General features: G+C 34.3%; 17 protein-coding genes and 1 non-coding gene across 26 annotated transcripts; 8 read left to right on the forward strand and 10 right to left on the reverse strand.

The window, feature by feature from the left end:
* The first annotated feature begins 17030 nt into the window (after positions 1 to 17030).
* Positions 17031 to 18299, forward strand: LOC7485726 (aquaporin TIP1-2). Its single transcript, XM_002299857.4, has 3 exons — positions 17031 to 17235; positions 17320 to 17570; positions 17694 to 18299. The coding sequence occupies exons 1-3, from the start codon at positions 17103 to 17105 to the stop codon at positions 18066 to 18068; spliced, it is 759 nt and encodes a 252-aa protein (XP_002299893.1). The 5' UTR covers positions 17031 to 17102; the 3' UTR covers positions 18069 to 18299.
* An 879-nt stretch (positions 18300 to 19178) lies between these two features.
* Positions 19179 to 23098, reverse strand: LOC7485725 (uncharacterized). The gene is made up of 9 exons (XM_024596867.2): positions 22930 to 23098; positions 22748 to 22833; positions 22445 to 22492; positions 22269 to 22357; positions 21677 to 21730; positions 20714 to 20781; positions 20431 to 20480; positions 20218 to 20315; positions 19179 to 19484 (listed from the first exon to the last, which is right to left on the reverse strand). Exons 1-9 carry the CDS (start codon positions 22986 to 22988, stop codon positions 19377 to 19379), a joined length of 660 nt encoding a protein of 219 aa, XP_024452635.1. The 5' UTR covers positions 22989 to 23098; the 3' UTR covers positions 19179 to 19376.
* Positions 23099 to 29849: 6751 nt separating this feature from the next.
* On the reverse strand, positions 29850 to 31308 carry LOC7485724 (transcription factor MYB48). 2 transcript variants are annotated; one of them, XM_002298339.4, is made up of 3 exons: positions 31082 to 31308; positions 30857 to 30986; positions 29850 to 30583 (listed from the first exon to the last, which is right to left on the reverse strand). In XM_002298339.4, exons 1-3 carry the CDS (start codon positions 31194 to 31196, stop codon positions 30103 to 30105), a joined length of 726 nt encoding a protein of 241 aa, XP_002298375.2. In that variant the 5' UTR covers positions 31197 to 31308; the 3' UTR covers positions 29850 to 30102. The 2 variants fall into 2 exon arrangements, with proteins under 2 accessions (XP_002298375.2, XP_024453164.1); XM_024597396.2 differs by having other exon boundaries at positions 31053 to 31306.
* Positions 31309 to 45046: 13738 nt separating this feature from the next.
* Positions 45047 to 48503, forward strand: LOC7465131 (protein SOSEKI 5). The gene is made up of 5 exons (XM_002299856.4): positions 45047 to 45349; positions 45475 to 45709; positions 45828 to 45897; positions 45994 to 46827; positions 47847 to 48503. The coding sequence occupies exons 2-5, from the start codon at positions 45487 to 45489 to the stop codon at positions 48055 to 48057; spliced, it is 1338 nt and encodes a 445-aa protein (XP_002299892.2). The 5' UTR covers positions 45047 to 45349; positions 45475 to 45486; the 3' UTR covers positions 48058 to 48503.
* Positions 48504 to 58905: 10402 nt separating this feature from the next.
* Positions 58906 to 59805, forward strand: LOC7465130 (zinc finger protein ZAT12). The gene has a single exon (XM_002299855.4). It carries the CDS (start codon positions 59031 to 59033, stop codon positions 59625 to 59627), a length of 597 nt encoding a protein of 198 aa, XP_002299891.4. The 5' UTR covers positions 58906 to 59030; the 3' UTR covers positions 59628 to 59805.
* Positions 59806 to 71790: 11985 nt separating this feature from the next.
* On the forward strand, positions 71791 to 74909 carry LOC7485723 (uncharacterized). 2 transcript variants are annotated; one of them, XM_024586735.2, is made up of 6 exons: positions 71791 to 72024; positions 72152 to 72209; positions 72821 to 73804; positions 73914 to 73976; positions 74058 to 74256; positions 74672 to 74909. In XM_024586735.2, exons 2-6 carry the CDS (start codon positions 72207 to 72209, stop codon positions 74734 to 74736), a joined length of 1314 nt encoding a protein of 437 aa, XP_024442503.2. In that variant the 5' UTR covers positions 71791 to 72024; positions 72152 to 72206; the 3' UTR covers positions 74737 to 74909. The 2 variants fall into 2 exon arrangements, with proteins under 2 accessions (XP_024442503.2, XP_024442494.2); XM_024586726.2 differs by having other exon boundaries at positions 71798 to 72024; positions 73911 to 73976.
* Positions 74910 to 75437: 528 nt separating this feature from the next.
* On the reverse strand, positions 75438 to 78427 carry LOC7465129 (ras-related protein RABE1c). The gene is made up of 9 exons (XM_002298337.4): positions 78134 to 78427; positions 77910 to 78020; positions 77259 to 77331; positions 77060 to 77160; positions 76903 to 76968; positions 76529 to 76626; positions 76156 to 76218; positions 75990 to 76082; positions 75438 to 75881 (listed from the first exon to the last, which is right to left on the reverse strand). The coding sequence occupies exons 2-9, from the start codon at positions 77980 to 77982 to the stop codon at positions 75798 to 75800; spliced, it is 651 nt and encodes a 216-aa protein (XP_002298373.1). The 5' UTR covers positions 77983 to 78020; positions 78134 to 78427; the 3' UTR covers positions 75438 to 75797.
* An 8348-nt stretch (positions 78428 to 86775) lies between these two features.
* Positions 86776 to 88954, forward strand: LOC7485722 (small RNA-binding protein 11, chloroplastic). The gene is made up of 3 exons (XM_002299853.4): positions 86776 to 86960; positions 87054 to 87160; positions 88622 to 88954. Exons 1-3 carry the CDS (start codon positions 86855 to 86857, stop codon positions 88673 to 88675), a joined length of 267 nt encoding a protein of 88 aa, XP_002299889.1. The 5' UTR covers positions 86776 to 86854; the 3' UTR covers positions 88676 to 88954.
* A 660-nt stretch (positions 88955 to 89614) lies between these two features.
* On the reverse strand, positions 89615 to 91157 carry LOC18095032 (glycine-rich RNA-binding protein 4, mitochondrial). 2 transcript variants are annotated; one of them, XM_052445410.1, is made up of 4 exons: positions 90792 to 91157; positions 90633 to 90701; positions 90450 to 90559; positions 89615 to 90316 (listed from the first exon to the last, which is right to left on the reverse strand). In XM_052445410.1, exons 1-4 carry the CDS (start codon positions 90874 to 90876, stop codon positions 90266 to 90268), a joined length of 315 nt encoding a protein of 104 aa, XP_052301370.1. In that variant the 5' UTR covers positions 90877 to 91157; the 3' UTR covers positions 89615 to 90265. The 2 variants fall into 2 exon arrangements, with proteins under 2 accessions (XP_052301370.1, XP_006369512.1); XM_006369450.3 differs by having other exon boundaries at positions 90450 to 90556; positions 90792 to 91155.
* A 3610-nt stretch (positions 91158 to 94767) lies between these two features.
* Positions 94768 to 96997, forward strand: LOC7465127 (actin-depolymerizing factor 2). Its single transcript, XM_002299852.4, has 3 exons — positions 94768 to 94917; positions 96265 to 96530; positions 96611 to 96997. The coding sequence occupies exons 1-3, from the start codon at positions 94915 to 94917 to the stop codon at positions 96759 to 96761; spliced, it is 420 nt and encodes a 139-aa protein (XP_002299888.1). The 5' UTR covers positions 94768 to 94914; the 3' UTR covers positions 96762 to 96997.
* On the forward strand, positions 94768 to 102817 carry LOC7485721 (actin-depolymerizing factor 2). Of its 2 annotated transcripts, none has more exons than XM_052445406.1 (3): positions 94768 to 94917; positions 101958 to 102223; positions 102357 to 102817. In XM_052445406.1, exons 1-3 carry the CDS (start codon positions 94915 to 94917, stop codon positions 102505 to 102507), a joined length of 420 nt encoding a protein of 139 aa, XP_052301366.1. In that variant the 5' UTR covers positions 94768 to 94914; the 3' UTR covers positions 102508 to 102817. The 2 variants fall into 2 exon arrangements, with proteins under 2 accessions (XP_052301366.1, XP_002299887.1); XM_002299851.4 differs by lacking the exon at positions 94768 to 94917 and adding an exon at positions 100937 to 101176.
* Positions 102818 to 103837: 1020 nt separating this feature from the next.
* Positions 103838 to 107006, reverse strand: LOC7465126 (putative pentatricopeptide repeat-containing protein At5g59900). 2 transcript variants are annotated; one of them, XM_024601592.2, is made up of 2 exons: positions 106635 to 107006; positions 103838 to 106346 (listed from the first exon to the last, which is right to left on the reverse strand). In XM_024601592.2, the coding sequence occupies exons 1-2, from the start codon at positions 106889 to 106891 to the stop codon at positions 104144 to 104146; spliced, it is 2460 nt and encodes an 819-aa protein (XP_024457360.2). In that variant the 5' UTR covers positions 106892 to 107006; the 3' UTR covers positions 103838 to 104143. The 2 variants fall into 2 exon arrangements, with proteins under 2 accessions (XP_024457360.2, XP_052301360.1); XM_052445400.1 differs by having other exon boundaries at positions 103838 to 107006.
* Positions 107007 to 108921: 1915 nt separating this feature from the next.
* Positions 108922 to 108995, reverse strand: TRNAV-AAC (transfer RNA valine (anticodon AAC)). Its single transcript has one exon. It is a non-coding gene; the product is annotated as a tRNA-Val (tRNA).
* An 86-nt stretch (positions 108996 to 109081) lies between these two features.
* Positions 109082 to 116857, forward strand: LOC7485720 (THO complex subunit 4A). The gene is made up of 5 exons (XM_002299850.4): positions 109082 to 109437; positions 109524 to 109646; positions 109801 to 109869; positions 109955 to 110136; positions 116161 to 116857. Exons 1-5 carry the CDS (start codon positions 109270 to 109272, stop codon positions 116336 to 116338), a joined length of 720 nt encoding a protein of 239 aa, XP_002299886.3. The 5' UTR covers positions 109082 to 109269; the 3' UTR covers positions 116339 to 116857.
* Positions 116858 to 117816: 959 nt separating this feature from the next.
* On the reverse strand, positions 117817 to 122832 carry LOC7485719 (uncharacterized). 3 transcript variants are annotated; one of them, XM_024592314.2, is made up of 11 exons: positions 122425 to 122802; positions 122040 to 122124; positions 121707 to 121903; positions 120595 to 120677; positions 119536 to 119581; positions 119362 to 119418; positions 119128 to 119182; positions 118953 to 119053; positions 118771 to 118837; positions 118538 to 118671; positions 117817 to 118234 (listed from the first exon to the last, which is right to left on the reverse strand). In XM_024592314.2, exons 1-11 carry the CDS (start codon positions 122518 to 122520, stop codon positions 118061 to 118063), a joined length of 1095 nt encoding a protein of 364 aa, XP_024448082.2. In that variant the 5' UTR covers positions 122521 to 122802; the 3' UTR covers positions 117817 to 118060. The 3 variants fall into 3 exon arrangements, with proteins under 3 accessions (XP_024448082.2, XP_024448087.2, XP_024448094.2); XM_024592319.2 differs by having other exon boundaries at positions 118774 to 118837; positions 122425 to 122800; XM_024592326.2 differs by lacking the exons at positions 118538 to 118671; positions 118771 to 118837 and having other exon boundaries at positions 122425 to 122832.
* Positions 122833 to 123812: 980 nt separating this feature from the next.
* On the reverse strand, positions 123813 to 127935 carry LOC7485718 (ACT domain-containing protein ACR9). Its single transcript, XM_002298333.4, has 6 exons — positions 127547 to 127935; positions 127256 to 127465; positions 127024 to 127129; positions 126123 to 126474; positions 124502 to 124786; positions 123813 to 124158 (listed from the first exon to the last, which is right to left on the reverse strand). Exons 1-6 carry the CDS (start codon positions 127698 to 127700, stop codon positions 124012 to 124014), a joined length of 1254 nt encoding a protein of 417 aa, XP_002298369.1. The 5' UTR covers positions 127701 to 127935; the 3' UTR covers positions 123813 to 124011.
* A 1451-nt stretch (positions 127936 to 129386) lies between these two features.
* Positions 129387 to 134414, reverse strand: LOC7485717 (UDP-glucuronic acid decarboxylase 5). 2 transcript variants are annotated; one of them, XM_024591167.2, is made up of 14 exons: positions 134399 to 134414; positions 134201 to 134285; positions 133987 to 134099; positions 133054 to 133140; positions 132865 to 132952; positions 132091 to 132182; positions 131348 to 131412; positions 131181 to 131269; positions 130832 to 130909; positions 130656 to 130749; positions 130364 to 130430; positions 130189 to 130252; positions 130044 to 130084; positions 129387 to 129906 (listed from the first exon to the last, which is right to left on the reverse strand). In XM_024591167.2, exons 3-14 carry the CDS (start codon positions 134074 to 134076, stop codon positions 129721 to 129723), a joined length of 1041 nt encoding a protein of 346 aa, XP_024446935.1. In that variant the 5' UTR covers positions 134077 to 134099; positions 134201 to 134285; positions 134399 to 134414; the 3' UTR covers positions 129387 to 129720. The 2 variants fall into 2 exon arrangements, with proteins under 2 accessions (XP_024446935.1, XP_024446924.1); XM_024591156.1 differs by lacking the exon at positions 134399 to 134414 and having other exon boundaries at positions 133987 to 134111; positions 134201 to 134304.
* A 250-nt stretch (positions 134415 to 134664) lies between these two features.
* LOC7485716 (uncharacterized) lies at positions 134665 to 137593 on the reverse strand. Its single transcript, XM_002298331.4, has 3 exons — positions 136937 to 137593; positions 136661 to 136828; positions 134665 to 136508 (listed from the first exon to the last, which is right to left on the reverse strand). Exons 1-3 carry the CDS (start codon positions 137471 to 137473, stop codon positions 134787 to 134789), a joined length of 2427 nt encoding a protein of 808 aa, XP_002298367.3. The 5' UTR covers positions 137474 to 137593; the 3' UTR covers positions 134665 to 134786.
* Between the last annotated feature and the right edge of the window lie 2646 nt (positions 137594 to 140239).

Genomic DNA, 140239 nt, shown 5'->3' on the forward strand with positions numbered 1-140239 from the left:
AGTTTAGTTATTTAATGTTAAATTTCTTTCTATTTAATTATCAGACTTTCATGACACGTATCCCGGGCTTGACGGGTTAACCCGTCAATTTGTTTTTATATTTAGTTATCAAATTTTTATGACGCGAATCCTAGATTTGACGGGTTAACCTGGTTTGAAGGGCTAACCCAGTTAATTCAGATTCTTTTCTTTTTCTTCATTAGTTTTTTTCTTCCTGTTGTTTTTTTTTCTTTGTTTTTTTAATTAATCTATTTAATTATCACACTTTTATGACACAACCTTGCAGCCAGACTCACTTAAACTTGAGTCATGTAAGTTTAATATTATTATTAATATTATAAATATTATTCTTGGGTCAAGTGTTGCAACTAAACTAAAGGCTTTTGGGCATATCTTTCAGAAAAACCTAACACTTTTAGATCTTAGCATTTTTTGATATTTTTTATCCAAGAAAAAAAATTTAACCCATGGCGTGTGCCTTTGTTTTTTTTCTCTTTTTCTTTTTAAGTTTTTTACTGTGGATTGCACAGTACAGTTCACAGTGAAAAAACTAATGCCTTTAGTTTTTTTTTGTCTTTTTTTTAATTATTTTTTAAATTTAGTTTCTTAATATTAAATTTTTTCTATTTAATTATCAGACTTTCATGACATGGATCCCAGGTTTGACGGGTTAACCCAGTTTATTCAGATTGTTTTTCTTTTTCTTGATTAGTTTTTTTTTCTTCCTGTAGATTTATTTTTCTCTTTGCTTTTTCCTTTTTAATTAATCTTTTTTTTTTAATTTATTTCATTAATAATAAATCTTTTTTCTATTTAGTTATCACACTTTCATGACACGAATTTCAGGTTTGACATGTTAACCTGATTTGACGGATTAACCCGGTTGATTCAGATTTTTTTTCCTTTTCCTCATTAGTTTTGCTCTTCCAATTTCATCTTTTAATATTATATGCAGTCCACAGTGAAAAGGCTAAAGCCTTTAGTTTTTGTTTTTTTTCTTTTTTTTATGCCTTTCACTGTGGACTGCACAGTGCAGTCCATAGTGAAAAGGCTGATGTCTTTTTTTTTTTCTTTTTAATTAATTTTTTTATTTAGTTTGTTGATATTAAATTTTTTTTCTATTTAGTTATCAGACTTTCATGACACGGATCTCAGGTTTGACGGGTTAACCCAGTTAATTTAGATTTTTTTTTTCTTTTTCTTCATTAATTTTTTTCTTCTTATAAGTTTTTTTTTCTTTTATTGTTTTTTTTATTTAATATTTTTTTATTTAATTTAGTTCATCAATATTAAATTTTTTTTCTATTTAGTTATCGATTGATGCTTTTAGTTTTTTTTTCTTTTTGCTTTTTTGCTGTTTTTATGTCTTTAACTGTAGACTGCATACTGAGTCCACAGTGAAAAGGCTGATGCCTTTTTGTTTGTTTTTTTTCCTTTTTAATTAATTTTTTTCGTTTAATTTAGTTATCAAACTTTCATGACACGGATCCCGGGTTTGACGGATTAACCTGGTTTGACGGGTTAGCCCAGTTAATTTTGTGTTAACCTGTCAATTTTTTTTTCTATTTAGTTATCAAACTTTCACGACACGAATTCAAGGTTTAACGGGTTAACCTGGTTTGAAGGGTTAACCTAGTTAATTCAGATTTTTTTTCTTTTTCTTCATTAATTTTTTTCTTCCTTTTGGTTTTTTTTCTTTTTAATTAATCTATTTAATTAACACACTTTTATGACACGACCTTACAACCACACCCAAGATTCTTGGGTCATGCAAGTTTAATGTTATTATTAATATTATAAATATTACTCTTGGGTCAGGCGTTGCAGCCACACCTAAGATTCTTGGGTATAGCTTTGCAAAAAGACCTAATACTTTTAGTTCTTAACTTTTTTTTATATTTTTTATGCAAAAATCATTTACCCGCGGCATCGCGCGGGTCATGTAACTAGTAACAGCTAAAGTGCGTTGGAAATGATAGGGACATAAGCACTTTTTAATGGCGCTTCCATTCCTGCAATGTGGTACTAGGGCTCCTCCACTGCAGCCAGCATACCCGGTGATTCCTGTTATATATGCTGCTATGATATCATCCCTAGTAAAGTAGGATTGCTTGGCCCCAGGATACCAGGACATGTTTCTGTGATCAATCAATGATCATTTAACCATTATTATAGGCCAGAACTACTTATAAATTACATAGTTATTAAACCCGGTCCGGGGTGACCCGACTAAGGAGTCAGGTTCCTGGTTTCATGGGTCAACCTGAAAAAATTAAAAAAAAAATTAAAGTTTTAATATTTCATATGAAAAAATCCATGTAAATATAGATTATACATATTATGAAGTTTAAAAGAATATTTTAAAATTTTTTTGATCTCATTTTAAAAAGATATTATGTTAAGCTTTTAAGTTAAAGTATTTAAACTAAAAACGTTTTTTATCCCACATTGAAAAAACATAATTTTTTTATTGGAAACATAGAGTATATATACTAATGGGTTTCAAATCCCACATTGAAAAAACATAACTTTTTTCATGGGAACATAGAGTATATATATGAAAGGGCTTCAAATCCCACATTGAAAAGATACTATATTATCCTTTTAAGTTGAAATATTTAAACCAAAAGGTTTTTTGTTCCACATTGAAAAAACATAATTTTTTTCTTGGAAACATAGAGTATATATACTAATGGGTTTCAAATCCCACATTTGAAAAAAAAAAAAAACCAGGTCACGTCCGGGTTCGCCTGGGTCGCCCGGGTTTGGCCGGGCTGTTGCCACAGCCGGTCTTTTATTAAACCCGGACCGTCCAGCGACCGGGTCGATCGGGTCCCGGGTCGACCCGCCGGGCCGGGCCGGGTTTAATAACCGTGATAAATTATGAACAGATGTAGGAAAATATAAGAAAAACTAGTTATCATATATTCTTCGTGACCTCTACTTGCCTAGGGGCTACTGCCAAGATCTTTCAAGCAAAGGGTCAGCCATGTTGAAACTTAGGTTTCCAGGAGGAAAAATCTGTCTTTATTCATTATCAAAGTGATTATATATAGCCATACATAGGATAACAGAAAAGCAAATGCAATGCTAATCCACATTAACGTGGATCATAGCTAAAGAAATAGGTGAGTCCCTGATTTCTATGGATCATTATTAACAAAAAACATAAATACCGAGTCTACACCTAAACTTTAGTAACATTCCCTCCCTTAAACTGATGATATTGTCTTCAGTTTACTCCTGGATCTTCACAAACACCCAGCAACATACGCAGCTTCTCAAAAACAACTCATGTCAACGGTTTGGTCATGATATCAGCTAGTTGCTCTTGAGAATGACAGTGCAGTAGTGTTACTACTCCATCTCGAGTCAGATCATGAAGGAAATGAAAACGAACATCAATATGTTTGCTTCGACCATGCATAATAGGATTTTTGGAGAGTTTAATAGTAGAACTATTATCACAATATATCATCGTGGTCCCAGTAGAGACATGAGTAAGTTTTTCTAACATTCTTCTCAAGCATACAGTCTAACAGGCACAGGAGGCAACAACAATGAACTCAGCTTCAGTGGTGGAGAGTGTGATGACAAGTTGCTTCTTTGAAGACCAAGATATAGCTCCAGCGCTTAGAAAAAACAAGAAACCCGATGTACTTTTCCTGTCCTCCAAATCTCCTGCATAATCACTATCAATGTAGGCAAGAAGCTCCTCATTACCACATTGTTTATAAAAAATTCCATATGTAAGTGTCCCCTTGATATATCGGAGTACTCTCTTAACAGCTTGAATGTGAATTTCTGTAGGATGTGCCAAATACCTACTATGCAGATTAACAACAAACATAATGTCAGGTCTGGTAGATGTCAAATACATTAAATTGCCTACCATTTACATGTACAATGTGCTATCTACTGCCATGCCAGCAGAGTCTGTAACTAACTTGAATCCTGGAACAATAGGATTATATACGGCATTACACCCAGCCATATTAAAATGTTCCAACACCTCCTAGGCATATTTCTTTTGGCAAATAAAATACCATCAGCTCGTTGTAGCACTTCTAAACCAAGAAAATACCGCATTCTTCCAAGATCCATCATATCAAATTCCTTCATCATGGAATGTTTAATAGAGCTTAACAATGTGTCATCATTTCCAGTATAGATGAGTTCATCTACATAAAGGCACACAAACAATAAGGTATCCTGTGAAGATTTCTTGATGAACAAAGTATGTTCCTAAGGACATTTCTCAAATTCTTCCTTCAGAAAATAGGCTTCAATGCGGCTGTACCATGCTCGTGGAGCTTGTTTCAAACCATATAAAGCTCTTCGTAAGTGATACACCTTGCTTTCTGCTTCTTTTACTATATAACCAAGAGGTTGCTCAACATACACCTCCTCATTTAACTCACCATGAAGAAAAGCAGACTTGACATCTAACTGAAACAGAGACTACCTATTTTGAGTTGCTAAAGCGAGCACCAGCCGTATAGTATCCATGCGAGCCACAGGAGCAAATACCTCCATGTAATCCACCCCATGTTGTTACGTGTACCCTTTGGTGACAAGGCGAGCCTTGTATTTTGTCGACTTCTCCATGTTCATTTAGCTTAGTCTTATATATCCATTTCACCCCAACTATTGTTGCACCACGAGGAAGATCAATGAGGTCCCATGTATTGTTTTTTTTAATGGCTGCAATTTCATATTCCATGGCACATCTCTATTTGTTACATCGAGCTGCATCCTCATAGGATAAAAGGTTTACATCAACAAATAAAGCAAAATTACCTTGATGATCCTAATCAGAGAAGCCTTCCCCACTGTCATAGTCATGTATCCATACTAGAGGGTGTCGAGAACGCCTTTCAACAGGACTGGAAAGATGGTCAGCAGTTGTATATGCGTTGATTGTTTAATGCTGCTCTAAATGGTAAGCAGCTGTATGTGCGTTGATTGTTTGATGCTGCTCTAAATCCTTCTTTTAAAAGCCACCACGATAATTCTCCTCTTGAAAGCCACTATGATGATCGGTACTAATGGATCCACTGGTATTATTTTTTGCATGACCAATCCCACCCAATTTGTTGCCTATAGCTTAATCCTAGATAGTATTGTTGTTGTCTTCATCTATATCCCCCCACTCAAGAGATGCTTGAATTGCCGCACATGATCTTCACTCTAGGGCCAACTGTCCTTTTTTAAAAGATAACATCACGACTGATAAGTATCTTTTGAGAAAGGGGATCATACAAGCGGTATGCCTTGAACTCCTCGCTAATTCCTAGCAAAACATATTTCAAGCTTTTACTGTCCAATTTGGTGCGTTTGTTATCCGGGATATGAGCATAAGAAACACATCCAAACACTCGAAAATGAGCAACAAACGGTTTAATGCCACTTCATGCCTCTTCTGGAGTTTTATTTTGGACTGCAAGCATTGGACTTCTGTTAAGAATATGTACTACCCAGTTGAAAGCCGCGGGCCAAAAGGTTTTAGGAACTTGTCTACTGGTGAGCAAGCTTCGAACCATATTCATAATTGTGCGATTTTTCCTCCCTGCCACTCCATTTTGCTGAGAAGTGTAAGCTGCGGTAAGTTGATGATGGATTCCATTAGTTTCACAAAACTCAAAGAACTCACTTGATGTGAATTCCCCGTCTCTATCAGTTCGCAAACCCCTGATGCTAGTGCCGATTTTTTTCTCAACCTTTGTTTTGAAAAGTTGAAACCGTTTGAAAGCATCTGACTTTTCTATTAAGAAAAAGACCCATAGTTTCCTACTAAAATCATCAATAAAAGTTAAAAAATTCCTTTTGTGACTGTTGGAGATAAGAGAAATTAGCCCATGTATGGCCGCATGAAGGAGTTGAAGTGGTTGTGATGCTCTCCACATACTTTCTCGTGGAAATGAATTTCTATGTTGTTTGCTCAACACACAATCTTCGTATAATAGACTGGAACATTGCAGTTGTGGCAACCCATGAACCATTTACTTTTGTTGTAGAGTTTTGAGGCCGCCAAAGCTCAAATGACCATACTGACAGTGCTAGAGATAATCTAAATTCCGTGTTGGAGTTAGAAAACAATGCTGGTCAAGAAGTTGAATCTTGGCAAGAAGGATAGACATCCTATTAAGAGTTATGGTTGTTTCGATAATAAGACCTCTCTTGGGATGGTACACCTTACATTTATTATATCGAAACAAAATGGCCAAACCTTTTTCCTATAATTGACCAATGCTTAATAGATTGTTCTTCAATTCAGGAATATAAAATACCTCTGAAATAACTTGCGAAACATGATTAACTTGAAGATGAATACGACCTTTTCCCATTACATCAATGCTGGAGTTGTCGCCGAGCTTGACTAACTTGCGAAAGCTCTCATCCAGTTCTGAAAAAAAATCTTTGTGTCCGAACATATGATTACTACATCTCGAGTCTAAAAACCATGTTGTTTCATCTAGTTGTGCATTTATCAACTTCAAGAGTATCAGGTTCCAAAAAATAGTCTCTTGACTCTTTCTCATGTTTCATCTTCTCTGCATTATCAACATATGCCATAAGCAACAACGGTTCGTCGGTTTCAACATAATAAGCTTATGATTCCTTTTCTTTGCCCTTTTTTGGACATTCATACTGAAAATGACCAAGGTCATGACAATAAAAACATTTAATAAGAGATTTGTCAAAACCTTGTCTCCCATGCCCACGTCCCTTTCCTCGAAAAACACTACTACTACGACCTAGTTTGCCACAATTGTGTCATGGGTAATCTTCAATGCTTGCTCTTCCACAACATGACTATGCATGCGCTGCTCATGAACCAATAGACTACTTTGTAATTCATTAATGGACATGGTGTCCAAGTATTTGGACTCCTCAATGGAGCAAACAACATAATCAAATTTTGAAATCATAGAACGCATGATCTTTTCAATAACAGTAACATCATTCATCATTTCACCAAGAAACGAGACGGTCTTACCATCCTTCATGTGAAGGATTTCAAAATCCTTGTGAAGGGCCTGCAACTATGCATGTTTGACCCTTGCATTCCCTTGAAACTTTTTCTTCATAGAATCCCAGATTCCCTTCGAAGTTTCCTTATCCAAGATAGTCTTAAGGATTGAACGATCAATGGCTTGAAAGAGATAATTTTTTGCTCGCAAGTCTTTCAATCTTTGATTTGCTAGAGCCTTCTGTTGTTCATTTGAGAGATCAGTATCCTCTGCTGCAGCAAAAAGTCTAGTTTCAACTACGTGCCAGTATTCGTTGAAGCGAAGAAAATTCTCCATCAGCATGCTCCAATAATCATAGTGCCCCACAAATCGAGGAATTGTTGGCTGAATGAAATTGCCTTTACTTGTCATCTTTAGCTACGGCTACAAGATGTGAAAAATAAAATAACTTGGCTTTGATACCAAATGTTGAAACTTAGTTTTTTAGGAGGAAAAGTCTGTCTTTATTCATTATCAAAGTGACTATATATAGCTTTACAGAGGATAAGAAAAAAGCAATGCAATGCTAATCCACACCAACGTGGATCATAGCCAAAGGAATAGGTCAGTCCCTGATTTCTAGGGATCATTATTAACATAAAACAGAAATATTGAGTCACCACCTAAACTTTAGTAACAAGCCATAGCTACTTGGATCTCTATGTAAATTGCTCTAACAAATACAACATCTACTTCTCAATCGAGTTCTTAAAGATAAATATTTCTTGATTGAGTCTCTAAAATTATTAATCCTTTATTGGTTGTTTTTTTGCATTAATTAATAATTCTTAATTAATTTTTAAACTCGCACAGAAACATAACCACTAACCCTGAAGGAATTATTATGCAGTCTGCTTAAATATTTGACACATCACAAATACTACAATATATTGTCAGTGTGTACAATACACACATTAACAAGAAACTACAAACCCTATAAGAAAAAAAAAACATGCAATATATTTTTTCCCTAGAAAAAGCATTAAGGATCATGGATTGGGGTTCGTTTTCTTCTTGCTCCATGTTGCCTTAATTTCACATTTATGTCAATGATGTCTCTCACATTTATGTGGAAGAACTTAAAGGATTGTCTAGCTATTTATTAAAAAAAACAAAAACAAAAACAATAATAATAATAATAATAATATAATAATAATAAGAACTTCTTGCTGCATTGCATTTCCACACGGCTTAGATCCTCGCGTCTCGGGTGGCAACAATGTCTTGGTGTAAATAATTTGCTTGTTGGACTTAACTTTGTCTTGTTGGTCCATAATATGCTAAGTTTTTTTGTATAATTTAATTATGATAGATCCATAACCGACTATTTAGAACTACTAAATTCTACAGAATAACCTATATTATAAGCCATCAAGGCTTTAAGGATCTAAATCGATATTTGTATATATTTTAGGAAAGCATTGAGCCGCATGATAGTTCTGAGTTTGAATTTATGCAAGCTATACTTGAGCTTTGGGTACTCATATATATGTGTTTCATGGAGATCATAACTTGAGGTTAGTGTCTCCCTAATTTTGAGCATTGAAACGGGGGTCAATATCACTCATATGTTCAACATGCAAACATCATACTCCTTCAACCTAAATCGTTAGATTAACTATTAATGATGGCATATCTACAATAAATTATGTCATCATTCCTCAATCAAGCGCTTATGGGAGGAGGTAGTATGCTTGTAAGGTGCAGTGCAATGGTGGGCAATGATAATTATTGCATTATACATGCAGTCCCCCATGAACATTAATTTAACTCAATTTTTTATACAAAGTTCTTGGAGTTCTTTGAGTATGAACCAGACAAAGCTCCTTAGTATATTAATATCCCGTTTACGACAAAATTGCAAAAAGAAAAACAAAAGGTATCTTCTTAATTCAATGAATCTTACCGCGTATACTGGTGCTTGTGTATTTTTATTCTTTAATCGTTGCCTTTTCACTCGGTTAGATATATCTAACCATATATAAATCCGACCCCTTTCGCTATTTAATTAACTGAGACATCGAAGAACTTGTTCGGTAAGTAATCGATAAACGCAGCCAATTATATACCGCTCAATCACCCTTCCCATGTTCTTTACACCCCGAACTTTACATTCCTGCGTGAAGTTTTCCGAATCATAAACAGTTTTAGTGTTTTCCATGGAAGAATACAGGATCACTCTCCATGCTGAGATCCTAAACTTTTAACCCTGAATTACTCCACGGTTTTCATGCATTGGTGGTGAAGTTGATCAGTGGTTAAAGATGTAGATTAGTAACTGCTTATGATTCTGATATTGGGGCTAGCTAGACGCATTAGCATGATTATTAAAAGACGATCTTCAACTCAAGAAGTGGTGCTAGAAATTAATTTCTCATGATTTTCTTTTTTAGTTTTTGATGTGAATAGTTTATTTTTAACTGCACGCACAAAGAAAAAAAGAGAGAGTGTCGGTGTGCATCTTATCGTAAATCCCAAGGTAAAAGGTTTTCATAAACTATTTCTCTTAATATTACGAGGTAAGTAGTTATTCTAAATTAACCAATAAGTTGTTTCGTTGATTTAGAAACGGTAGAAATTGGGTAAATTGATTTAGGTTTACAGAAAATAATATAAATTATATCTTGAAATTTTATTTAATAATTTAGGTTTTTGAGTTGAATTGATTTTTTGACATGATATCAAAGTCTTAATGACCAAGCGGACACGAGTTCGAATCTCATCATCTCCATTTATTTGATAAAATTTAAGCATAATATAATTTGAGTTGAATTGGTTCTTTGACACCGGTGATTTAATCTTTATTTTTTTATAAAAAACTTTGAATTAAATTTTATTTTGATAAAAAAATCAAAATTTTCATCGAGCTCACCAATACCAAACCTCAAATTATATACCTGTCTGAGAGCCTGTTCGGGAGTGTGGTGGCGGTTGCTTTTCAAAGTGTTTTTCATGCCGAAATGCATCAAAACGATCTAAAATATATAAAAAAATTGATTTTTTAAAAACATGAGTTAACCTGCGTTTTCAAACGAGCTCTGAATCAACAACATGGGTTAGCCCTTATTTATTTTATTATAATGATTTATTTCATTTTATTTTAAAGATGAAGGCATTTTCAGTAATAGAGGTTAAAATTCTTGTTCGTTTTATAAATTATGCAGAGTGATTTAGGTTTTGTGTCATAAATATTCATAACAACATGGCTATGAACAAATTTGAATAATTATTACAGCATTGGGTTTGAAATTGATAATTTCCTTACACTGTATGGATATTCTACGGATGCTAGCATTTTAGATTTATCTTGTGTCACCTGTAACCTTTCTCGATCGAACTCATAAGCGACAACACTTTTAAGAGAGAATCTATCTTTTCTTTAATAACTTTTATTTCTATAATTATAATACCAAAAAGTCATAAAACCATTTAATTAAGCAACGTCTCTATCACAAAGTGGGGCCAATCAGAGCTTGCTATAAGCCAATAAGATTATCGTCTAGTGCCCTCTGCACATGGAGGATTAGGTACAAGCCATGTGGGGACCCCTTCATTTTAACACGTGTAGAGAATTCAGACCCCTGAGTCACTCACGCTGCAAGACACTTGGCGTGAGGACCGTGCGGCGCGGGCACAAGCCAATGTACCTAGCTAGTGGTAGGTTGCACGTGACCCAGGCGGCTCAGCAACAGACATGACTTGGTGAATGGTGACTGGAAGGGAAACTCGTTGGGTCGTATGGTGGTGTGATGGTCTTTCGCAAACGGCTTTTGCCATGGCGGAGAACGGTGGGGGTTTTGCCACTTTGGTAGCCAGCTAGGAAATGAACTCTGTCGGTGCTAGCTAATGGTTCGGTTAATTAATGTTTCTCGAAGAGCAGAGCAGCACAAGATTTCTTGATGTTCAGTGAATAAAGCTTTTTCTACAGATATTTTGAGGGAAACAGCATCTGATAGATGATGTAGTACCACTGGAAGACTTTGGTCATCTTCGTAAAACCAAAAAAAGAAAGTATTGTTCTTAGTTGTGGTTGAAGGATATTTTTTAAAATATTTTTTTAATTTTTTATATTAAAAATATTTTTTTTTTAAAAGTTATACAAATAAAAATTACTCTACATCGATCCAAACACAACAAAACATCCACCTGGTTGGTTATATGTAAGAACAGGAAGATAGAAAAGGTTAAAAATAAAGGAATGACAATGAAACTTCAAACATATTGCCCTCGTAAGGTTGATTTGCGTGGAAAGAAACGAAGTAGTTTATCTAAAAGTCATAGGTTGAAGTCTCGTCATCATCGACTATTTAATATCATATTTTTATTTCATTAATTTTGTTTATGAAAGCTTCTTAAATTTTAAGCTCGACATGTGTGCAATAGAGTCCTCTGGATAATGCAAGTGTTAAACACACAATCTCGTTCATGTGTGATCAAAACCTAAAAAGACAAACAATCTATGAATTTATTGGATTTTTTTAAATTGTTTGTAGCACTGAATTGAAAATTTCCTTTTCGGATTTTACTTCCCTCAGGTCATATGATCCATCATGTTAGAAAAACCCAGCAAAGTTTTTTAGGCAGCATCTCTATCTTTCTTTCTGAAAACATCCATGAACATCTCAATTTTGTATATAGCATGTATTTCAGCTCTATTTTTTTTTTTTTTTAGTGTGCATTTGTGCTTTTATATTCTAGATAATGTGTTTTTAAACTCTTTTTTTAGTACTTCTTTGAACACTTATCTTCTAAATAATATGTGTTTGAGAACTATATATATCTTTTCTTTTGAGTATGTCTTGGAACTCTCATTTAATAGATAGTGCACATTTGAGCTCTAAATCTTTCTTTTTGAGTTTGTATTTGAACCCTCATCTCCCATATAGTACACCTTTGAGTCTTATCTTTTTTAAATGTGTTTTTTAACCCTTATTTTCTGGATAGTAAGCCCTATATATCTTTTTTTTTTTTATAAAGAATCGCTGAGATGATACGATTCTACCTTTTGGTCGAGGCAAATCGTTAAGATGGTGTGATATTGTTTAAATCCAAGTAGAAATATGAATTGATACTACCTTTTAGTTTTAATTTAAAATTTAAAAGATATTCATTTTCACTTAAAAAAAAAAGGGAAGTGATTCCGGTTGAGAATTGAGATGGAAAATTGTTCATTTTATTTAAAAGAAAAAATTAATTGTAAATTTGAATTTGAATTTGACTTTAACTATATATAACCATGGATTCCACATTTGTGTCTGAAATGCATTGAATAGTCCAGGATTTGAGAATGGAATTGTTACAACTGTTTGGTACTTTTGATTTTAAAGTAAATTATTGAAAGTTTGAGAATGATTACCAACCTTGTTTTGATTTTGAATATTTAAAAGAACCATTACTTTTTATATAATAAATAAATTGATTTTGGAGCTATATGTAATATTTATGTTTTAGCATGCTTGGCATGACAATGTTGGTATTCACCTCTTATTTATTTAATATTTTTCAATAGAATGCAAAGTTTTGCTTGGTGATTTTAGAGTTAATTTTTTAGTATCTTTGATTATATATCTTAATATATAAAACTATTAATGGTCTTATTTTGTGAATTTATGTTTGTATAATTAAAAGCTTATAGTTTGGTTTATTGATGTAAGATAATCCAAATTTTAAGTTTTGAGGTACTATTTTGTGAATTTGAGTCGTTTTTTTTTTATTTGAAGTATTTCTGAAATATCTCAATTGGGGACGTGATATATAGTAAGTTCTGTTACTGTTCAAATGAGCTTCTAGCTAGCTTGCTGATACTATTACGAGAGGTGATGTCTTATGTTCGAATTACATCGCAAAATATTCACCATGTTCCACAATGCATTACCATGCTGGTAAAAAGGTAACAGCATAATGAGTCCCATATCATGGGATTCTCCGAAGTGAATTTCAATCACATTAAACCTAATAATGTTCGTAAAAAAGTTCTTACATTTTCAACCCGTTGTTGACCAAGCATGCATGCAAAAACAGTAGGTGCTTGCTTTGACCGAACAGCATTTAATTAAAGTATATTCTTCAATTCCCTGTGTTAGCTTTACGAGTATAAGCTAGTTCAAGAGTTTGAACTCAACGAACTGCACTTTCTTCTGATTGAGACTTGCTTAGATTAATGCTTTAATGGCGCAGGTGGGTTAGGTGGGTGGCGGCAAGAGACCAGTAACCATTGCTATTACAATGATAAGGAGAGTAATTAATATGCTGACCGTCTTGTTTGAATAGGGTTGCTCTAGTCTGTTCCTCTCGAATCAGACTAGATTCTTGTACACGTCCGACACATTTCGTTTTCCGAATTCTTGTATAGCTCCATAATTGAAGGACTACCGAGCTCAATGTTTTGAAGGGACATAGTGCATGTTTAAGGAGATTGGTTGTGGCCCGTTTTATGCCCATGGTGTCAGGACAAGTGAGACGGAGGGTTTGGGGATTTAGGCTTGGGTTAAGGTCCGATCCCGTCTTTGATAGAGTGAGTCTACGGCACTCTTGCTGGTTCGAAGCTTCGAGCCCAGGTGGGTTGGAATTTTCGTTCCACGTCTGGTCATTAGGCTACTAGATGTTTCTGAGCAAAAGAGATTCCAAGTTGGGCATTTTTTAACAGAAAGATTTAGGGCAGGAAAAAAATAATAATTGTGCGTGGCTTGATTTGGTAATATATGTGATTATTGACCCATAAGGCCCAAATAGAGTTTAAGCCCGACAGCCAATTCTATTTTATTCAGGGCTGTGCTCGATCTTGGTTGTTTCTAACTCAAATTATGAGCTCAACCTACCAGCCCAAGACTTGGTAGCCCAAATTAAAATCACCAGTTTCCTATATGTATAAAATCCTTAATTTATAACTTAGTTTTTTTTATGACATGAGCAGGCACTGAGCCTAAAACCCTCACTCTCTCTCATTTAAAAGATTGTTTATGTCTGTAGCTAACTAAGACAGTGATTTGAATTCACCAAAAGGACCAAGTATAGCCACTCAATCTCCTTCCCGCATAACAAATAGTCGGATTAAGAAATAAAGTATTTTCCGGGCAGCCCACTTAGCCGTCCAGAGAATAACAAATGTAAGCAATAAGATTAGAAAATAAAAGGTAGAGGAGGAGAGGGAGGTGGGCAAACATTCTTTAACACACCTGCCCTGACACTTCCATTCGAGGACAAGATGAAATCATGCTGAAACCAAGATTATTATATGCATAGATTAATGACATGACGGCATTGGAAATAATTATCAAACATTCACGTACATGGTCGGTTCAATAATCATTTATGATTATGTATTCATATGGGAATGCCAAGCCCATCATTGCCGCCTTACCTGCTTGTTTTTCTATGAATTTTAACAGCTTATTTGACCTTATTCTTTTCTCCGATTTCATCAAAAATCCAGTATAATCAAGAGATAAGTTCATAGCAAACTGTTAAAATGAATCTGTTTGATAGTGTAGTGAAATACTATTAAAACTATATTTTATCTTAATTATAATTTTAAAAATATTTGATTAATAAATATACATCATATTTTTGCATGAGTCCATTAAAAACTTTCACAATTTTGATTACAAAAAAGGTGTAATTTATAGCTTTTTTAAAACTATAACTTGAGCATTGAAAACAGTATAAAGCTTGATTTTATCTTCTATTTCAAATACTCCGAAACGAAGCATGAACCGCCAAGAGCAAGGACAACAACAAAATATATACTTGGTGAATTTGTGAACAAGTCACGAATAAGCATTTTATCAAATTAAAAAGATAAATAAAAAAAACACGGGTTTATTTTTTGTTTCTACTTTTTGGAATTTGTTGACTTCCTGTTGATCTAGATGATTACGTGCCCGTTTGGCACTGTGACTGCGACAGCGGCAGGAAGCAAACATTGAATTAAAGTATTTGATTAATACTAACCATACTTTTTTTTCATATGAATTCCACTCAAAAACTGAGGTCGAACCTCATTTTTATCTGCTTCTCCTTCTCTTCTGCGTGGAGAGTGAATTATATCCCCTGTTCACTTAAATGAATAGTGGAGAGTGTCTCCACGTGAACAGTGGAGACTGTCTCTACTGTTCCGGTCGGATCGGGTCCGGTTCAAAGCTAAATGCATTGAACCGGATCCGACCTAATAAAATAAAATAAAAATTTTATTTTATTTTTTATTTTTAATTGTGTTTTATTCGAAAAACTAGTGTTTCACATTATTTAATGACATTACATAAATTAGAAGGATATCGCTTGATAACGTAACATTTGTAGAATTTGATTGTAATTTCAAATTTATTCCTGATGATATTTTACTTGATGTTGTTGCGCGTTTACGAAACCAATGAAATTGTAGTTCTTGTTGGATGTATTTCATACGTGATGAAATTATAGGTGGTTTAATGGAACAATAACAAGAATTTTATATTAAGTATTATTCATTTCATGATGTAATAGCAGTGGTTAAATCTACAATATTTAAATTAAAAACTATTAATATTAATATATATTTTTTAAAATTATTTTATAACCTCAATCTGAAAATCATTCTTAACTTAACACATTAAATTACTTTTTGTTCAACCTCAATTTCAACCACAGTTTTAACCAAATATATATAAATACCAAACCAACCTCAACCAAAAATACTTTTTATAAAACAACTTTTTTCAAACCACAACCACAGTAGCTACCACAATACTAAACACACTAAATTCCAGGTAGCGGATGATGGATCATTGATGATGGAACAACGGTTGTACATGCCTAATGACGAAATAGTTAAAGGAATGGTTTTACAAGAAGCACACGAGTCCAAGTTTTCCATACATCCTGGCAGCACTAAGATGTATCGAGACCTGAAACATCACTATTGGTGACCTAATATGAAAAGAGAAATAGTTGGGTATGTGTCTAAGTGTGAGATATGTCAACAAGTCAAGGTTGAACACCAAAGGCCTGCGGGACCATTACAACTATTACAAATTCTAGAATGAAAGTAAGAGATGATCCCAAGAATAGAAGTCAAGGTTGGTGATGATCACTCAGGGGATATATCATCTAGATATATCTATATGTGAAACAAAAAGGATGTATCATACCTGTAATTTTTTTTTTAATTTTATTTCTGGTTGTTACAACGTCAATAAAAAAATCATAGTTGAAAGTCACCATAAGCAATTTAATGCCATCACAAGATGAGGTTCTAAATTAATCTTGTTACCATGATTAGTAGATCGGGTGATAGGACAACACCAAATTCAATTATTTATACTATGCATGGTTGGATGTGTTCTTTTAAATAACTAAAATATTATTAAAAATGCTTTTAAATTAATTATTCTATTCATTGGCCAACAGCTCCACATATATCATCACCAAATATTTATTACTCCACTAAAACCAACCAAAACTAACTTTAATAACAATAATTAACTCCAATTAGAATTTAAAAAAACAAAAAGATTTATTAGTAAATAAAAAGGGTGTTAGAAACTAGTTAATAGTTGCTTTATAAATTATTTTTTTATTTTAAAATACATTATAATAATATATTTTTTATTTTTAAAATTATTTTTGATGTGAAAACATTAAAATAATTTTAAAAAATAATTTTTTTCTTGTTTAAATTTAAATTTTTATAAAACGCCGGGTTTACGACGGAGTTCCAAACTGCTCCTGCTCACATCAGTACAGCATAAACAAATCCAATGGTCGGTCATTCGACAATCATTGGGGGTCCCCCCACCAAACAAACTATTGGTCGATGCGAGAACTTCTCCACCCTCGAGTGGCCGGTCAATGTCACATCAGCCATACACGTGGCAGAATAGCAACAAAATGGCGGCCCGCCTATCAGAAAAAGACAGGTGGCTTCCAGGAAGGATCTAGTTAGAAATATAGCTGGAATCGGATGTAACTGGTTGTTCCGGTTCATGACCGTTCCATTAGACCCCCTATATATACCGTCACCAAGTGATCAGCACTCATCAGCTTCAGAAACGTGAAAAAACAGAAATTTTAAGGCAGTTTGAAATCAGGCACAGAGCTTATTAAATTACTCAAATGCCAATCACTAGCATTGCATTCGGATCTCCAGCAGAGGCTGGGCAACCTGATGCACTCAGGGCAGCTCTAGCTGAGTTCATTTCTATGCTCATTTTTGTTTTTGCAGGGGAAGGCTCTGGCATGGCTTTCAGTAAGAATCTATTAATTCACCACTCTGTTTTTTTCCCCGCAGCTCAATACTTGGTAAATAATCAAAATGATGGATGTTTTGCAGATAAGCTTACCGATAATGGCTCCTCAACCCCGGCCGGGCTAGTAGCTGCATCGTTGGCTCACGCCTTTGCACTTTTTGTTGCGGTGTCAGTCGGTGCTAACATTTCTGGCGGGCATGTAAATCCTGCCGTTACATTCGGTGCCTTCATTGGTGGCCATATAACATTCATTAGAAGTCTTCTGTACTGGGTTGCCCAGTGCCTGGGATCTGTAGTTGCTTGCTTGCTTCTTAAGTTGGCAACTGGTGGACAGGTAAGAAATTTTTAATTGCCCCATCACCATATTTATAATTTGTGCAATATGCATGTAACAATTGTGCATTTACTGATCAACCATGTTGATTTGTTTTTTTGTGCGTGCGTGCGTGTGTTAAAGGAAACATCGGCCTTTGCTCTATCATCTGGAGTTGGTGCATGGAATGCAGTTGTTTTCGAGATTGTGATGACCTTCGGTTTGGTTTACACTGTGTATGCAACAGCTGTTGACCCAAAGAAGGGTGACATTGGGATAATTGCACCCATTGCTATTGGTTTCATTGTGGGTGCTAACATCTTAGCTGGTGGTGCTTTTGATGGCGCATCCATGAACCCGGCAGTCTCCTTTGGGCCAGCTGTTGTAAGTTGGACATGGGACAGCCACTGGGTCTACTGGCTTGGTCCATTCGTTGGGTCTGCCATTGCTGCCATTGTCTACGAGGTCATTTTCATTAACCCAAGCACACACGAACAGCTCCCCTCAACAGATTTTTAAGAAGTCGAAAACTCAATACTTTGGATGAAATAAGGATGAAGGCTTTTGAAGACACGTCTGTGGTGGTGTTATTGGCGTTGTTTTTACCCGGTTTCTGTTAATACATGATTCCTGTAATCTTTGTCTTGTTTCTCTTCAATCATTTAAGAATTGCCCACTTGTGCCCACTGCACAAGGATTGGGCGAATGCTTTCACTTTGATTAAAAGGTTGCTCAGAAAATTGGTACCAAGTTTTTGTCTTGTGGAGCTGAGTAGGTTAAAGAAAGTACTAGGGTCTAAAGCACCACCTGAGATTCATATGCCCCAATTTAAGCCCCATTAGACAACAGTGAGTCAAGCATGTAGCTAAACAGGGAATTGAGATTAATCATTTGGTATATGAGAGTGACTCACTATTCACACGCGATTATGAGAATAGGAACCAACCTAATAACAGAACCCTCGGTCCTACTGTTAATAAATACTAAATAAATTGCTTATAGCTAGCTTTCTTTTTAGCTGCAAATCAAGGGCGAGAAAACACTTGAGTTGAAACACATCTAAAAGGAAAGGCAGTTAAAACCCCAGATATGGATTGGAATTATGTATGAACTTCAAGATTAATTAGCTGAAAAAACAAATCTTAACATAACTTAAGACCATTAATGAAAGAACATCGGATGAGGGAGTAAATTAATCACAACTAGGAATTCAAATGAGTGGAAATTATCGACCTTATTATTTGTACGGATAGAAAGCCATGTTTGAAAGGTTTGTGGACTGTGGTTTAGGAACATCAGTCTGTACTGGATTACAAGGCATGGGCTAGGAGCTTGATTCATGATTATATCTAAATAAGAGGCATTGATTTGCTAGGCAGAGTACATTGCACAAAAACATACATGCAAGATTCAAGATGGCATGCCATGATACAAATTAATGGACACCATATAGTATAGGTCTACGTGTTTTAAATAATTACTTTTATATTATTTAGCACCTGTATGATTAAAGCAAAATCTATTTATTTATTGAAGTTCAAATTCTTAGCAGGCATGAGAAAATAGAATTAGCTCACCTCGTAAATAAATGAAAGCCCTCTCATTTTCAATATACAGCAACTCCATGCATAATCAGAATATCATGTCAAACTTTCATTACTGTGCACCAGCCTGGCAGACTAAAAAACATGGAGTCCCGAAATCAGATCTCTAACATTCAATAAAGGTAGCAAATGCATCGATCAGATTTGTCAGAAATTGAATACCAAACACAATTGATAACAACAAGAATGGTCACCAGGCGTCTCAATGAAAGAACTTTAACATTCACTTCTTCTTCTTTGTCTCTTGATGCCTACCCAATTTTGACCGTCGTTGCTTTAACAAATACCGGTAAAGATTTAACCAGAGGAAAGGATAGCAGAGAAGCACAACCTGACCCGGAAATTCCAAGATACAAAATTTGATGAGTATTTAAATAGACAACAGTTCAGTAGTTCCGCTCTTTATCTGAAAGCAATAGGGAAATGCAGCCTGGTGGTGTTTATGATGCATACACATACCACACATCAGGGTGACATTGAATCTTAAGAAAATTTGCAAACTACAGAAGGCTTGGAATACTTTGGCAAGTGTTCCAGCAAAGAAAATTTCCAATAATTGAAACGCCATAACAAACAGTTTTTAACTTCAAGCTGGGAAGATCTCATTATGATTTCATAAATTCACAACCAGGCTGGAATGGCAGATTAGGCTCGTCATGTGCATTGATGTTTGTTAGCGAGTGCGAAAAATCCAGATATGCCTTATCATACAGCATTTTCCAATAAAAACCCATCACACAAATCCATTCCACTTTTCTGCCAATAATGTTTTGCCATGATGGTAAGACCACCATCTAAAAAGGGCGATCCAGAAAGGGCAAGAGTTTGATTTTTTAAATGACCAAAAGAAAATGAAACAGGTAAAATCACTACACCCAATTGCAATCCTCAATACAATTTTCTCTTTAAATATGAAAATCCATACTTGATGCCAGTTAAATAAATTTCATTCCCTGATCAAAGTTTGACTAAATTTCATCTCTTGCTTACTCTCAGGAAAAAACCAAAAACTCTAGTTTGTGTGAATATAATGATAGTGCAACCTCACAAGAAGTCAGACATACCCTGAGAAAATCATAATAGCTGAAAGGGAAAGCAGCAAAGAAATCTGCATAGAGATTCTTCTTCTTTACAAACGGAAGAGCTTGGTACATGGTCCACACTGCATCATGGTGAATGGTGAATGAAAATCTTACAAGATAAAAGGCTTCAAAAACAGCAGATGAAGTGGCAAGTAAATCATAAAAATAAACACAAATGAGAAATCATGCACTCACTTTCACCAGGAGCAAGTCCTATAGGATACAGCACAATGAACGCGGTATACCTAGCAAAAGCAGAAGTTATAGAATACATTTTAACAATAATTCAGCTCCTACTGCACAAATTCTGACACTAGACACTGTGTTTGCACACATAAGTTTGGATGTGTTTTTATTTGACTGGATGAGCGAGAGAGATAGATGTTTCAGCAGGAAGTTTGTTTCTTTGAGCGCAAGTGTGTGTGCATGATTCAGTGTGTAAGATTCTAATTTAAACTAAATAAAATAGAATGCAAACCTGAGGTATGTTATCCAAGATGGGCAACTTCCGACGCAGTTCAAAGCATAATGTGAGTACCTAATTACCTGTACCCAAGATTGCGAGTATGAGCAGAGAAAACAAAGGAACAAATATGAGCAGAAGCACTGGATGCACCATACAGTAAACACTAAATAGTCTGTTGGAACTCAGATAAAAAACGAAAACAAAATATGCATGTATTATATAGTATAGCAGAAGGAATGACAAAGCACAGGAAAACAAGCAAGTAAAGCCGCAAATGGAGCTCCAGTTTTTCAGCACCATTACGCAGACTAAACGACCTTTTTATGAAGAGGTTATGGAATCAGACATCAAGCATTGAAGAATATGACAAAGAAAATCATAAATATCAAACTCTAAATTTAGTGAAGTCTACTAACCTTGAATTGCAGGTTCCATACTAAAAATAACAATTCACCTTCAGTGCTAAAACAAATCAACAATAACTGAATGGTGCAATAAACAAGTTGATCCTTAATAAACCCCCATTACTTCCATGCCTGCCAGCATGTATTCTAGCTTTAGGTTGCTGCTGTTCTAGTATCTAACAGATTTTCTTCTACTAAGGGGCAGTCAACAGCGTACTCAATTAGTGTCCAACCAGAAAAGGGATCGGTGATCACATGTATTTCATTTATCAGGCTCTTTTCTTTCCCTTTTGCCTTGCTTTCCTAGTACCGTGAAAAGTCGACAGCTCAACCAAGAATGCAATTAGAAAAAATCACAAGGAAGCTCATTCAGTTTTCAAATGCAGAAATATATGAAAAGAGCCATGCAGTTGCCCACTTTCATGCATAAAAACCTTGCTATATAAGTCACTGAAAAAACAAAAATCATTGTCACAAGTGAAACTTCCTTGGCTGTCTACAGATAAACTACAAAACATACAAATAAAATTTCTAAAATTCAAGATAATATGCCAGTAGTTAAACAACTGACCTCGGCCATACTCCAAGCAACAAAAGTTATAAAAACTGATGGTAATTCCTGGACCTGCAAAATTTACAGAATCATTTCATTAAAGCTAACCTGGAAAGCATATCATATAAACGCAAGTGGGAATTCATCAAGTCTCCATTTCATCTTGCACCACATAGAGAATCAGTGGAGGTAAGAGACAACAGAATTGGAATTAATTTTGAAGTTTAGAAAAAAAGTAAAAGTGAATCAATTCAAAGAATCCTTTAATTCTTTTAGGTGCATGTATGTAAAGTATTAATGATGCGATTATCCTTAAGTGTCTAGAAATATCTATAGACTAGGATAAATATGTGTGTTAAGAGTGTTGTAATCCAAGTCCAAATTCACGGGACTTCCTATCTTAGAAGAGTACCACAAAATAAGTGAGATGTGTGTTCCACCATGCTTCCCTTCCCCCAATTTTTCTAACAAAAGCACCATGATTATGTTCATTTTTTTATCACTGAAATTTATCAATGGTGAAAACATATGATCGAGACAAAGGACTTAAATGGGTGTTTCTTTGCTTGCTTAAAGGAAACAAGAATCATAAAGAGGAAGAGATATAAACCTCAATGATTTGACGAACAATGGCCAGAACAAAATGGGTTCTTCCTCCCCACTGCATAAAAGGGAACAACACCCCACTTGGGACAACGCCTTACATTTCGAAAAGAGAAAGCTAGATTAGATTATTCCATGTAAACTAAGAAGGGACTAATAAAGCTTCATATATAAGTTACCTACCCAATGCTCCATGAATCACTTCCAAGAAAGAAACAGTTTGCAACAGACCTTCAAAAACCAATATTGAATAGAAAACACTTAAAATAAGAATTCAATTTTGAACAATAAAAGATTATATGCTCTATGGTCAAATTAAAATGCCAAATAAGCTTCGGCCAGCCGGACATAGATGCGGTGGGTCACTTCAAATACGGATGTGTGATCAACCTATCTATAAATTCTTTTTTGTTAAGTAAAATGCTCGATAATAATAATGATGATGATAATAATAAGACATTAAAAGATTGAAAAGAAAAGGCTGACAGATTAGGTCTCCAGCAGAAGCATAGGCTCCATTGAGTGAGTGAGTGGAAAAGAAGTTAATCAGAATTGCAAAGAGAGAAACTGCCCTGCATGGAAATTAACGATAGTGCTACATTGTTAATTAGTTTAGAGGTAGATAGAATATATAAAAGAGAAGGAGAGGAAGAAGAGGCAATCATTACCATCCAAAGGCCTGGAGGGAATTGTAAGCGAAGAGATAGAGCTTCGAAAATGCAGGCATTGTACGGCTGGAGTCTAGAGTGATGCGTGTGGTTGAGGAGGGTGAACAGTGGGTCTCTCACAAAAAGAAAAATCTGCGCGCTATATTCAAGTCAACTGATATAGTTGCCATCTAATCGAAGACAAATCCACAAATTTACAATGGATCTGGCTGTCCATTTCCACTCTAAGGCCCATACCTCTTATATTGTGTCCACTGGGGCTCGGGTTGCATCTACTTTCTTTTGTTTTTTTCTCGAATTTCTTGATCACTTTTAACATCTCAAAAATCATAGTTGTAATGAGTGGGTCAATTTAGATTGATTTCAAATTTATTTTTTTAGAGAATATTAAAATGATGTTGTTTTAAAAATAAAATAAAAATTAACAGGTTTAGGGTTGAGTTTTGACTAGGTCATGTTTAAATAAACTATTTTAACAAGTTAACCCGAGCTTTTGAACGAGTTAACTGAGTTTTTTTAAAAAATTTAAACCGAATTAGTCCAGCCCCTAGATCAATCGAGTTTTCGGGTTGATTCAGGAAACCAAGACATATTTCTTAATATTACTTCTTACATATAAAACATAAAATATTTTCAGCATTATTATTTTCATAAATTACCTTTAAAGATCTCAATTATATATTTTTCATAAATTACCTTCAAAGATCTCAATTATATATTTATATGGTAATGTTCACAATTCTTATTAAGAAATTTGGGTGGTTGAACTAAAATTACTCTAATATGAAATATGCTTTTTTTTTTTTTAATCTTGAGATCAGTTCCAATTATACAGAAAATCGGTTTCTTGCAATTTCTCCGCCTCACAGTCTATGCTTTGAACTACTAGTACGTCTCCAAGGTTAGAGGTTTATGTTTTCTGATAGATTATTAGGAACTATAGGGTAATAATTTTTTTTTTTAATTAACGTGGGTGTTCGGGTCAATTTGTGTGCACTTTGACTAATCCCACAGGCCCTGAAATTAACGACCATATAAGTCTTTAGTGACCATCATATTAGCAACCACAGGGCTCGAACCTAAGACTACAGAGAAAACAAATCCTTTAGTTTCAAGCTCTTACTACTAGACTACTTATTAGATGATTTGGGGTAATGATTTCTTACTAGCATAAGAAGTGAGACTCACTTGTAGTTATCATGGTGGGTCGTCGTGAGGAGCGGAGCAAAGATCAAAAAATATTTTACAATAATATTTTGAAGAGGATAAATTTGAAATGCTAACATTAACTAGAGACGACTAAAATGAATATTTTGAAGATTTAAGGGTAAATTGCCCTTGGTCATTCTGTGGGTGAAGAAGCATTAGGTACTTAATAATTTCTCTATCTTTTGTATTTAATCACTAGGTAGTGATAAAGCTTCGAACATTTTGCATTTAGCAATGGAGGATTAGGCATGAATTATGGTTTCATTAAATGGAGTCGGAGTATTGGGCAATGAATTAATGTTTTCTTGGGTGAATGAATAGATGAACATGCATTCTACATTTACTTCTACTCTATGTTTTGACAAGTTCCACTGTTTCATGAAATGTCATTTTTTGAAAATTATGTATAAAATTTTCTTTATTTGTTTATCATTATTTGAAATCATTTAAGAAAATAATTTTTTTTTTCAATTTCATTCTCCAATCTTTTCATCTGTCAAATTTGATCTCTATTCTTTTAATTGCTATTTTTTTTATTTAAAATAAGTTATGAAATTATAATTTTTTTTTCAATTTTATCCTCCTTTAACTTTTTTATCTGTTAGTTTTGGTCCTCGTTTTTTAAATTCACTCCCCAAGTTATGTTTTACAATTTCATCCTTGGACTATATGTTGTTTCTAATTTGAGCCTAAAAGATTGGTTGAGTTGGCTCATTGTGGGGTGCCCGGGGTTGCGATGTCATGCCTTGGCATTTTGTTAGTGCTCGATTTAGAACAAAAAAGTTTTTTCATTGCATGAAGATAAATTAGGGGTTGAGGGACCTGATTTGTTATTAGGAAAACTTTAAGGGTGTAAGGACCAAATATAAAGGATGAAGAATTCATGTGCAGGGCTGAGGTGGGGAGAGAGAGAAAAAAAAAGAAAAAGAAAGGAAAGAAGAATGGGTTGTCGAGCCTGCGTTTATGACATACGCTGTCTTAAACAGAAGCTCTTGTCATGAAGATTCAAATGACATCAAAGAAGGCCATAATTAGAGCTCAGAAAAAGCCACATGTGCCTCCTTAATGACATGGGCTTCCTTGCACGCTAACACATCATATAGCCCCAGATTCTTCCTATCTAAGCCTAATAAAGGCCCTGAAAAGAAGAGAAGAGAAATGAAAGAGATAGATGGTCTAACTAGGTTAGCTGATTGTGGTTGTATCCAAGACATGGGTTGGAAATTTGGTCAGTTAACTGGAGTCAACCTAGTATGTCGTTGTCTTTTCATTTCAATTTCTAAATTATTTTTTTTATTTTTTTTATCCTTGTATAGTTTGTTATTTCACATTTTAGCCTGATTAGGTTAGGCAGAGGTTAAAAAAATGACAGCTTGAGAATTGTTTTGGAGCCAAATCAGGTCTTGAATAGAAAGAATGAGTCACATTTGGACCTACTAGGTCAAACAGGCCATGTTGAGCCAACTCTAACGCTGTTGAAATTGAAACCCAAGCCATGCAAGGAACTACGTCATAGGGCAAAGTCAAGTCAACGAAAAGTACCAGAACTATGCTAGCAAGTTATTTTATTGCTATTCGATTTTTTAGTTTTTTTTTCAAAAAAATATTGACATATAATAAAAAATAAAAGATGTTAAATAGCATAACACAGTGCAAAATCATATTTATTTATCTGCATCCATCACTTAGCATTACAGGTTAGTCTTTATTTATTGTTTACAATTCCTTTTAGCATTTATTAATGTATATAGATTGTCGCACGTGTGCGGCGTCGCGGCGATCGTCCACTCTCTCATATGTATTGTATCTATTCTGGTAAATGTTGAAATTGAAACCCAAGCCATGACTAGCCACCCTACCCTGTGCCAAGACATTGGCAGGGTAGCCACCTTACCCTGTGCCATGGCAGGGGTAAGGTGCCCCTCTCTTCCTGCGCCTATAAATAAAAAGGGGGAATAGAGATAAGGGGGGAATTTTGGTGAGAAAGAGAGGAACGAACCAGGGGATTTTGAGGGTGGAAGGAGAGTGAAAGAACAGAAACAAAACCGAAACCAACAAAGAAACAAAGGGACAAGGGAGAAGATTACAGAGGAGAAGATTGCAATTCTTTTTACCATTTCTCCTCCCTCAGCTTTGAAACAACATCCACTGTAGGAGCAACACCAAAGCTTCCACCGCCCCCAGCATTGCCAACGCCATCGTCATTCTTCCTCAGTCTCTTGCCATCTTCTTCCCCTGCTAGTTTTGTTGCAACACTAGTGAAGAAAAAAGGAGAAACTTGCGCATCTGCATAGAAAGGAGAAGCTACAACAACATGTGCATCTCTCTCTCTCTCTGCCATTTGAAGCAGCACCACCACCACCACCATCATCATCACCGTCAGCTGCCACCGTCCTCCCCGTCATCGATAACAGCCCCTGTATGGTGAGAAACAAAAGAAGAAGCAAAAATAGAGACAGATAGAGGAAGCCACGCATAAACAAAGAAAAAAGAAGAACCACCGTCTGGAACCACTGGCTGCCGCACCATTCTTCCTTTTGGTCGTCACCAGCTGCACCGCCTGAGACCCACTGCAGAGAGGGAAGACTATTGTTGACAGAACGAATGAAATAAAAGAGGAAGAAGAAACAGCGAAGTAGAGGAGAGAAGAAGAAGAATCACTGTCTGCTACCACAGCCGTCCACCGCGACAACAACGCCTCCGCCACCACAAGCCATCGTCAGCCCAGCTCCCTGAGTGCCTCCATTCCAGGTAACTCTCTCCCCCTCGTCTCTGTTTTCCGATTCATTTCCTTGCATGCAGAACGTGCACTGTGCATGTTTCTGCAAGTAAGGAAAAATAATTACCTGGTTACTGTGGCATAGTAACCGGCTAATTATAATGGACTGGTTACTGTGCATGGCATAATAACCAGTCCGGGTTGGATCATCAGCCCAGTCCACGCGGCTGGGTTGAGTTTAACCCAATATAAGATGAATTGTATGTTATTTTGGGATGATCTTGACCCAGTTTCTTTTCGGGCCAGGTCCGACCCTTTAAAAAAAAACAATTTTTTTTTGTTTTATGCATACGGCCAAGTCCTTCAAAGCTAAAAAAAATTCATATTGTATTTTCATACAACAAAAAAAAAACTTCAAAAAATGTGTTTTAACATGCATTTTGGCTTTAATAACCAGTTTATTAAAGTCACGAGAACTTGGCCAATATTTCAAAAAAATCTAAAAAATATTTTGTTTTGTTTTAATATCAAGGATTACGAATTTAAACGTAAAACGTATTCCCGATATTAAAAAGGTAGTTCTTTTATTGACGTTAGAACGATTAGGTTTCACCCGATAAGATCTCCTTACCGGGGAGGACTTTTCTTAAACCATAAATGGACCAACAGTTAGAAAATACGATAAAACTATAGCATTATCAGACACTTAAACAATGCTGCTTATCTTAGGTAGGGCGTGTTTGGGGTGCTAATACATTCTCTTTACGCTACTAGTCCTCGTACCCGATCTCTGAGACCAGTTAGGGTTTCTAGTGACCAAAATACTAGGTGACGACTCCCATTCTATTTTTCCACTGATAAGAGATAAGAATTCCTTATCTCCCCATATTTGCCAGAATAGATACAATACATATGAGAGAGTGGACGATCGTCGTGATGCTGCATACGTGCGACATAGATATCGATTAATTTTATCCAACATATGAGTGATAAAGTTTTAAATTCGCATTTCAGATTTTTCATTGCCTGAGGAAAAAAAATCAACAACACTCGCATATTCTTTTGCGTTAGAATTGATTTATGACCCGTAGTGGAGTGCTACATCGTATGAAGGAATAAAAAAGTGCAGGATTCAGTGAAGAACAAGCTAGATGCCTTTTTATAGAAAGCAAATATTTAATTTTCTTATTGTTTTGTGCTCTCAACCCCATATATGTGACAGTATCCTTCAAATTGAAAAGACATTAGCTGTAGGGAAATTTTATGTATAGTGGTAGCTAGTAACATATATAGCTAATGATGATGTTGGATGCAAGGGAGCCAAAGCACTGCCTCGTCTTCCACTGTCTGGGGCTGGGTATGATATAGATTTTGGAAGAGCCATGAAGTGAAGTCCTATGTTAGCTTTGTTTTCGAAACGAAAGTGAAGGAAGAAAGTTTAAGGAGAAATACACAACAAGGACACAAGAGAATATATATCACGGTTGGTTGAACTAAGACATTAATCAATGGAAACAGTACTTGAAAAGTGCTCGTTGAGTTCAAGTCCAAGAGATGTGTGGCGAACTTGTTATAGTTTGAACGAATGTGAAGATTTACTTTTCCAACCATACAGATCGAATAAGATGAATTGTACAACTAGTGGGAACTTGGAACAAAATGCAGGATTTTACTGTAGATAGTGGAAAAATGGTCTGCTACTGTAAATTGGACATCTAGCAACTTGTGGGGCATGGTGAGAATCTTTCACAGCAACCCTTTCTTTGTGGAAGAACCTTAGTATAACCTACTACACAGATTAAAGTTCTGAAATTAATGAAGGATGTGCTTGGAATGGTAAGGTTATCACTTGCTCATAGAGGTTAAGCATATAGTTGATATCTGCTTAGTTAATTCCTCGTTGAAAATCTAGAAAGTTGAGGATTCTAGCTTTCTTTTCACGTGATGATCGCCATGGATCATCGGAAGGTCTTCTCTATGAGATTAAACTTACTAAATTGTAAGAAGTGCCAAAGGAATCATTACCGAAATACATAGAGGGAGAGGGCATAAACGTTTATACTGTTCTTGTTAGTTACTCTTTGACATTAGTGGCAAGCGGGGCCAGCTTAATGCAAGTTCACTAGAAGTGAAATGAAAGAGTCCATTCTTTTTTCTTTTCTTTTTGCCAGACTTCAATATTGGACGAAAGATATATATAAATAAATACACTAATTAAACAGATATAATGGATTTGAGAAGCGAAGCACTAAACTATTATATTATTTCGGGAAGACATAGTAGATACAAGCATTTTATCAGGACCATTCTTTAGCAAAGCAGCTTTTTGGAGTTGGTGCTGAGCAGCCCATAAGCTCGATCGATCCTTGTAAACTAAACAAATTGACCTGCCTAGTTAATTCGGCTTGTGTAGATCATGGGGATCCTGATGTTTTTTTTTCTACATGAGTATTGATGGGGACAATGATTTCGTTTAGAATGTGCATAGAATAGATAAGAATGGACCAAGAGAAGAAATGTTATATTTCAAAATTCAAATATAAAACTGAAATTATAGGTTATATTTGTTTTTACGTTTTAAAACGTGTTTGAAAAAAATTAAAAATTTTTAAATTTTTTCTTTATTTCAAATTAATATTTTTTTTAGATTATTTTGATATACTGAGATAAAAAAAATGATCTTTTAAAAATAAATAAAAATATTATTTTAATGTAATTATAAATAAAAATACATTTTAAAAAACAAATATTATCACACTCTCAAACACTCCTACATGGTATATGGTTGGCATAGCAGTTAAGTTTGGGATTTTGGGCGAAAAACTTTATGCATGTGGTTAGAAATCAGATCCAGAACTGAGCAAAATAATTGTACAAATCAAAAGGGTTAGGTGTTTAATGGTTAATTTCCTGTAATGTGCTTAGATTTCCAATCGAATAGGATGCTAAAATGCTGATGGAACTAATTCATTTTCTATCAACAATTTGCACGTTGCAGAAACTTGATTTCGAAATTGATGCTTAAAGGTCTATTATACATTGCTGAACATAACAATCTCCTCATAGAAGATCTGCTAATAAGGTTATCTCTTCCTATCAGAAAAGTGAAAACACACAAAACACTGGGACAGGTGATGCATAAGATGATTACACATAAAGCTTAGAGAAAACTCATGCTATACAGGGTTAGAGTTTCCTCGGAGAAATATCACATATATTAACAAATTTAAATAAAGAATTTCTGATTAGCCAGTCAAAATCGTTGTCCCATCGTCGTAAGGGAGAAATATCTTGCCCTCTTCTTCACCGAAACCCCAAAGGGTGTCTGGGAAATAGTCCCATGACGGCGAAGCCAACGAAGGACAAGAAAAATTGCAACCTTTTTCACTAAACCCATCACAAACTGGTTCAATAGTGTTTTCAATGTCTTTCCATATGTCATCCATCGAGTATCCCTTCTCACCTCCTTGAACTGCCTCGCTATTTTTCCCTGCTAAAGCAACTTGTTCGAGCCCTCCTGTGTCATAGAAACTTGTTTCTCCAGTTCGTGGAAGAGGTGATGAATTCACTGTAGTGGTATTGGATGAAGAGGAACAGTTTGAAGATGACAGTGAAGGGGACATGGCCCCTTTCCTCTCTTGAGCCTTCTTCCGCATATGAGTCCTCCAATAGTTCTTTATTTCATTATCAGTACGTCCAGGTAATTTGCGAGCAATTCTTGACCATCTGCACATGATAAATTTTTTACCACCAAATACTCAGTGAAGATCAACACAATCTGAGAAATTATGAGGGCAAAAGAGATGATGGTTATATAAGCTTTATACTAAAACAGGCATAGTAAATTAAAGGGAAGTTTGTAAATCAGAATTGGGAAAATTCTCAGTAATATCTAAGAATCATCATGGAGGAAATAAACAGTAAATATATAAGTGGTTGGATTATGATTAAATTAAGAGAGAAGAAAAAAAGAAGCAAACTTCTGATCATATCTCAAACCTATTTCCCCATTTGGCGTGAAGTTCCAGCACAAGTCTTTCTTCCTGAGGTGTCATCTTCCCTCTCTTAAGACCAGGGTGGAGATAATTAACCCATCGCAACCTGCAGCTTTTTCCTGTCCTGTTCAAACCTACAACAAAACTTGGTTGTTAAAGGTAGTTCCTTTACAAAACCACCCATCGCCATACATTCATACCTATTACGTGTCTCCCGCCACCTTCAAACCTGATACTTTTGCTATAAAATCCCATCGTCGATCTCCAAATAAGTGCACAAAGTTGATCAGTAGTATGTCCTCCTTTTCTGTCCATGGACCCTTTCGGATCTCGTCTTGCATCATTTTCTTTGTCTCCCTTTTGCCTGCCTCTTCTCTCTGTCTTATCTCCAACCTTCAGCTCACCTTGTTACTGGTACTTGGGGGGATCTAGTTGAGCACAGCTCATATTTATACAAGCAAGTTAGCCTTAGTGGGAGACTGTGTGACAAGTTTTAGTTATTATGATAATCATCATTTTGCAATCTTCACCGTACATTTGGTATGCGCGTGCTCATTTTCTGATGTTCACCTAATGCATTTGATGTCAGCCACTATAGGCCAATAACCAAAGTAAGAGATTTTGATATGTTGACGTAACTTTGATAATCAGCTCCTGTTATAACATCAATCGCTATATTATAAACGTGTGCTTCTCCACTGAATTAAGCATTTGATAGAAAAATATAGTGAGTAATTAGTAGCTTTAATTTTCTTTTCTGACAGTTTGTTTATACGATAATAATTGATGACTGTTGCTAGACATGTGCTTAAGCCAATTGGGACCATGTCAGACTTGTTCGTATTTAATAAAAGCTGTGTTATGCTATGTATACTGCTATAAATTCTGAAGCATTAGCTATGGAGATATAATCATGTTATAATTGCCATTATAAAAGGTGAGGAAAGGGATGATAAGCTTTAAAAAGAACTCCACAGAAAGAGGACGACCTCAGGATTTATGATTGGATAAAAAAGAATAAGTTGGTGGAAGTTCCCTACATCTTCTTCTCCACCTTGCATTCACTTTGAGGAGGTGCATGTCCCTTGACTTTAGTAAAGGCCACAGCTATGGAAGCTATAAATGCTAACTAAAAGAAGAGGACAAACTTCGTAAAGCAGGGAATAGCAAGCACCTGTTCAGGAGTCGCGCGAGTGCCCCCAACGGAAGGAATAAATATTATTAAGAATTATGCTAACACAAGTTGACATCCACAATTCCTTCAGCCTCCTTATATCAAGATTATCTTAATCTTTTTTTATTGTTTAATCTTCACTTCAAATATTATTATATAACTGGTGTTGGTTAGTAGTTGTTATACGTACATGTTGCCACTCGTCATTTAAACTAGATGTGAATGTTTTATATCGAATCACAGGTGTATATTTGCATGTATAGAACTACAAAATAGCAGTATAGAACTATTTTTAACACAAGACAATTTATACGTAGCTACTGCATACTTTTTTGTAGAATTCAGTGTGAGTATTTTATATTGATTATTTTTACCATTCATTAACAACGCAACACCATATTGTTAACAAATCATGTTCTTCAAAACAAATCCTTGAATATGGGGGTTGCATGCCTTCTCGTTCACCGGTTATACTTCCACAATAATTCAAAGAATTATGTTGATTTAAGAGGAGTTCCTTTGGCAACCACCAAGAAAACCTTTATTGGAGAAACACTATTCCCTCATCTTTTTAGCCCGGAACCATAATGTTATTCTAGTTGATTATACCTATAAAAATGTATTATAGTCAACGACTAAGAATGTAAGTTTCGTATATATGGATTAAATTATTCAAATTAATAATGCTTTCTACTATTTAGTTTCTCCTCAGGCACAAGCCCCTGAATCTTCCAAAGATATGATGGATTTACTCTCTTTAGTGCAATAGTACATTTACTTTGAAAGGAATGAACGTCTCCCTATTGATATGACATAGTTTACCTTGGAAGGGATTAACATGGTCTCTCTAGTATGATCGCACATCTCTCCAATGATAGGATGCACACTGCCTCAACAACGAGGATAGATACGTCTTCTTAGGGCACAAACCCCTCAACCTTTCAAGGATATGATGGAATCACTCTCCTTAGTGCAATATTAGCACATTTACTTTGAAAGATATGAACGTCTTCTTAGTGCCACAGTACAATTTGCCTTGGAAGTAATTGATATGATCTTCCTAGTGCGATTGCACAATTCTTCAAGGATGGGACATACCCTATCTTTAGCGAAGACATTTTGTTCTCCTAGGAACAATAGACGTAAGCTCCTCCACGAATTAAATTTGAAGCTTCTTGATATAACTTCTCATAAACGACGCCACTGATGAAATTTAGTTTTTCTCCACAAAAAATAGCATATCTATTTTAGAGCTTTCTTCTAAATTATGATTGTTTTTAATTTTTTTCTTAAACGATACTCATTTAATTATTGAAGAATCTTCAAATACATAAAAAAAAAAAAAAAAACATTTTTTCAAGTGCAAAGTATGATCCACCAGCCACCTCACCGAAAATAATTAAATGGATCAGATTATCAGAATCAAGAGATTAGACAAATATTTCAGGTACCAACGCTTGATCCACAAGCCCAAAGATAAACTCGACCTCATTAATAGGTGTATATGATTATTCAATTATGGTAAATATCACATTCATTGATAAAATCCATATAACATGATTTTAATATTTTTATAACAAAAACTTCGCATCAGTCCATAAAAAAAAGTACTAAAAATGTGTGAATTAATTACATCCCTGACATTTCTCATCAGTTATCATATTTTCGCAATAGATATGTGGCATGTTGTTATATCAGGCACGGTTATATTCGATTTGATACCTATTCCATTCTCTGTTCGAAGGTCAAATAAAATCACAAGAGCCTAGCTAAGGGGAAATTATTTTTAGGATATAAAACAAAAACAATAAAATTTGATACCAGGATATGATACCAGCATTCTTGAGACCATTGTCAAAAAAAAAAAAGTTGAATTAAATTGAAATGATATTTTGTCTTAAATATGTGAGGCCAAAAATTGGATTATTTCTCATGTGTTTATATGTTCTTTCATTTTATCAGCCTCGAGACCGGAGTCCTTTTGCGTAGGACAACCCAAATTAACAACATAAAACCCAGCAGGTCTGAATGGGCATTGGCATCTGTCGTTGCTAAGAACATAACTATATAGATTAGCATTCTAGATTTTCTTCGACATCAACTTAACTACTTGAACCAAACTCACAACTCTGCATCGATCGATTAATCACTGTAATTTAGAGGGTTGATTGTTGCCTTAAAATCAAGACGACGGTATTTTTGGTCGATGCAAAGGTGTCTGTTTCATCTTTCCGCCAATCAAATTGCGGGTCGGATTCGTTTGATTAATCATTGAGGACTTGTTCTCTGGTCAACAGCTTAATCAATACAACATTCTGGAACACCTTTCGTTTTCATTTGAGAAGACAACGAACAATTAATTGAGAGATGGGCGATGGAGATCCATTGGTCTGTCAACAATATTCCACTACTGGGAATTTTTGGAGATGGTTAAGGAGGGTAGCATATTGTAGCACTAGCCACAATGTGATAAGGGAGAAGATATCTAAAGTGGAAGCTGGCATCAGTTGCCCATATTAATATATACCAACAATATATTAGTTTGTGGTTGTGATGTTAGCATTAAGTCCAACATGGTTCACAGATAACAAAACAAAGGAAAGAAACGCGAAGGTGGCTCCTTGCTTTACGGGTCCTCAGCTCTCAATGAGTAGTGGAATAAAGATAGAAATAGTAGCCAGAAAGATGAACCATTGTGACGTGGACACCACCATTATGTGGTCACTCCACTTGAATCTATCTCCATTGCTCCCCCCCCTCTATCTCTCTGTTTATGCGCATATTGCACACATGGAAGCATGCAATCCATACATATACAGCATATAATGCTAGGTTTCCTTTGTCCGACCCTGTGTGAATCCTGAAGGCAGAACAATATTAATTACTTGATTTCTAGATCGATATTGCTGGTCTTTGCTTGATTTCTAGATCTTTTTTCTCAACTTCATTTACTTGATTTTTAAAATCGAGTCTAATTAAACATATGTTGAGATGTGGTGTGATTTTTTATTTTTTTTCTAAGAGTTTCATGTTAAGTATATATTTTAATTTTTTTCTAGAACGAAAGACCTTATAATATATTTAATTAAAACTGTTTGGTCTAGAAAAAGATTGTTTATTGTAGAAAAACATTATACTAATACTATATTCATTAAGACAAACATATATTCTATATAAATACGCGTTTTGGCTAGTTTTTTTTCTAAAAAATAATTTTGTATATTCCGGTGCTGTAAGAACATAGCTAACAATAGAAATTTATAGTGTGATGCGAGGATTTGGTATATTTGAGTTTAAAAGTCTTTAAAGATTTATATATATTGATTTCAATTATAATAAGATTTGTATAAAATCACTGTCTTAAATAATAATTATTTTTTATTTGTTTACTGCGATACTGTGTATGTTATCCCTAATTAATACACTCCAGTTAATGAAGTCTTGACATGGATGCTCGATCCGCAGATGCATGCATGCGGAGGAAATGAGGATCTTTGTTCCATGAAGAAAAGTTCACAAAAGTGCAACTCAAAAGGGATAGCGCCACGTGGCAACAGCTTACATCACTGCTGACATGATATCTAACGCCCCCTCCAATATACTAACCGGGATGATAATGTAGATTATACGACATGATAAGATGATATATTTTGTTAATCTCCATTTCTCATACACTATGAGGGAAGGATTAACATGGGGAAAGGACTCGGTGATAATTAATTTATAACATATTAGGGGGGACCTGTCTCTCCTTAAATAAAGTGAAAGGTCCCATCTGCTTCGGAAGTGAGAGATGGATTGCTGCTTGTTGTTGATCATCGTTAATTACCTTTATAGCTTAACTAGGTTGTGATTTCTAATTATAGAAAGGAATGCTCATTTTTCGATGATGGCTCTTCATGACAGCATATTAGCACCCCCCAATTAAGGTGAAATATTATTTTAAGTCTTGGTGGTAGGCCAAACTTTTCGGGGCCTTGTTTGAGATGATAGAATCCAGAGCAGAAATCCCCTTCTCTTTTTCCTTCGATATCCTGGCGTTTGGTGAAAAGCAAGATTAGCCATGGTACTGTTGGGGCGTTTGACAATAGAAAAGACGAGTGGTTCTGAGAGGTAACAGCTGGGATTGATCCATTGCTGGATCACTAGTAAAATAGTGAAAGCGGGACTCCTGTTAATTTCCCAATTCAGAAATAGCTAGTAGCTCTCTAGGAATGATGCTTCGTGCCTCTAGTTATCATCACTGTCTTTTCATGATAAGGTGAGTGGCCTATATGCATGATATCTCCATTCCCTCTACCTTAGAAAGTGGTCGTCGATGGCTTGATTTGTCAGTTGTTTTCAATCTGAAATGAAATGCATACCATGCCTCTGCAAATTAACTTCAATAGAGACATGTTGGATGTTCTACTTTGGTTTTGTTATGTACGATAAAGAGCCAAACAGTGAATCCCACCCACCAGAGTCTTTCAAGTGATCAGTCTTCCATGAACCATTAAGGCTCCCAGTTATGTGGCTGAAGAATGCAACACGTCTAATCGCACAATACGAGAGCTACGAATTTTCAAGATAAGCCTTACATCAGCTTCTGCCAGGAGACGTTTCCACGTTCTGTGATTATGATATTGCTAGGCGAAATTGAAAATAGAAAAGGTTGAAGAAAAATTCGTGCATTGCATGGCAACTTGCAGGGAAAACTCTCTAAACATGCACTCTGAAGAAGAAATCTCTCATGCACTATTTTTGTTTCTTGGTGACGTGCGCACACTGCACACAAGTTAACAACATACATGTATGTGAAGTCCAAATCATCACCGTCATCGTTATCAACTTCTTAACTTTTGTATGATAAAATTGGCATTTTGTTTAGTGGATTTCTTGACAGCATGTTTATCCATGATGACATATTAAATTATTAATTGTATAATTTCATCTTTATATGTCGTTTATATATATATATAATCTCCAATTTAATCAGTCAATTAATTTTTTTATATCAACTTGTATATTCTCCAATACAGGTACTTTTTTATCATCTTAATTTTATGATGAAATGTTCATAAAAAAGAACAAGACAATTTAATTTTGAAAAATCAGGAGAAAAAAGAAAGCTTGACAAACCCAAATAAAAGGAAACAAAAAAAAAAACTTGAAAATACCAAAAAAAAAATCCACGTGACTAAATTTTTTTTTTTTTTGAAATAACCATAAATTAAAAGAACAAGAGTGAAAAAACATAGCAAATAAATGAAAAATGGGGCTGCCAAAAAACTTATATCTTCACAACAGAAACAAATTCGTATTCATCACTACTACAATGTGAATATGGTTTTCTGGTTTTTCTGTGTATTATAAGTTTTTTTCTCCAAGTTTTCTATTTATGGGTGTTTTTTTAATTTTTACGGGGTTTCAACATGAAATTTAAATTGTATGAGTGGCATATTCATTGTGAAGGGGCCAGTTGGAGAGTAGGTAATATATTATAAGGATTCAGTTGAATGATTTTAAAGTTCATCAGAAACACTAGGAAGAGTATATAAATCTGATGTAAATTAAACTATTAATTACTTGAAGTACGATTTGGAATTTATAATTATGGGTTAGATCAATAACCATGCATGTGTATTTGAAATTAAATGTTTGGATTCATTGAAACGAGTTTTATGCATATTAAGTGCATAACTAAACATATTTTATCAATGATTTATTATGAGTTTACACATTATTGTCCATAGATTTATGATAAATCTTTTTATGAATTGCTGAATTTATTGGAATTAGGAGAAAAAATAAAATATATCATGTGATTTTTGACAGGGTGAGTCGATTTGGCATTTTGTACGAAGGTTCTTGGCCCCGGATCCACTCTCCCTTTACCAAAGTATGTGGGATTTTCCTTCACTTTCTTATTGTCATTCGTTCAAATCACTCATCAACCTTATCTTGTAATTTGAAGATAAGTTCTTATTCAAATTGAAATTGGTTGATATTTATCTTGTTATTGGCGCAAGAGAACTAAGGCTGTGTTTGTTTTTTGAAAACTTGTTTCCGAAAAATTATTTTCCAAACTTTTCTGTATTTGTTTGTCATTAGAAAAATTAGTCAATGAAAAACACTTTCCAGTCAAAAGAAAATTTAGCTTGATTTCAAGGAAAGTGTTTTCCTTTTATTTTTGGCAGAAAACACTTTTTGAAAGTTGTGAAAAATTTAGAAATGTCATATTATTTGTTGATTATATCAAATTTGGTCCTCAAACTTTTGATTGCTATATTTTTTTTTGAATATTTTTTTTTTCAGTTTCATCCCTTAGAATTTAATTTTTATATTAATTTTGACCTTATTTTTATAATTGTTATTTGCTTTTACTTTATCATTTTTTAATTGAAATTTTTTATCTATCAAATTTGATCCTCATTCTTTTGATTGTTACTTATTTTATTTGAAATAATTTATGAAATGTTAATTATTATTATTTTAATTTCTTCATCTTTTAATTTTTTTATTTTTTAGATTTGATCTCTATTATTTTGATTATTATTTATTTTATTTGAGATAATTTATGAAATTATAATTTTTTTCAATTTCATTCTCATTCAACTTTTTTAATTTGTAAGATTTGTTCCTCATTATTTTAATAAACTTGAAAAAAATAAAACATTAATAAGTTATTTTCCAGCTCATTTTCCATGACATAACCAAACACTGGAAAGTGTTTTTCAATTTATTTTTCATTACACTACCGACCGGTTCAATTTTCGGTTTTTATCAAAAAAAATAACCAAACTGAAATTAAAAAAAAAACCGAAATCGGTTCAAACCGACCGGTTTTGGTTCGGTTGTTTAGGAAAAAAACCGGTTCAAACCTGTTTAGCTCGGTTTTGGCTCGGTTTTTTCAGTTGGACTCGGTTTTTTTGGTTTGGATTCGGTTCGGTTTTTTCGGTTTTAGGCTTATAAAACCGAAACTGAACTAAACCAGCCGATTTTTTTCAAAATTTTAATCGGTATTTTTTCACGGTTCAGTTTTTTCAGTTTTTTTTTTAAATTTTCTCAATTTTTTGATTTTGTTACTCATCCCTGTCAAACAGGATAAAATAAGGGAACTCTTCGATTTTAAAATAAAGAAAGAGAGGGGGAAAAATTAAAACTTGCTGCATTAATCCATTGCCAGGCACGAGTTATTATGCGGGATGTTTTCAATGAAAAAGTGGTGGAACGCAAGTGTTGCCATGCTTGTTACTAACGCTCATATAACAAGTATGAAAACGTGCTATCAACGTGGAATTCACTCTCTTTTAAAATTAAATTAAAAAGAGCTAAATGATATCCGGAAACAATGTCACGGTTCTTTTGCTTGTGCACCTGCAAAACTTCACACCGGCTTCAAAAGTCAATAGAGTTTTTTCATATGTTGTATTTGTTAATTTTAAATTAATTAAAGATAAATAAGTTTTTTTCATATTAAATTAATAATTAAATAATTAAAATACTCTTGAAAGTAGAAAAAAAACCTGAAATAAAGAAATATTTTTATATTTTCACAATGATTTTATTATTATTATAATTTATGCTGAGAGGAAATCTGATATTTATCCAAATATAAAAAATAATGAACAATTAAAATGCATAGTAAAACAATGAAAATATTCTTAAAATAAAAAAATTTAGACCTGAAATCAATAGGCATTTTCCATTTTTATCATGGTTTTTTTATAATTATAAAGTTAGCTTAGGGAAAATTATATAGTTGGTCTAGTTTGGCACCTATGAGCTTTTTTTTCTTCCCTTCTTCTCTCTTCTCTCTCCAAAAAATTAAAGCTTAACCCTCTTGGTTGTTAGCATTTCAACTCTAATCCTTATTTTTTTTATTTTTAATTTTTGATTTTTGATCTTGGCTATTTTATAGAAGTTTTATTTGTTTTCAATTTCATTCTTAAATTCTATTTTACCAAATATAATATTCTTCAATATGGTCCTCATTATTTGAATTTCTGATTTTTTTTATCCTTTTATAAAAGTTTTAATAATTTTCAATTCATCTTTCAATTCAAATTGATGGTATTATATCTTTTAATTTGGTTCTTATTGTTTTGATTTCTAATTTCTCTCTTAGATCTTTTGTAAAAGTTATTATTCTTTTCAATTTCTCTCTTTAATTACAACATTGTTTTTATTTTTAATGTCAATTTTAATTTTTTTCTTTATGTTACTAAATTGATTTTTTTTTCAATTTCATCATTCAATATTTTATTGATTGGAAATTAGACTTCATGTTTTTTTTTTATATTGGGGGTTTCAGGTCTAATGACTCGGGTCATGAATTTAAAAATTTAGCATGAGTTTTTTTTTAAAAAAAAAGGCTTTAAAATTCTCTTTGTTTTTTTCTATCGGGTTATTTCAATCACATGATCTGAGTTGCGGGTTTAGCGGGATATCTCGGATTGGCTCAACCCTAATTAGCATGGTTAAAGTTTATCATGACCGGTTTTCTATCTTTTTTTTACCCCATTTCAACACCTAAACATCATTTTTACGCATAAAAAACGGTTCAACCCTAATTAGCAAGTACTAAGGCTAGTTTTGTACTAAAGTCTAAAACCACTAAATAATGTGTAATAATATAGGAATATAGATATATTTAAATGTGTTAAAAATATAAATATATATAATGATTATGAAGAAAAGGAAAACATAAGAAGAAAAAAAAAGGAAGACATAAAAACATATTTATAATGTGTTATGAATATAAATATATTCTTTTGAGTCATCAATTTTGACCAGTCAATGAACAAACAGTTTTAAAAAAAATCAACCGAAGCCAAACTACATTTAGGTTCTTAAATAACTATATTTTTAATATAAAGTATAAACTAGAGATACATCTTAAACCCAACCCCGCCATTTATAAATTGGGTTGTCAGGAACAGAGGAGCCCGCCACGCAGTCTTGGATAGAAGGCGTTAGGTTCTAGATTAAAGGTCAAACAAGCTCAGCTTAGATCTATAGCAGGCCCATTCAAATATAAACGAGTAGATTGAACTCGCTCCATCAAGTCTCAACAGAGCAACTACAGAGGTGTATTTTGTTTTTTAAAAATATATTTTATTTGAAAATATATTAAAATAATTTTTTTAAGTATTTTTATATTAATATGATTTCTTTCAGAACAAACACATTTTAAAAAAATATCCAAAATAGAAACTACTGCCCTCCCAAATAATCGCTAATCACATCAATAAAAACAAAAAAATAAGCAGAATTACTTTACGGAGCTCAATTTGGTGGTTGTTTCCGTTAACAAGGATTGAGCTGCACCGTAGAGGTTGCGGTAATGAGACAGTAATTAGCAGTTCTTGAGCTGTATTGCAAGAAAAGTTCTTAAAAGGGTTGGTTCAATGGTACCCTACTTGTAGACCAGCATACAATGAGGGGGCAATCCCAGCCCTGATCTCCCCATGAATTAAGAGAAATTCTTAAGGCATTTTGTGTTATATATATGCCGGTGATTAAGCCTTTTGAAAATAATGTACCAAATCGATCTTACTGAATTTTTATTATTATTATTAATATAAGTATTCGGACCAGTTTGCGCGTATCATAATTATTATCAGTTATTTTTGAAATATTATCAAATCAAGTTGTACGGTATTTTATACTGAATGGAAAACACAAAGAGAGCGTTTGGCTCTGCTGTTCAACCTGTTTTTCAGCGAATTTCAAATTTTTTTTTTTTTTGCTAAAATTGAGTGCGGTTTGTACCTTTTGGATCGTTTTGATGTGCTGATATCAAAAATGATTTTTAAAAAATAAAAAAACATCATTGGCATGTATTTCGGCACGAAAAGCTATTTGAAAAGCAACCACTACCACACTCCCAAACACCCTCAAAATCAACAACTTCCCTCATCCCTAGAGAGAGAGAGAGAGAGAGAGAGAGAAAGAAGCATCTAGAATAAATTTTCATGAATTATATTAAAGTGAAAGCAGAATATTCAACATGTTGGAATGCTTAAGAACTTTAGTGCCGCTGGAGGCAGCAGAATTGTTACGTGGGCGTGCAGTCGGTGGTGAGTAGTCAAAGCATGATTTGAATATAAAACAAGATGTTTTGCATTAGAGTCAATGTGAAAAGAGTTGCTTTGACTACCGACTCCACGATTTTGTTCAGACAAGTGATAAATACGCCCCCAGTACCGCTCTCATGTAATTTTCTCTGTCTTCTCTTCGTTCTTTCAACGTTCCACATTCTCACTACTTGCGCCTATAGCTAGGCCCAGCTGCTAATCTAATACAATACAGCGTTTTTGAATGTTAATTAAATATTTTCCTCACGAAATTACCTTTATGGGTATCACGGGTAAACATATAAAAACGTGACTATATTACAGCATCTAATACAGGACATACATTGAATGTTTTTTTCCCGATAATAATATGTATATTTAGAACAATTTATGTGTTAATTAAGATTAATTAAGGGGCGTTTGGGTTGGGAGTGTATTAATGGTTGTTTCTCGTACTATTTTTTAAGTACTTTAACAGGCCTTTTACTTTGGTTTTTTTTCTTTTCACTTTATGTCTGTTCCCGGACGAGGTTAAAATCTTTCATTTGAAGGTGATAGTGCATAGAAGTTGAACATTCTTGGAATAGTCTTTATTTCCTTCTTTCGACAATCAGCTTGATATTGTCACAAAAAGTTTCCATCAGAACTTCATTCTTTTCGTTCCTGGAAATTGCTATTGTTGTTGATACACTTGAATAATTTGCATATTCTTCATAATTATTTATGAAATGAATATTTACTTATAATTTTACAATCCAAGTTTACATTGCATTTTCATGTCGTGTAAAATATATGTTTTTGACAACCTTATCAATAGGCTTGCAATTCTCATTATTAAGTAAACACAAAATACAAAAACATGTTCTCCAAGGTTAAGAACAACTCCATGATTTACTCAAAGTCTTTTTAATTAAATCCAGCACAAAAGAACCCAAAATAAATAGGAACAACAATGGGAGTGTCATATATATTTTTTAAAAATATGGCACTAAAACGATTAGAATTACTAGAAAATTTATAAAAAATAGAAGAATAGGTGTATGATGCCCTTGTCGAATAAGAAAATAGATAATCAATCCTTCAGGGTAATAATAGAATATATAAAAGAGAAAATAAGTTTATGAGTGTAGAAGAGAGATATACACTCTTTAAACAAATGAAGAAAAAAACCAATAAAATACTTGAAGAAAGACATAGACTTTTTTATGAAGAAATTAATTATGCGATTTGTGATATACTAAGAAGGTCTTTGTTATTGAAGAGCACGGAAGGAAAAGGAAAGTCTCTCTCAACAAATATGCAAATAAAAAAAAATAAAACTCTGAAGAGGTAGCAGTTGAAACTATTATTCAGATGTTACTAACTTGTTGGATTGTCCAAACTCTGTAAAAGAAAGATCCAAGGTTCGAAGAAAAAACACTAAATTCAAGTCAAGGATTAGAGACAAAAGAAATTGAGTGGGATCCAAAACTAGAATCATCTCAAGAAGTAAGGGACACAAAAACTAAAGAAAAATTCAAATTTTGAAAATTCAAATCATCCTAAGAAAACTAACTGATATAGATATAAATAAAGACGTTAAATTAAGTATTTTCAGTTGCCTATTAACTTTTAATTTGGAAAACAAATCAATTGTTCATGGACTATTTGACGAGGAAATAAGTATTATATACTAAGGGGTTGTTTATTTTTGCGATTGAAACTGTATTTCGTGATTTTTTTTAAATTTTATTTTTGTTTAAAATTAATATTTTTGGTATTTCTATATCGTTTTGATGTAATGGTATCAAAAATTATTTAAAAAAATAAAAAAATAGTATTTTCATGCATTTCAAAGCAAAAAAACTTTTTAAAAAACAACTATTATCACACTTCCATACACTACCTAAAATTCACAAAAATTTATAAAGTCTAGACTAAGAATACCATGTAAGAAGACTTCATGAAAATTCTAAGTCTTCTGTCATATCATTTGGACGAAAATATTGTGCTTCTTATTCAAACCTACGTTCACTAAAAAGATTAAAAAAAAAAACTATATATTCATTGGTTCTCAAATAGGACAAATCATGACCGCTTAAATGAGTATTAGGAGATCACAAGATGAACAAGCTATACAAGGGAGCACCTACATAAAGATTCGGAGACATTAAAGAGGAGATCCTACGGGGTCCAGAACCGTCCAAGTGGTCCGATCAGTTCTGGTAGTTATGATTTCACGCAGATTGTCCCATTTTCCATTCATGTCATCGGAGCCTCTGGCGGATCGATTGTTAAGGTAGTCAGCATGATAAGTTCCACGTGGAGATGGGACCCATTTCAGTCTCATAATATTTATAGATTTACAGAAACCGTGATCACCGCTGTGTTGTGCAGTCAATGTTAGGTGTGGACCGTAACCACATAATAGAATAGGTGTGCTGGATTGTCAACTCAATCTCTATTTAAAATTGATTTCTCTTTGGAAACTGGTCTGAAGCTGGTTGAGAAAGTTACTTTCCTAGTACACAGTGTCTTTCCCTGAGATAATTCCCAAGTGTTGACCTTATTTACCTAATATCATCCTATCACACCCTTAAATTCAACTCCTAATGCAATTTGAAAAGGACTCGGCAGAGAAGTTTCGTGGTGATGAGAGGTTTCGTGTTCACTTGATGATAGGTCTCAACTTAGGTTATTTTTTATATTAATCTAAGTTAAGTTTATTGGATCGATTAAATCTAGTCAGATTAATATATATATTTCACTAGATTTGGAATTAATGGAAAAATCTAATAGATTTAAACGCAGGGGCGAACGATGCCCAAATAACGAAGCATGGGAAATTTATCGACCGAATTAAATATTTGACAACCTTAATGAATGCAATGGTGGGTTTTTTCTTACCCCAAAAATATGTGGTAAAAAACGCCTACAATTACATTTACAGAAAGGGAGAAGGCAGAGGTACATAGGAAGAGAACGACACCGTTTAAAACAGGAAGTTACTATATGCTAGGTCCCTACTAACATTCTATAGTTACTGACAGACTGCAGGTACTGAAATCCAAACGAGCCTCTTTTGTTGGGTAGCTGTTGTCTGCCGCATCCCCAATTTGAATGTCTCTTCCCCCTTTCACACTTGCATTATTTGCATAGCAATTTATACAAGCCTTCCCTCCGTCTCCCTCGCCCTCTTTCTCAATGCATCACCTGACTCTCCCATAAAAATTCCATAACACCTAACATTCCTCCCCTTTCGCTTTCTCACCTGATCATCCAGGTAGTGAAATCGCTTTCCCCCAGCTAGCTTTGTTTTCTTATTGATCTCCCACCACTGACTCTTCGTTATTACCACTAACACTTTTCTGTCATCCGCATTGGATTTGTTGTTTTTTTTATTTGCAGATAGTGAAAGTAATGGCCGCTGTGAGTTCAAGAGGTGGCAGAAACTCTGAAGGAGTCCAGATTCCGAGGAACAGAGAAACCAGTCCTGAGAGATGCAGAGCAGCATGGAGCGAATCCAATAAGTTGTCCAGAAAAGTCCCTGTAGTTTACTATCTGTCCAGAAATGGTCAGCTTGAGCATCCCCATTTCATGGAGGTCCCTCTCTCTTCTAATGACGGCGGCCTCTACCTTAGAGGTAAAAAGAAACCGCTCAAATTTTCAAAAGAAAAGCCTTTGTTAGTAGCAGTAGGAGTACTTCTTTCTGCTGCCTTCTTTACCTTCTTGCATTAATTATTTAAGTATTTGTTTATCAGATGTAATCAACCGGTTAGACCTCCTTCGAGGCAAAGGCATGGCTGGCCTCTACTCCTGGTCCTCTAAACGGTAAGTTGAAAAGGAGGCATTTATCCCTAACCGTCCGATGTGATTTAATTGCTTTCCTTATCTGCTCCAATCAGTCTCAAATCTTTTTTACTCCAGGAGCTACAAAAACGGCTTCGTTTGGCACGACTTAGCCGATAACGATTTCATTCACCCAGCTCACGGTCACGAGTACGTTCTCAAAGGATCAGAGCTTCTCGACCATTCGAACAAACAGCTACTCCTCGAAACGAAACCTCAAGAAACTCTCCAATCATCATCCAACAGTCAAGACTCGGATTTTCCAGTTACCTCGAGGCGTAGGAACCAGTCCTGGGGCTCAATCGATCTTAACGAGTACAAAGTTTACAAGGCTGAGTCGCCCTCCGAGTCGAATCGGAAACTCGCTGCTGACGCGTCGACTCAGACTGATGATAGCAGGAGGAGGAGGAGGCAGGCCAAACCTGTAGTCGAAGGATTGCAGGAAGAGAAGAAAAATAGTCAGGAACTGGAGGTGAACGGAGAAGAGATTATTGAGATTTCACCCCCGCCGTCAGATTCCAGCCCAGAAACTTTGGAGTCTTTGATGAAGGCTGATGGACGGGTGATTTTGGGCGCTAGTGGTGAAGGGAGTGGCTTGAATTTGAGTCAAACGGTGGGGAACTGTGGGAGGATGAAAGCGTCTACGGTTCTGATGCAGTTGATATCGTGCGGTTCGATCTCGTTCAGGGACTGTGGGGCTACGGCAGTGAAGGAGCAAGGATTGTCGTTGATTACTGGACATTATAAGGGGAGATTGCCACGTGGAGGGAACCGCGAGGGAACACCGAGGGAAATTTCGAACAGGGTAAAATTGGAAGATAAGGAGTATTTTAGTGGGAGCTTGATCGAGACAAAGAAGGTGGAGGTGCACGCTTTGAATTTGAAGAGGTCCAATTCCTATAATGCCGATAGGTAACTTATTCTTACTACTTTCTATAAATCGATCCTCTAATTACAAGCCTTGTGGCAGTTGGGAAATAAGAGTGCAGTGGGTGGTCCGTTTCAGAGATTTAGGGAATTTGACCTTATTTTTATGATGAGAGCATGGCATGAATTAGTGTCATAAATTTGGAGGTTCATTTGATTTTATCAGGAACATAAACATTTATATTTGCTGAGAAACTTCAATTTAATCCCTGATTAAAACAAAATATTTTATTAAATGGGTCCCAAGTGTTTCGAACATTTTACTAATTGGGTCTTTCTATCAATTTTTGTTACTATTTTACATCTAATATACCTTTTTTTGCACTATCATTGCTACGTAGTACTGTACTTGTATGGAGTAAAGGTTGATTTGAAGTTTCACTTGCAAAAGGGCTCTGCATGTTTCAACTTTTTCAGGAGTATGTAAAAGTTTGGTTTCTTGCGTTGCCTCTCCCTCTCTCTCTACGGGGATTCTTTGTCAGGTCTATGATTGTCTGTTAGCCTTTTGGATTGATTTGAATGCAAGATTCGTACGGGTTTTTGGTTTTTCTCTAAGGAGCCAGCTACCTTGGCCATCTAGTTTCACTTTCCTGCCCAGAATAGTGAACTGGCGTTGTTTTTATCAGTCACCCAGTTAATTGATGGTTTTACAAATGCTTACACCTCCCTAATTGATAGTGGTCCTCTAAAACTTTATCATCACCACCATGTGGGGTTCTTGAATTTAATTCTTGCAGTAGAGAATTCAACTCAAGAAATCCAGGGGAGGCTGTTAGCTGTACTAATTTACAAGTTCGTACCGCGCGCGCTGCACCTATGGGGACCAGTGTGATAAACTACTAATTCTCCAAGTCTCGAACTTTGAAATCTTCATGCTCATATGAAGTGTCAGGACTATCCTATTCCATACAATAGGAGTTCACTCTTTTTTCAGCATTTTTGTGCTTCTTTTCCTTTTGTTTTTCCGTAATGACTAATCTAATTGCTTAATGGGCTAATCTCAGGAGCTCGCAGCTGCACTTGGCAGAAAAGGAGATTGAGGGGGTGCGCACCAAATGCATACCAAGGAAGTCAAAAGCAATGGCAACCAGAAAAGAAAGCAACGTTAATGTTGTTGTTGATCACAATAATAATAATAATAATAATAATAATAACGGCAGTCAAGCAGGGAGCAGAAGACTCGAGGTCCAACAAGTCGAAGATGTGGCTCGATGATGAGATTGTGAAACCTGATGCTGTAGCACGTAGCTTTTTATAAATTTACTCTGTAGCATGGAACTGAAAAGAGAAAACTAAGAACATAGGTAAAAGAAAACAAGGAAATTAATGGCGTTCAAGAAAGTGATGCATAGCTGCAACGGCACGGCGAGCACGCACATTGAGGGTAAAAGTAAGAGTTGGGACTTGATGTGAGAGAGAGGGGCTGTAAAAGTAGCTAATTTCATGGAAGTTTGTGTATTAATATTTCATCTGAGTTTAGAGCTGTGAGCTGGAGAATAGGGTCAATATTCCGTACATAGGTATTTGTGGAAGTTGAATACATAACTTTTTTATTTAGCCTGTACTAAATTAAAGATTGTTTAACCATTTTGTAGTTTGTACTCGTGATTTTTGACTTTGAAACAAGGGACACAAAATTTTGTCCTAGGTGTTATCGTTAACCATGGCTTGATCTTGATGATTTCTGAAAGCACTTGCGTGAGCTAGCGAGCAATCTTGTTTTTTCAATGCTGCCATTTAGCAACTGGAGTGTAGCTTGTCCTCTAGTCTCGGAGTCTCCACTGCATCAAATTTCCAAATCATATGGCCCATTGACATAAAGTTGTGTTGAAGTCACCGCGGGACTGATAGCAACAGGACATCATGAGTCTTTATCTTTATAACATGTTTTAGATGATATTGTTTTTCAAAATGTTTAAAAATATCCAAAAACGTAAAGAAAAATCAATTATTTTAACAAACATTATCACGTTGCCAAACAGGTTATAAGAGGCGGTGCATCTCTCACCGTGCTGGTGTATTTTTCTTTGAACTAGGGTACAAGACCCTTGTAATTGAAATCCAACTTTTCAGCAAATTACATGATGTGTTCTTAAAAGGTGTGCTCACTGCTGGGTACTTCTTTTCTTCCTTTAACTGTTCTGTTGTTTGCCCGTACATGAACTCTTAGGATACTCTGGAGATGGAAAAACCCAGTACTGCAATGCTTGCTGCACCATTCTACGTGCTTCAATGGTAACGACACGTTATGAAACATAAAGAAAAAGGGAAGAAAACATTCTTTGCCAATACAAAATCTTGCAGCAAATTGATCTGCTAATAAGAAAAGCACTGGTGGTGGGCATGTTGCCATGGTTGTACGCTACACGAATCTATCCTACCTATACAAGCAGTGATGCAAAATATTTGATTCTATTGAAAATGGGAAACTTTTGGGAAAGAGAATTATTGAATGGAAACATTGAAATATCATCAACTCCCTGCCTAACACAAGAAGAAGTGACTGACTCTCATAGAACTACAATAATTAAACAACCATTATGATCACCATGGCTAATCAACACTCTTACTGGGCTAACTCTCTTCCGTTCAGACTGCGAACTGCCAATCTGTTCCACTATCATACTGTCAGTTGTCCAGCAGCACATCTTTGATTAACCTGTATCAAAAGCCATGGCGTAGATACTGCACAGAACCATCTTCTGTAGAAAGAACTTACCTGGAACCTCGGGAAATTAGAGTCTGTCATTGAGGGAGAACACAAATGTTTCGGACCATTTTTGCTTTATATATTCCAGGACCAAAGAATCATCCATGACAGGGTTCGGTACAATCCCCCCAGGACCACTCAGGACCCATTTTATTTTGCCTGGAGTGCTGGAAGAACCTAGCATTGACGTTTCATCCTTCTTGCAAGAAACTTGTTCCTTCTGAAAACCAGAGATTCTTTAAGGCTGCAAATGATGTGTGAACAACCATTACTTACTTATATCATGAGTTGAGTTCTAAATAATAAGCTCTACACAAAATGGATGGCTGATTCCAATGTCTTGAGCATGATATGATGGCTGCCAACAGTAAATTTATTATTCTCAGGACCAGGATTATGCTAGACAAGCACAACATGAAAGTCTCTTAAAGAATCTCCAACCATCAGTGAGGCAACCAATTTAATATCACCTGCAAAACAAGTCATTCTTTACTCACAATAAAATGGTCTCCTGCTTTCACTGCTTCCAAAGTAGCTGTATGCTCTTTCCCTTCTGTAACTGTAAGGTAGTTCTCAACAGATTTTATAAGGGAACAGAACAGTTTTCCAGTTTCTGGCTTAATGTAGCGCTGCACAACGAAATAGCATCTTCATGATTCTAACATCCACATGCAACTCGGGGGAAGAACTTCCAGATGCAAAACTCTATCCATTGAAGAATTCACCGGTACACAGGATCTTAACAAACAAAACTGGCGTATTCAGACAACGTTCAATCTTTAGCAGAGAGTGGTGTAATAATAAGACTGAGAAGAACAAATTGAGTCATGGAGCAAAGCAAATACGGGCGCTTGAAAATTATTTAACACCTCGGTTGATATTCTTACTACATGCATCTATAATCAATAATAAGGTCCAGAGGCTCAGGACGAGCAATCAAATAAACCAAGATGAGAAATTTAAGGAAACTGGGACTATGATAGACTGGAAATGTAGAGAGAAGAAACCACTCTGTTGTATTCAACATCATACCCCTTGTTGTTGCATCATGAATCAGCTTCATACTCAGTATTAATTCAAATAACAAAATTAAAAAGCTTGCAATATGAAACTCATAGAAGCAATGAGAATAACTGTTCATCATCATAATAATCTGATATTCATCTTGCCAAAAAGCATACAAGCAATTTCAGGAACTTCTTCCAAGTTTCTTGCAATACTCATTTTTAACTTTATTGAGAAGACATTGAAGTTCTGTAGCTTGATTACTACAAAACATCAACGAAGTTTCTTGGTTCAAAAATTTAAACCGAGAAAGTAAAGTAAAAAAAATATAACTATTTAATTATCATGCAACCCCTTGAAGTCAGTGTAATACCATTTCGATAACATATTATTTGACTTTTTATTTTTTATTTTATTGTTAATTGAATGTTTGCTTGGACTATTTTATTACGTATATTACAATACAAAGTCATTTTTATTATGTTTCGGACAATAGTTCTAGTTCAAATAACGGTGTCAAAGTATGAGATGCAGGGGGTGTCAAAGTATGAGATGCCGCGGGGCTGTTTGTGTGTGCAGCGGTAATTGTGGTTGAAATTTTTTTTTTATTATTTGAAAATGTATAAAAATAATATTATTTTATTTTTTAAAAGTTATTTTTAACATTAAAATAAATTAAAAAATTTTATTTTAAACAAAAAAACATATCTCAATTTTTTAGAAAACATGATTTTGACCACGTCCCCAAACACTATCATAACAAGCTATGTTTGTAATTTTTTTTCTTCGATGAGATTAGTTTTTTATTGTTTATTTGTTTTTTATTCAGGGGTTAAGTGTGTTTTATTATTGTCGTGTAAAGTATTTTTTTTACTTTAAAATGTATTAATATGAAAAAAAATTTCAATATTTTTATTTTTATTTTTAACATCGCCACATTAAAATGATCAGAAAGCACTAAAAAATATTAATTTAATATTTTTTTCAAGATAAATATATTTTTAAAACGCTTTCAAATACAGTTTCAAATACAAAACGAATTGTATCTAAATCTATTTATTAACTATAGACTAAAAGAAAAGGGTGTTTCAATAGTGCTGGCTTTTCTTCTTCTTTTTTCCCTTTTTTTTCTTCTTTGATTTTCTTTCAACCAATGTTTTTTTTTAATATCATCATTTAATATTAGATTTGTTTTATTGTTGAGTTATCATACTTTCATGACACAAATTGTGAGTTTGGAGGATTAACCCGACTGACTCAAGTTGTTTTTTAATTAACTTTTTTTCCAATTTCTTTTTTTATTATTGGGTTAATTAGAAATTAGACTCCATGATTTATTTTCTTTACTTTCTATTATGTTATTTCAACCTCATGACCTAGGAATAGTACTTAACGGGTTGACCTGAGTTGACTCAAGTAGTTTTTTGTATCATTTTTTTAATTGTTTTATTTTTTTTAATTTCATTATTCAACATTGGGTATGTTAATAATTGAGATTCATAATCTTTTTTTTTTATTTGCTTTCTATGAGGATATCTTAGTATCACAATCAAGGTCGCGGGTTTCAGCATATTAACCACGATTAAATCAGGTTATTTTTTTTGTTTTCTTTATAAGATGTTATCTCGGTCTCATGACACGGATCATAGATCTTTCAACATTAGATTTGCTTTTTATTAGGTTGTCTCATTCTCATAACCTAAATCGTGAGTTTGGCAGGTTAACCCAATACACTCAGTTATTTTAATTTTTTTAATTGATTTTTTTCTCAAATTCATCATTTAATATTGTGTTTGATTGAGAATTAGGCTTCATGATTTATTTTGGTTTGCTTCTTATTAGGTTATCCTGACCTCATGACCCGGTAATAGTGCTTAATAGATTAACTCGAGTTGACTTGACTCACTTTTTATGTCATTTTTTTAATTAGAATTTTTATAAATTTCGTTGTTTAACATTGGATCCGATAAAAACGATTGAAAATTGAACTTCATTATTTGTTTTGATTTGCTATTTATGGGGTTATCTCAGTCTCATAACCAAAGTTGTGGATTTGGCATGTTAATCCAGGTTAAATTATGTCATTTTTTTATTTTCTTTCTATGAGCTTATCTCGATTTGATTACCGGCTAATGGGTTTGGCAGATTAACTCGAGTTATTTTTTATGTTTTTTTTAATTGATTTTTTTTAATATCATCTTTCAAGAATGAGCTCATTAAGGATTGTAATTTGTTTCAATTTACTTTCCATGTGGTTATCCTAGTCTTATGACCCGAGTCGCGTGTTTGATAAGTTAACTCATGTCACTTTTATAGGTCATTTTTTAATTGATTTTTTTTTCAATTTTATCTTTCAACATTTGATTGATTTGAAATTAGACTTCATGATTTATTTTGATTTGTATTTTATAGGGTTATTACCATCTCATACCTCAGGTTATAGATTTGATATTAACCCGAGTTAATCCAAATCAACATAATATGTTGTTATCTTAATATTTTAAAAAATATCATTTTTAAATTTTTTTTGATCAAATTATATTTCATTTCTAAACCAGCTCATCAATGATGTAGCGATAAGTAACTATATCATTTATATTTTGATGTCATCGTTGACGTGTTTATTTTTTCTGAATGATGCTCAATGTGAACAGCACTCTCTCGTAGCTTCCATTTTGAACATTGTTCTACAGCAATGTCATCGTTGACGTATTTCTCTTATATTTATTCTCCACTGAGAATCAATTTTCTCCCATCTAGATAAGATCAAGACGAAATCTCCTCCTGCACGTGTCATAGTTTCAGGTTGAATTGAAAAATAAAAACAGAGTTTAGAAATGTAATTAGAAGTTGACATTCCTTGTTATCATTGATGTGTTTACATTATACAAGAAATCAGGACGTCGTACACGCTATGGAATGGTTCGATAATTTTATCAATTAGGTCTCAAAAGTCTTATACATTTCTCAACTGGGACATTAGTCTCTCCATGTTCGATAATTTTCATGTCGATTTTTTTTTAATTAACGTGTATCCGGACCAACTTTCTCGCACCTTGACTAATCACACGGGCCCTGAAATTAACGACCATGTAAGCTTCTAGTAGCTATCATACTAGCAACCACAGGGCTCGAACTTGAGACCACATGAGGAGCAAACTCTTTGGTCCCAAATTCTTACCACTGAATCACCTACTAGATGGTTATTTTCATGTCTTTCATGTCTATTTTTATTTGAAACATTGCTTTTTTATTGCATAACAAATATTGGCAGAAGGATGGGAAATATTTGAAACATGTCGATAAAACTTTGGATGGGAAATATTAACAAATATTGGCAGAAGGATCCAATTCAGAATAGTGTGAAATATTAGAGACCTAATCGATATTTTTTCTCTTATTTGTGGACTTAATTGAGAATAGTTACATATTTTAGGGATTCAATTTATCTTCTACTCAGTCAAGATCTGGAGGAGTATGAAGAACATGGTAGGAAACTATCATTAAATTACAAAAAAAAAAAACGAAAATCCATGTGAAACGCACTGTGGGCTCTAGAGACAAAACAGGCAATAGTGTTTTTCTCTTCTTTTTTTTCTTAGGATTGTTTACGCTTTGGTCCCTTAATTTATTTTTCTTTGTACTTGGTCCTATGACATAGCTTTGATTTGCATGTGGTCTTAGTAATTTATTTTATATGCATGCGTAAAGGAATATTGAGGTCTCGTGTCACTTAGTTAATTCTTGATTATGTGAAATAATATTCAATTAATATTATTTTTTTGTCAATTAGAGATTGATTTACATGATCAAGCGAGGAGTTCTTGTCCTTATTTTTATTTTGATCTTTCTAATTTTATTTTTTTCAATTTAATTCATTTTTATTAGCTTTATTTGGAATTTGACTTAGTATTTTATTTTGGTTGTCTTGATATGAGGATTTTGCACTATTGAGAAAAACATTTGGTGCTCGATTGATACTTATTTTTGCAAAATAAAACAAACTTCGACTCATTTATTAAGTGTTGAGGGACCAAAATTAAAATTGATACAAGTATAGAGACCGGAGAAAATGGGAAGGGAAGATTGGTTGGCACATGCAACCCAAGCGCTCAGCGGGTTGGTGGCAATTGTGTTCTTTAAACGGCATGCCTTGGTCTTCACAGCCTTCTACCACATGTCGATGGAGGAGACACCATTGGGTTCCAATACTTTCCTTTTCACTTCCCTCTTTTCTCTTTCATCTTCTTAAGAATAGCACTAGCTTGCAAAAATATAAAGGTGTCATTTATTTGTTTTTTGTATCATATTTGGTCTTTATTTTTTTTATTACTATATTTTTTTTGTTTTGAGTTCTTTTTTTTATTGATTTTCTTTTTTCAATTTTATATTTTAGCATTTGATTTCATTTAATTTTTATATCAGATTTGATTCTTATGATTTTGATTATTTTTTTTTATCCTTTTATTATTACTATTTTTCAATCTCATCAATCAACATTTTGTTTTATTTTATTTCTTATTTTAAATTTGGTTCTTATTATTTTAATTGCTATTTATTTTATTTTGAATCCTTTTGGATTGAATTTTTTTTTTCAATTTCGTCTCTCATTCTTTAATTGATTAGGGATTTTACTTTGTGATTTTTTCATGTTTGACTTTTATGGGATTAGTCCCGGCCTCATGACTCGAGTCATGAGTTTTGAAGATTAACTTAAGTTGACTTCGGTTTTTTTATATATATTTTTTTTAAATTGATTTATTTATTTATTTACAATTTCATCATTCAGTATAGGGTTAGTCAGGGATTGAGCTTCGTGATTTTTTTTTTAATTTTATTTCTAAATGATTATTCTGATCTTATATCTCTAATCATGGGCTTAATAGGTTAAGCCGAGTTAACTTGATGGTTTTTTTCCTGTTGCTTTTTTATATTGGATGTTTGTTTTCCAGATTCGCCCTTCAATACTAGGTTTTCTGAGATTTGATAGTTGAGCTTCTTTATTTTATTCAATAGATTATCTCAATCTCACGACAAAATCACGTATTTGGCTAACAGATCTGGGTGGACTTGAGTTGTTTTTTCTGTTTTTTATATATATTTTTTAATTCTATCATTTTACATTTGATTTTATAGGAATTGAGTTTTGGATTTTTTTTTTCTTTTTAATTTTTGTGGGGGCTTATCATATTCTCATTTGGTTTTTTCTTCGTTATCAAATATTGAGAGGATATATTTTCATAATGTTGTCAATCATTTATTTTTTAAGTTGGTTATTGTATTTTTTTTTTCTAGCTGGATTGATTTATTTATTGTTGTTCCCTATTTTATATATTATATTGCTAGATTAACTGCATTTATTGAACAAATTCGAGTTGATAACCAAATTCTTAGATTATTTTTTTTTAGCTTCTATTAAATCACTAACTTCTACTTGACAGTTTTTTTTTTTTTTTTTACATTGAGAAAAAACGAGTCCAATCTAATAAACTCTATATATAATGTGCATGTCATTCCACATGCCTCAAAAAATGAATATATATGATGTGCATGTCATTCCTCGCGCCTCCAAAATTGAAATACAAGTGCCAAAAAATAAAAACAAAGATAAAGTTTAAGAAGATTCTCTTAGGCTTGAGAGAAACAGGAGTTAGATGGCCGGCGGGAAGGCATGGTTGTTAACCTAACTTACGTTAATTTAATTTAGTGCAAGTGTCTGGTGATTGTCAGATGAGTTAATTCATATTATTAAAAAATATATATATATTATTTTAATTATTTTATTAAATCGACTCAAATTTTAATCAAATGAATTTAATTACAGATTAACCTATTAAATCAAACCAAGTTAATTTTAAATTATTTTTTATACTACAATCTATATTTGTTTCTTACTTAAGGAAATTTATTTATTTATTGGGCTCAGTATTTGTCAAACAAAAACGAACTTTGAATTGAGTTTTACGATAATAACCTACCGAGACATTAAACTCGAAAGTGGGCAATTACTTTGTTTCTTCAAGGTAGTAGAAGTTTCTCGCTGGGCTGTACTGCTGGCTAGGTACGCATAGTACACCCTCGTACAAGTTTGTTGACCTAAATTAAATTCAAAATAGAAAAGTCAAAGTCAAGATTGTATGTCGTGATCAGACTACTGCTAACATAATTTTTGCAAGCCCTCAAAAATAGCCTAAAAGAAATAATAGAGGTCATGGTTATGCTTCTGGGAATATCACAACCCAAATTTCTTTTTTGAAATATACAAGTTGTGCTGTCGAAAACAACATAATCTATAGCACAACTTAAAAATAATTATGAAGATTGTACTATTTAGAACATATTTTATGTGCATTCATCTCATAATTTTTTTATATATTTAAAATAAACTTGATGGCTTGAGACTCGATCCATGCTAAGTTTAAAATTAAATCAATCAAATAGTTGATTTTATTAAATTTGATCAAAGTTTGGTTAACTCGGTTAATCTAATTTAACTTGGTCTGAACTTGACGAGTCTAATATGAAACATATTAAAAAAATCAAAACAACATGCATTTAGATTTTCATGGAAAAAAATAAAAAAAATAAGTATTTCATAAAAAAATGAAAAAAATAAGAAGGTTCATCCAAGAGAAAGCAGTTTTGATGTTATATATATCACTGTTTATAACTCAGCCTTAGTTATAGACAGACATTAAGCCTGGCACACGCATAATGAAGCCTGGAAAATTGTGCATTGCGGTGCATTTTCACAAAGATTGACCACGGAAATAAGTTTTATTATGCAATTTCTCAATGAAATTATAAAATGATGAAAAATATATCCACTAACTCATTCCTCTCTCTCTCTATAACAAAAAGTAGAGACAAGGAGCACACCTCCTCCGAGACAAACTCCCCTACTCTTCTTAACTCATCCAAATTTAATAACCAACATTTGTTTTTTTGGTTAGAAAGTATTTTTGTAAAAATTTAATTTTTTTATTTTAAATTAAAATTTTTAATATTTTTTAATAATTGTTTTGATATATTATTGTTAAAAATAAAATTTAAAAAATAAAATAAAAATTATTTCAGTATATTATCAAAAACAAAAATTTAAAAGAAGATGCTTATATCTTAAAATGAGAGAGTATTTAGCAGTGTGGTTGCGGTTGCTTTTGAAATAACTTTTCGTACCGAAATGCATGTCAATGATGTTTTTTTATTTTTAAAAAATTATTTTTGATATTAGCATATCAAAACAATTTAAAACATATAAAACATATTAAATTTTAGTAAAAAAAAATTAATTTTTTTTAAAACACAGTTTCCACATCGTTACCAAACATATTTTTAAGTCTAAATTAACATCACATTAAGTTAAGTTGAATAGTAGTAAACCATGGACCGTGTGACGGTGTTGAAATCAGGAAAGGTCTAAGGTGTGAACCGGAAACACAAGCACACCTTCTCTTAGAATTTACTCGGTAGAGATCAGGCAGGAAGGGTGTGGAAGGAAGAAAGTCGACACAGACTCAAGAGCCGAACTTGTTAACCGCGTCGATTTTACTAGGAAAAGTCGCAATCTGACACCACCGCCGTCAGTCTTCTCTGCATTCTACTGCCTGCCTTTCTCAGCTGTTTCTACACCGAAGTGGATCATTTGTTCACGCGCTTTGGAAACGTCATGCGACATGATCTAATTAAACATGATTGAGTACAATACACGGAGTTTTTGTTCAATAGATAAATATGGATAATATATCACTTTTAATTTTTTATTGATTTTTTAAATTTAACTATATAGTAAAATTACATAGGCTTAATATTTAGTGCAATGTAATGAATGATATAACCAAAACTATATATATTTATTAATGAGGAACCCCTAAAGTTGTTCCATTAATTCAATGGAGAATAAGTTCTTCTCCCTCCCCAAATTTGATAAATATTCCTTATGTCATTTTCAATTAATATTATTTTAATAGGGGTTTCTACATGAACAAATCTAAGTTGGGTATCATGCACGCGCTTCTAAGTGCGGTTGGACTTGCACTCAACATAAAATATAAGGAATTGTCAACACATGATATTATGTACTTTAGGAAGGAAGGGTCGTAGTGGCTCACCATCAATGACCAGATGTGATCCCGCTCCCCAAGTTTGCTCAACGCGGTCACGCGAACGCATCATTACTATTGCTAAACTCTCACCTTCTATTCTACTCTTATTACATGTCTACCACACGCTCTAAATTTCCTTAGCCTCCAAGTGTTGAGGGCATAATTGCCCCTCAAGCAAAGACGTCAGTGCTTACTCGGCAGTACCAGCTCCGTCCAACCTTATATAAATACGAACTCATAGTCCCTTAATTCCATCCAACCATCAAATATTCAGCCACCTTCTTCTTTCGAAGCTTTATACTTTGTTGTTCTTGCTCATCGTATAAACACAAATCATACTATATATCTAATCTATAGATTTAATTACCATGAAGAGAGATAGAGAACAGGCAGAGATAGACTTGGCCAAATGCTTGATGCTACTTTCTAAAGTTGGCCAAGCTGATCACGAGATACTAACTAATTATAGATCAGCAGCAGCAGCAGCAGCAGCAGCAACGGCAGGGGCCGGGGCCGGGGCCGGTCGCTCATTTTCATGCAAAACATGCAACAAGAATTTCCCTTCATTTCAAGCATTAGGAGGCCACCGTGCAAGTCACAAGAAACCAAAACTCAAGGAATCAACTGGGAACTTGTTGAAGCTGCCTAATTCGCCTTCAAAGCCAAAAACTCACCAGTGCTCCATTTGCGGCCTTGAATTTCCTCTCGGGCAAGCACTTGGAGGTCACATGAGGAGACATCGGGCGCCTCATAATGTTGATACCACCAGTACTAGTAGTAAAGATCATGAATTGGCAGCTGTGACTCAGCCGCCTTTCTTACCCGCTGTCCCAGTTTTGAAGAGATCCAATAGCAGCAAGAGAGTTCTGTGCTTGGATTTGAGCTTGGCCCTGCCTATGTATCAGAATGACTCGGAGTTGCAGTTAGAGAAGGTCGATCGTCCCATGTTGAGATGTTTTATCTAACCTAATTTGGAGCTTGGACATATTTTTTTCTCTCCTTATTACCAACTTCTGCTACTATGTAGTTGGGATTTTGTACGAATCACATTCATTTATTTGTTTTGTTGTATTTCTATTTTTTTTCCTGTAAAATTCTGGTATCATCGATTTATATTAGTGGAGTGGACTCTTTATAAAATAATTGTTCTTTTCTAGCCTGCTAGAATTATATATATTTTGTATTAAGAAACATTTATTAGCAGGTATATATTTATGCTCAGAACAGAACAGAAGAAAAAAACTGTGGCTGTATGTTTTTCCAGTAACTTTTACGATGCGGGTATAAATGTTCTATTATAAATATTAATCACAGAAGGGTTTTTTCTTGGATGCTGGTTTTTGAATTCTAACCGTGACCAGCCATGACAAGGCTGAATGGATAAGAACCCTAGACTCGCTCTACTTACCGAAAACAAAACTCTTCTTCCTAACAGCTGATCTGCGACATCTTCTCTCTCTTCTTATTCATGCTACCGGCCGCACGGACTCTCGCATGAGCAAAGGATGGACCGAAAAATAACGTTCCCCTCCATAATTTCAAGAGGCCGGCGATGTATAAAGCTTATCGTAAGATGCTTGTGCTCTCACGTTTGCTAAATTTCGCATCGATGTGTGTGGCACCTTTTTTTTGAGAAGTATAATATTGCATTAGAATACGCCAAGATCTGGCGGAGGAGACATATAAAACATAGAAAATCTGCTTACAGCTCACGATTAGCAGGTCTAAGAAATGAAATGATAACTAACCCAAGAAACCAAAAAAACAAATAGCAGCTAAGAGAAGCAAATTTGATTCCAAAATAACAAAATAGCAGCTAAAAGATGCAGATTTGGTGCCACACACCAAGATGAATTGCCAAGTAAACTTCCAACTTGAACCAGATTTGAGTTAAACAAAATATTGCCATCTTTCCTCAACTTAACCGAACAACAAAACCAGTCATGGCCTCTCCAGAGATCAGCCTTTGACATCTTAACAAGAAGAGGAGCAAGATCGCGCACCACACTCTGGATATCTTGGAGATTCAGCTCCTTTCTAGAACCAAAGCAATCTACAGATCATTGGCACGCACCAAACAGAATCCTGCAACTTTTCATCAAAAACTACAAGAGACCGAACCAACCTGAAAAACAATCCAGATTCCCCAAAAGCTGCACCCAGAAATTAAAGAAATAGAAGACCCGCATATCAAGCAAATTAGAGCCAAGCGACAAATTCAGTGTTTCTAAAGACTCCCTGTTTGGCCATGTGATCTGCCGTATGATTACTCTCACGAAGAGAATGAGTGAATGTGAGAGAACCAAAACATGAAGCTACTCTCTAAATAGAGGAGAAAAGATTGTGATGCCGCCAAGGCCTATTATGGGGGTTATTCATCCAGCTAATGACATTGGCCGAGTCAGATTCAATAATAATGTGTTTATGATGCAGGCGGCAATTAGAGGCTGATAATTCAATAGCTTTGACAACCGCTTTTAGCTCAGCGACATTGGAGTCTAAGATCCCAACTGACAAGGAGAAAATACCAAGAATAATCCCATTATGATTTCGCAAGACTCCGCCTATACCTGAAGGGCCCGGCTTCCCAAGAGAGGAGCCATCCACATTCCATTTTAAGCTATTAATCATAGGGGGAGACCACACAACAACTACCCTTTGGTTTTTAGAATTAGTCCATCGTAATAGCCCTTCTGCTGACCTTAGCAAATCTGAAGCGGAATAAGAAAAATCAGGTTCTATAGCCTTTATCCAAAAGCAGAGACGAGTAATAATAAGGATAAATAGAGTATCATAATTCGGGGTTGTCTGCTTGAATATCACATCATTACGATGTAGCCAAAGAGACCATGCCACTGAAAAAAACAGCATCAACCAAGCTTTTTTCTGAAATTTTCCATAAACCAAAGAATCCCACTGAGAGAAAAGGGCTGCCAAGTTCTTTGGGCAACACCACGCTAAGCCCCACCAATTGATAATTTTAGACCAAACTATCCAATGTTTGTGACAATGCAGAAGTATATGATCAACCGATTCTTCCTCAGCTAAGCAAATGGGACAAGCAGCAGCTGAGATGTCCAATATACCTCTTCTGACCAACATACTACGAGTGTTGATTTTTTTAATGATAGCCATCCAGCAGAATACTTCAACTTTAGGAGGAACGATGCCTCTCCAAATCCCAGTAAAGGAGAAGCTAGTGTCCATTGGGGGTTTGAGGCTTAACAGCCCACATAGAGATTTGATCGAGAATCTACCGGTGGAGTTGGCTTTCCAAATTAATCTGTCCTCTGCGTCTTTGTCCAGCTGCACTTTTGAAAGAATGGTAGTCATTCGGTCTAGAAGGCCATAGTTTCTACCTCGCAAGGGTCTACTCCAGGTGAATAGCCAGTGCCAAGCATGACCATCCCATATCCCCATCTTATCAAGGCTTGCTTCTTTATCATTAGTTAACCGGAATAGGGCAGGAAACTGATCTGCCAGGCTACCAGTAGTTGTCCAATCATCAAGCCAGAATTTAATCCTCTTGCCATTTCCAACTAGCATCACAGATTGATGTTTCACAATGTCTTGCAATCTACTATCTGTAACACAATGATTAACAATACGAGACCAAGTACTTCCAGTTCCTGCAATAGGATATTTCGGAATAATTGAGGAGCATTTAGTGTTGTATATGTTGTTAATCACATCCTTCCACATGCTCGACTCCTTCGAACCAAACCTCCATAGCCATTTGAACATCAGGGCTTTGTTTTTGTCCCTTAGAGATCCGATCCCAAGACCACCATCAATTTTTGCCAGAGAAATAATTGACCATCTAACATTGCATATGTTCTTACCTCCCTCTTTTCTGGACCATAAAAAAGATCTGAATTTCTTTTCAATGGATGATGCAATTGCCGTAGGCATAGGGAACAAAGAGAGAAAGTATATGGGCAAATTACCTAAGACAGATTTGATTAAGCACAATCTACCCCCAATAGATAATAGTCTGCCTTTCCACGAAGCCAACCTACCTTTCTTTATGTTTTTGGTTCTATTTAATTTTGCAGCCATCTTTGTGGGTTTTGTACTCTATTTTTTTTTTAAATTTGTTCCAATTGTTAATTAAGATAATAAATCTAGCCATAATATTATCACTTTGATTAAACGTTTAGATTAACTATTCAATTAGTAATATTATTTCAAGTTCGAGATTATTTTAATTAAATTAAATAATATTGTTTTAGTTTACTAAAAAATTTAGATAAAAACTTTGGCACCTTTATTAGAAATTTAGTTACATATAAATTTAGGAAACTTATCTATGTACACTTTTACAAATTATATGATAATGAAAAATTGTATTTTATATGATAAGTTTGCTAGAAGCTTATTATTGAAAGGGTTGAAGGTCGTATAATTACCCAATGTATTTAGACTTGATAGAATATCAAGTTCAAGTTCAGACAGCATGCATAGGTTTGAATTGATGTTAGACTCAAAAATAAAATCAGTCTAATATTTTTTTAAAAAAAGTTTTTTTTATTCGTGACCAATTTCTCAAGATTTGCGACCACATTTACGATCGCTAATCAAATAACTAACTTTTAGTGCGAGTGCCTTTAAGTGGGATTACGGCATGTAATTAATTGGTTAGTTGAAATAATTAATTAATTGTTCCTTAATTACATCAATTTTTTTTTTCCTAAAAGAAAGTAAACATAAACAAATGCGTCCTCTAAAAATTAGAGAAAAAGACAACATTTTGAAGAGAGAGAAATAAAAAACTATTTTAGATAAATAAAATTTTCTTACATATATCAACCGCTAGCTTGAGATCTCATATTCATGGTGTCGAGTTCAAATATATTTTCCACTCTCTCATCATTAGAAAAGAGTCGGTTGGCAAGAAAAATTTGCAACTGATGTTTTTCTCTAGTTTGCAACCTCCCCAAACAGAATATATAATTTTTTATAGCTGTTAAATTCTGCTAGATTAACCTAATAAAATTTGATTAATTTCAGTTAATCTAATTCAAACATGACTGATCAACACTAAGAAAAATTATTAAAAATAATTAATCTTAGTGAACTTGATGATTTACAAATGAGCTCAATAACCCAATAATCCATACCTTTTTCAGATCAATTCCCCTCTCATAACTGTGATTGATTTTTTTCTTGATACTTTTTTTTTTCTTTTATGAACTCAAACCTTATTATTGATGACTTGATTGGTGGACGTGAGTGAACTTGATGGTTTGATTGGTGAGGTTAGCTGTGGCTAAGGTGTTGAAGTGGGCCGGAGAAGATCATGATCTTGATGATGGACAGATCAAGTGGCGGTGCATTATTCTAGTTGTGGCGTTGTAGTTTGATTTTGATTCGGTTCTGGTGGCTGTTATTTTCTTGAGTTTGGTGATATGGTTGATATTTAAATACGGCAGCGTTCTGGTGGTTCGGAGGAGTTGGTGAGAGCTGATTTAGAAGTATTTGAGATTGAGTTTTAAATCTTTTATAAAAATTTGAATATTTTTTGTTTTAATATTTTTTTATTGTACTGATGATGTATAAAATAAATTTTAAAAAATAAAACTTATTATTTTAATATTTTTTCAATAAAAAATACTCTAAAAAATAAATACTATGAAAACATTTTCTTACACCTAAACAGCATAATTACTTGATTTATAACAGAATTTTTAAGCACAAAATTCCAATTGCAACCTGAGAATCACTTACGTGGCCCGCCTAATTTGAGTTGATTTTTCCTCATTCGTGGTCGCATTAGCTGTTGCAAAGGGACGTGAAACACTTTGCGCGTGTTGCAAATCTATTGCAAACGTTTTAAACATTGGTTGGTAACCAGGCCGAAGTCTAATTCAATATAAAATTCAGGTCACTGAATTGTCAGTTCAACACATGAATCATTCTATCAATTTTGGTTAAGAATATTCCGTGAATTATTTAAGTAAAGAGCTTGTAATTTCTATTATTAATAAAAATATTTTTCTAATTTTAGAGAATTTATAAAAACAAATATTTTTATTCTTAGAAATAAATACTTATTCTCTCATTTATTATGATTATTTATTTAAAGGTTATTATTTTACATGTTATAAACTTGTGATTAACTTATAATTCAACCACTAAATAACATATTTAAAATCAAGGCGCTATTTTTCTCTAGTATTCGGAGCTTGAGGATTCTAACCTCATGGTGTTTGAAATGTGTTTTCACAATCTTAGAAGGTGTGAGGGAGTGGTCATGATTCACGTTACCACTTTAGCTATTCTTGTAGACTTTAAGGGAACGTTTGGGAACGCGGCTGCGTTTTCAAAAAATTTAAATTTTTTTTTACTAAAATTTAATATAATTTATATGTTTTGGATCGTTTTGATATGCTGATGTCAAAAATAATTTTTAAAAAATGAAAAAACATCATTGGCATGCATTTTAGCACGAAAAGTTATTTAAAAAGCACTCGCAACCACACTGCCAAACACGCTATATATTGATGTGGCTGTCGCGATCTTTATTCTGATTGTTGAAGAAGTATTTAAGAGTGTTAAAGTGATTGGTTTTTTAAAGTGAATTTTATTCGTAAATGTATTAAAATAATTTTTTATTTATTTTTAAAAAATATGTTTTATATTAATACATTAAAATAATTTGAAAATATTAAAAAAAAATATTTTTTAAAAAAATATTTTTTAAATATAAAAACAACAGGTTTATATTATTATTATGGCAACAGCGACTTTTCTTGATGCCGTTGATGATACTTTGATAGTTTTCGATAATAACTATAAAAGTAATCGAAGATATAATTAATCCTGGTCTGGTATCATTGACTGATTCGTCAAATTAACATTAACAATTAACAAAAAAAAAAAAAAAAACTGAAATTTGTTATGTTATCACTGTAGCTTTTTTCCTCTCTGCACTCTCACATTTTATTATAGATAGGAGTAGTGACATTTTTTTCTCTCGTTTTGTTCATTGAAACTTTTTCTCTTTAATTTGATTATTTTATGGTTAAATTAATGGTCAATTGCTTTTAATTTATTAAAAAAAACATCATTTAAAGACATATGATCAAAATAAAAACAAAACATGGGGAAATTGATTTGCCATTTACAAATTAGTGTGGGAAGTTTTTTATTGGTCCACCTACTTTTCTATGAATTCATTTTCAGTCCCTATAGTTTTTAAAAATTTAGTTTTGGTTAAAAAATTTATTTTTTATTTTTCAGTCCTTGAGTTTAAGAGAGAAGAGGAAAAGTCACAGAAAAATAGTGAAAAAGAGAAAGTCACTGGATGCCACGATTCTAGTCATGAAAAGGGTCGATCATGGTGTCAACAGGTTTTATTTGATGAGAAAAATTTCATCGGGGTGTTCTTTGACTTTTATCTTGAATAGGAAAATAGATAGGAATTTGGATTTTTTTAAAAAAATTAGGTTGATTTTTTGTTTCTTTAACCAATTTCTAGGTAATTTCAAGCCATGGATATATTTATTTAGGTGTTTTACCTCAAAAATAGATTGAAAAATAATCTCTTGGATGTAAAAATACTCTTACCCTGACTTTTTGATGACCCTCCAATCATTAGATTCTAGGTTAGAGAACAACACATCGTTTGTTATTATAAATGATAAGTCAGTTGTGTTTCTTTTTAAAATTAAAGTGCGAATTACGTGAATATATATATAAAAAAGAGGTTTGGCTCACGGGTCAAGCCTTCTTTATAGGATAGACGTGCAAGCCCATGTTTTTTGTCATGTTTTGTTTTTGTTTTTTTGTTTTTAAATATCCTCCATTTTACATTTCAATCCATTCAAAAACATTAGTTCATTTTTAATTTGATTTGATAGCATTGAATTTTAATTTTATTTTATAAGAACATGGCTGTTTTTATTATATTGGAGATCTATTTTACAACAACTTATTATATTTTTCATTTTGAAAATAATTCTTTGATCGCAAAGGTTTTTAGGTATTGTTTGATTAAATACCTTTTTATTTTTTTGTTTATTTTCAAGAAAGTTTATAGCATTATTTTTTTTATAATATTAGTTAATGTTTTTTTTATACAACCCTTTATAATGATTTTCTTTTTTTAAATTTTATATGGTGGCTATCCTATGAATGTCAAATTTTATTATAGTATAGTTAGATAAAAAAAATTCCATGACATTAAGTTATTAAACTCATGCGGATTTATAATTTAATTTGTAGGTTTGAAAAGTTAATTTGAGATTACTTGAATCAATAAAAAACATTAATATCTCATCTTAGTATATGAAAAGAAAAAATTAAAATAACATCATCTTCACATAAAAAAATTCTTAATATTAAATTGAGTTTTTTTCTGATTTAATTCAATTTAAAACTTGAGTCAGATAAAACCCAAGTCGAGAGATCTTTAAATTAGCTTCGGGTTTGGTAAAACAGTCAGAAAGTCACCCATGGCAACTTCATAGAGGAATGCTGTTCTTATATATTTTTTAATGTATCCACGTAGAATTAGTTGGTTTTCTAAAAACAAAACTAATAATTCTGGAAAAACAAATCCAAGCAAAAAATGAGTGCATTGATAAAATAAAATAAAAAAGTTTCGATTCAAGGAAGCTTTTTTTGCCCCTCTTTCAAATCGTCCACATTTTTTTTATTTGTTGCCGTGACTTTTTTATTTTTATTTAATGAACACATATAACAAAAAAATTATATTTCTTTGTGAAAAAAATAATTATAAAATAAAAAGTTATACTAAAAAATTATTTTGTTTCAATGAAATTTTAATAATTGTTTTTTTTGGCAAAAAACAATTAATTTCCATATAATTAAATAAAAATATTTTAAAGGATTTATTATAATACGAAATTATATATCTTAATCAATATTTATTTTTTAAAATTATGGGTTTGATTTTTAGTTGTTTTTAACAAAAAAAATTAACGTTTATGGTCATCTTTAATCCTCCATTAGTTTTATAAAATTATAACTATAAAATCTTCTTGCTACTCTAAAATACACTAGCAATGACTATTTGTTTTTATTAATGCACTAATACATATTATATTAATAAAACTCTAAAATGTGTGGGTGGACCAAGACACAATTCACTGCGGACTTACTATACATGCGCGCACTATGGACCAAGACACAATTCACTGTGGACTGGCATAATAGTTTTGCTACATATTTTGCAATGTCGCGCGAGTACTGTAGCATGTGAGTGCTTTCACTGTGAAGTACACTGTTTGAGTTTTCTCTTTGCTAAAAGCATTGTGGGTTAGAGAAGCGTAATAACAGGGCTGCTCTTGCCACAGAGAGTTGCAAAGATCGCAGGGGATGGGGTTGTCTTTTTGGATGAGAAGAAAATGGTCAGTTGGGATTTTGGTGGTGCTGCACGACCCTAGAAGCAGACGTCTGGCACTTGTCTACAAGCCAAGATGCCAGGACCAGCCAATTGCGCGGCGGGGGAGGGGGGGTTGCTCTGCTGTGTTTTGAATCAACAATTGCGGCTGAGGGCATTGCATTCTCTGTCAAGAGCTATTAGGTCTAGCTTGACAGGTGGACCCAACGTTGTGGGCCCAACACACTTCCAAAGGGAGCCAGTAGAGAGCCAAATGCGAGGGTGGGAAGGGGGGGTGCTCTGCTATGTTTTGAGTCAACAATTGCGGCTGGGGGCATCGCATCCTCTGCCAAGAGCTATTAGGTCTAGCTTGGCAGCTGGACCCAGCATTGTTGGGTAGCCCCCAGCGCACACGTGGCGCTTGACCTGCCTGCCTATGTGCTGGCGGACCAAGCACACACGTTGTGCTTGAGCTCTTGCCCCAGTGCTTGGCACACCACTAAGCACACGTGGTGCTAGGGCTCACTGCCTGGGGGCTGGCACCCCAGCACACACGTGGCACTTGGGTTACGTCTGGGGACACCTGGCATTTGGGTTTTGCGCTGGACCCATGGTTCCTGGGTCCTAAGATTCTAAATATTATTATTTTTAGTATAATTAATGTTATTAATAAAATAATTAATAAATTTGAAAGAAAATATTATTATTTATATTGAAAACATATTATTATTTATATTATCAATTTTTATGATATTTTATAAAAATAAAAAGTGAGCTTACGACACAGTATTATTAAAAATATTCAATAATTCTAAGTATTAATATAAAAAATATTATAATTTGCGTTGTAAATATTATTATTTTTCTTATAATACAAAGTATTCATATAAACAATATTATTATTTGTGTTCTAAATATTATTATTTTTCTTATAATTAAAAGTATTCATATCAAAATATTATTATTTATGTTCTAAATATTATTATTTTTCTTATAATTAAAAGTATTCATATCAAAATATTATTATTTATGTTCTAAATATTATTATTTTTCTTATAATTGAATGTATTCATATCAAAGATATTACTATTTGTGCGGTAATATTATTATTTTTATAAGAATTCAAAGTTATAATATAAAAAATATTATTATTTGTGTTCTAAGTATTCTTGGAATTAAAAATAGTATTATTTGTGTTATGAATATTATTATTTTTACTATAATCAAAAGTATTAATGTTAAAAATATTATCTTTTGTGTTATGAATATTATTATTTTTATAATAATTAATATTATTAATAAAATAATTACTAAATTAGAAAACAATTATTGTTAATATTGAAAAACAACCATAGATTTGATTTGAAATGTAAAATTAAAAACTATCATCATCATCATCATCATCATCATCATCAATAAATTTTAAAAAACTGTTATTAATATCGAAGAAAAACCTTGTGGGGACACATTGCGCTTGGGCTACTGCCTGTGTGATGGGCAGACACCAGCGCACACGTGGCGCTTGGGCTCCTGCCTCCGTGCTTGGCACATCACTTCGCACACGTGGCGCTTGGACTCCCTACCTGGGGCTGGGCAGCCCCAACGCACACGCGGCGCTTGGGCTCCAACCTCAATGCTTGGCACACCACTGCGCACATGTTGCGCTTGGGTTCCCTGTGTGGGGGCTGGGCACCCTCAGCGCACACGTGGCGCTTGAGCTCCTGCCTCAGTGCTTGGCACACCATTGCGAACAAGTGGCACTTGGGCTCCCTGCATGGGAGCTGGGCATCCCCAGCGCACACGTGGCGCTTGAGCTCCTGCCTCAGTGCTTGGCACACCATTGCGAACAAGTGGCACTTGGGCTCCCTGCATGGGAGCTGGGCACCCCCAGCGCACACGTGGCGCTTGGGCTGCGCTGCGAGTGAGCCATGCCCCTGCCACACTTTGGGTCATAGCACTGGATCTAAGGTTCTTGAGTCCTAGGATTCTAAATATTATTATATGTTTTAGAAATATTATTATTTTTATTATAATTAATTTGATTAATAAAATAATTAATAAATTTGAAAGAAAATATTATTATTAATATTGAAAACATATTATAATTTTTTGTTATATTTTTTATAAAAATAAAAATTCAGCCCGCGGCGAATTATTGTTAAAAATATTCAACAATTCTAAGTATTAATATAAAAAAATATTATAACATGCATTGTAAATATTATTATTTTTCTTATAATACAAAGTATTTATATCAAAATATTATTATTTGTGTTCTAATTATGATTGTTATGTTTCTTATAATTCAACGTATTCATATCAAAGATATTATTATTTGTGTTGTAATATTATTATTTTTATAATAATTCAAAGTTTTAATATAAAAAATAGTATTATTTGTGTTCTAAATATTCTTGGAATTAAAAATTGTATTATTTGTGTTATGAATATTATTATTTTTACTATAATCAAAAGTATTAATATTAAAAATATTATCTTGTGTTATAAATATTATTATTTTTATAATAATTAATATTATTAATAAAATAATTACTAAATTAGAAAAAAATATTCTTAATATTGAAAAATAACCATAGATTTGATTTGAAAGGTAAAATTAAAAAGTACGACTACTATTATTATTATTGTCATCATTAATAAATTTTAAAAAACAGTTATTACTATCGAAGAAAAACCATGTGGCGCTTGGGCTAATGCCTGTGTGCTAGGGAGACCCAGCGCACACGTGGTGCTTGGGCTGCCTGCTTGTGTGCTGGCAGACCAAGCGCACACGTGGCACTTGGACTCCTGCCTCAATACTGGACACACTTCAAGCGCACACATGGTGCTTGAGCTGTGCCAAGACCTAACTATCCTTGGGTCCTCCTTTCTGCAGAACCTAAAATAGCCTTGAGTCATTTGCTATACAAGATCCAAAATAAACTTGATCCTGTATGTGTAGAATCCAAATAGCCTTGAGTCCTGCCAGTATCATGATCCAGTTTTTTTATAAAAATAAAAAATTAACCCGTGACAGATCACCTAGTTAGCATAAACTAATTGTAGTGTCAATACGGGTTGATAAAATAATGGCTGCAATTGCTGTTGTTATTAAGATTAAAAGTTAGCCGCATGAGTTTTTTGTCTCCTGCAGTTGATATTGCAAGTTTGCCAATATTGCTGCTGCGTCTTGGATTTTTGTTCTTCATCAAACTTATAAGTTTTTTGGTTTCTGGTGGGATTTATGATTGCTGGTTTAGGAAGGATTCTAGTTTCTTGATCTGATCAAGGTGTCCTAATTTACTTCGGACAAGGTTATGATCATGAACATACGGGAAAAAAGAAACTACGTGCAAGGACGAGGTATTTTAAGCTTAATAGAATATTTGTTTTTATATTTTAAAAATGTTTTTGAAAAGAATTCATTTTTATTTATTTAAATTAATATTGTTTTAATATTTTTAAATAATTTTAATATATTTTAAAATAAAAATCACTTTAAAAAAATAACAGAATCTAGAACCCTTACTGAATATCTGTCTTAAACGGCAACAGCTGCGCAAGCATTTTCGAACTAGCGCTCTTACCAGCTAATATTTAAACCATTACGGGTAAAATTAAAACTTTACTGCAAGGGTGATATTGTAAATTTAAAACTCACGTGGTGGAGGTGGAACAGTGGTTGATATGAAGTTTGTGCCTCCTCCTTCCCTTCTCTCATCTAAAGTGAAAAGACCAAAACGCCGCTCGGCAAAACTGTTTTACGAAATTAAAGCACACGCGTACGACTGAGATAAATTTAACCGTGAATGCAGATGTAGCCCATTTCTAATTCCCTTTCACGGGAAAAATCGAGTGCTCCTCAGACACAAACACCAAAAACTCCCCTCCCCCTCAACTCGATAAATAAATTTTACTACTACTATTATTATTTTTTTCAATTTTCATCGCCGATTAATTCAGCGGACCGCAAGTCAACGTTCCGGTCAGATTGCCGACCATCGTAAAATTTTAAGGTTGTCAAAAACTTCAATCTCGCTTTTTTTAGGGTTAGGTTATCTTATCTAATTGGGGTTTTCATATCTGTGACTGAGAACTTGAAGCGACTTTTTTTGTCATTTTTTTTTTATTTTATGCTAAAAGGTTGAAGATGATCTGTTGAGGAAAGAAGAGTAAAAATTCGGAGAGGCACAGGAAAATGGTATGTATAGTAATTCTTGTGTATTACTCCCCACTCGCATAAAAATGGGGCCCTTTAGTAGTTATCATCGTGATGCTTCGAGTAGAGGAACATGAAAGTGGAAGTACTGAATAGTTTCCCTGTATTTGTAGATGAATTGTTAGCATGCATGCATGCAATGCTAGTAGTAGTGCTTAGCAGTGTAAAGATTTTGTGTTTTTTATCAACTGCAATTTTATCAAGTTTAGAGTATAGAGGTTTGCATACATGTGTTGCTTTATCAGATCAATTGCTTGCTTTATGATGCTCCAAATAGAAACAAATGAGTTGCTAAATTTGCTCTTCCCCTAGAGTTATTTGTTGTCATTGCTGTCACCCTGTCTTCCACTCTGTGAAAAAAATGAAATTGTTGATGATTTCATGTTTCTCAGGAGTAATTTTTTTATTTTTTTTTTTGTAAATTTTTTCGAGGGACAAAATTCCCGAATTGTGTGTGGAGTTTTATGGTTGTTAGTCAAAGACAATGATATGGATACTCTTGAGAGTTGTAAAGATATGTTGGGATAATATTTTGGTGCTGAATATGAATTTCTTTTCCTCTTGGAATAATTTTCCCATTGTGGGTTTACCAGAACAAGGGATTTTGGATGTCAAAGGGTACAGATGGAGATCCAGCATTTGAGAATCCTCCTAGGCTTGAATCTAAACGATCTCATCAGTGGTTTATAGATGATACTGAGCCTGAGTTGTTCCCTAACAAGAAGCAAGCAGTGCAAACTCCAAACAGCACCACAAATTCTGGAATTCCCAGTGCAAATTCTCCTTCTTGGCATAACACCTCTGGTTTTCAGTCTGTCCCAAACCAATTTATTCATCGTTTATTTGGGGCTGAAACTGCAAGATCTGTCAATTTTGCTGAAAGGAATTTATATCCTGCTGGAACAGTTGAATCAAATGCATCTGAAGCCTGCCTTAACTACGGTGGTATTAGAAAAGTCAAAATAAATCAGGTTAAGGACTTCGACAGTGGTGTGCATGCTCCAAAGGGACATGGTTTCACAATTGAAAGTGACAGTAACAATTCTACAGGCCAGGCCTTCCAGAGGGAAAGCCAAAGTAGCTTTATATCAACGGGACATGCATTTGATAAAGAAGATAACAGTGTCACAATGATGGGTCACACCTACAATGGAGAAGATGTCCATGTTGGTCCAACAAGTTCCACTTACATCAAAGTTGATGATAGTGCTATTCCAATAAGCGATGCATATAGCAAGGAAGACACCAATTTATTATCTTTTGGGGGATTTGATGATGCACATGATATTATACCTGTTGATAGGCCACTCAGCAGCTATGACCACTCTTATGATCAATCTTCTGTTCGAACACGAGAAGCAGTTGATGAAAAGGAGCTGAGGACTACAACTGCCAAGGCAGTTGCAAGCAATACGCAGGCGACTAAATCCAGAACTGAACCTGTTTCCAAAAACAGACCAGAGTTGAAAACTACCAGAAAAGAAGCTCCAAACAGCTTTCCTTCAAATGTCAGAAGTTTGATATCAACTGGTATGCTTGATGGGGTCCCTGTAAAGTATGTTTCCTTGTCACGCGAGGTAAATCTTTTTTAAATTTGGCCCCTTTTCCTGACAAAGAAACTGCTCCATTTCTTTCTGTTGTATTTTCAATCTAGTGACCTTGTTGTACTCTGCATTGAACAAGGAGCTTCGTGGCATTATAAAAGGTTCTGGCTATCTTTGTGGGTGCCAATCATGTAATTATTCCAAGGTAAGCTTCTTATTGGCTATAGTCTTTGCCTGGATGAATTTTTTCAAACACCACTGAACTGCTTTATAATTTGGGTGTCAGGTGCTCAATGCTTATGAGTTTGAACGTCATGCTGGTTGCAAGACAAAACACCCGAACAATCATATATATTTTGAAAATGGAAAAACTATCTATCAGATAGTACAAGAATTAAGGAGCACTCCTGAGAGCATGTTATTTGACGTGATTCAAACTGTTTTTGGCGCACCTATTAATCAGAAATCCTTCCGCATCTGGAAAGGTAAGGGGTATATTTGTTTGACTCTTTGCCTTTTGTATGTTTAGAATTCTTTAAAGACTTGAACACTCTTACTAATTGTGCATACAAGCGCGCTTGTAAAATATGATTATCCATTTATTTATGGTGTTTCTGAGGAACTTTTGAGGCAGTCATCCCCTACTAGATATTTGCATGAAATAACTTTCTCAATCTATCTCTTGATTGCAAGTGCAAGGCTTTTAGCATTGCTGTAGTTGAGAACCAGGACCCATGGTGCAAAGTGCAACCACACTTTTGCTGTGGAATTTTAGTTCTTACTCTGTTTTCTTAGAAATAGAAGGCGGGAGAGTAAAAAACTTTGAGGCATTTTGCATTCAATAATTTTGCTAACACTTGCATTCTAACTCCTATTTTCACCTCTCCCGCGTTTCCTCAGAATCGTTCCAAGCTGCAACTCGTGAGCTCCAGCGTATCTATGGGAAGGAAGAACTAAATCTGTAAAGCATTATTTTGCTTGAAGTGTAAAATAGAACAGCCTTTTTCTTTGCATTGAAACTAGCATGACTGTAGAGAATTATGCAGCAAGGAATGCCTTGCAGAGAAAGTTCAAGCGATGCTTTCTGTTAATATGATGCAGAACTTATTCATATAAAACTTGGCATGTTGATTATGAATCAGTGAGACGAGGTGCTCATGCACAGTGTGATTAAGAAACCAAATGAAGATGAGACATGTTTTAATATAATTAGTTCTGGCAAATAGGGTTTTTTTTAGTGTATTCCTATAAAGTGAATTTTGTTTTTAATTATTAACAATATCATAAAAAAATAAATTGAAAAACTAAGCTGGATATATATATATAAAGCTGAAGAAGGATGAAATTAAAAAAATAAAATTCTCAATTTAAAAAAACTGAGAAACAACTTGAAGCTTTTCCAACAGCCAACAACTCACGTTGCGTTTCCTTACTGCTGCCATTAACCGATAAAGTTTTCCACGGTGCTGGACTCTAATTTCTACATTTCTCAGATAAGAATTCTCCCGAGTGTTTCTTTTTCAAGCAATCAAGACTGACGTTAATCCTGGTCTTCTGTTGTTGATGGTATTATTATTATTATTATTATTATCTAGAATTAAGTTTTTGGAGCCTTCACCCAGAAGGGTCTGATGACAACGCCAGAAACTCAAACGGGCACCAGATCCATCTTGAACGCATATGCTGGAATCCATTCGCAATTGTACTTTTACATCATTAACAAACTAACCAAAGCTACTACAAATCTGATGTGAGGAAGAAAAGCGCACACAAAAAAAAAGAGAGAAGAAAAGGTGAGAAAAACAAAGAAGAAAAAAGCATTGCCACACGAGAACCACAAATAATATTCTATAATGATAAACTGCAATATCATATGCTAAAACAAGATTGAAAAGAATGGCCATAAGATAAATTACGAGCCCCCCTTTTCCGTCATCAGAATTAGTCCTCGTCCTTCTCTTTCCCTTTACTTTTTCAACAAAAGTGTCACCGGTAACTCATGCTCCCACTAGGAAATCACTTGCATTTAAGAACCACAGCAAGAAGATTTCTGGGCAGCTTGACCACCTCCGCCTGCCTGGTCTGTTGGAGTGATCTTCAACGTAGTAGGCTGCAATACACAACCCAAGCAAAATGCTCAAACACTTAAAGAGCGTTCTCACAAAGACGTTCCTCACTCTTTTCAACTTCAAAATAGTAGTTCATAAAATTCAAATACCTCAGCCCTTGTGTCGGTGTCAGCAAGCCTTTGCTTTATATCCCTTGCTATTGAAAAGAAAACTTGCTCCACGTTTAGATTTGTCTTTGCACTCTGTAATACACATATTTTTCAATAAATACCAACGCTAGTTCAATTAGCTTCAAGTTCTGCAAGTTTTACTTACAGTTTCAAAGAATTTGATCCCATATTCATCAGCAAGTGCTTGGCCCTTGGATGTTGGCACAGCCTAAAAGAAACGAAATAATAAGGATTATGAATCACAGAGTGATTCACATTTTGAAGAGCATCCATGCCCAAGTGAGGGAAACAGAGAGATGAATTGCTAGAACTATGAAGTATAAACTACGGCAATTTCATTTTTTCCTGTCATGGATATGCCCAGTGAAAAAAAAAATTCTCAGTGTGCTAAAATCTATGGATCAATAACAGCCCTGCTAGTGGAACTAAGATACAATCAAGCAAGCAGGACTTGTGAAATGGCAATCAAAAGCAATTTCACAAATGGTATTAGTTGATTAAGGAACTGCCTAACATACCCGTTTGCTTTCATCCATGTCAGCCTTGTTCCCTACCAATATCTTGTTAACATTATCAGAAGCATGTTGCTCGATGTTGCGAATCCAATTCCTAATGTCTGAAAATGGTGATAAAGCCTGGTTAATGAGAACACAGTCGAAAACGGAAAAGGTGAAATATGAAAGGAAACAGTTTGGTAAAATAAAAAATCAAAGCAGCTTCCCTACTAATACAGTGTCACCAAAAAAATAGCCAACACGTGTGAGAAGGTGCTAGTAGAGATGTAGGGAAATCCAAACAACACATTCAGAGAAGCAAGATTTGTTCCGCATAAAATCTACTAAGTGAGTTAGCAATCTGAAGATTTGATCAAATGAGAACATAAAAAACTTACTGTTGAAAGATGATTCATCGGTGACATCATACACCAGCAAAATACCCATAGCTCCGCGATAGTAAGCTGAAATGGAATAAGTTTCCAGACTTCACAAATACTGTCTCCCTTTCTATCACTGAAATATCAGTACCTAAAATAAATAAATAAAACATACCAGTTGTGATTGTTCGAAACCGCTCCTGACCAGCTGTATCCCAAATTTGAAGCTTAATCCTTTTGCCATCAAGCTCAATGGTTCTTATCTTAAAGTCAATACTGCATGATGGAGAATAAACTTGGGGAAGTCAGAGAATTTCTTCAAGATAGAGAAACCAGATAATGCAGTTGAAGTCCAGAACGCAAGGAATACACACCCAATGGTGGTGATAAAACTAGTAGTGAAGGAACCATCAGAGAAACGCAAAAGAAGGCAACTCTTGCCCACACCTGTGACGGCAAACAACAAAAGAACAATCAAATCTCAAGCACAATATTAGTTGCAGAATAAATTTAAACTTTAGCAGTTATTTAAATCTAGTGAAGGATGTAACATTTCCCACCCACCCCCACCCACTCCAAAAAAAACAAAAAAAAGACAAGCATAATGACATCAATTAAATCACAAGAATAAAGAAACATGGGATAAAGTAGGCAACATGTTTAGATCTATATCCTTTCTTCGGATGTTTATGGGAAGGGGAGGTAGACAAAGAGCTTAACTGCCGACAATCTATTTAGGCAGCAAGCATGTTCTCTCCCTCCTCCTACATGGTACCGAATCCTGACAGATACAACATCATGTCAGATTGAATGTTACTGTCTCTCCTCTATCAGGGATTCCAATTTACATGAGAAAAACTAAAAAATCTGCCACACCACAGGTCAACTTTGCATCAAGTGGAAGCATACATTAAGAAATTGGAAAGGAAAAAAAAAAAGAGGAAAGAAAACTAAGAGAAATGGGTTGCAGGGATTGAAACTATAAGATCCTTAGAAAAGAAAACAAGAAGATAAAAGAGCCATACCGCTATCGCCAATCAAGAGAAGCTTAATGAGATAATCATAATCGGCTCGAGCTCTAGCGGGAGGAGCAGCCATTGAAAGCGGAAAAAATCCGAAAAAAATATAAGCCCTCTCTGCACAACAAAAACAAAAAGAAAAAAAAGAAGAATCAGTAGGTACCAAATCAATAAACAAAAAGGAATGAGAGTAGATCTAAGCATTTCAAGAAAGAGGGGGGGGAAGGAACCTTTGAGTTCAGGATTCTTAAAAAAACAATAGAATTGAGAGAGAGAGACGGGGGAGATAGGCAAGCAGGTCTCCAAGAGGTCAGATGTGAGAGGCCATGGGGATTTCTAGGAGACAAGGTGGGAGATGGAATTTTCCTCTCTTTTTTTTAGCAAATACTGGGGAGAGAAGACAGCCTATTTTATGCTCTTTGTTATTATTATTTGTGAATTCGCCATTCCAATTTACAAATTGAGAGCTCAGCTCCGCTCCGACTCCGATGGCATGGGTTTGCTTCCTACAAACATATTTATCATACCTGACCGACCCATGGTTTGACTCAGACTACAAACATATTAATCATACTTGACCGACCCGTGGTTTGACTCGGACTCCAATTGGATCGATTTAAAAAGAATGTTATTTTGATTTAATTAATAGAATGATTTCTTAATAAAAAAAAATAAAGTTGACTCGGCAAAGTTAGTATAGATTAATCGGATAAACATCCAAATGAATTTGAAATGAAATTTGATTTATATTCATTTTTATATTGATGGGTTATAAGTCAACTTATGGAGCTGGGCCGGTTTAATAACTTATTTATTCCTGAAGTTAAAAGACAGCATGCAAAGCCAGTAATAAATAGAGGCCTCACAATTAATAGCATGAGGGACTGCAATGAAACAATCAAAAGATCAGGGACTGAAGTTAAAAGACAGCATGCAAAGCCAGTAATAAATAGAGGAAAACATTGCATGTACATGCATCGACTACTGTATGTATATTAAACCAGGTGGTTCTGCTAATGGCAATTAAGACACGTATTAGTGGCAATTAAGACACTAACTGTAAAGTCTCATATGAAATGAATCATTTAACTAAATCAATCATTTGACGGCAGAAAAGAAAACGAGAGTTTCAGATTCCATCAGCAAGAAAACAGAACGGATAATAGCTGTCTTAAAAACAAAGCAGATGTGAAACTGAGATGAAATGCCATGTTCTAATATTTGGACTTTACGGGTGAGATGCGCCTGCAAAGTCATAGCCATCTCGGGTCAAAGTCGTAGTGAAAAATTACAAAGCAACCCGCTTGAGTCCCATTGTGTAATCGCATGTGACCGGCAGCCTTCAAGACTTCTGGAAATTCGCAAATTTCAACTCAGCTGGATGGTTTAAGTTGGAGTTTAATTTTTTATTTGAAATTTAAAATATAATTTATATTATTTTTTAATATATTTTTTAAATAAAAGAATTTTAGGTGTGACTATCTGGTTATACTCTGATACCATATTAAAGAATTAATTAAACCCCAAAGCTTAAATTATCATATAAGATTTTAGTATGTGATTTATATTATTTTTTAATAAGTACGGTAGTTTTTATTTTTAAGTGTTCTTTATTTTAAAAAAATATTAAATTATAGTTTGATCCTTTTTTTTTGAAGAAAAAAACTCAATGGGTTGAATTTTATAAATATAATTGTAAAGTTCTTCATCTACCAATTGCATTAGTTTTTATAATTTAATTTTTCATTAAAATAAGTAAACATCTTTAAAAAATGTGAAGTACCTTGCAAAATCACATTTTAATAAGCTAGGGAGTACTATATGGAGTGTCTAATAATCTTATTTTAGTAAGCGTCATTTGAAACATTAATATTAAATATGATTCTAGAATATATATATATATATATATATATATATATATATATATATATCACCAAATATCGTTAATTTGTACTGATTAATAAATATGTTCTTAAGAAAATGAACTTGTTACTCAAAAATTAAATATATTTTAATTGAAGAGGAAGCAAGTTTATCAAGAGAGACGTGATGACATGATATTCAATCTGTGATTGTTTTATATATGTGGACGGACAAATTATTGATGATATGGGAATTTGAGTTCTCATAAACTCAAGAGTTCACTATTTTGATTCAAAAGAAATGGTAGTTTTAATATAAAATTGAGATTTATATATAAGAAAATATAAAAACAATGATAGACGAAAGATAAAGTACATAAGTTATTTGTGTGTATTAGGTAAATTGTAATACATATATTTTTGTACTTTTAAAAATATTTAATTTTAAAAAAATAAAAGAAGTTTTTATTTATTAAAAGATATTACTTTCACCAATAGACTAATTATTTTTTCTTTTCAAAATTATTTTAAAAAAAAATTAATTTTTTTTATTTTTTTATCCTAAAAGCATCAACAAGAAAAACAGTTTAGCAATACAATATAATAAAAAATCTAGTATAGATTGAAGACAAAAGCCAAGTTCATTCTATGAAAAATGGTAAGTGTAGTTTATGCTGCTTCAACGGTATACTAGAATAAAGATTCCATTAATTCATAGCTTACAAATTTAAAATTATTTTTATGTTTTTATATTAATTTGATGTACTGATGTTAAAAATAATTTTAAAAATAATAAAAATATTATTTTAATATATTTTTAAAAAATATATTATAAAAAACAATTATTACTAAACTTTCAAACACCTATAAATAACTGATTTTTAAAATTTTTACTGAATATTTTTTTGATATTTTTAATTGTTATGTTTTAAAATAAAATAATAAAAGTAGGGTAAAATAATAAAAGATAATGATCGGTCAGAGGTACCCGTGCATAGGAATGAAAATACCCCACGGTCCAAATTAAGATGAGATGGCACAGAACCATCTAGGTGGTGGCCCAGTGGTAAGAGCTTGGGACCAAGAGGTTTGCTCCCTCTGTGGTTTCAGGTTCGAGTCATGTGGTTGCTCATATGATGGCCACTGGAGGCTTACATAATCGTTAACTTCAGGGCCCGTAGAATCAGTCGAGATGCGTAAAAAAAAAAAAAAAAGAGATGGCACAGTCACTGTCAGGAGTGTAAATTGCAAAGATTCCTACTTTAGAGACATCGCATGCTTCTCATTATTAATCATAAAGAAATATATATCTAAAGTTAAAAGTAAAGACAATCCCTCCCCCCGCAAAGTTGAGCTTTTTTTCCCCTCTAAAACATGCCAACCTCTCCTTCACTCATTCTCTTCGAGAAAACGTTAATGACCTCCATTTACATGTCAGCTGCAAGAAAAAATTCTGATTAGCGAAATCATAGGAATTGTTTTTAAAATATTATTTTTATTTTAAAATACATTAAATAATAATATTTTTTATTTTTTAAAATTAATTTTTAACATTAACATATCAAGAAAATTTTAAAATATATAAAAAAATAATTTAAACCTAAAAAAAATAAAAACACGTTTAAACAAATGATGGCCAACTGTAACGGTGAAGGAGGTGATGATTGCAGACATCAAGATTGCAGCGGTGAAAAATCCAATGCTGTCTAAGATTCATCATCAGCTGAGATCCTTTGGTAGTGCATCTATAATGAGATGCTTCTGATTCAAGCATTTTACCATCTATACGCTGTTTGTCTCGAATAAAAAGAATCACTTTTTTTTCTTTTTTCTTAATGTCTGAATGCTAAGTTATAGTAATCAAATCTTTTTCTTTAATTATAATTTTGTAAACTCTTTTTTTCTTAATGTCCGAATCTAAGATCTTGTAATAAAAAAATAAAATATTTTTCTCTTAAAAATACATCAAAATGATATTTTTATTTTTTTAAAATTATTTTTAAGTTAAAAATTTTATTTAAAAAAAATACAAATTAAACCGTGTTTTCAAAAGATGTGAAAATGTGAGATACTAATTGCATTGTTGCGCACATATACGCCAAGTCTAATTGCATTGGAAAGGGTATAGAAAGAATTCGTGAGAGTGAACTCCTGAATTGGGTGGAGAAGCTTCACTTTTCATGTCGTATTAATGCCAAATAATCAGTATTTAATGACTAATGATAACCATAGCATCAATAATTGGTAAGATGAAATCAATACCTCATGATTGCAAGATCCAATTTTCATCAATAAAATGAGATGTAACAGCCATGAATCCCTTTCCTTGATTGCTGGAAGTCCACAAGTCTGCCTTCAAAGCAATCCTAATTCGAGTAGTATCAGATAACACTAGAGTTAAGAATATTAATATATATTAATATTAAAATTAAAAATTTTCTTATTAAAATTTAGTAACATAAAAGACATTAAAATTAAGAATATCACACCTTCTTCATGCAATACTTACCGACACTATACTTGAAAATATTTTTAATTGAATATTCAATGATGCTAGAATCGAGAATATTATAAATAGGCTATCAATAACATAACACAACATATTCTTAGCAATTTAAGATAAAATCAACAACACAATCTACTTTAGATAGAATGCTTTAAAGATAATATTATTTTTCATTTTGGGTAATCAGTCTTGTGCTATAGAATCTATGTTGACCAGGTATGGTTTCTAAAAATCATAATATTAGATGATGACTCTTTAAATAAGGTATTTTCCTTCTAAAAACAAGATGTCAAATATCAAAAAAAAAAAAACTCAAGGTTGTCGCGATGTCGGACAGCAATATTAGGTGTTTGGTAAAGTAGGTTTAGAATAAATTTTACATACCCAATCAACACTAATTAAAAAAATAACATTGAGATGATGAGAATGTATTAGTCTTGATTTTTAATTAAAATAAGAAAATTTTACCTTGACCGTCTAGAGGTTTGAGTTTGGTAACACTTTCCTTTCATCTTTTAAAAAATCACACTCTGCATCCTATTATTATTTATATAATTAATAGCAATTTACATATTAAATTAGAAACACGTTACAACATGATATTGTAATTAATTTAATGTCTAAAGTTACCTTGTAACATAAACTTTGCATCTTCTTCTTCACCAACTAGGTTTTCGCCGCCAACAATAATTGACAATGAATTATGTATCTAAATTTTAATATGGTGATTATGATTTGGAAGATTTTGAATTTAGATTTTCTGTTACTCTTCTTGGACAATTCTTATAGAGAATCAACTACCGTCTCCAAATATTGTTGTATCACGTATGTGTTTGCAAGCTGCTAGCACAACTTCGCCTTTATCATTTCTAATACCAAACCCCATGCTCTCTTGACCAAAACAAAGTTGCGTCATTATTTTATACTAGTAATAGCTATTACTAGTTACATGCCCCGCGCGATGCCGCGGGTCAATTATTTTTTACATTTAAAAAAAACCAAGATCTAAAAGTGTTAGGTTTTTTTGTAAAGTTATACCCAAGAATCTTAGATTTGGTTGCAATACCTGACCCAAGAGTAATATTTATAATATTAATAATAACATTAAACTTGGGTTAACCCTTAACATAAAAGTGTCTGGACTGCAATACCAGACCCAATAGCATTGAACGTAGGTCTGGCTGTAAGGTCAAGTCATAAAAGTGTGATAATTAAATAGATTAGTTAAAAAAAAACAAAGAAAAAAACCAACAGGAAAAAAAAATTAATGAAGCAAAAGGAAAAAAAAATATGAATTAACTGGGTTAATCCTTCAAACCAGGTTAACCCGTCATACCTTGAATTCGCATCGTGAAAGTTTCATAATTAAAAAAGAAAAAAACAAATTAATGGGTTAACCTAGAATTAACTGGGCTAACTCGTCAAACCAGGTTAGCCTGTCAAATCCGGAATCCGTGTCATGAAAGTTTGATAACTAAATAGAAAAAAAATTTAACATTAACAATTTAAATTAAACAAAAAAAATTAATTAAAAAGAAAAAAAATAAAAGGCATCAGCCTTTTAACTGTGGACTGCATTGTGCAGTCCACAGTTAAAAGCATAAAAACAACAAAAAAACAAAAAGAAAAACTAAAGGCATCAGCCGAGAACTATTTAGAAAAAAATTTAATATTAATAAACTAAATTAATTAAATAAAATTAATTAAAAAGAAAAAATAAAAGAAAAAAAACCTCTAAGAAGAAAAAAAAACTAAATAGAAAGAAATTTAATATTAACAAACTAAACTAAAAGAAAAAAAATAATTACAAAGAAAAAAAAAAGCAAAAAAAAAATTACAGGTTAACTCGTCAAATTAGGTTAACCCGTTAAACCCGGGATCCATGTCATGAATGTCTGGTAACTAAATAAAAAAAAAGTAAAAATTAACAAACTAAACTAAACAAAAAAAATTAATTAAAAAGAAAAAAATCTGGGTTAACTCGTCAAACCATGTTAACCCGTTAAACCCAGGATCTGTGTCATGAAAGTCTGATAACTAAATAAAAAAAACTTTAACATTAACAAACTAAATTAAACAAAAAAAAATTATGAAAATAAAAAAACAAAAAAAATTGACGGGTCAACCCATAATTAACTGGGTTCACCCGTGAAACCAGGTTAACCCGTGAAACTCGGGATATGTGTCATGAAAGTCTGATAACTAAATAAAAAAAATTAACATTAACAAACTAAACTAAATGAAAAAAATTAATTAAAAAGCAAAAAAATTAATTTCTGGGTTAACCCTTTAAATCCAAAAAACGTGTCATGAAAGTCTGATAATTAAATAAAAAAAATTTAACATTAATAAACTAAATTAAACAAAAAAAATTTGTTAAAAGAAAAAAAACAAAGAAAGGAGCAAAAAAAAATCCCGAAAAGCATAAAAAAAAACAGCTAAAAAAATTAAGACAACTTAAAAAAAAAAAAAACCTAAAGCATCAGTGTTTTACTGTGGACTGCACTGTGCAGTCCACAATAAAACACTGATCCCTTTTAGTATATGTTACAATAAAAACTTGTACTCCTCAACTAGTCAGATAATTATTTTTTTGAAGAAAAAATATTATGTTTCGTTGATGCAAAGAAAAGATAAACAAATATCAGATGATGAAAAAAATAAGAATCAATTTCACAAAAAAAATTAAAAAAGAAATCACCAAGAGAATGAGGACCGGATCTAAAAAAATCAACAAATTTAAAATTTTGATTAAATGATAAAATTGAAAACAATTAAAAATTCCAAAAGAAACAAAAAAATATAAGAAAATAAAAAATTGAGATAGATTTGAAAAATAAAAAATTTAGATTAAATGATGCAATCGAAAAAGAATAAAAAACTTAAAAAACAACCAAGAAAACAAATTCAAAAGAATGAGAATTGATACTCAAATATTCCTAACTAAGAAGACTACCCTGAAATTTTCAATGTAAGGTGGAAATTTAAAGGGGGGGAGAAAAGAGAAAAAAAAAAGTTTTGGTGACAATCCATCGCGTATCATGGTTCAGCATGTGTTGTATATAGAGAAAGAGGACATTGCGGGCAATCAACTAATATAGTGGAAGAAAGTTTTTAACCATCAAATAATGTTTCGCAGACTACGAGCCTGTTTGGGACTGTGGTGGCAGTAGCAGTTCAAAATGTTTTTCGCTTAGAAATGCATCAAAATAAAGTTTTTGTATTTTTTAAAAAAATATTTTTGACATCAGCATATCAAGATGATCTGAAAACATTAAAAAAATTTCATTTTAAAAAATCAAAATTTTTGAAAACACGATTTACACCGCGTTCCCAAACACACTCCACCAGAACTCCACTAAACCTTTACGCGCCTCTGTATATGTGCCATGTGCTAGACAAGCTCGAGTTTTTAATAACTTTTTAATAATTATAAAGAGCAATTTACTTCTTTATCCATTTGATTTTAACAAAAAAAAACCTTATAAAAATACAAAAATACCCCCAAAAGCCTAAATTAATTATGAAACTGAGGGCAATTCAATAAATTTAATGTGCTCTGAATTTTAATTTTTATATTTTTAATTATTGTAAAGATCAATTTACCGTTTCACCCATCCAATTATAACAAAAAAAACACAAATGGAAATACAATAATACCCCCAAAAAAAATTTAATTTATTTTGAAACTGAGCTCAATTTAATAAATTTATTGTGCAATAAAATATAAAATTTCAAAAAAATCCCTAGAAGTCAAATATCTTTTTTGTTTTTGTTTTAAGGATAGTAAAGGTATTTCATTGTTCTAAAAAAAAAAACATATGTACCTCCAATCAAAACATGACAAATGAATTATAAGAACAATGTCATTTTACCCCTAAGCTTAATCTTTTTGATTTATTTGATGATGGACAAAATCATCAATGTACTATCACAATCCACAATAAACTCTTTCTAGTGTTATAGTAAACTTCTCATATATTATATATTTTTGGTAAATTAAATCGAGTTATCCATGCGGAGGGACTATATTACTTAACCGCCCTCAAAATCTAATTATGTATTTAGTATTGTGGTGTATGATGCTTTTTAAAAATATTTTTTTTTCTAAAAAAAAACATCAAAATATTTTTTATTTTTAAAATCAGCATATCAAAACACTAAAATATATCAATTTAATTTTTTTTAAGCCGAACACACTTTAAAACACATTCAATCACAATTTCATAAGCAAAAATAAACAATGCTTTAGGTAAACCCGAACTCGACCTTTCAGAGAAAAAAACTGTCCCAAACCTGCTCTACTTAAATCGGGTGAAATTGGGTATGCATCGGGTCGAGGAGATTTGCCGCCCCTAACTAATATCTCATAAAGAAGAAGAAGAAGAAGAAGAACAATGGGCTTTTATGAGTTGGTCCCTTTTATTGGCAGGGCCTTCTTTATCCAAGCTACTCGTCGTCTACTGTTCAATGAGTGGCCATACCTTTTGGGAACGATTGAATTGTCGTATGAGCAAAGGGACGACACAGTACCAGGGCAGTACGATTGAATTAAGTTTGTCTGGACAGTGAAGAAGAAGAAAATGGCACAAAGAATAGGCTTACAGCTCTTTGTCAGCAGATTATCATCATACACGACAAATCATGAGCTCAAAAGGTTGTTTTCTCCCTTCGGTGCTGTTTCGGAAGGTAAAAGAAGATTTCACTTGCTTTCAATTACCTTTCATTCTTTATCTGTTTTGTTTTTAAACAAATATTTTCTAATTTATGTTGTCTGTGTAGCTAGACTAGTTGTTGAATCAAAAACACTCAGGCCGAAAGGGTTTGGTTTTGTTACTTTCGAGTCAGAGGCTGATGCACACAAGGCATTGAAGGCAATGAATGGCAGGGTATTTTCCTACTTTCTTCTCTGTTTTTTTCTTAATGTTTTCCTAATGGCCACTAAATTATCTTGCCGAACATTTTCCCTCTTTCTCGTGTTTGTAAATTCAGTTATCCTTCACGGATTTCTTGCTCAAACTTTGTAGAAGGGGTTAAGAGCAGGGGAAACTTAGTCGTCCTTTTCTTCTCTCTTGAATCCACCTTATTTTCCCTAGGTTGCCTGCAATAATTGAAACCAAAACCTCCAATGTTGGCTCCTTTTCTGCTTATTTACGGTGGGTGAGGTAGCAGGCCTTGTGTAGCTGGGATGGGTCTTGGTCCTCTAAAAAAGGGTTTATTTTAGACGCTCTAGGTGTTCTTTATAAAGCAAGTATAGCATTGTTTAACCATTGTAGATGACGGTTCTTGTGAAGGCTGTAATATGTATATACATGCATACATGTAGAAGAGGGTAAGAGACCATCATGCTTGGGGAACTGATTAAGTGGCATGGACGCTATCACTGTTGATAATTTAGCAGCGAAGTATACATCAAGATCTAACAATGGTTTGAATCTTCACCATTGTAATGTTAGGATTTTCTTCCGTTTTCTGGGCAATGATCAATATTTGGTCTAGCTCTGGCATATTACTCTCTTGTTTAAACATCCTGAAATAGATTTCTGATCAGATGTGGTAATCCTCGGCTCATTTCTTCCTTTGCAAAATTAATTTTAACTTGTATCAAGAATATGCTTAGGATTTTTTGCTGTTTAGATTTAATAGATTGGTCCAATCCAGGATCTTTCACATGCCACAAGAAAACTATTTTTAAATTTTTGCAAAGAAGTTTTTTTTTTATCACAATAATAATAATAATAATCTGCTTGGAGGGCTACCTTTTCTTATCATGCACCACTGAATGGATCAGGAGTGGTTGTTGTTGGCAGCGTGCTTACACTTTCAATGGTTAGTGTGATTCGAAGGAAGCACGGTCCAATATTTTTTTACAATTTTTTTCAGTATGACTCGTTTTTTTTTCCATTTCATTTCCTCTCAATCTGACATCAATCTCATTCCTGCTTAGTTATGAGGCAAATCTTGTTTCGTAATGGCTATCAAATGCACTTGTTGCCCTTTTCCTCTTTCATGTACTTGGATATTTTTGTTATCTTTTTCTCCTGTGTCGCGGCAGCTTCTTATTGTTTATTTCTGGAAACTGAAATAAGGGGAAGCTTAAGTGCTTCGTTTAACTCTCTCGGTCTTCTTTCAGCTCTTGGATTTAAATCCTTTTTATTCTTTTGTTTGCATACAAAAAATTGAAACATCAGCTCCAACCTTATTCTGTCAAAACTCGTTATATCACTGCTTTTTATGCATGGTTAAGTTGAAGCGATCATTGCTTATGTTAAATAAATGTGACTTGAAGCATTTAGAGCACTTTGATATCTGATTTTTCACGCCTACCACATTTCTGTTTTGGCATGCAGATTGTTAATGGAAGGCTGATCTTTGTTGAAGTTGCAAAGGATACCGAGCGATGATGTAGCTCTCAACAGATATTAGATGAAGGGATTGTGCACGGTTCTCTTTTATTTCCCCAATTCTGTTGGGTAATTAGGGAAACCAAGAGGGCATGGACGTCCAAGTGTTGGTAAAAGCATATTGTAAGACAATTTATGATTCGTGAAGAAAGTGTAATTTGTGGAAGGGGAAAAGCAATGCATTTGCTTTCAGTACTTTGCATAAGCACTCGATTGTGCTCATGCTTTTGCCCGGACGAGTAACTTGACTTCATTATTGTAAAAGGAGAAGTTGCATTATTGTAGAGTTTCCTCGAGTGCTTGGGGGTGATCTTGTGATCGAGTTTTATCCCAATACTACCAAAATAGCAAAATTGAGTGGATTCCAGTTAACAGAATCTCAAAAGGTGAGCTCCTTTGGCGATGGTTTAACAGATGAAGAGGGCTATTTATTTTAGCGGGCAGAGGCTGAGAACTGTGATAAGGCTACCTCATACTGTCTAATGGATTACATTATAAGATAAACACTTTGCTAGATTTTAACTTCCCCAGCAGATCATAAGATTTAAACTCTCTCTTGGCTTGAGATATGGAAAATTATGCAGACCTGAAGAATGGAGGCGAATAATGGATGAGGGTATCCAATTCGTGAATCATTCTTAGACCATGGTGTTTGATTCACCAGATACGTCATTTATTTTACTATCTTTTTATATGTAACGCCCAGCCCAATCCTTGCAAGGCAAATCATTGAGGGTTCTGCTCATTCTAGGAGATGCTGCTGGCATTTCAAGTCTGAGCCCATCCATCTGTGATAACCCACCATTCATGTTTTTGGCAAAGGAATATGTACACGGTTTAACAATTATATACTGTTTCAAATCCCATTCATTCTTTTACCTGCGACTAGTTCAATATGCAATTTAGCAGGAGAATTGACATCCAACGGGACGCTGATGCTTGATGGTGATCTAGGTCTTTTTAATCCATTACGTGCACCTGACATGTAAGGCAGACATGGTGCCCTAAATCGGTTGTAAGAAAATGTAGGTTTTGACTTACAACTACTGGGTTCTGAACACAGCAGAAACTGAATACAGGCATAGACTTGCAACACGCACTCTTCAAGTAAACTGCAGGCTAGTTTCCAATAGGGTAAAAGGATCTGCTTCCATATTCTTGTCTCTTGCCCCATCTGAACCCCCCTCCCAATAAAACCTGACCTATTTTCTACTCTAAGAAACCAATCGGGTAAGAAAGAAAGAAGAGAGACAGAAGTAATATAGAAGTTTCTATTTTTACTTTTGGCATGTTTGGTGAACCATTGCACAGTAGGAAAACCTTACTCAATAAGCAGCATCTAACCTGTAATAGCCAAGTTGTCAGGAAATCAAAAAAATTTGTCCTGTTTAGTTCTGGAAGATGATCAAGAACAAGTACTTATAATCTGAACATGTAGTAAAGCACTCCAAGTTGTAAGAACACATGATGAGCAGAAATGTTGACGGAACAAACCCAATAATTTTCAACAAATATTATCACTGCTCTATGACTACGAATGTGAAATTCGCATACCCTGTGTAATGGATCAGACAAGACAAAAGCTCCTCCTCATGACCACTTATGAGCATAATGCACACGGATATTTCGGTCATCCAGCAACTGGAATAGAGAATAGAACAAAACATTAATAGATGACACATTATCTCAATATCAACACTCAAAGCAGGATTCATGTAACAAACAAGCTAAGGAGGATAATAGCTATCGAGAATGATAATTAATGAAAACATGCCTGGCCATCCATTTCTTTCAAAGCTGTGCTGGCTGCAGCTTCAGAAGAGAACTGCACAAAGCCGTAGCCTTTGGATTCACCATACACTCGGTGACATATCACTTTCACTGCTAAAAATAGACAAGGCTATAAAATCTCCATAAGAATAAGGAAAACCACAAGGGCTCCTGGCCAATACGTTACCTTCAATTATTTCACCATATTTTCCAAAAGCATCCTTTAAAACAGTTTCATTGGTGTCATAAGAAAGCCCTGCATCCATCACCGCGGATTAAATTGATGGATATTGGTAGCATAGAAAAACGCATGCAGAAATGAAGAAGGAGAAAGAAAATTGTAGACCTCCAACAAATAATTTGGTGGATAAGTGGCGGGCCAATAACCGTCTGGCTAAGGGCAGACTGACACTTCGATTCAGACACTGCATCCCTTGTTATCCTACGCTTCCCTGAAAAACAGATTGAAATGGGTCTGATTCTTTAAGTCAGAAATTAGTGAGAGATGAAACTAGAGACTGATCACTGATGGAAACGTCTTGATGCTTTTGCTTCTTCTTAGGTCCAAACTAAATGGAACCCATGTTTTCTTTGCCCGCAAGATGTTCGAGAAATTGGCTACGACGTTTTTAAAAAGAGGAGAGAGAGAGAGAGAGAGCAAGTCAACAAAAAATTGAATGAACTCAACTCATTTGGCTGGAATTCATGGGAAGTCCTTTTACTTTCAATTTTATTATTATATTGATCAATCTATATGATTTTAATATACAATAATCTTTTTACAATATATGATGATACTTATTGATCTATTGTCCAGCTTCGTAATGCAAGTCCATCAACTTGACAAATTATCATAAATAAAGCATGGAAATCTCCACGTATATGATTTATTATAAATAGAAATAAGAAAAAAAATACATTAAATTCTTGAAATTAATAAAAGTAATTTATTTAATAAGAAGAGGTGAAAAGATATTTGAAATGATAGAAAATATTAAAAACTAGTTATTATTTTTTTCTAGAATTACCATATGAATTCAACATTTTCTTGCATATAACAATGGCATCGTCCTTTCTTTCAGGAGGGATGCTGTACACCATAGTTATGAAATTTGGTCTAGCTATTGGGTGACTCGAGGTCTATGAATTTTAAATCATAAAAACTTTGGTTTATAATTGGTCTGTTTAAATTTAGGTGATTTTGCATAACTCGAGTAAAACCAAAATTTTTATATTTTTTATAAATTTAAAAAATATATAAAATTAATTTATAAATATTTAGTCTTGCATGTCTTTTTTTAGACATTACATCCACATAAATTTTTAAAAAAACTTTTTGATGTGAGAATTAGGGATGAGTAAAAAAACTGAAAAACTGATTAAACCGAGAAAATTAGGAAAAAAAATAACCGCAAAAACCAATTAGAAAAATTAAAAAACAATTTGGTTCGGTTCGGTTTTAATTTTAAAAGACTGAAACCGAATAAACCGATTCAAATATAAATAAAAAACCTAGACCCCGGTGGTGTTATAAATACCTTTCTTCCATCTACTTTTTAGTTTTTTCTTTTAACCCTGACAAACCCCAGTCGCCCCCTTGTACAGCCGACTGCTAAAGGGGAGAGCCCATGAATTAAACAAACCAAACAACAGCTCTAGAGCCTCTCTATTTAATCTTCATCTCTCAATCTTTCTATCCCTTTCTCATCTCTCAGTGGATTAAACATCCAAATAGTAGCCTTGGAAACACCCCCCCCGCGCCCAAATTCAATCTTCATAGCATCTGTGGATGTACTGTCTGGTGACAAATCACTTAGGAGTCTTTGAAAGCATTGATCTACTGAACTGATATATACTTGTCCCCAATGCATCATCAAAAGGGGCACATAAAATATTCTCATTGCTGAGATCTCTCTTAACAAGAGGGAGACTTATCAGATTGTACAAAGCAACTTTTAACTTTTCTTCTGATTTCTGTAGATTTATTATATATTCATTTCTCATATTTTACTTACGAGATTGCTAGTTTGTCATGTATGTTGCGACTACTGTCATGGATGTTGTGAGAAATGAGAATTATTTTTTTCCAAATCTTCGTCTGATACTTGTCCTCTCTAGCTTCTTTATTTTCAATTTCAGAAAAACCTGCTCGATATGCTTGGCCAAGATGAAATCGGTTTTTTCTGGTTTTTTCTTTCAATTAACCGAACCGAACCGAAACTGATCGGTTTTGATTTAAAAAAAATTGGTTTGGTTATTTTTTAGGTGAAAACCGGACAGAACCGAAAATGCTCACCCCTAATGAGAATATTATGTGTAACCTATATTCATTTAATTTTTTTTATTAACCTTTTCAACATGTAATAACAACCCTACACTTCATTTTTTTCCCCTACATCTACATGTATTATTTCTTAATTTTTTTTTTATGTGGGATAACTATATATGGCTACATCCTCATAGATTGTTTTGAAATTTTTTAGTGTGATAACTATATTATACTTCACTATTCTTTTTTATAGCTTACTTTTATATGAATTGTTTTTTAATTCTTTGATATGATATATCTATATGTAGTCTACATCCACATGGATTATTTATTAAGTTTTCAATGTGAGATAAGTATATTGTACTTCACATTTTTTTTATCTTACGTTCATATAAATTATTTTTTAACTTTTTCAATGTGAAATAACTATTTTACACTTCACATTTATTTATTTTTTAGCCTACATCTACATGTATTGTTTAAAAATTTCTAGGTGGGGTATTAAAACCCCAAACATATTTTTTTTCTATTTTTTCAATTTAACTTGTGTCATCTTATGTAATCGTGAGACTCGATTTCTTGATTGGGTCAATTCCAGGTCAAGTTTAATAATTATCTTGTCAACCATTGTTATTAAACTCAACTACTAAAACCAATGGTCAAACGAGTTAATACAAGTGTACATAGATTAATATTTAAAAATAAGAATAAAATCATTTTAATAAAATAATTATTAATAGTTATTAATCTACTTCATCCTCCCAATGCATTTCTAGTTGTGATAATACAAGTGTACCCAAAACTCTTACTTTCCCTGCTATCAACACCAAAAAAAAAAATATATATATACCCTAAGCACTAAATTGAAAGAAAAAAAATAATTTCTAAAAAAAAAAACTATTATAAAAATATTACTCCAACCACTACTCTAATACTTTCTACACATAAGACCTTCTTAAAATGCAACAACCCTCTTCCCCTCTCCACCACTTATATTTTAGTTTTCATTTAGGTTTGGAACTGAAAAGGGAGAAATTTCTAAAGAGAGAAACCCGAATTTATTGTGTCAAATATCTCCTATTCTAAAATTAAATATTGTCCTAATAATTTCACATACTCAAAAAAATGTGTCTGATTTGGTAATTTTGTGAAATAGAGAGAAAATGGTGGGTGAAATAGAGAGAGAAATCTCACTTGAAGAGAGATAAGATATATGTATTATTTGATTGATTTTTTAATTTAATATATAGAAAGATAACTTTATTATTTTATTAAATTTTAAAAAATTTATTGACCCAAGATATGTATAGTAAGTTTTCAAAACATAATAGGCAAGTCAATTAAATTATATAGGATATTAAAGATAATTTTTTCTAAAAATCTACTCTCTTTATTTTTTTTTATGAAACTCATTTGAATTAAGAATGTGTTTAAAAATATGGTAGTGATTGCGGTTTAAAGTGTTTTTTATTTGAAAATATATAAAAATAATATTTTTTATTTATTTTTTCAAAATTATTTTTAATATCAGTACATTAAAAAAATATAAAAACATATAAACAATTAATTTTAAATAAAAAATAAATTTCAAATTTTAATAAAACGTCATTTCAATCGTGTTATCAAACATGAAGTTTTAAATTAGGAGGCTACAATGTAACTCGAGTTTAATTATTTTTTAAAAGAATTTTTTATTTAAAATTAATTTTTTATATTTTTAAATTATTTTAATATATTAATATAAAAAATAATTTTTAAAAATTAAAAAAATATTATTTTTAAATAAAAAACATTTTTAAAAACTAACACCACCAGCCAATTATCCTTCCTGCCGATCGGGATCATAACAGTGCTGCGGGGTTGATGATTTTAAAAAAGGTGGCAAAAATAGAATTTTCACGAGGGACAACGTGTCTAATTATAACTGGGACCCGTAAGCACTATGTCCCTGTTGTCACGCATGAGCACCCTCATCATGATATTTATTTTTGAATTCTTATCGACCAAAAATAAAAAAGTAGCAGTCCTCCACCAGAGAGGAGAGACACACACACAGAATTCTCCCTCTCTCAAAAAGTTGGCATTTGAAGAAAGCAAACCCGAACTCCTCTACCACTCCCCCTCCCTCTATAAATCTCTCTCTATTTTTTGTGCGATATTTATCTAACTGATTCATTCATATACCTCCTAATCTACAACCATGGTCAGTCTCTTCTTTCTTACTCTAAAAAGTCATCTTTTGATCTATGATTTGTAAGCAACAGGCGATTAAGTTATTTTTTGTAGATCTGACTTGGCCTTTCTTTTTAATTTGATGCTCGTATCTTTCGAGACTTAATATCTTCTGATTTGGTGATTTAATACATAATTTTCGTCTGATCCGATTTGTTAACTTGATCTATGTATGTCGTGTTCTATTTCCGGCTTACATGAAATTCCATTTTGTTGCTCTATTTTGTGTTTGCTTTTGCTTAGTACAGAAAGGTAGTTTACAAGATGAGGATCCGGACATGATACCATGTTTTTATCTGGGACTGTTTTCTGTTCAGTTTCACATTTATGCACTGCAACTTTATCAAGTGATTTAGATGCATTAAGGTAAGCTTTTTCTCATGGCCAAGTGCATCATTTCTTGCACACAAAGGTTGAGTTCCTGGTTGCCATGGATCTTGGATTCCTTAGCACTAGAATGCTTGCGGTCATAATGCTGACTCGTCTAAAATGGCTGCGGTTAATCTTAGTTAATTATCAACAGTTAACTAATAATGTTATAACTTAGATTATCTATATCTGGCTCATTTTTCTATATTAAAAAAAAACGGGAATTCTCTTTTGCCCATTGTCAAACACCTAGGTTATGTTTCTGTTTTTAACAAAGCGTCGTTGTTTTTTACTTAGTTTTGTCAAACCTCGACACGTAGGTTAGGATTAGGAATTGCTACAAAATCCTCTGTGCTGCCACTTCCTTTCTTTGTTCTATTCCTCTATTTTTTCAACTACCTTTCTGGTTGTTATTGATCATTTGATTTAATGACAAACAGAGTTTGAGTGTTCAGCTTTCTTGGAAACCTAATGTCTTAGAGGTCTGGCGCTTCGCCTTATACGACAGGGTGTTATGCTCAGTCAATTATGTAAAATGGAATGACTGTGAGAAGATGTACGGTCCTTACTGAATCCCTAATGTGTTGAGACGGAGAAGATGTAGGTTATAAAATATAGGTCAAGTCAATGAGTTTGGAAGCTTAAAAAACTAAAAAATCTTGGTCAATGCGGTTCCTGTGTCTTTCAATCTTCTCGACTGTTTCAAGTCTTGCAACTTCTTTCTTTCTATGCTATTGTTTTGAAACTTTGATGGACTAATGTAATGACTTTGGATATTATGTCTTCCAAGATGTGATCCATTATACACTAATAAATACGTAGATTTGTTTTTATGTGGTCCTCCCCCTAAGGGCATCCTAATAAAGAATGAATGAAACGAGTGATAAGAGATGTCTTGTTAAAACATCGCTTCTCCATCTTACCATATATCACCCCTCTCTGTGTACAGGCCAACGCAGCATCTGGTATGGCTGTGCATGATGACTGCAAGCTGAAGTTCTTGGAGCTGAAGGCTAAAAGAACTTACCGATCCATAGTTTTTAAGATTGAAGAAAAGCTAAAGCAGGTTATTGTGGAGAAGCTGGGTGAGCCAGCTCAAAGCTATGAAGATTTTACTGCAAGCATCCCTGCTGATGAGTGTCGATATGCTGTTTATGATTTTGATTTCATGACTGCAGAGAATGTTCAAAAGAGCAGGATTTTCTTCATTGCATGGTAATGATCCCCTCACCCCAACTGCATTTATTATTTTCGGGCTTTGAACTGTTTTCTCATCATTTTTTGTGGTATACAAGGTCCCCTGACACATCAAGGGTGAGAAGCAAGATGATTTATGCCAGCTCTAAGGACAGGTTTAAGAGAGAATTGGATGGTATTCAGATAGAGTTGCAGGCAACTGATCCAACTGAAATGGGTCTTGATGTCATTAGAAGCCGTGCCAGTTAAGTGTTTATAGCCTGTGGCGTTGAACCTGACTGAATTATGAAATCGGTTTGTTTGTTTGAGTTTTATCCGATAGCCCTCTTCTGGAATCAATCCAGTGATTTTGATTGTATTTTTTTATGATCCATCATGTAATGAACCTATGCGATGTGTGTTTCCTTATAGCCATACTTACAGTCTCTGTTGTACCAGTACTTGTTTTTTACATTTCTGAAAATGGATGTTCCGACAATTTCTCATATTTGCATTAGAAGACTTGTTCTAAACATTAATGAAATATAGCGATAAAAAACTTAAAGAGTTACTGGATTAGTGAGATTTATAAACGAGTTTAAGATTGTGATTCAACTGCAGATGGGAATTCTTGGAATTTTATCTCTTTTTTTTGTAATTTATATAGAGATAGTTTTGTTATTCCAATTAGGGAAATTGTTGCACGGTATGTGGATGCTAGGGTATCATTTGTCCCAGATCATGAGAGGGAGTCATGCGTCTCCAATTTATTTATTTACTAATTTCTTGAATTAAAAATTGGTAAGAATAGTTGAGAAATAATAAAAAATGCCATTCAAAAAATTTGGTGGTTATTTTCTTTTTATTTATAGTGAAAAACAAATTTACTTCACTTTTAAGTGAAGGTATATTTTTTTGAAAATGACCAAAGCTAAGTCATCGAATCATTAGTCAGCTTGAAAATTAATTCTGTGAACGTAGATATTTACTATTATCAAGTAAAAAACAGAAATTTAAATTTATTAATTGCAATAAAAGAAAAGTTGGAACGAAATAAAAAGAAAAGAACTGAAGAAATTTGGGTCCACCCGTCGGGTAAAAAACGACGTCGTTTTAATAAAAAAAATAGAAGTCAACGGGTTATAACCGGGTCTTACCGGGTCAACCCGTCGAATCACAGTGGGTTTTTTCTTTTTCTATTTTTTTTTTAACCCTGCCCGGTTCCATCCCCAGGTCGGTCATGTCCCGGGTTAACTTGTCAAGTCGGGTCGAGTTTCAAAACTATACCAGTTTGACCATGTTTTGAATTAAGAATGCGATAATTTAAAGTATTTTTTATTTATAAATATATTAAAATAATATATATATATATATATATATATTTAATATTAATATTAATATATCAAAAAGTTCATAAATAAAAAAATAATTTAAAACTAAAAAAATAAAAATATTCTAAAAAATACAGTTAAACAACAATACTAAATACCACTGACATATCAATTAAAATTAAATCTTATTTTTTAAAAATATACTTTATACGTCCGTGTCATAAATTTAGAATATTTTATAATTTCTTCTAACAATGATTGTAGTCTTCTTTTTTAAAAGTTTTTTTTATCTTTTTTTACAAGAAAGCAACACAGCTGAAGGGGGCATGAGCTGGCATTTTAAAAAAGGATAACAAGCGTCTAATTGTCGTTGGATACACGTTCTTTATCCCTGTTGTCGAGCTGGAGCACATCATTGATATTTATTTACATCAGAGGAATATCAATGGAGCCACCAGAAATATGTCAAATTTATTGATTAATTATAGCTCAGTCCTTGTAGTTTATAAAAACTAATCAATTACTCCTCGTACTTTTAGAAATTATACATTTAATTCTCATGTTTTCTTTTAGACATTCTTGAAGGGGAAAAAAATGAACTGATTTGGTAAATGTTGATAATTAGATTATTTAATTATTTCTACTACTATAGAGACCAATTAACTAGTTTTAATAAACTATAGTTATTAAGTTATAATGACTCTTAAAGCTATGAATAAAATTTAAATGAGTGAGTTATAACCTTATCCTTATATATTTTTCAAACAAATCATTCAATACATGTAATTTTTAAAATAATTAATTAATCATTTCACCATATTTGATTGTCATGTCAGGGATAATAATAGAAAAGTCGATGTCAACATAAGGCGAGCATTAAGTTATTCAAATTCAGCTTCAATAAATTCATTTTAGTTTTTTAGGTGAAAAACATTCTCTCAACCAAATTGTGGTTCGAATTTTTAATCGCTTGAAAAAAATAGAATGCAAACTTTTTTGTATGAATGCTATGATTATTGGTAATTTTTATCATCTTTCATGTTTGTCTGATAAAAAAATGAAAAAAAAAATATAATGATATCCCAAAAAATCAAAGTAGTTTTAAAACAAGGTTTATATGTTAGTAATTCGTTAATATTTTGGTTTTCACAATATGATTCATTCTTTCTAACTAAGAAGGTTGATGATTGATGGTTGATATCTAATTAATACTTGTAAAAGATCTCCAATAATAAATTTAGAAACTCTCTAATAATTAAATAAGTATTTTATGGAGAGAAAAAATAATGATATTTTTTAGAGAGATTCTAAAAATAAATATGTAGTTAAGAATGGAAATTGAGAACCTAGTTCATTTAAAATAATTATTTAATTAAATAAGTATTTTATAAACTCTTCGATACTTAAATAAGTATTTTCTTGAGAGAGAAAACAATGATATTTTTAGAGAGATTTTAAAAATAAATATGCAGTCGATAATGAAGATCAAGAACCTAATTCCTTTAAGAATCCAATGAGTCTTTATAGCCCATGCTCACTGTCATTTGGTGCTAAAACATCTCTCATGTGTCAAAAATAAAAAATATTTCTGGCTTATCAGGGAAAAAATATTTCTAACTCATCAAATAAGGGATTTTTTGATTTATTAGAGGAAAAATATCTCTCTAATTTGTTAAAATCTCATATCCCAACAAAGAGTCTGATAAGATTGCCAAAGACATTTGTACCTGAACTCAATGCTTGACTGAGATAAAGGGTAATGAATTTGGCAACTCACAAAACTTGTATATGTGTAGGCTTAATTTTTGATCGGGCCGAGGATATTGAGTTATTATCCTGCCTCTAAATCATTTAAAAATATATTCAAATAAAAATAAAATATGCTGATCTATCAAATTTATTTCAAAGTTCCAAGTGGTAACATCAAATATCTATGGATTCTAAACATCAAAGTAATATGATGGATCTATAAATCATAATGAAAATTTAATTTATTTAGAAACCATTTCCAAAAAACAAAAAAAGAAGGTGAAAGACTAAATAAAAGGTTAACTCAATATCAAGATAAAAAATAAAAAGAAATAGGATGTGATTTTTTTTTTGTGTATATTGATATTTAGAGTTTATTTAGTAGTATGGTTATCCTGTATTTTGTTTTATTCATGATCTTGAAAGTATCTTATTAATCAAAATCTATTATAGTTTTACATGAATTCTATTAAAAATTCTATTATAAAACTTTATTATAGAAACAGCTTTTTTTTAAATTTAATTTTTTAAATCACAATGATAGAAGTTACTACAACGCTCAAACAATGATGATGATTGTTGTAGGCTGGCGGTTGAGATGATGAATATACATGTGTTAATTTGTTGATGAGCGAGGAATTAATCCTCTCAAAAAACCGTAATTTAGAGAAGCATGGGAAATATGCACGATTTAATTGGGCTTATTTAAGTTTTGCAGGGCTTCTTAAGAACTCGTTTGGAAACGCGGTTGAAACCGCGTTCCCATAAAATTTAAATTTTTTTTGTTATAATTTAATATAATTTATATGTTTTGGATCGTTTTGATGTGCTGATGTTAAAAATGATTTTTAAAAAATAAAAAACATCATTTGCATACATTTCGGCACGAAAAGTTATTTGCAAAGCAACCGCTACTACACTGCCAAACACGCTCTAAAAGTCAGCTATGCACATGTATATTTCTATTATTATTATTATATTATTATATACAAAAACATATCAGCATATATGTTTTGGTTTTCTATTGAAATGATCCACAATTTTGGGCAATTGAACCAAACTAAAACTATTTTAGATAAGTAAAAAAATTCAAAATTTCATTCAAGATAAAAAAACAAATAATTAGATGTGTAAAACACATGTTTTGAGCAATTAAACCAAAAAAAAAACTAAAAATATTTTAGATTAGTAAAAAATCCAAAATTTAATTCAAGAAAAAAAAACAAATAATTATTTCATCTCAGAAAATACATATAGGGATTAGTTCATCTCAGAAAAAGAATATATAGGGATTAGTTAATTATTTTTAAAAAATTCAGCAACTAAATTATTTATGTCTTGAGAATACAAGAACTAAATTATAATTTACCCAACTTAAAATTCTGATTCCATCAACCGAGAGAGAAAAGAGAGTAGAGAGAGAGAGAGACGCAAAACATAGAGAAGCAGCAGTCCTCCATTTTCTCTCAAAAAGTAAAAGCCTGCGTTGAATAGAAGAAAGCAAGACCCAACAATCTCTCTGTCTCTATAAAATCTTGTTCTACCCTTGTCTTGCCTTTGTTATTCTTGCCTCGACCGATCCCTATAAGAAGAAGCACAATCATGGTGAGTAGCCCTTTACTTGTTTCGATCTCTAGTACTGCTATCTGTTTTTAAGTGACGACTGAGATGACCGTTGATGCTCTAGATCTGAGACTTGATCTCTAATTCGACGGCAGCGGCAGATTTAAACGGCTTCGTCTTTTGTCCCTGTGCCTGCACCACTATTCCGCTAGATCTTACGCCACTAGTTGATACTGTTAATTTTAATCATTCATGTCTCCGATGCTCCATTTCGTGTATTTATTTTTTCATAATGGTCCTATCCGAACAGTAGTTAAACTCAGTGCTGTGTTTCTTTGAATTTATAGATAGTGCGGCTTTTTGTCCGATCTAGTCATCTTGTTTTGTAAATTATTTTAGGTTACTTGTATAATCTCTGATTATTTTTTTTATTCTCTAGATGTCAGGATTTATGGTTCAGTTGATCACCAAATAATCTTGAAATGTGATTTAATAGACCAAAACTCAAAAAAAAAATTAAAAAATTATTCAACGTGGTCCTTTATCATCCTGAATTGTTCGAGTTTTTGAAGCTTTGATGGACTAATGTCATGAATCCGAATGTTATTTGTTCGGATATGTGATCCATGGTTTATAAGCTGCGCCTGCTTATGTGATATCTCCTCTACCAAGGCTTATCTCGTCAATAAGAAGGAATTGAGGAAATAATAATAGAGGGAGGATCTCTGCTGTTAGGAACCTTGAGGAAGCTGTTGCCCGAGTGCCTTTTGTTTTCTTTGCATTTCTGTCTCACCGCGTGTTATTTAACTCTCTGCGTGTGCAGGCCAACGCAGCATCTGGTATGGCTGTGCATGATGACTGCAAGCTGAAGTTCTTGGAGCTGAAGGCGAAAAGAACTTACCGCTTCATAGTTTATAAGATTGAGGAAAAGCAAAAGCAGGTTATTGTGGAAAAGCTTGGCGAGCCTGCCCAAAGCTATGAAGATTTTACTGCAAGCCTCCCTGCTGATGAGTGTCGCTATGCTGTTTATGATTTTGATTTTGTGACTGAAGAGAATGTCCAGAAGAGCAGAATTTTCTTCATTGCATGGTAATGACATTGAACATTGTTTATACGCTCACGCTCACGCTCACGCGCACGCTCACGCTATCACATAACCGTTTATTATTTTTGGGACTTCACTTGTAAGTTTTGCTCATCATTTTCTCTGTGGTTTACAAAGGTCTCCTGACACATCACGGGTGAGAAGCAAGATGATTTATGCTAGTTCCAAGGACAGGTTCAAGAGAGAACTAGATGGCATTCAGGTAGAATTGCAGGCAACTGATCCAACTGAAATGGGTCTTGATGTCATCAAGAGCCGTGCCAGCTAAATGCATGTCTCCAAATTTCGCAGTGGAGAGTTCGATGCCCTCTACATTTGAGCGAAATGTTTATAGCTTGTGGCAGTGAACCTGACTGAATTATGAGATTGGTTTGTTTGCTTGAGTTTTACCCTACAATCCTCTTCTAGAACCAATCCGGTGATTTTGGTTCAATATTTATGATCCGTCATGTAATGAACTAAAGGGATGTGTGTTTCCTTATAGCTATGTTCACAATCTTCGGTGTACCGTCATCTGATGGTAGAGAAACCGGGGTTTGTTCCTACAACTTTGCAAATGGATGTTTCACTCTTTTTCAGATTTTTTTTCACGACTGTTTAATTCAGTCCTGGGATTTGTCATTGAAGTGTTGGTATTGATGGTTCATTTTATACATGGATGTGGTACTAACCAAAAAGAGTCTGCTTTTCTTCTACAATAATTTCTTTCCCCAGATACTTGCAACTAATTGTTTATATGGCAATGGAAAGTAGCTGGAAAAGTGTTTGCTGATATGCCTGTAAATATTTTTGACAAGAATTAGTTGTTGGAGCCCTGTTTCTTTGGCACCGTTGGTGGATGCTTTCTCCGAAAAGAACATGTCGTGCTGTCATATTATGTACGTGCATCCTGCTCAGTTTAACATGAAAATGTTCTGTCATTGCTGTTATTTGTGCTGAAAACACAGGTTCCCAAATTCTAAATGTACAGGCACAGGAGCTTCATGACAGGGAAGGGACGAGGATGATAAGATTCAAGAATGGAAGGCTCATTTAGCCTATTTTGTCTAGTGTCTTCCTAGATTCATATATTTCTTACCTTCCAAAGAGGTGGCGGGAAAAGATGAGTGCTTCCATTAGAAACAAAAGTTTTCTGCTGCCTTCCTATTGACAAGCGCATCAGTCTCTCGTATTCTTCCCCTCACAATCTCTTCAATTTGGGCGGTAGGAAATCATGCTGCCCTTGTTGCTTGTCTTCACCATGTTCGCTTCGTTTCTCTCCCAAGTCCTAAATCAAACGACTGAAGTTTGGGTTCACCATCTTAATTTCTCCACTCGTTGACGACGTCTTCCCAAAATCTCAAATTTCTACGCCTTCGTTTTACACAACAACAAATGAAGAGTTGCACTTTAGCAATCAATGTGATCGATCAAAATTTATAGACCAGTATGCCATGAGAAACGGTCGTTTAAAAATGGAAAATTAGGCTTCTAAAAGTCTTTTAAGATGCTGCCAACCCATTTCTCAGCTCTGAATATCAATTCCCTGTAACACAATTGCTGTGAGAAGTTTGAAAAAGAAGCTATTCAAAGTGGCACATAAATTGATCGCAAAGACATAGAAATTATTGGAGCTAAGTTATTGTATGAAAATAACAGCTTCCACAAAGAATCATTGCAAGTTATGAGAGGCCTGAACAGTGGGCTGCCAAAATTTACTAACAGATTCTGATGAATAAATTGGCAAAGCTTCTTTCAGCTTCATACCGGTTATCCTATAATACAAACTACATGAAAAAATGTCTATATCTGTTTGGCAATATAATAATTAGCGCCTAAGGTCCAGGAACAACGTTCCATCTTTAAGACCATCTCACTCGCATAGGGATCTCTGCCAGGTTTTCATGAAACAATACACCGTTCCACTAATTTTCAGGCATAACTGGGTGGGTAGAAATAGAAAACTTCCTTGAAGCTCCATGACTAAGAGACTTGTGTGTAGCCTGATTTGGCTTCACGCCCCTTCTTATCATGTCATCTCGCAACTCAAAAGCCTTTCCCAGTTCTCCTGCAATGCAGCAACCATATATCAAAAAATTGTACGCTAGTGTATCAGGCTTCAGACCCTTATTTAGCATCGTGTCCCAAAATTCAATAGCTCCATCTAAATTACCCCTTCTACAGCACTGATATATAATTGTAGAATAAGTAATGCAATCTGGAAAAATAGCGTTGTCTATCATTTCATCCAGGAGCTTGGTTGCCTCCTCAACCCTGCCCAATTTGCAAAAGCCACGGACAAGTATATTATAGGAAACAGTGTTTGCTAAAAGCCCTTTAAGCATATCATTATGCAGCTGAACAGCTTTCTCCATGCTCCCTTCCCTGGCGAGGTGATCAAGGAAACAACAATAAGTAACGTGATTTGGAGTTGAATTGCTAACTAGCATTTCCTTCCAAAGAAGCTCAGCCTTATCCATGAGTCCTGCTTTGCATAATTCATTTATCAGGGTAGTGTATGTGACAATATTTGGAGTACATCCTTCATCAATCATTATATCCCAAATTCCAAACGCCTTCTTAACACTCCCAGCTTTGCTGTACCCATCAATCATGCTTGTGTATATTACTTTATCAGGCCTCAATCTCTGGTCATGCATATTCTTCAAAAGACCAAATACTGCACTTGTATCTTGTTCTTTTATAGTTCCATCTATGAGTACAGCATAACACACAAGATCCATGTCTACTCCTCTCTTTACCATCTCACGACAAACACCCAATGCATCTCTCAATCTGCCTTCTTTGCAATAACCATGTAGAAGAGCGCTGTAACACATCTCATTTAACTTAAAATGCTCTCTGTGAAGGTCATCAATAAACTTTTTTGCCTCACATACTCTACCAGTAGAACAAAGACTGCTTATTAGAGGCCTATAAGTATATGTATCTGGAACAAGACCCTTTTGTACCATTTGATTGAGCAATTCAAAGGCTTTTACTGTGTTTCCTTCCTTACAGTGTCCTTCTATCATAACATTATAAGTCACCTCATTTGGCATCATGTTCTGCTCTAACATTTCGTCAAACAATCTAAAAGCATCAGTCATCCTATTTGCTCGAAAAAGAGCAGATATTAGGGTGGTAAATGTGTACGTGTTTGGTGCAATGCCCTTCCCAGTCATCTCGTGATACAGCCTGAATGCCTCATGCAACTTGCCTTTGTTGCAGTATCCACTTATTAATGATGTGTAGGATACCACAGTAGGTTTCAATCCTTTATCAATCATCTCATCAAAAAAAGACACCGCTGCACTCAAATTCCCCAACTTGCAGTGACCATTTATCAAGGAATTGTAGGGATAGACTGTAATTTTTATCCCTGCCATGATCATTTTACCAAGAAAATGAATTGCAGTATCCAGTTTTCCCCTTCTACAAAATGAATCGATCAAAATAGAATAAGTGACATCATTTGCACATAAGCCCTTCTCTCCCATTTCCTTGAAAAGCAACTCTGCTTCATCAAATTTACCATCTTTACATAAAGAATTGATTAATGCATTGTAGACAAATAAACTAGGCATCGCCCCAACTTTCTTCACCCTGTTAACCAAATCAAAAGCATCGACTACCTTCCCCTTCCTCCTCAACCCTTCAACAAGACTTGACAAAGCTGCTTCAGTTGGAACAAACCCCAACTCAATCATTTCATCCATTACCCCTGCACCAACCTCAAACTCTTGCACTTTACATAATCCAAGAACTAATGTACAATAAGTAACCTCGCTAGCTGTCAATCCCTTTTGAATAAGACCATTCTTGATCTCAACAGCCTCCCAAACTCTCTTGTTCTTGCATAGCCCATGAATTAACACATTATACACCACTACATTCAAATCGCTAGACTCCATTCGCTGAATCATTTCCTTGGCCTTAGCAAAATTCTTCAACTCACAGAAACTTCGAATTACTGCCACATAAATATAAATGTCAGGCCTAATACCCATACTCAAAATCTCACCAAACAACACTAAAACCATATCGACTCGCCTGATCTTGGCAAGCCCATTTAATACTTCACCCAAGGTCCTAACTTGAGGCATCAATTCACACTGCCTCATCAACCTGAATATCAAAACACTATCAAACATTCTCTTCTCCTGCACATAACTCTGAATCAACAAATCAAAACCCAAACTAGAAATGAAGTCACATTTCTCGAAACAGTCCAAGAGAGCCTCAAAAACCTCTCTTGGATCCAACCCCCCACGAAGAAGCAGCGTTTGCAAAAGCGAAGAAGCAGGCCAGAATAAATTAGCATTAACAAGGGCATGAATTAGAATACAGAAGGACATGGTAGAGTGGTTAAAGTTTTTGTGCAAACCCAAGAAGTTAAAAAACCTCAAAGCTAACCTGGTATCATCAAGAGTAAGCAACAAGACCTTCTCAACATGGTGAGGCTTTAATTTAGTTGAAATGAACGGATCGTTAAAAGCGATTTTCCAGCTTTCCTTTCCTCGAACGATGTTCCTGAGGGTCGCTATGAATTGCGAGTCTTTAACGTCATTGTCTTGAATAGCAGAGGTGCAGTACAAGTGTTTGGGCTTTGTTTGGAAGATGGGGATGGGGTTTAAGACTAATCTATGCGGGTGACAGCGATGGAATTTCATTCTTTTTAAGGAATTGAATATACAAGATAGACGAGAGAGCTTTCTTCCACTTTTCCAACGAAAAATGGAGTTCAGCTCGGTGAGTCATGTAGCGATGTTGAAATGTAAAGGAGAGCAAATAGATGGCGTGAAACAGTTTGAGTAATTTGGGCTAAATGGAGCCCAGCTTACGGGATGGGTCGGGTCACTTTTCTTATGGGCTTCATCCACGACATCAACCTAAGCCCAGTCCAATCTCCAAATACCCAAGCCCTGAGCCCACATTTAGACACTTGATGTATATTTTGATGATTTTAATCTGATAGTGAAATGATTAATATAATGTATATCTTATGTATTAATTTACTCGCCAATAAATATGTTGTTTACTTGATATTTATAAATCTATATTTAATGTTTAATTCAATGGTGACTGGATTTGTTTTTAATAAAACAATGTTGCTTTGTTTTTTTTTTTTTTCAAGTCAAATATTAGGTTGATCTAGATGCATCCCCAACCCACAATCTAAACCTCGAGCAAAAACAATGAATTACCCTTTTTACACTCATACCCCAAACATACGCTACTTATTTTTCCATTTAATATCTCTAAAAAATGATGTGACAAATTCTTATTTAAGTTCCATTTGATTGATGGTTTGCGCCTCACTGCAAGCTGGATTAAAAAAGGCGTAACTAATATTTTTCTAGTAAAAAAAAAAACTATACAGGAGTTGATTCGATGTGACTTGGTTGACTTAACAGATTCAATGAAAACCTGTACAATCGCTAAAAACATAGTTTGATTTTAAAAATTCAAGACAATATCTTTTTTTATATATATTGAGAGGACAACAAATCGGATTGACCTGAGTTAACCCATGTTAACTTTATGAATCCACAACCCGAGTCATGAGATTATGATAATCCTATACAAAATAAATCAAAACACATTATGAAGTCTAATTTTCAATTAGCCCAGCATTGAAGGATGAAATTGAAAAAAATAATTAAAAAATGACAAAAAATGACTCAAGTCAGTTCAAGTTAATTTGCGAAATTCACGATCCAAGTCACGAGACCAAAATAACCTCATGAAAAGTAAATAAAAAAAATCATAAAGTCTAATTTCAATCAACCCAATGTTAAATGATGAAATTGAAAAACAAATCAATTAAAAAAACACTAAAAACAACTCAAGTAAACTCAAACTCGTGACTCGAGTTATAGGACCGAGATAACCTCATAAAAAATACATAAAAAAACAAATTGATTCAACTCAAGTTAATATGTCAAGCCTGCAACCCGGGTTATAAGACCGAGATAACCCCATAGAAAATAAATAAACAAATTATGAAGCTAATTTTTCAATAAACCCATTATTGAATTATGAAATATGAAAAAAATTCAATCTAAAAAAGAACATAATAAAACAACTTGAGTCTATTCTGGTTAACTCACAAAACCCGTGACTCGGGTCATGATACTGGTATAACCTCATAAAAAACAAACCGAAACAAATAATACAACCTTTTTCATAATTAATCTAGTGTTTAAGATGCTGAATGATGAAATTAAAAAAAAATACCAATTAAAAAATAAAAAAACTTGAGTCAACCCGTCAAAATCATGACAAGGATCAAGAGACTAAGATAACCACATTGAAAGTAAATTATGAATAAAAAAAAATAACTTGAAAACAAGAAAGAAAAAAAAAATTATTACAATAAATAGTATTCTGCGAGGTGAAACATGCCGAAAAAACAACATCTTTTAATTTTTTTATTTTGTGTTAATACACGTTTTTTAAAGAAAAAAGTCAACACGATTCTTAGAATTATTATTGTTTTTGCATACAGTTCCTCAAATTCATTTTTTTTCTCTTTCTATTTATTTTTTAAAAGAACACTTTAGTCCCCTTATTATAATTGTTTTTTCCAAACAAGTTGAATATTCGATCCATGACCATCTCTACTTGAAAAAGAAAAAAACACAAAAAGAAATTCAAGACGTGTAATGAAGCAACAGCAAAAAGCGAAAAAAGTTCGAAATGGCGTCGCCCGGACTCGAACCGGAGACCTTCAGTGTGTTAGACTGACGTGATAACCAACTACACCACGACACCTTCTTGTGTGTTTATGTTAAATTATGATATAAAGAATACAAAGCAAATAGCAACTAGTTTGAAGATATAAATAGGGCGTAAAGGAAGCTGCTATCTCCTCCACCTCTTTAGAGTTAATACACCTTGAGCATCTCTGAATCACGGCTCTCTTCCTTCGAGGAAACCTGCCCTCCTCCTCCTCCTCCTCCTAGTAAATCAAGTTCTTCCTCTCTTCCTCTCTTGCTTTCTTCATCTTATTTTTCTTATTCTAAGTTAAAACAAAGAAAAAAGCAACATGTCAAGCGCTTTGGATATGTCCCTCGACGATATCATCAAAAATAGCAAAAAACCCGGATCCGCTAACTTCCGGGGCCGTGGTCGAGGCCACCCTTCCGGAGCCGGTCCTGCTCGCCGCTTCCCTAACCGCGCCGCCAATCGTTCAGCTCCTTATACCGCCGCTAAGGTACACACACTTTCTCTCTTGAAAATCAGCTAGAATGAGTTTCAATATTTTGTTTTTTTAATAATTTTTTTCTGTGTTGTTCCCAGGCTCCGGAAAGCACGTGGCAACACGACATGTTCAGGGATCAATCAGGTCGGACCTCCTCTTTAGAAGGAGCAAAGCTCTATGTTTCCAATTTAGATTATGGAGTCTCTAACGAGGACATCAAGGTAATTTTCAATTTTTCTGCGTTATGGATCTGGATTTCTCTATCAATTTCAAATTTCCCTCTAATTACTATAATTATGTAAGTAAATTGAAGGTTAATCATGTTTAAATTTAGTGTATTGTTTTAGTAATGATAGATAGATTAACTATGTACAGGAATTGTTCTTGGAAGTGGGTGAACTGAAAAGGTATTCGATCCATTACGATCGGAGTGGCAGATCGAAGGTATCTAACTCGAGCTTGGCATAACCTACGTACTTTTGATGGATTCTTTGTGTCCTGTTTTGGTTTAGAAACCTCTTTTTTTTAGGGAACGGCAGAAGTTGTCTTCGCACGACAAGCTGAAGCTGTCGCTGCTGTTAAGAGATACAACAATGTTCAGCTTGATGGGAAACCGATGAAGATAGAGATTGTGGGAACAAATTTTGTTGCTCCTCCTGCGCCTCCGGCTGCTAATGCTGCTTTTGGAAATTCTAATGGAGTTTCTGGACGGTAATATCTCCCCTCCTACTCTGGTCTTTGTCGCTTGTCTACTGTAAATTCCTAATTATGGTTTGTAAAAGAGCAAAATTCTGAGATTTTCTTTTTCTTGGTAGCCTGTTGTCAACTGTGTTGTTCATTGTTACTATGATCTCGGTGAATATGTTATCTGCTGAAAAAATATGTTGGAAACTTGTGATTTTGATATTGTCATTGCTTGCTAATGTTGTGCAATTATCCCTTGTTGCTGCTGAATTGCTTTTAGAATTTTTGTTCGACATTTATTTCTCTTGTTATAGGAAAATCTGGTCTAATTTTGAGATTTGCTGGCCAATCACAGTACATTATATGCATTGTTTCAGAATTTTATATAGTATGATTATCTGCTGGTCAATTAAGTTTTAACTTTTATATATTTCTCACGTTAAAGCCTCTTTTCCCCTTAAACATATGATCTTGATATATTGTGTTGGTGCGCATGCTTTTGGTAGTAGTGGGCTTTTTGTGCATTGGTTTGTTAGAACTTAAAAGTTAGTCTGACTGACATTTGTATATGGTAGATGCTTTTTCTCCCTTTGAGGTCATGGGTTTTGTCAGGCATGTCAAAATATCATAATGGTGTCAACTCTCTCTTTGCATTGAGTCTATCATTTCATGCCTTCATTGAATTCAATTTTTCAATTTAAAATAAAACCTCAGAACTCTCTTTTATGTTTCTTTTTTAGATTTAATTTCTAATTGATTTCACTCAAAAAACTTATCCAAAAATCAAGTTTGCACGTTGTTGTCACCCACTACATTGTGGAGTTAAAACATGAAAATGGATTTGTGACAAGCACAGTCTTGCAACCTCATTATTTAACTGTGACTTTGGAGGGGAATATTTAAGCAAGGGAAATTTATAGTTTCATTAAATTTCTTGCAAATGAGGATTATGTTTGAGAAATATAAAGTATCTGCTAAGGTTTATTTAGTTTTCTTTTTCTCTTTCCTTGCTGAAATTGGAACATTTATGTCTCTTATTTTCGAGTCCAAATTTGACATAATTATTGATGAATGATTTTCACACACCTCTTTCATTAATTCATCAACATAAAAATACAGAAGAAGTTAAGAAGGTTTGTTACAGATTCTAGAGATTGCAATTGATATATACATCTACGAAAGATTTAAACAAATCAATTTGTATGAGTCATAGCATTATCCTAGGACTAACAATAACATAAGTTAGTTAGAACACACATTTGTCTTCTATTATGCCCCCTCAAGATGGCATACGGGTGAGAACTCCAATCTTGGATTTGAGATGAATAAATTGTTGTCTAGGAAGAGGCTTGGTAAGGTATCAACATGTTGATCTTTAGAGGAATCATGAGCAACATGGAGAACACCACTTTGGACTTGATCGCGAATAAAATGGAAATCAATAGCAACATGCTTCATTCTCGAGTGAAAAACCGGACTGGAACAAAGTTGGGTAGCCCCAACATTATCACAATAAATGATTAGACAACGGGGAAGCTTAATACCAACATTAGTTAAAAGTGAACAAAGCCAATTTAGTTCAACAACAATATTGGCAACAAAGCAATATTCTACCTCTGTGGATGATCTGGCCATAGTCCGTTGCTTTTTAGAGCTCCAGGAAATAGGAATTTTGCCAAGATAAACAACATAGGCCCTTGTGGAGCAGAACATGTTTTTGTCGCCAGCCCAATCAACATCAGAGAAGGCATGCAAACTGAGAGAGGAGTAAAAAAAAACATGTAAACTAGTGGATGAGTTACGATAAAGTCGTAAACCATCATCAATAGTACCATACAAATAGCATAAGAGTCGTTTCACAAAGGATCAATGCTCAGTTGTTGGGCAATGCATATACTGGGAGAGTTTGTTGACAACGAAGGCATTATCTGGCTTGATGATGAGTAGATACTAAAGGCTGCCTACCACTTGACGATACTTAGATGGATCACATAGTGCCTGAATTTAACATGAGAGGGGGACTTGTTGGGATTGGAGTGAGCATGGACTTGACATTAGACATATGAGTATGAGTTAAAAGGTCCTTAATATATCGCCGTTGAGAAAGTAACACCATTTTTGTTGGAGACAACCTTGACACCCAAAAAATAAGTTAAGAGGCCAAGATCCTTAAGTGAAAAACGATGAGCTAGAGTTGTGACAAATTGATTGACAATGGCTTTAGTGTTACCCGTAAGGATAATGTCATCAACATCCACAAGAAGATATATGATGTGACCAATGACATTGTAGACAAATATAGAAGAATCAACATGTGAAATTGTAAATCATGAAGCAAGAAGAAAATGGCGCAGTCTTTGATACCAAGCCCGAGGTGCCTGTTCCAGGCCATAGATTGCTTTCCTGAGTTTGCATACATGTGTTGAGTGGTCTTTATCAATAAATCCTGGTGGTTGAGACATGTATACAGTTTCAAAAAGGTTGCCTTAAAGGAAAGCATTGTTGACATCAAGTTGCCTTAAAGACCAGCCACAACTGACAACAATACTGAGTGCAACACCAATGGATGTTGGTTTGACCACAAGGCGGAATGTGTCATGAAAATCAATTCTAGGATGTTGGTTATAGCCTTTGGCTGCAAGGCGAGCTTTGAACCCGTCAATAGTACCCTCAAAGTTACATTTAGTTAGAAAAATCCACTTACAACCAACTAGAATCTGGTGTCTCTGGGGGGACTAAGTGCCATTTGCCATTCTGAACCAAAGCATCATACTCGTCAGACATTGCCTGACGCCATTTAGGATTTTTTGGAGCTTGGGTCACCATGTTGGGTTCAAGGTCATGGGTTGTAGAGAGTTGATTGTGAAGGTTCATCTTTTGTAGAGAGTTGATTGTGGATGTTCTTGGTCTAGTGGTCATGCTGTGAGTGGTTTGAGTATGAATTTCAGGTGGGTGCAAGTTGGAAGGTTTTTTTTTTTTTTTTGGGGGGGGGGGGGTTTGAAGATATGGGAGGTACAATGTCAAGTGAGTTTGTGGTGTTGGAGGTGATAGGCATGAAGGATATCACTGGAGCTTCACAAGAGAGTTGTTGAGGAGCATGATGGAGTGGCGAGAGCAGAGTTGTGGAGGATACTACAAGGGGTTTTGGGAACCAAGTGGCAACATAGTTAGGTTGAGGACGAGGTGATGTGGGGGAGAGATGGATGAATGGAAACGAGGATTCAACAAACTTAACATGCCTAGAGACGTAGATTTTAGAAGTGGAGGGATCAAGACAGTAATATGCACTTTGAGTTAAGTAATAGCCAATGAACACACATGGTTTGAAACATGAATCTAGTTTATGAGTGGTATAAGGAGGAAGCCAGGGGTAACAAAGACAGTCAAGGATTTGTAATTTGGAGTAATTGGGAGCTGTTCCGAAAATTGTTTCATATGGGGAGGAGAGATGGGTCCAAACATCAGAAAAAATAGTCTCAAAAGGATGAGATGAGAGGATTGTGTATTTGGAGAATGACAATTTATGGCTTTTATTACATAGACAAGAATTACAAAAAGAATTAGAGGAAAAAAGAGAGGAGGAAGAACCTAGTTTATTATTTGAAATATTAAGTTTTAAAATTGAAAGAGCTGGATGTCCGAGTCTATGATGCCATGCAGAGGAGGAAGTCTATGCTAGAAAATGCAAGAATTGGGGAAGAGACTAGCCACTCATATACACCATTTTTAGTGTGGCCCTTCATTAGTGTGGCTCTTGTGTGAAGATCCTTCACAATAAAAAAAGATGATAAGAATTCAATGGAAACATTGTTTGTATGAAAAAAATTTGAGAAATGGAAATGAGATTCTTTTTCATTTCAGGAATACAAAGAACATTGTTTAATTGAAAGGAGTTGTGTGAGTGTTTTGGGAGAGAGGTAGAACTAGTGTGGGTAATTGGGATGCCTGAGCCATCTCCAATCATAATGTCATCTGAGCCAGTGTATGGAGTATTACTCCAGGGAAGGATTGCTAAAGTCAGAAGTAACATGGTGCAAAGCTCCATTGTCCAAGAGCCATGTTGGTTCAATAACCAGCAACATAATGTGCTCGTGGTTGCTATGGTGAGGTTGGATGAGTGGATGAGGTTGAGGAGTTGTTGGGTGAGTTAATTGGAACCAATTGAAAGGAGGGACACCTTTTGGCAGTTTGGCCTTGTAGTCCGCAGATTTGGAAATATCTCAAGTATGGACGAAAGGGACGATTGCTAGGAGATGAAGATGGTCCACCATTTGATGGTGTGGAATACCGATTGGTATTATTGTTGGACGGACACCAAGAACTATGAGAGCTGGAGCCTGAGTGAGGTCGTCACAGTGTTGTGTTTTGGCTAGTGGGATTTGTAGTAGCTGGGAAGGGAGATGGTTCTGGCCTCCTTGTTTGTAAGGAGGCTTCAAAGTTGAGCAATTTTTCAAGAAGTTTTTCAAAGTTAATTGAGGAATCTTTGGCTTGAACAACACGAACCAGTTCCTTGTAATTATCTCCAAGACCATTTAAAACTTTCTTTGTGAGATCCTCTGAATCAAGTGAGACTCCAAGAAGAGCCAGTTCATCAAATCATGCTTTTATGGTCTGTAAAAATTCAGACACGCTTTTAGAACCTTTTGTAAGGTTCTTTAGTTGAGTTTTAACGTGTGTTTGATGCGTCCAAGAGAGGGCTTGGCGTAAGTGTTGGTCAAGATAGTCCATGCTTCACGTGAAGCTTTGGATTGAGCAATGAATGGAATAATGGTTGGGGAGAGGGAGCCAATGATGGCATTGAGAGTGAGCTGGTCTTGTCTGATCCAGAGAATATGTTCTAGATTTGGGATGGTGGTGTTATTGTGAGGGAGGTTAGCGGGTGGACATGGCTTTGATCCATCAATATAGCCTAGGAGGTCATACCCAATGAATGGGGTATGAAACTGCAATTTCCAGGAGATGTAGTTGCTGGATGCTAGTTTTAATGGTGATAAGGGTATTATGAGTTTCATTGGTGTTGTGAATGATGGTGTGAGAAGAGTTGATGGCCATGAGAGAGAGAAAGCTAAGAAAGAAAGAGAAAAATTGGCTATCACTTAGATAAGCTCTGATACCATGACAGAATTATTGATGAATGATTTTCACACACCTCTTTCATTAATTCATCAATGTATAAATACAGAAGAAGTTAAGAAGGTTTGTTACAGATTCTAGAGATTGCAATTGATATATACAGCTAAGAAAGATTTAAACAAATCAATTGTGAATGATTCATAGCATTATCCTAGGACTAACAATAACAGAAGTTAGTTAGATTAGAACACACATTAGTCTTCTGTTAAAATCTGAGTAAGATAGGAATATTTCAAGCTTATTAATATGCATGTAGTCATTTGGTAGCAGAGATTATGAATGAAAGTGCAACTGTTTGGTTATCATTTAAGGAGTGATTCCGTAATCTCTAGGATGATGCTTAGGTTTTCTTCCCTCTAGGCGTGAGTCCTAGAAATCCTACTTGTGTGATGCTAGCAGCCTCACACATTTATCCATATTTCAGTTTTAAAATCTCAAATCCTTTTCTTCTTTGATCTAAACCCTAAAATCTCCAATTTTCCTGACTCTAACCTACCACAAAACACTTTTAGGACAAAATAAAATATGTCCTGAATCATGTAGATCCTCTTATAATCACCTCTTTGTGAAATTATTTATGTTTATCTTTTAATTTGGTTGAGTCATGTACTTCAGTGATTCAAGTTGTACCTGAATTACAAAACTCATATGCATATCTGGCTCATCAAGCCATTCATCCAGTTTTGTGTGTGATTTAGAGTTGATAGTTGATTCTTGAGATTTGTACAATGAATTTTAAGATTCTTAATTCTATGTTGATATGTGAGTGAAATACAATTCCATTGATTATTATTAATGCAACCATTATTGTATACTAGACTGATACATACTGGTATGTATCCTTGCTCAGAGAATTGTATAAGAATTGTGATTGTTCTTACTTGTTCATTCATGGGTTCACATGTGGTTATTCTGCAGTGGACGAGGTAGGGGTGGTGCACTGGGAAGACTGCGCGGCGTCGGCGTCGGCGGCGGAGGTGGACGTGGATTTGGAAGGGGACGCGGACGTGGAAGGGGCCGTGGTGAAAAGGTATCTGCTGAAGATCTTGATGCAGATTTGGAGAAGTATCATTCAGAAGCTATGCAGATAAATTAAGTCATTCCTGGTGTCTTGTTGGTTGGTCCAACATCTTTCTTTCATTGCTTTTGTGTGCTCGATCATGCAGCAATGGAACTATCTTCTATGTCTCAGCCAAGTCGTCTTAGTGATTTCACAAATACTTCTTAGAGAGAACTATCGTAATCTTTATTGTGGAAGTTTGGGGCTGTTATCATGTAATGTTCGGTTAATGGAGAGCTATCTGTATGTAATGTACTGTTACTTTTTGTTTGGTTAGCTTTATGATTTTATAAGTTGGGATAGGGAGTAGATCTATTTTCTTGTTTTTTCTTAGACAAAGAAAATGCTGTCTGCAAGGAGTGGAGAACCGAACTTTGACAGGAACTGCCTGATGCTCTAATGTCTACTGGTTGCATCGTCATCATAAAATCAGGGGGATAAGAATGGAGGTAGATTTCTTCATATTTCTTCCATTGAAATGGATTGGCTTTAACTGTTAGCGCAGGCCCCTTGTTAACGTTCTTTCTTAATGGCTAGGTTCTTGTTCAAGTTTCATCTATTCTGTGCAGTGAAATATCCGTTCCTTGATTGTTTCATGACTGCTGATGTAGCTTATTGTAGTGTGAACTGGCATCTCTGCTTCATTCAACATGATGATGTTGAAAACATAGGTGGATATAGAAGTTGGAATATGATTTGCAGTTTGAATGGCAGTGGGTGCTGGTTAAACTACACTGACATGTGAGAGCTTTGCTTTGCCATTGCTTTTGGGCTGTACAAGCTATTTGATTCTGCTTAGTAGCGGGTTTCAAGCTGTTTTCTGGTTCATCTATTACTCCGTTGGATTGGAGTATTACAGCTAACATCAGTTCTGGCTGCGGTCATTCCGGCAGCTTATGACTGCTATTGTGTATAAGTGAATTAGGCAGGAGAAGCCTGGGAGTGAGCTAGTTTTACGTGGATGCCCTGAATCTCCTGATACCTAGCCTGCCTTTGCTTCTGAACTCAGCTGGTACACACCCTTAAGAGTCCATTATGTTTGCTGCAAATCATCTTGGACCAGAGGGTAAATCTAACAGCTCTTGAATTGCATTTTGAAAGCTGAAGTTGCATCCAGCAATGAAGCCTCTTGTCATTTCTATTATCTTCTTTTTTGGATTTTTGTGCCGGAGCATGTCTTTTATACTAAAGGTGTTCTACATGTCCGCTTCAAAAAAGAAAAAAAAAGGCTAGAGCTCACTCCCCGTCAAGTTCACACGCTGTTCCTCAACAGAAATTTGTAAACGTCAGGTTATTCTCCACCAATTTTTCTGGAATCAGGCTGCTTTTCCACAGTTTTTCTTCCCATATCCCTTGCGGATCTTACCACCGCAGTTCCATGTCCATTCAAACACCGTTACATCTGTTTCGGAGTTCAAAGTTAACCGAACTTTTAAGTTCAATGCAGCCCTGCCGGTGCTTTGAAAATAGCGTGCAGATGCTTTTCTGGAAGTATTCCATTCAAACATCACAGATAATTCAAATAAACTTGACCAGTTAGAGTAATGTCAAGAATACAATTTAGTTATGCATCCAATTATAATATATATGTCAGAAAACTAACATATATATGGAAATTACCCTCAAAAGACTAAAATGGGAGGGTAACTCAAGCAAAATGAAAGCACTTGTACAACACAAAATAACATGAAATGCTACACATATTCAAGCTGAAAGAGCAAGTGTAAGCTTCAGGGTAGCTGATTTTGGCATCAGCGTTTAGCAGTTCTTTGGCTCTCTCAGCTTATCCCAACTAGAAAACAACAGCCTCAGCAGAGAATAGAATACGGCCTTGATGCAAGATATTATGAAGTTCCAACATGAAGATGGCCAGTACCATGGATATAGCAGTCGAAAAAACAGGCTTATGAAATGCCGAGGATACCGTCCAACCTGTGGCGGACAATTAATATCATTGCCAAAAACATGACAGGTATGCACTAGGAATGTGGGATCATGCATCAACTCAAGTTTCTTTTCCAAGTCAATAATTATTCAGGCATGATAAAAAAAAGCTGTAAATGCACCTCATCATCTCAAGGATCGTATCATTTGATACAAATACCACATTGCATAAAAAATGACTTGTTGATTATAAATTCAATACCTAAATATGCACTTTCATGACAGTTCATTAATGAAATTTGCCAAGTAACTGGGTAGACGCTACTAGCAACCAGGGAAAAAAGCACTCACGGGAAAAAGCAAATCCAAAGCATCCCAGGCAGCATGACGGACAGCTCTAGTGGGATACATTGGACCGCCCGGAGAAGTAAAGCTATACAAACATGCCTTTAATCTTGTACTTGTGGTCATTCTCAATTCCATGCCTGCAGAAATTAATTACACTACCCTACTCAGAATAACGTGCAATTATATCAGGTCAGTTCAATGTTAGACACTATTTTTTGAAAAGAGATGAATAATACCACCTTGGAGAACTTTAATTTGTGAAAGGTAATGCAATAGAACTGGCTCCACCTTTAACTTTTGAAGCTGACAAGCAAAAGAATTTGGAGACCATATGAATACGCAAATGTATTCTCTACAGGCAAGAAAGTAAACCCACTCATCAAAAACAAATGCCCTGAGGACTGATTATAGAATATACCTGATCTGCAAGTTCAATAACAAAGAAGTCTGCTGGACCACCAACCAAGAAAGCATTTGGAAAAATAGGAAATTGTTTTAAGAAGCTGTCGATCTTGTCAACTGCATAGACCATATAAGAAAATGACAACCCATTTGTTGTTCAAGATTGAATCTATACAATCTATACAGCTTACCTGAGTTGTAAAAGAGTATGAACCTTGAGAGTAAAAGAAACAGTTCCCTCTGGGCCTGATTTAATGGAAGACTGACATTATTTTGCAATGCAAACGCTGTTCAAGGAAATTTTCACTACATATGCCAACTAAATGATAATTTCAAAGTCCACGCCATAATATTTCTAGGCGTGCAATCAAAGGCAAGCATGCAGAACAAAAAAGCCATGTAAGAGTGAAACATCAATGCCTGACCTGCACTGGAATTCTGTTCAACCGCATAGGCTCCAAGGCAACTTCCTCAAGGAGATACTGAAATTAACAGGGACAAAGGTTAAGGAGGAAGATGAAATAATTATACAGAGACCGTAATTCTACCATGTATATCCAGTAGGAGGGATTACATTACATTGTTGGAAGGACACTTGCCTGAAATAGGGACTGGAAATGCCTTTTGTTTGTTTGGATGTCAATCCTGCAAAGTTTTACCAGGTTCAAGTCATTGTTGCATGCTTGGAATGGGAGAATAGAATATGCAGCGATATATCTTCAACCCAACAACATGGAAAGGGAAAATACGTTGTTTGTCAAATCCAAGTGTACGATTCTACTGATGGCTTGTTTGTACAGTAATTAACTGGACGTGCAACTTTTATCAACAGCACTCAATAATATGTGAAACTTTACTAGAAACTTATGATATTAAGGCACTCCAATAATTTGGTTTGCCATGTCTCCCTCTGAAAAAATGGATTTTCAGTGGTGGTACCAAATTTTGGATGTGAGAGATCCAGAAATTTGGTTCAAGATAAAAAGAAATGAAAAGGCAAGGACGGACTCAGCTAATGTAATGTTAAGCCACTTAGAAATAGGTTAAACTGCCAAGGAGCAAAGGTTTCAATAACAGCAGGATATCAGGAATTAAAGTTAGCACAATCAAACAACTTAAGAGGTTGATGGAAATACCAGAAGCTAAATGAATACCAAAATTCCTTTTCCTTTCTTCATTTCTTTTTTCCTGAACCATTTCTCCAATGAATGGTAGGACACCTTAACCTCCTTTCTCTTGTAAAAATATAATCCCCTTCACAGAATGGCATATACCACTTGCTCTAAGCAGTTAGAATTTTAATTAGTTGCGATCCAATAGTCAAAACACCAATTTCCCTAAACTAAATTGATTTCATATTTCAACCCAAACCCATCTGGAAAGAAGAAGAAAAAGAAAAAAACATATGAAGTAAATAGAATTCTGAATCCCGAAGAGTGTCACCTTCAAAATTAACAATATTTCCCCATCTATATTCAGGAAAAGAAAAGGCAAATGGAGAATAAAACTCAATTCCTTTAATATTTCATGTATTGATCAACATGATAGACAGAGTTCCCAACATTCATTAGTAATTAGCAGCCCAATTCAACTTCAAAATCCTTTGATTCCTAGTAGCCACTAAATGACTACCATCCAAAGCTTGCTGATATTCTTACCACAAAACATTTGTAGCACCTTGAACAAGAGCAGATGAGAAACGAACAAGTACTTCAGTATTATCCAGCTGAGCTTCAAAAAGCTGCAGAAAACATGAGTGCAACTCGATGTTATATGGTCACCACTGATGGAATATAGAACTATAATTTCCAATAAGATTTTAATGTTTCAAATAAATCTGGATGGTCAACAATAAAAAAGAAACATAAACTTTCGAATTGCATTCATGCAACCCATATGATAACCTTCAACCACACACACATCTGAATTCAACAAAAACACAGATTCAGGAAATAAACTTAACTAAATTATTGCTCAAATGTCAAACCACTTATTTTCTTTTTAAATAGCAACACCTTCCCAAATCAAGTGAAAACCCAAAATTGGTATGTCATTTAAGCCCAAACTTGAATATAATAACTTCTAATTTTGAACAATAACACATAAATGATGAAACAATGTCTAAAATGATGAAACAAGGCCTAATCTAACCGTAGAAGCCACAAAACATGGTTCGCACATGTTAGGAATCTCTGCCAAAGATCCAAGACATGTCAAATGTGAAAATAGCGTCTACCCTGGAATACAAGACACTATTGGTATCTCTTAAATCCACAATTTATGTGAATAGTGGTTAATAATAGCAGTCGTGCACCTTAAGGAAAGAATTTGAAATGTAAAGAAATCTAGCATAGATTGAGAAACAAGTATTTTTTTTCTTTTTCCTTCACAGCTAAAAGAGAAATTTCAACCCCTTTTCATTTCCACGTTTTCCATTGCAAGCAATTCTATATTATATTTCATCAAGTTTGGAACAGTCAAAATTACAACCTGCCAGAGCCTACACTGTTTTGTCATTGGGAAGTTCAAATAAATTGCATTGCAACGAAGGAACAGCAAACAATAAATCAACTTGACGACCTACATATGCAACGAATACAGACAGCAGCAAAGAAGAAATCTTGAGAGGCTTCCTTGCTTGACATTCAACAAGCAACCAGGCGTGGAAAATATGGGTTTATATCAAGCTCTCAAAAGACTTGTTGTGTTGTGATTCTTTGTGGATGGAAAAGAGAACAAACATTACTGGAACTCAGCCAAGATTGCATACCCATTTATGGAACAAAAGAGAGAAAATATGTGATGCAAATGACTGGCTCCAGAGTTGGACAATCAAATGAAGAATTTGTTTTCCACTCTCAGGCACCCAAACATAATAATCAGCAAGCACATCGTAAAAGCACAATTGGCCATCAGCAGCATCTTCAGCAGGAGAAATTTCATCTTCTTCCCTGCTGAAAATTATACCTGTGTTCGATGTCAACGCAAGAAAAAATCCAGTGGTTATGGAACAATAAAAAATGTGCATAATATAATAGGAAAAAATGAGAAACAACAACAGCCCATTAACACAAATTGATAAAAACATCTAGTTTTAACTGACCTCGAGCGCGATCATCAACTTCCAAAGCAATGTCAGCAAACAATTCTTGTAACAAGTTCGGTCTCTGAGATGCAGAAGCTAGTGCCTGCAATTGGTTACTAAAACATCACGTAATTTTTTTCTATGAAATAAGGACACTCAATCTTACTCTGTAAAACAAACATTGGATTGATTCTCAAGCAAGAAATGAAAAAAAAAAAAAACCCACCCACCCTATAGCCCTCTAGCTAAGCAAATTCTCTATTAGGACAAAAAATTATCAAATCTTGATTTAAATCTGAGTGTAAAAAACTTTCCTTAATCCGCTTGACTACATGATGACGATGGTAAACAAAAGGATCCAAAATAAAGAAATGGAAAATAGAGTGCAAGAGAAGGAAGGAACCCTTTGCAGCTTTTTCTCGATTTCAACGGTGAGAGCCTTCAGATAAGATGAACTTCCAGTTCCTGGCGTCGTTAAACTTGTCTTTTCCATTTTCATTTCTTTATCTAATTTACTATCTTAACAACAATCTTCAACCATTGGATCCAAAAATCTCCCTCCCTAGCCTGATAAATAAATTCCGACCCAAGAAAACAATCAAATTCTCGTCTCTTGCGAAACTAAACGAGAAGCTTCTCTTCCTCCTGCATTCAATTCAATAATCTAGAACACAGCTTCTTTTTTAATTTTTAAAGGGGATTAAGCGACGTGTCACTGTTTGGTCTTGACGAGACCGGGCACGTAAGTTACAATAATGCTTATATTGCTCGTCCAAGGTAACGGTGGTCGCTTTGGATTATGTTAGGAGGATAAATTAGGAGTTAATTATAACTTAGCCCCGTAGTTAATCAAAACTAATGAATTAGTCCTTGCGGTGTAATAAATCCTTAAGTAGTCACTCGACATGTTGATTATCATCAACCATTCTCAATAAGTATTTTTTCTTTTTGTCCAAATACACCTCTTTTCCTGATAGAATCTTATCACCTTACCTACTCTATCTTCATCTGTCTCTTTAAAAAAAAATAAAAAAATAAATAAAATTGAATAAGAACATAATTGATGAAAGCAAGGAGCTGTGGATGAATTTAGAAATATAGGGTTTTGATCAAGTTTATAGAAAACCCCACAAAGATCTGTTTTTCTTTTTTCTTTTTAAGAAAAAAACAAAATGACAAATGCACAAAGATATTGAGAATGACGAATTTGAATAACACGAACATAATTGAGCACTAGTGATTGAGAAAAAAGGGGCTTTAAAGGTTTTGCTTTGTGTGTTCGCAAAGCAAAGCTTACGGAGAAGCAATAGTTTCTTGTCCCCAAGAGATGATCTTTTACCTTGGGGTTCATATTGCCTTGAATTCACATGGGGGCTTTACGACTTCCAAGTCCTGATCAATGGAAGATACCTCCACCAGCTGCTTATTTTCCTTTTAGGCAAAGAAAGGTAATCGATGCAACAACTACCCAAACAGCACTCACATGTTCCTTCTGCTATGAAACACTGAGCAATGGAGAGGTGCAATGCATATCAACATAACTAACACACCAAATTAATCCGACAGAAATACGCCTAGCTTCTTACAAACCCCAGAAGCTCCAGAATCAATTTTAGCAATTAGAACAATTTAGGATGGCATTCAAGAACGTCGAGGATTCATGGTCTTCACCGATAATTCTGCTGCAGTCATGTGACCATATTATAGACTGATTTTTGAGAAACTTCGTTTGCATCTGAGTATAATATATCATCTTCCAACTTAAACTGCAATGCAGCGAAGGTTTCACAATCAACAGGAAATAAGACCACTGTATAACCACTCGACCAGTAAGTGTAAGGTGATTTGAGAATACAAGCCGTCTTTACATAACATAAATTGGAATGTGCACACTGTACAAATGGTCTGCATACCATAAAATGCAGAGCCAAGCGAAAAATCTTAGGAAGCAACAGCTACTAGAACCAAAGTACACACAAAATGAATAAACTCACCAACCCATCAGTGTTCTTCTAACTTTATCCACAATCTGATTTCTAGCCATCATATTTGATAACTGAAATTCGCAGTTCTCCTCGAGAAGAAATCTGTATATCTCCCATTCACGATCAGAGGTTGAATACCTTCCTATTTCAGCCTAAGAACCAAAATTGCAAAGCGTTAGAAATATTTCACTGTTTATGGGAAACTTTAGAACTGAATTCAGATTTCCATCTGCACTTGGCAACTGACATGAAGTTATCAGCCTCTTCATTATAATGTTGTTCTATTATATTAATAATAACAGTTGCATCAGAGATAGAAGGAAATAGGATCAGTAAATTGCTTATAAAGCATTCTAGTGCCCTAATTCCAAGCCACATTGGAACTGTCCTATGCATTGCATAATTTCCCATTCAAAAACTCCAAGGCAAGTTGAATGAAGATGCAATGTGCAGATGCATCTTTGAGTTTTTCTTTCTAATGCAATGACTTCTTACCGAAAATATGCAGATCCCAAGTGCTTTTAGAGCATGTGTAATATCATAGAATACTCTGGGTCTTCCCTTTCCAGATAGCTCGACTGGATTAGCAACTAGAAGTTCAGTATCTGGTCCTCGGTTTGCTATAACCACACGTAATGGATGAAGCATTTCAACCTTCAAACGAAAACACAAGGCACTTTGCTTCTCAGGATCCACTATCTTTTTTCCATCCTTTTGCTGAATAAATAGGTCTAAATCACGATGACCATTGGTCACCAGTGAGAATCGACCATAAGCTATCTGTATCAGAAAAATAGCAAACAATATGGGCGAATAAAATGACAATATTATCCTTCTCTGCATCAATGCACTAAGTGCTAACACAATTTCAAGAAGGTAGAAGATGGAATAATCTGATCATAACGAATTTGGCTCAGCCTTCCATGTAATCCTTCTTTTTATAATAAACCCTTCTTTTTGGAAGCTATTGCATTTCAATGATATGCATCTTTTCACATCTAGTTCTAAATTTTGCTGCTGACCCCTTTATTTAGGGGAAGGGGTAGGCTGGTGTAACAGTCCTATCTTTGATTTACTCCTATTTAAATTTAAAGTAATCATGTTAAGATAATTTAAATTTGAATTTGTTTGAATTTCTTTTCTATTTAAATAGATTTCTAGGCTACAAAAAAAAGAGGATGGAAAAACTTATGGGCTTTCAATTAAATCATAAGAGAATTGGACAACTTTGAATATGCTTTTATAGAGAACCGGACAACCTCAAATATGCTCAGAAACTATCTTTTTTCTTTTATGAATTAGGTCTTTGTAGTTAATCTCTTTTAATTCAATAAAAGTGCTCTTGTTATCATCTTGAATTATCAAATTTGTTACAATTGGTATCAGAACAGTAGATCCATGATAACAAGGATATCATAACTTATTAAAGCAGTTGCCTGCATGAAACAACAGGAGGAGCAACAACTACGCCGACAAACTCAACAAAGAATTTTGAAAGAACCAGTGCGGCAACTTCAAAACAAGTTAGCTAAAGGAACCTATCTAATCTAGAGGGCAAGGTTTTTAATGGGGGTAGAATTGTGACAGTCATAGCCTTGATTTACTTCCATTAAAATTTAAAGTTATCAGATTAGAATCTTTAACATTTAAATTTTAATCTGTTTGAATTTATCTTCTATTTAAATAAAATTATAGGCTATGGAAAAAAGAGGATGAAAAAACTCATGGGGACTTTCTACTAAGTCATGGGAGGAATAAACAATCTCAAATATGTCCTATGAAGACCTGAGCAACCTCAAATGTACTCAAAAACTATCTTTTATCTTTTTTTCAACTACATTTTTGTAATCATTTTTTTTAAACTCAATAAAATTACTATTACTATTAACCTAAATTATCAAGTTTGTTACAGCTGGGCCAATATAGAAACCTAACAAGTTTAGGTAACTGGTGCTGTCTTGTCAATGCCGGCACAGAAACATTCGCAGCATGAAATGATTAAGGGCCCATCCTAAGTTCACCATAGTGATAAACTTAAAATACTAACAATGGACAGAATCTAGTTAATCCTAAAAATATATATTGGATAAATATGGTGGAAGATGCAAATCCATACCTGTATATTGCAGTCTTTTAAAGTTCTCATCACATCATAAAGAAGACCCTTGTGATCAACACAATGCACTTGAAGCAGCGTATGAGCAGGGCTCAGTGAATTGTCTATCATTACATCTGTCCTTTTCAATTTCATCATATCTGGGCTAAGAGCTCGTGAATGGATTTCTTTATCTGATATCTCACAATGAAATAATTCATCTGCAATAACAGGAGAAAGAGAAGACATGCCCTGAAGACATTCATACTCGGGCCCTGCCAATCGAAGTTCACAACTGATACATGATTCACCTAGTACAGCATGCAATTGTTCACATGTCTCATCTTGTCGTTGCTTTGTGTGTAATAGCTCCCTGTAACAAAATTTTGGAATAGAATGGAGATTAATACACCCACAAAATCCAGCCCAGACTCCTGGGTTTTTAATTACAATTGATCTCATGATCGATTCAGAGAAGTGTTCAATGACCTGATGGACATCAGACAGAATCTAGCCATATCTTCGACTTCCACGAACAACCATTCACTTCACTACGAAGTATAGATCATCATTCTTATCATGTCATTGTCAATTGTTCATGAAAAAAATTGGTAGGTCAGCAAAAACTTGGGAAGAACCATGCCATAAATAGGCACGGTAGATGATAGGTTCCAAGGATAACAAAGTAGCTGCCATCTCTATTCACTCAAACTCCATAACAAAAAACCAAGGAAGTACTAGCTTACGTTACCTCAGCCCTCAGTAACTCAAGGCCTAAGATATGCAGTGAGTGGTTTAGACAATTTTTCCATTGACTTGAATTAAAAGGCAGGACAGAATTCTCCTTATACAGTAGAAAAAATCAAGATTGACCCCACCCAAGACAGGAATTCGAATAAATTCCAAAAGAGAAAAATCTTACAGTTTATCAGTAACGAAAAAGAGGTCCAAGACTCTGCCATCTGGGGTTGTAGTAACTTTGACCCTCTGGATTGTTAGCTCCAGCTCACACAAAACCTGATTAACATCTAACAAGAAAAACATTTTCAAATTGCATCAGAGATAGAATTATCATCATCAGACTAACCCAAGGAAGCAGTAAGCATAGACGAAAGCAAAGATTAAAAAAAATAAAAATGTACTCTATTAATTACCATGCAGCAATCCTTTCCTGTCGAGACTAAAGAACTTCAACAAGTAAACCGGACAAGACTTGGATTGCTGCTGGTTCCAGTAAAAGGAGACCGAACATGAAGGGCATACAGATAAAAGTCTGTTCTTCAAATGAGTCCATCTTATAATGGACCGTGAGTGTGGAACCACCCAGAGTACTATGTAGCACCATTTCCCATCAGTTGAAACATCTGCTCCATAATTATCACTTCAATAATTGTAATAATTAATTAATAAAAACAAAACCAAATAATATTGGTAAGAATAACTACCTCCTTTGGTAATGTAAAGTCCATAGTCAAGAATTACATGAAAAATATCGCAGGCAAGGCCGGTCTTGTCGGGACAATTAACGGTGATCACGTGAGGATCTCCTGCCTTCTTTCCTTTCTCGATCAAAACAGCGTCGTCGCTTGGCACTTCCATCTCCTCCGGCAAACCCCGGTCAAAATCAGATTGTGTTTTCTTCTGAAGGGCTTGACTTTCTAGTAAAATCTAGAAACTGGAAAGGCTAACAAGGGGAAAGAAAGATGGAGGGGGAGGGGGAGGGGGAGGGGGAGGCTGTTCCTTTTTACTATTTTTAGTTACAGCTAATGTGATTACAGAGACGAGAGAGAGGAGGCGATCCACGTTATGTTGATGAAGATAGTTAGATTTTGAATTTGCTTTATGAGTTTGAATTTTTTTAAAGTTATTGAAGAGATTTATACAGTGATTAATTTTTAGAATTTGTTGGTCGGACAAAATATATATATATATATATATATATATATATATATATATATATAATTCAGTTGTTCGGTCAGCTTACATACATTACGACTAATTTCTAGATTCATTAAACACCTTGCAAGCCCAATAAACAAGTAAAACATCACATTAATAACAAACATACACACAAAAATTCGAACTAGAGTGTGAGATAAAAAATTCCCTGCCAGAACCATGAACATGGATGCATGTGGCTATATTTTGCTTGTGATGATTGTCGGTTACTTTATTATTTTTTTTAAGTTTTAATTGAACATGTTTTATTATAAAATCACTATTAAATTCCTAATTTCATTAGATTTTATTATTTCTATCAAATTATTTTTATCAAATTTAAATAAATAAAGATTAAAATATTTTCCAATTTAAATATGAAATTCTAATAAATTAAGTTTTTTTAATTAAATCCTGGATAATTGATAGATACAAGAATATATAATATATGATATTGAATTATAATAAACCATATTAAAAAAACATGTGCAACATATATTATTCATATATTATTGTAATTTGTTTAGTGCATAATGATGATGCAGGAAGGGATGGTCGTTTCCCTTCCTTTTTAAGCTTTAATTGATTTAAAACCTAATTAAGTCAGGTTTTATTAATCTCATTAAATTATTCTTATTAAATCTAAATATATATGAATATCGAGATATTTTTCAATCTAAATTCGTGATTTAATAATATATTTTTTAATTTAAATCCATGATTTAATAATAAATTAATTTTTTTTACATCAAATCTTGGATTGATAGAACAATGCAATGCGTATGGTATCGTAACATGTTTGTTGCATAATGATGATGCATGAAGTTTTCAATAGTGTATGGAAATGTGGTGTAAATCATGTTTTTTTAAATTTAAATTTTTTTTGTTTAAATAATTTTTTTTATGATTTTAGATCGTTTTAATGTGTTGATATCAAAAATAATTTTTAAAAAATAATTTTTTTTATTTTAATGTATTTTTAAATGAAAAATACTTTGAACCGTCACCACAATTCCAAACACACCCTTAAGAATTCATTTCCAACAATTTATTTTAGTCATCATATTTTATCTTAATGATATTTCAGAGAGTTTTTGTGGTTACAGTATATACAATTTAGACTTAAATTAAGCTACTCGGTGTAAAAACTCATTTTAATAAAATATAGACAAACTTGGTTAAGCTTCAGCCACCCTATTAAATAAATGAGTGATAAATAGAGAGTAGTAACCTCCCACATATGAATCCTCGGGGATAACAACCGCAAGTGTGCTTTCGTTAGACAATAAAGACATCTCGAAGGTCTCTCATGTAAAGAGAATTGTTGTCCAGATGTAAAGCAGCAAGTATATCAACATAGTTCATATGATATTGCTCATTATTTCAAGAAAAAAAAAAGTTTAAAATTTACCAGTCATAATTTCATCAAAACTCAGGGCAACAAGTTGCAACAACAATGAATGAATCGAACTGAAAAGTAAGATTATGAAAACATGATATTGGTGGTAATTGTATTAACTATAAGATCAGGGCAAAGGCCACGCTCATGATCACCGCTTATTTCCTAAAACATGACACTGAACTAGGGCAGATGCAATGGTATACTCAAGGAGAAAGAAACATCAATGTTCGGCACACGAAAATTGTAGCACTGCTCATCTTCAGTATCAGTGATAGTTTTTCACTTCTTTTTGGAGACTCCAAGCCTCAGCCGGAAGTCCTCCTCCATGAGGGGAAGGCCATCCCGCAACTTAACTTTTGGTTCCCATCCCAACAATGCCTTTGCCTTTGTAATGTCAGGTTTCCTCTGTCTTGGATCATCAGGAGTATTCTCCACCATGTTTATCTCCACACCAGGATTAATAAGCTGGAAAAAAAGAGGTTAACGTTTGTCAATAACAAAACTACGACCATACTGCTTCAACACAGATGTTGTCGAACTGTGAAGTGCACGCTGGATATTTTGGCTCAGAAAGGGAGGGGGGGGCAACATTGGAAACTAACCTCCTTCACTGTCTCAGCAAGCTCGGTCATGGTAAATTCCCCTGGAAATGTACAGAAAGAACAACGAGGTAAATAGCGAGAAATATGTACATGATATTGGGATATAATGACGAGTCCAAGCTTTTCTATGCAAGCACAAACATACCTGGGTTTCCAATGTTGATTGGTCCAGTGTTCTCTCCTTCCATGAGGCGAATAAGGCCATCAACCTGATACATTTTAAGCAAGCATTTGAGACTCTATTAGCCCCATTGGATATCACGCGAGGTTGAAGTTGATACAGATGCATATATACATGTGTGTGTGTGTTTTCTGCATACCATGTCAGAGACGTAGCAGAAACTGCGAGTTTGAGTTCCAGGCTTTTGAACTGTCAATGGTTCACCACTACACAAATTCAAAAGATACTACTGTAAATTAAAAGCTATGGGACATATGCAGAATTTTTTACCCAATATCTAAAGAACTTTTTATAAAACAAAGCATCAGGAATTTTCATTAGAAACCACAAGGATGGTGAAACAAAAGCATGGACCTAGACTTCTTGTCAACTAAAGCTGCAGCAAATAAAGCTACGAACACACTGATACCCATGACAGAACAAGGACTTACCGAAGTGCTTGAGCAATGAAGTTGCTCACAACACGCCCATCATCAATATTCATACGCGGTCCATATGTGTTGAAAATTCTAGCAATGCGAATTTCTATCAACATTAAAGAAACTATGTCAGCAAAATTATTACCAAGGAAAACTCGGTTCCATATGGAGAAAGTTTACATATTTACCTATCCCATGTTGCCTATGATAGTCAAACATCAATGTCTCAGCCACACGCTTCCCCTCATCATAGCAGCTCCGAACCCCTATTGCACAAAAGAGGATGAACTTGATGTTAAAACAATGCTACAATGCAATGATCATTCTTACATAATTTATAATGCAGAGTTGCAGAGAACTTAAAAAACAATGCATTGGACCAGATGGTGAAGATATATACACGATCCATGCATCAAATGAACGCAAAGCTTGCTACAAGAGCAAGCCCATCAACAAGGAGCTAGTTCAAAGAAACTCCCATCTTAATTGAACAGTGAAAATGCAAGAAAAATTGGCTTGGTCAATGACTGAACATACCAATTGGATTAACATTGCCCCAGTAGCTCTCAGGTTGAGGGTGCACAAGTGGATCACCATATACCTCTGAAGTAGATGTAAGCAAGATTCTGCTCCCAATATCATAAATGAGTCAACACATTCATTGATAGTTTTAAAAATAATAATACAAAATATGATCCCGTAACCTTGCTCCAACTCGCTTGGCAAGACCCAGCATGTTCAGCGTGCCAATCACATTTGTTTTTATTGTCTGCAAGATATCACACGCTTCCAAGTTAAAATGTCCCAAGGTTCAATACATATTCCTAGTTATAGGAGCATTTATAGCAATTAAACTAAATTGGTGACGTATGAGAGACATGTTTTATGTGAAGAACAACCATGGCTCATACTGTTTCCTATTCTACCTCCTGAGGCTGGCTGAAAATGGGACCAATCTAGTGACATCAGGTGTCAAGGCTCACTAAGAAACTCATTTTCCCAGAAAGATTAAAACAAGACACAGGCAGGCAGCACAAATAGGTAACACAAAGATTCAAAATAGATTATTCCAAACTTATGATAGTCAAATGACTCCAACCTAACTGGTTGTTAATGGATGGTTATTTAGCATTGCTTGATCACGGAGCTGGGGTTGTTGGTTGCAAAATTAAGGAGGGTGTAAATAAGTACTAATTGATGGACCATGGTTTCACAAAATTAAAATATTTACAAATGCCAGAGAAAGGATGATGGATACCCTCTAAAAAAAAGAAAAACAAAAGAGAAGAAAGGAAATGGTGGACAAGGACTGGAGTAGAAAATCAAGTTATCATGTTGAGGCACAAGAGACTTGATGTGCAATTAGCAGAGAGCAAAGAACGAGTATTTATAAAAGATAAATTGAAAAAATATTGTAAATTAGCAACAACATAGCACATATACACACCTTTACAGGATTGTATTTATAAAAAATGGGAGAAGCAGGGCATGCAAGATGATAAATCTGATCGACCTCAACCAACAATGGCTCCGTGACATCTAGGAAGAACAAAAAGAAACAAGTTATTTTCATTAACATTCTGATATCATAAAAATAAAAGGCAACAGAAAATACATTGATAATAGTATGCCAAACTCCTCAGAAACTCTTATCAATGCTGAATCGCAAAATCTCAATGGCCTTGATGCAACATATGGAAGATTCTTTGTCGAACTTGTAGATTACCATTATTTTCTTTTGTCCCACTTATTCTTTCATAGTGCAGTGAGTGCCATTATCTACTGCAGTGGTAGAAAGTAATGCACTTATAAAAAGAGCTACTAAGTTTGGCATATAAGAACAACCACTTTAGGCAAAAACATAAAGGTAGGGCAATTTCAAGAGTCCGGATCCCAGGAACCTGCTTCCTGGCCTTTAGTTTAAAATGCACTTGGCATCAAGCCCTACCATCAAAAACAAGATGAATAACAAAATATTCAAATCTAATTTGAAAGTCAACTTTTACATGGAGCTTCTCATGTTTAGTTGCTAGCTAGGATGATACCATGACACTATCTCATAAAGGTCTTTACCTAGTTATGGACCCAAGTGAAACCATAACTTAATTCACAAGAGCTATAAATAACTGGACCTAATAGTACACCTGCATTGTATCTTGTACAAGGAAGGAAAAACTTGATGTCAATTTTTAAAACTAAAAACTGGAAGACAAGAGCATACCATGACGAATAAGCTCAAACCTCGGCTGACCAATCCATTTCCTAAGATTGTCTTTAGATCCAGTAAAGTAGTTATCAGCAACAATAACCTGAGTATGATGTACTTGACGCATTAATCAAATTGGACAATAAATCATTATTTGTCAAAAACCTTAAACTGAGGCTGAATTAGGTAAGGGAACATGCTGACCTCATTTTTCTCATTTTCCATTAGTTTGTCGACCAAGTGAGATCCAATGAATCCAGCTCCTCCAGTAACCAAAATTCTCATATTGGACTGCCATCAATAATGCAATGAAATAAGACTAAATAGAGAACACTGAATTGCAAATGCAATTCATTCACAAGAGTATATTAATAATCACAAGATAAAATTGGGAGCAATGAGGGCAGACATTATGGTGCAAGTGCGAAATTTAGTTAAGCAACAAAATAAAGCTTTTTTTTCTAAGCAGCAGAAAAAAAAGAGTCGCTATTTGAAAACCATATTAAGAACGGGAAAGGACTGCTCTATCAAAGCTAGAGAACAAGAAGTTAAATCACCACCTAAAACTAGGAAACAATAGTATTGTAAGATCTCAACGACCTCAAAGATCAACAGCTGCAAATTCATTTAGTATAGAGAATTTATAGCCTTTGTAGCCCTCTAAGCAACATCACTGATCACTGTTTTCCAACTACGATGCGCCTATTTGGCGGTGGAAATGGAAATTGAAAATCATCTCAAAAACCCAATTTCATAAACTGGTTTCCAGCACTTAGCATGATTTATTATTTATATACGCCAAGAATCTAACTTAAGTTGAATCAGTTCAAGAAATTAGCTGCACCATTATTGAAGGCAGTTCAAAGAAACAGAGATCTATGAAAAGAACAAGTAGCTATTACCACCATTAAGATTAAGTTTTCTTGATCTTGCACCACATGTTTTTAAAAGTAGGACCACTCACACCTCTCTCTCTCTATAAGCAAGTCGTTATCATACAGTCAAAAAATCCACTAAGGGTATGTAATGTAATACATGCAATGCAGTATATCTGCATTGCAATTTTTAAAGAATTGTGACTGCCTACCCAGATGGGCATAAAAAAAAGGAAAAATGAAAGAGAAAATCGAAAATCACCTTAGAAAACTTGGAATTTCGCAATGGAGATGGACTTGGAGGTGGCTTCACAGGCTTCACAGTTGTTTGATGGTCTCCGTTTGATGCCATTTGATCAGATCTCACTCCAATACCTATACGCAATCCTATCAAATTTAAGCATCAATCAAATATACATACACATCAAATTGTGATCAAATAATGATTACAGAACAAATCAAATCAAATGGAGTACCAGAGGTAAGATGAGAGGAATATAACCCAACCCAGAAGCCCGAATTTACTCTCTTTCTCTCTCTCAGCTGTGTGATTGACGAAAGCTGAGAAATCAGAGGCTGATATTTATAATACCATTACAGTAATAATAATATTCTATAACGTCGAAACTTCTTCCACCAAATATTGAATAGAAAATAAATAAAATAATTAGAACCTTCAGATTCACGTCGCCTTCCTCCCACCTGCCAATAAAAAGAACAGAAATATTTCAAAGCCTTAAACTTTACGAAAAGTTAAATGGGCTACCAGACATCGATCAATGATAGCTCCTCGATAACAATAATGAAACGCTGCACCAACCAGATACAACAAAAGATAGTTCTCTTTTTTAATACTTTATCTATTAGGCAGTGTGTATAAATAAAAGGTTCGAATTCAATAACTTTTTTTTTTAAAAAAAAAACATAAGATTAACATTGGTTGTGAGCTGCACAACTTTCCCTTGGCAAGTTCAATTCTTGAAACCTGTTTTTCAAAAATATTACAGACGTAAGAAGCATTGACTTCTTGCATTAAATTTATACAATTGGTAACAATATTGTTCAATTGTTTAGAGCATGAATTTTACATGAAATCTCGTACAAATTTATGTGTTTTGAAGGGTTTTCCCATTGAAGAAGTTCAATGATTCCCTTCTCAATCTCTCTTGTCTCTTTTATTAAGTTGCTCATGCAAAAACCTAGAGCACTCAAGCATAAGACCACCTGGCTCTTCAGTTCCCTTTCCCCTTCATGATCAGCTGCGTGAAACTTGTCTACAATTTCTTTTGAATGTTGGAGGTAAGAGCTGATGATGCTATCTATCTTATCGTCTTTTAAACTGGAAGCTTTAAAAATGTTCCAGTTTGAAGATTTTCCCAGTTCAAGATCATAAGAGATGTTCTTGTTTTCAAGTTTCTTTTCAAGAAATGTTAGCGATTTCAACAATGTGACATCCTCAAAACATTTAACCAAGGAACCAGCCATTTCCTTGAAAATTTCAACGTCACCATGTAGTTTATTTACAGACTCCTTCCAGGAAGCTCCAAGTTTTTGTGATTCTTGTTCAAGGAGTCCCACTGCATCAGCACTAAAAAGGAAGAGATCCACCAACTTTGACAAAGACGCCAAGAGCTTACAATAGCAAGCACTATGAAAAGGCAAAAACCAGAAGTTGGGCTCCACCTCAGCTTCTCCAATGAACTTCCCTAGTTCGCTAACATCCAATTTTAGTCTCCTTTGTTTCTCTAGCAAGTTGGTTTTTCTGTTGGCTGCAAGGCTCATTGAGCCAACGCAAGCAGACAATGTCCCGAAACATTTAGAAAGTTGAACTTTAGCTAGAGAACAAGATCTAGTGGGTTGCAAGAGAAGGTCTACCATGATTGAACAAGATAATCCAATAAAAGTTTCCACAATTCTTGCTATAGCAAATTCGCTTGGTGGTCCAAAATCTTTCCTGCCCAATATTATTACAGCTCCAATCACTGCAGAAATACCACCTGCCTGACCATACATCTGGCTGTGCCTCAGAAAACTGATAACGACGAACCAAGGAAGGAGAGAGATAAACCTTATTGGAAAGTACCTTTCAAACACAAAGCAGCCAAATACTCCATATACAGTCCCCAAGACTGTCCCTTGTGCTTTAACATTAGCAACTTTGAACGTCGCCTCCCTTGCGGCAGCCATGCTAATGGCTACAGGGAGGCCTGACCAATAACTATATTTCTTGCTATATATCAAACCAAACAGGACAGCAAGGCCCAAGGAGAGAGAGCATTTGAATGCTGGCATAAGCCTTTTGCAGTTTACACTTGTGGACCAGTTGCTCATCCACATGCTCTTGAAGAACCCATTCTTTTGACATGGAGTGCTTGATTCTTTTTGTTGTATGGAGGTGATTGGTTTCGCCAGTGATTTTCTTTGGAGGAGTTTCATGCAAAATAAGAAGAAAAAAGAGGGCAAATCTTCATGGTTTGTTGGGATCGTTGCTTGAAGTGTTTGAAGGAACTCGATTATTTTGTCTGCATTTGATTCTGGAACAGTAAAAGAATCTCTAGGAAAACAATTCTTGATCTGTTTTAGGGTCAGGCTAACATGCTCCTCTAGTTGAACTAGACCTTGTTTGGTCTCTGCCTCGAGCATTCTTATAGGAAATGAACTGGTACTGGTTAAAGCTATTTCCATCCCTCTCAATGGTATCTCTAGCTCTTGCAATCTCTCTCCCGGATTCAAGTAAAAGTTTCTCAGAAACTTCAATGGAAGCCTCTCCCATTTCACGCTTTCCTGTACACAATCCAGAAAAGAAATGGTGCATGCATGCAAGTTAATTATAAGCAACTCAGCTAATTGTAATTGAAATCTAGTCTTGCACTGGTAGTGGACGGCGCCATATAGAATCAATAAATAGTGTTATAAAATGCTACAAAATTTCTTACTTGGTAGCGTTTGATACTCTGGAGAAGTTTGGCACCAGCAATAGTCAATGGCTTGGCTTGGGAGATAGATGTCAATGCCAATGCATTGTCTTCTGCACAGAAAGCTTTCACATAGAGGTTCAGCCTCTCGGAAACGTTTTCAGCTAGCTTTCCACAATCTTGTTTCAGCTGCAATGTAATTTTTACAGGATTAATATTTATCTTCCACTATCGAAAATATTTTCAAACTATTCATGCTAATTAATTAGTTATAATGCATATATAATGATTAAACACCTCCCAACAAGCCAGTCTTGGATATGGTAAGAGCAGGGCAATAACACAAGCTAAGACTCCAATAGCTGTACTAGCGGCTACATTCAAAGGATGCATAATAGCCTCAGCATCCACACCATTGATAAAAGCTATAACGTACACGATAACAATCTGACCCAGTGCAATTCGCTTTGCTATCAAATGAGTCCCCTCAGGAAATGCCACCACAAATGCAGCCAGGGCCACTGCTAAGGATATGGTGCCATTTGTAAACCGACCTGGACCAACCAGCCAAAGGCTCAGCAGAGCCGGCCCTACGCTCTGGATCGTGGCATAGAGTGCTAGCCAGCAACCATGAAGAGTGTCACCTAAAGTTGCATCAGTGACTATGAGTATCACAGTCACATAAGAGAATGCAGGGAAGGCTATATAGTGTTGGACAGCAGCTGGACCATAAAGGGTGGTGCAACCAACTATGGTACATGCCAGAGCAGTCCTGAACGCCGAGGCCAGGCAACGGAGCCACACTGCTCGGGCACGGTCTGTTGTGGCTAGCATAATTACACTATTACAGGGATTGGATCGAGAAGAAAGAAATGGCAAGTGAAATGGCAAGTGTTATAGTCGAGAATGCGTGGTCTACGCCTATTGTTGCTAAGAGCAATGCCTGGTGCTGTGGGGTTTGGGCTGATAAGAGCCGAGATTATATAAGACAACAGATTATAAAGAGGAAATTTAGGACCAAGCATAAGGTGCGAGTGTCGCAATTAGTGGTGATGTAAGAATTCGCTGCGCTGAAAGTACTTGCGGCACTTGAGGTGGGAGTAGCTAGAAATTAGAATTGCATTAAATTGAAGTCATGCTTTTTTGGATAAAAAATTGAAGTCATGCTAAAGCTAAAATGGCCCAGCAGCCATGGCTCATTAGCTTAAGTAATTTTAATCGCATAACAGCCGATTAACTTGTAAATGGAAAAATGGCTATAGTAGTGTTTACGATTTGAAGGAAAATATACTTGGATATATTGTTTCTATATATAATGCAAATTGAGATTTAATTGGTTCCATTATCTGTCCAGTTAGATTGTCTCGATTAGTTATAAAAATTAAGAAATGAATGGGAAAATTAAACGCAAAAGTGCATTTGTGATATTAACTTTCCTCGAAAGAGTTTTGCAATTATGTTCATTTATTAATTAAGAAAGAGATTAATTCTAGTATTTGTTGTGTTAATATTCTAATACAAATTAATGCATTTAATTAAAAAAACAAAAAAATTAATTCCCCAGGTCTCTATTTGTCATTAAGAGGATAATCACCTTTAATTTCAAATACTTTTAGATAGGTTATAGTGCTTAATTATACACAAATATAATTAATCATATACACTAAACTTTTCAGGACACGCATGATGTTTGAATGCTTAAAAGATTTAATTCCTACCCATGAAAAGAACACCTCCAAACATAAATATTATCGTGTATAAACAATGGGAAGAATGTTTGGTTAATGGAAATCAGAATAGACTTTCCAATATATGATGGCCAAGACTTTAGCCAGAACCGACAAGCCACCACATGAAACATTCAGAGCCAGCATTTCTTCAATAAAAGGATCGAAGGTGGGAAACTAACTTCATTACAGTTCCACGAAACATTATAAACAATCTAACATGGAAATTAAATAGAGAACACATCCATCACGTTGCAGTACTTTTAAGTGGGTTTTCTGTCGATGCCCACTTATCCTGTCCTCGGCCATCTTGTACTGATTTCTGCTCTTTGAGGAGAATGAAGGGTCAAGTGGCCCACGTTGATGCTTTTATCAAATATATGTATCGTTGCATCGAGTTAGATAGAGCAGAGTTGCTGCTGCTTGCTTAGTATATCCCTAGTCCAAGTTTATTTTTGCAAGTTCTTTAAAGAAACGTGTATCCGTGATTACTATATATCTCTCGTATTTCTAAATTCAAATGCCCTTGTTTTCTTATTAGGTAAATTCCCCTTGGAGCTCACATGCTTATGCCATTACCCATAAGTCTTGTGATTGGAAGCAGCATGGAGAGACTTTGGCACTACCAGGCACCCACGACCCATGCACTCACTTAGTGTAAAATGACATCAGAAAAATAAAAATCAAAAGGTTTAGGAAGGAAATTTAATTAGTAGCAGTCCTGGGACCGTCCGTATGTGGTGGGATCTTATGCGCAGTACAGTGATAGGATCTTGTCGTCGTACAATTAACCTAAGTGATGATCAGCAGTCACCATCCTAATGAGCCCTTCTCTGATCTCGTCCTTAATTAATTTGCTCGAGACAAAGAACCAGTTACTCAACAAAAACTCTTTTATTGTTCTGCTACGATCATATTTCAGATAAAAAAAAAGGTTATTAAAAGACAAAGAACCAGCTACTCAATAGAACTCCTTCATTGATCTGCTACGATAACCAGTTACTCAACAGAACTCCTTCATTGATCTGCTACGATCATATTTCAGATGAAAGAAAGGGTCATTAAAAGACAAAGAACCAGTTACTCAACAGAACTCCTTCATTAATCTGCTACGATAGTATTTCAGATGAAAGAAAAGGTCATTAAAAGACAAAGAACCAGTTACTCAACAGAACTCCTTCATTGATCTGCCACGATCATATTTCAGATGAAAGAAAATGTCATTAAAAGACAATTACGTAACTAAGAAGAGGCGTTTCATGCTAAAGACACTTAGCAATGAAGGAGATACATTTTAGCTAAACTCTGCAGATGCTTCCTTTCATTGTTGGATTCTTACTGCTGTTTACACTATCCATCAACTTATCGTCTAATAATAATTAAATTAATGTTTGCCTCCTCATCCTTCATCAAGAAACGACAGTACCATGGCCATTCCATCCCAAGAGCGCTGTATGCCTGTATGCTCACATTTTAACTATGATTAGAGGAGAAACTAACTAATTGGTGTGTTAACAAGTAATGGCTGTAGATTTTTTATTTATTTCAAGATTGTATTTTTGAATCAAACTACACATTAATCAAAATTAAGTTTTTTTTTAATGATATTAAGACATATTTTTCAGATCAACATGGTTTATTCTCATATCAATTAATTACATATTAATTAAATTGTTTTTTAATAATCTTAAAAATACTAACTCTACATCGGTATAATGCATCATAGGAATTTATTAATGGTTATAGATGGAGAAAAATGATATAGCAAATTGAGATACCCATGGAAGTTTCTGGTTTAATTAGCACCAGAAATTAAAAATGGGCATCCAAAAACTGTAATAAGTCGAGTGGAATGATAACGTATCAAATCTTC

Source organism: Populus trichocarpa, chromosome 1, assembly GCF_000002775.5.
Source record: "Populus trichocarpa isolate Nisqually-1 chromosome 1, P.trichocarpa_v4.1, whole genome shotgun sequence".
NCBI lineage: Eukaryota > Viridiplantae > Streptophyta > Magnoliopsida > Malpighiales > Salicaceae > Populus > Populus trichocarpa.

Excerpts from the sequence above, each read along its gene's own strand:
- LOC7485723 (XM_024586726.2), top strand. Across the intron at positions 73,805-73,910 it reads ATGTTTCCTTGTCACGCGAG|GAGCTTCGTGGCATTATAAA; the intron begins GTAAATCTTTTT and ends GCATTGAACAAG. Across the intron at positions 74,257-74,671 it reads ATCCTTCCGCATCTGGAAAG|AATCGTTCCAAGCTGCAACT; the intron begins GTAAGGGGTATA and ends GCGTTTCCTCAG.
- LOC7485716 (XM_002298331.4), bottom strand. The coding sequence starts at position 137,473 with ATGCTAGCCACAACAGACCGTGCCCGAGCAGTGTGGCTCCGTTGCCTG. Across the intron at positions 136,829-136,936 it reads CAAGACTGGCTTGTTGGGAG|CTGAAACAAGATTGTGGAAA; the intron begins GTGTTTAATCAT and ends ATTACATTGCAG. Across the intron at positions 136,509-136,660 it reads AGAGTATCAAACGCTACCAA|GAAAGCGTGAAATGGGAGAG; the intron begins GTAAGAAATTTT and ends GATTGTGTACAG.
- LOC7465127 (XM_002299852.4), top strand. Across the intron at positions 96,531-96,610 it reads AGGATTTTCTTCATTGCATG|GTCCCCTGACACATCAAGGG; the intron begins GTAATGATCCCC and ends GTGGTATACAAG.
- LOC7465126 (XM_052445400.1), bottom strand. The coding sequence starts at position 106,891 with ATGAAATTCCATCGCTGTCACCCGCATAGATTAGTCTTAAACCCCATC.
- LOC7485720 (XM_002299850.4), top strand. The coding sequence starts at position 109,270 with ATGTCAAGCGCTTTGGATATGTCCCTCGACGATATCATCAAAAATAGC. Across the intron at positions 109,438-109,523 it reads CTCCTTATACCGCCGCTAAG|GCTCCGGAAAGCACGTGGCA; the intron begins GTACACACACTT and ends TGTTGTTCCCAG. Across the intron at positions 109,647-109,800 it reads TCTCTAACGAGGACATCAAG|GAATTGTTCTTGGAAGTGGG; the intron begins GTAATTTTCAAT and ends AACTATGTACAG.
- LOC7485721 (XM_052445406.1), top strand. Across the intron at positions 102,224-102,356 it reads AGAATTTTCTTCATTGCATG|GTCTCCTGACACATCACGGG; the intron begins GTAATGACATTG and ends TGGTTTACAAAG.
- LOC7465131 (XM_002299856.4), top strand. The coding sequence starts at position 45,487 with ATGGCCGCTGTGAGTTCAAGAGGTGGCAGAAACTCTGAAGGAGTCCAG. Across the intron at positions 45,710-45,827 it reads CGGCGGCCTCTACCTTAGAG|ATGTAATCAACCGGTTAGAC; the intron begins GTAAAAAGAAAC and ends TTTGTTTATCAG. Across the intron at positions 45,898-45,993 it reads TACTCCTGGTCCTCTAAACG|GAGCTACAAAAACGGCTTCG; the intron begins GTAAGTTGAAAA and ends TTTTTACTCCAG.
- LOC7485725 (XM_024596867.2), bottom strand. The coding sequence starts at position 22,988 with ATGCCTGCATTTTCGAAGCTCTATCTCTTCGCTTACAATTCCCTCCAG. Across the intron at positions 22,493-22,747 it reads TTCTGCTGGAGACCTAATCT|GTCTGTTGCAAACTGTTTCT; the intron begins GTCAGCCTTTTC and ends TGGTTTTTGAAG. Across the intron at positions 20,316-20,430 it reads AGGACTTGCTCCTGGTGAAA|TGTGGACCATGTACCAAGCT; the intron begins GTGAGTGCATGA and ends ACCATGATGCAG.
- LOC7485719 (XM_024592314.2), bottom strand. The coding sequence starts at position 122,520 with ATGAAAATGGAAAAGACAAGTTTAACGACGCCAGGAACTGGAAGTTCA. Across the intron at positions 119,419-119,535 it reads ATTTCCAGTCCCTATTTCAG|TATCTCCTTGAGGAAGTTGC; the intron begins GCAAGTGTCCTT and ends TGTTAATTTCAG. Across the intron at positions 118,235-118,537 it reads CTTTGGATTTGCTTTTTCCC|GTTGGACGGTATCCTCGGCA; the intron begins GTGAGTGCTTTT and ends TGTCCGCCACAG.
- LOC7465129 (XM_002298337.4), bottom strand. The coding sequence starts at position 77,982 with ATGGCTGCTCCTCCCGCTAGAGCTCGAGCCGATTATGATTATCTCATT. Across the intron at positions 76,219-76,528 it reads ACATGGATGAAAGCAAACGG|GCTGTGCCAACATCCAAGGG; the intron begins GTATGTTAGGCA and ends CGTTTCTTTTAG. Across the intron at positions 75,882-75,989 it reads ACACCGACACAAGGGCTGAG|CCTACTACGTTGAAGATCAC; the intron begins GTATTTGAATTT and ends TGTGTATTGCAG.
- LOC18095032 (XM_052445410.1), bottom strand. The coding sequence starts at position 90,876 with ATGCAGTGTCTGAATCGAAGTGTCAGTCTGCCCTTAGCCAGACGGTTA. Across the intron at positions 90,560-90,632 it reads ATATGGTGAAATAATTGAAG|CAGTGAAAGTGATATGTCAC; the intron begins GTAACGTATTGG and ends GTCTATTTTTAG. Across the intron at positions 90,317-90,449 it reads TGAAAGAAATGGATGGCCAG|TTGCTGGATGACCGAAATAT; the intron begins GCATGTTTTCAT and ends TCTCTATTCCAG.
- LOC7485722 (XM_002299853.4), top strand. The coding sequence starts at position 86,855 with ATGGCACAAAGAATAGGCTTACAGCTCTTTGTCAGCAGATTATCATCA. Across the intron at positions 86,961-87,053 it reads CTTCGGTGCTGTTTCGGAAG|CTAGACTAGTTGTTGAATCA; the intron begins GTAAAAGAAGAT and ends TTGTCTGTGTAG. Across the intron at positions 87,161-88,621 it reads TGAAGGCAATGAATGGCAGG|ATTGTTAATGGAAGGCTGAT; the intron begins GTATTTTCCTAC and ends TTTGGCATGCAG.
- LOC7485726 (XM_002299857.4), top strand. The coding sequence starts at position 17,103 with ATGCCAATCACTAGCATTGCATTCGGATCTCCAGCAGAGGCTGGGCAA. Across the intron at positions 17,236-17,319 it reads AGGCTCTGGCATGGCTTTCA|ATAAGCTTACCGATAATGGC; the intron begins GTAAGAATCTAT and ends GATGTTTTGCAG. Across the intron at positions 17,571-17,693 it reads AGTTGGCAACTGGTGGACAG|GAAACATCGGCCTTTGCTCT; the intron begins GTAAGAAATTTT and ends CGTGTGTTAAAG.
- LOC7465130 (XM_002299855.4), top strand. The coding sequence starts at position 59,031 with ATGAAGAGAGATAGAGAACAGGCAGAGATAGACTTGGCCAAATGCTTG.
- LOC7485717 (XM_024591167.2), bottom strand. The coding sequence starts at position 134,076 with ATGGCATCAAACGGAGACCATCAAACAACTGTGAAGCCTGTGAAGCCA. Across the intron at positions 130,085-130,188 it reads AATCAACATTGGAAACCCAG|GGGAATTTACCATGACCGAG; the intron begins GTATGTTTGTGC and ends GTACATTTCCAG. Across the intron at positions 129,907-130,043 it reads TTGCTGAGACAGTGAAGGAG|CTTATTAATCCTGGTGTGGA; the intron begins GTTAGTTTCCAA and ends CTTTTTTTCCAG.
- LOC7485718 (XM_002298333.4), bottom strand. The coding sequence starts at position 127,700 with ATGGAAGTGCCAAGCGACGACGCTGTTTTGATCGAGAAAGGAAAGAAG. Across the intron at positions 124,787-126,122 it reads TAAAAGACTGCAATATACAG|ATAGCTTATGGTCGATTCTC; the intron begins GTATGGATTTGC and ends TTTCTGATACAG. Across the intron at positions 124,159-124,501 it reads TTGGGATCTGCATATTTTCG|GCTGAAATAGGAAGGTATTC; the intron begins GTAAGAAGTCAT and ends TTTGGTTCTTAG.
- LOC7485724 (XM_002298339.4), bottom strand. The coding sequence starts at position 31,196 with ATGATGCAAGACGAGATCCGAAAGGGTCCATGGACAGAAAAGGAGGAC. Across the intron at positions 30,987-31,081 it reads TTTTATAGCAAAAGTATCAG|GTTTGAACAGGACAGGAAAA; the intron begins GTTTGAAGGTGG and ends GTTTTGTTGTAG. Across the intron at positions 30,584-30,856 it reads CACGCCAAATGGGGAAATAG|ATGGTCAAGAATTGCTCGCA; the intron begins GTTTGAGATATG and ends TATCATGTGCAG.